A 144,179-nucleotide genomic window follows, 5' to 3' on the forward strand; every position below is an offset into this window, starting at 1 on the left:
ACTGGTCAGAATTGAAGGAATGAAGGATGGCGCTAAATACAGGGAAATTCTTGAGGGAAACCTGTTTCAGTCTTACAGAGATTTGAGACCAGGACGGAGGTTCACCTTCCAGTAGGACAATGACCCTAAGCATACTGCTAAAGCAACACTTGAGTGGTTTAAGGGGAAACATTTACATGTCTTGGAATGGCCTAGTCAAAGCCCAGACCTCAATCCAATTGAGAATCTGTGGTATTACTTAAAGATTGCTGTACACCAGCGGAACCCATCCAACTTGAAGGAGATGGAGCCGTTTTGCCTTGAAGAATGGGCAAAAATCCCAGTGGCTGGATGTACCAATCTTATAGAGACATACCCCAAGAGACTTTCAGCTGTAATTGCTGCAAAAGGTGCTGTACAAAGTATTGACTTTGGGGGGATGAAAAGTTATGCACTCTCAAGTTCTTTTTTTTTTGTGTCTTATTTCTTGTTTGTTTCACAATAAAAAAATATTTTGCATCTTCAAAGTGGTAGGCATGTTGTGTAAATCAAATGATACAGACCCCCAAAATCCATTTTAATTCCAGGTTGTAAGGCAACAAAAATGCCTTCGTATCTACAAAGGTGTTTTCGGGGGAAACTGTGATTTTTAGAGAGGAACTTGGATGGGTAGGAAGCTGTCACATTGAGTTTCCCTGCCGTCCCAAGTATCATACCACAGAATGTCTCCTACCCCTCATTTAGTCTGTAGGAGAGATGCTCTATTTGTGTCTGTATATATTTATGCACAAAACTCAGGGAGAAAAATATGCAATTATCACTGAATTAAAATATGTAAGTGTCATGATAATTGTCAGAGAAAAGGCAACACGAACTCTAAAATATCTCTATCAGAGAGTGAACATCTGGACCATGAACTTGGACTCTAAAGACTGAAGGAACTGTAGGTTGTAGAACGTTGCCCGATTCTGTTGTGAAACACCGCTGACCCCTTATGGTCAGTTAGGGCAGACTACTCCAAAGGGATATGGCCTGACTGATTAACATAAGCTCTACAATACTAGAGAGAACAGGCTACTGTTAAGTGCCATTCAGTTATGTCCTGAAGGTCATTGTATCCTAGAAAAGGTAAAACACTTAAACAGAATTTCCAGATCTCACCTGATCATTTTAGATAAGAATCAAGCTGTACAACGTGTTCTGATGATGATTCTGAATCACATGGAGTATGTGAATGAGAGGAAACATAAGACAATTATGAATCCCCAACCAATTAATAGGAGAATGATAAGAACAATGCAGCCTCTCTCTAAATTCACCACAAGACCAGTTCACTGCTTATTTATCAAAGGAAGGCACTTCTGGTACACCTTGCAATTCATCTCGTGACAAATGTTCTATACACATTATTAACTAAATATTTAGTAGGACAATTAATCTATTCACATATTATCTTCCAGTAAGTGCTAATTGAATGTGCGTAGAGGTCAGCCCAACCCCCAACCTGCTTCTTTATCACCACGCTTCCCAAGGATTTTAAAAAAGGGGGAGGGATAAAGAAAAGAAGAGAAAGTGCAACCTACAGTGCCTTCAGAAAGTCCAGCTGATTTTTACAATAGTTAGGAAGAGTGAATGAGTTATATACACTTTTGTAATACATACTGTACCACAGCGCAGTCAAGTTGGTTGAAGTACAATGCTATAAAGCCATTTTTAAGTCATGCCATAGATTTTCAAGCTGTTTTAACTCGGTAACGGTAACTAGGCCACTCAGGAACATTCAACGTCGCCTTGGTAAGCAACTTTAGTGTATATTTGGCCTTGTGTTTTGGGTTATTGTCCTGTTAAAAAGTGAATTTGTCTCCCAGTGTCTGTTGGAAAGCAGACTGAACCATGTTTTCCTCTAGGATTTTGCAGGTGCTTAGCTTTATTCAGTTACTTTTTTTTATGATAAAAGACTCCCTAGTCCTTGCCAATGACAGGCATACCCATAGTCATCATTGGCCTCATGGTGAAATCCCTGAGTGGTTTCCTTCCTCTCCAGCAACTGAGTTAGGAAGGATGCCTGCATATTTGTAGTGACTGGTGTATTGATACACCACCCAAAGTGTAATTAATAACTTCACCATTTAAAAAAAAAAATTCACCATGCTTAAAGGGATATTCAATGTCTGTTCTTTTTCAGATTTTACCCATCTACCAATAGCTGCCCTTCTTTCAGAGGCATTGCAAAACCTCACTGTTCTTTGTGGTTGAATCTGTGTTTGAAATTCACTGCTTGACTGAGGAAGCTTAAATATAATTGTATGTGTACGAGATGAGGTAGTTATTCAAAAATCATGTTAAACACGATTATTGAACACAGTGAGTCCATGCAACGTATGTGACTTGTTAATCACATATTTATTTTTTTACTCAAGAACTTATGTAAGCTTGCCATAACAAAGGAGTTGAATATCTATTGACTCAAAATTTCAGCTTTTCATTTTTATTAATTTGTAAACATTTCTAAAAACATAATACCACTTTGACATTATGGGGTAGGCCAGTGACACATTACAATTTAATCAATTGGAGCTGTAACACAAATTCTGTGAGAAAGGGGTGTGAATACTTTCTGAAGGCACTGTGTCATTTTACAATAGCCTCACGCCAACCAGAAACATTTTCTTTATTGAATCAAGAATTGCAGCCCTAATTTCCCTTAATATAGAGTAGCAAAATAAGCCTGTTCAGAGGTCTTTCTCAGAGGTAGGTCAATAGGACATAGGCAGATGGACATTCTACTGGCTATGAAGTCTATTGTTTTTAAGACATCTATAGACAGTCTGAACCTGTGCATCTTCTAGCTGTCTCAGCAGACGCTCCTCTTATACCAGGGCATGGTGGATGACACAGCGAGACGGCGGCCCGGCAGAGGACAGAAGGCGTATGTGTGTGTAGGACAGAGGGTGTATGTGTGTGTATGTCATTGTGTGTTTGTATGTAGGTCACCCAGCGACCTGTGTCGTATCTGGTGACAGCCACAGCGGTCATTGTGCCTGTGCCGTGGTGTCGCCCGCCCAGCGGGAGGTGGGATAGGGATTAGAGTGGACAGACCACGGTGGGGCACAGAGGCCTCCCCCACACGTCAGCGTCAACTTTCTCATCTCTTCCCTTAACGACTTTGACGTTATCAGGCCAGGCAGTGCAATGTCCAGCTGCATTACTCTCACCGGCCCTACATTATTCATAACGGCCACAATGTAGGTAGAGTGTAGGGAGGGATAGGAAGCGGTATGAGGGTTCAAAAGACTGGACAGACAACATGGTGAAGCAGTTCAAATATAAGGTCTGAAATATAATGCCTGTTCTCTGACTGACACTAAACTCCACACTTGTGTTATATTTTTTGAAAGACATCGCTCAACATGTCTGTGATAACACATTTTCTTTGTGTGATAAATTAACATTGTGGGTTATCTGGATAAAGGGAAATCGGAAAATAAAGAGCTAATATTCTCTTTATTCATTATTAATATCAAATCTTCTTTTAGATTCTCCTGTGACAATTACCAAGTTCTCAAAATGTCTTGTCCCTCGAATATAAATGGGAAGACCATGCCATCTAGTGTTCACAAATTCAAGCACATATATCCGTTTCACTACATTCACCGACACTGTATGATGCCTTCTTTTCAAATGGATTTATTTAATCAAAAGATAAAACACAGCATATATCAATATGAAAATTGTCATTGCTTTACGTCACTCTCTCATCATCCTGAATACTTTATCAGTATGGGATAGAGAGAATCTTATCGGTTGTAAGGATGCATTGAGGAGGCAGCCTTGATGTTTGTCTTGATGTTGCTTGGCATTTTCCCTGAAAATCAAAAAAATGTCGTATTAATAAAAAGGTCAGTTACAGAGCAGTCCTTTGATCAATGCCTTTAGGGCCGGGTCCCCAGATACACGTTAAGCCAAGATCTCTATTTAGTTATTTTTAGTCCAGGACTAGATATAATATGTGTCTGAGCAACCAACTGCCTTTATTATTAAAGTCTATATAACCTAGATTAAGGGCCTTAAAATGAATACAAGACTTTAAAGTATAGCAAAGCCAGATGATGATATTCAGGCGCATCATACCAGCCTGTCCCTGTTGCTGAGGAGCACCAGGCCCCATGCCTTGATGCTGGCCTGAACCCCCACCAATGGTAACTTGCTGTAAGGTGGGACCTCCACTCATCATGGGTCCTTGTCCTGGGTGACCAGGGGCAACGGGCCCAGGGGGCCTGCACTTCGAAAGCCCCTTGCCAAAGCCCACCGCTGCCACCAGTGCATTGGTGTCAGCGGTGTTGAATGATGGTTTGTTTTGCCGTATAGCTGAAACAGAGAGTAGAGTGCATAAGTATCAACTCCATAACATGGATCTTTGGTTAGACAGTGTGTACATAGAGTACATTAGCATCAATAGCAACTCCATAACACAGTTCTTAGGTTAGCTTGTTTAAATGTTCAGGTAAAAAAAAGTTATCTTGGTTCAATCAGTGTACCTGCACTTTCTGCATCCCTGTCATCGCGAGGATTGTTCAGTTTCTCCAGTAGATTTGAGCATAGCTTATTCAGTGTCTGGATTTGTTTCTGTTGTGGGAGAAACAAGGGATTATTTTGATACTCATTGCTTCCAAATATAGTTGTGGGATAAAAAGGTTACAACAACATGCATTACATGACAAGCACCATTTTACTTAGAATTGTGTCTTCCCACCACACACCATAGTCATGTTCATTATGTAATAAATGTATTGTACTGTAAGCTCACTCCACAGCTTGAAATGTATCCACTTGCTTTGCCAAATTGGTACATTTTCAGTGGTACAACTGACTAACAGCGTTGTCAAGCGGGCAGATGACTCTGGTATGAGCTGTTGTACGGCACTGTACCGAGACGAAGTGAAGCTGCTAAAGCAAGCATATTGAGACCCGTCACACTTGCTTGAAGTGGCCTCAATATTTTCTTGTCGTATTGTCCTTTCCAACAAATGGTGGAGGTACAACTTCACTCAGTAGTAAGAAAAGGATACAGGTTGCCTTATGTGAACCAGGGACCTACTCTCCTCACACAGCTACCATAAAGAACTTGTGTGTTTAGATAAAGACCATATCTGTTTACCTGTGCCACCTCAGGTCCTATCCGGGCAGCTTCTGCACTCAGCTGTTTCTCCTGCTCCTCCACCTCAGGATCAGGCTTGGTGCGCAGGTGATCTGGCACAATCTCATGGCTGAACACGGGCACACGCTGCTCTGTCAGTTTCTGGAGAGTGGGCGCAGTGTGTATGGATGTAAGCAAAGACTAGGGTAACGGTATCTGTAAAGTCATCCTCCTCTAGCCTGGTTAAACCAGAATCAATGCTATTATCACCATTGTTTCACTTGGTGAACACAGTATTCAGTTTGGTTTAATCAGGCTAATCCGTATCCACAGAAAATATACTCACAGCTAGTTCCTCATCCCTGTCTGGAGACAGCAGAAGGGGGATGATGACCTGCTGACGGAAAGATGGTGTCTTCTCATTCCGCAACAGTTTATTGATGGTATTCAACTGACCGGACAGGAGGGCAAAGTTGTCCAACACTGAGGGCCTGTTGTCCAAGTTGTTCAATTACAGAGACACAACTTCATGAATTAGCTAGATTATATTCACTTTCAATGATATGTATTTATACAAATAGCTCGTTAGCTAGCCAAGTCTTACATATTGGTTTAAGTGATGTAATTCCAAAAGCAACACTAGGACCTTAGTTCGCTTTCTCCAAACTCAGCATTTATACACGCTACGCGGTGGAAATTTGTTTGAACGAGAACCCAATGGGTGTATGGGCTTGGGTTCTCGAGAGTTGGCTAACTAACTCATCATTTGAAAGTGTTGCATGCGCAATGCTGTCTAAAGTTAGCTCGTCACTTAAGTTACCATGTCAGTCGTTCATACTCGTTTTCCAACTTGTAGATGAAACTGTGAAGAGCGTTTTTGAGATGTGCCACGCGGGAAATAAGGGATTCCACGGATGCTTCCAGTAATTTTTCTTCCCGTTGCTTGATATAAACAATTAAAGAGACATTTGATTAGCTAACTAACGTTAGCTTTTTAGCTAAAGTAGCAGACTGACTTTGGATAATGTGAGCTGAATCCAACGAAATATTTAACCTGCGATGGTGATTTTTATTCAATGGATTTCATTTCAAACAACTGACTGCTTAGGAATGTAACATTTGTAGAAAACGCATCTTACCTGCATTTTATCCGCCTCTCGTTTTGGTAACTGGCTAGCCAGCTAAAAAAAAGAAATAATCTTAACCGGAAGTAAACAATGAGCGCAACAGTGCGCTTGTTCCGTTGAGAATCATTTTGCTGTATGTTCCACACCTTTATACTGAAGTCGCCACATAATCCTGTCTTTGAGTCATCATGCCGTGAAATATTCAATAATATATGCTATAACGCTTATCTGCACGCATTATTTTCAGAAAGCTGGTTATATCGGAATCAAAATAAAATAGAACTACAAAACCTTCGAGGCCTAGCTGTGTTGTTCCGGCGGAAAGACTAGGGTGCGAGCATCCAGGTCACGTGCTTCTTAACCAAATAAACAAAATACAACGTTAGCCAGCAATCGTGCATGAAAACGAACTAAACAAGTCGTTTTATGTCAGCCAGGGCCTGAAAATATCCTCGGAGCTTTCACAGAACCTGCTAGTTATGCCATACAAGGCATGGCAGAGAGACAGGACAATGAGGTAATTTACAGAGGTTCATGGTTTTGTAGCCCTGACCTGTCACTAGCGCTAGCTATAGCTTGTTATGCTAGCTATAGCTAACGTCTCCAAGTAAAACAGCTAGCAGAGCAACGATAATTTTAGTTGGCGTGTAGCAAAGCGCTCGCGTCTGAACTGAGCATACCAAAGATACTGCAATGTTACATATGCTGTAAAATACAGGCCACATTTAGCTATAGCCAAGTTGTTTTGCCAGTGTCATGCCGTGCATCCCATGAGTCAAATTGGGATCAGAATGCTGCTCATTAAGCTTTGCAATGATGTCACACAGCGTAATGGCATATGATACTTTACACCCAGAATATGCTAAATGTTTAATGTTGTCAATGTATTGTGGTAAAGCCTTGCTTACGGACATAAATAAAGTGTATCTTCTTGCTAAGACAATATTGAACAAAAGGTACAGTGACAGGATAGTCCTTCCTTTGCAGATGCAGTCTGCGTACCCATTAGAAAAGTTAATCAAGATACTTGCAGAAACCTGCATGGGTGATCAGGCTCTGTCATTCCTATCAGGACAATACTATATGTTTGAATATTCTCTTTCTTCAGGTGGAGGAGGCAGACCAGGTGTACCTGCTGATGAAGGAGGAGTACCGTATCTCACGGAATGTACGTCTGGCCTGGTTCCTGGGCAAGCTTAACCAGGTCATCTGGCCAGCCCCAAAGTCTGAACTGGTGGGTTAATTAGCTCTACTGGAGGAGATGTAGCCTGCTCCTAGATCTGTTGTGCTGTCTCGTCAATGACCTCGACCATAGGGGTTGGAAAAACAGCATAAATAGATCTGGGACCAGCCCAGAGGAGATGGTTGAATCACTATTTTTATGGTTATGATGTACTGATGTTCCCGCATGGTCCATATATACTGAATCGATGTGTCACTTCAAGTTGCTTTTGATGAAACTTAGCATCTGCTCAATGACCATATGTCCGTTGGGTTGTTGTTGATGAGGATTGTTGTGGTTCCACCTACTGTGCAGCTGAACTCTGAGAATGAGCTGGACCTGCTCAGCATCTTGCCGAAGGGATGGCAGCCAGACTTTCCCCCCTCCACCATACCCTACCTGCTGGTACCTTCCACTCGGGTCACCTTCCTGGCCCGCAGGTACCGCTTCATCATCGAGCTGGACCTCAGCCCCTCCACTGGGATCGTGGTGAGTAAAGAGGCTTCTTCAACAAGTTACAAACTAGGCTACTAAACACAATCTAGGCTACTTGGGTTAAAACAGATACCTAATGGAGCAGGTTTTCCAATAGTCCACAATTGCCGGCTTTTGTACCACCCCCCCCCCCCCCCCAAAAAAAAATGAAAAGCAGATTTATAAAACGGTGGTTGGCCAAAATGACCAGGAGAAAAAACATCCCATTGTAAAATAATACTTTTTGTTCATAGTTGGAAATACCAGTTGATGCAAATGCATCAATACCGTCATTCTTATCTGTCTGGGTTAATTTGCATAATATAGTGGAATTAAATTGCTGTGTATATTTTTGTTAATCATCATGTAGCCCATCTTAATTATCCAACACAACTATCACAAACATACAACATACAGAGCCTATTTTGAGCGGGATTTCTCCTGCAGCTCCTCAGCTGGCTTTTGTAAGCCCATTCATTGCGCAACAATTCTAAATGCCATCGTGTGGTAAAATCGGTTTGTGCACGATTAAAAAGAGCTAGGCCTACTATCTTTAGCCTAATTGAAGCGCGACTCACATTCAAGTACAGGCAACAGACTATCAGTGCGTCACCACCACTTTACAATATGAGCTGGAGGCAGTATGCATTTAGAAAACATAGACCTACTTAATTGTTTCCAACCTTAATGTTTTACATCATATTATGAGGCGTGTCTTACCTTGCTTCAAAGTAGCCTACAGACAAATCCAACCATGGAAACGTGTAGGCAATTATTTTATAAAGACTTCATAGGTGCGTGAGTTTCAAGTTTGTGGTAGCGTACAATTTATCCAACCATTTGTACCCATCTGTGTGCCAGTAATGATTTTCATATGTGCATTTCCATGGATGACTTTTTCATTTTAATAAAAACATTTTTGTTTCTTAAAATCATTGTCACGTGGTTAATCATAAAAATGGTATAGATCTAAAAGTTAAAATTCAACTATTGCGAGAGCACCAGCCTCTGCCACATGGACACGTTGACACACCGTGATCCATTGGCGGCTAAAGAAATTAGCGCGTGGAACTCATAGCCTATGGGCTAATGCAGCAGTAGGCATGTAACTTAATTGTCAATTAAGTCCAAGTACATAAAGCTGACAAATAGAAATGGTAGAAAATAATATGATAAATTCAGGTTCTTTCAATTGCATTCTTCTCTACTCAGCCTGTCTGCCTCCCTTTCTGTAGGTGTTGAGCTACTCTATTTATCAATTCCCAATTACATATGTACTGCTGGTGACATACAGTACCAGTCAAAAGTTTGGACACAGCTACTCATTCCAGGGTTTGTCTTTATTTGTTTTTACTATTTTTTACATTTGTAGAATAATAGTTAATACAGTAAAACTATGAAATAACACATGGAATTATGTAGTAACCAAAAAAGTGTTAAACAAATCAAAATGTATTTTTTATTTGAGATTCTTCAAAGTAGCCACCCTTTGCCTTGACGACAGCTTTGCACACTCTTGGCATTCTCTCAACCAGCTTCATGAATGTATTTCAGTTAACAGGTGTGCCTTGTTAATATGTGGAATTTCTTTCCTTTATGAGTTTGAGCCAATCAGTTGTGTTGTGACAAGGTAGTGGTGGTATACAGAAGATAGCCCTATTTGGTAAAAGACCAAGTCCATATTATGGCAAGAACAGCTCAAATAACCAAAGAGAAACAACAGTCCATCATTACATTAAGACATGAAGGTCAGTCCATCTGGAAAATTTCAAGAACTTTGAAGGTTTCTTCAGGTGCAGTCTCAAAAACCATCAAGCGCTATGATGAAACTGGCTCTCATGAGGACCACCACAGGAAAGGAAGACCCAGCTCTGCTACAGAGGATAAGTTCATTAGAGTTAACTGCACCTCAGATTTCAGACCAAATAAATGCGTCATCGAGTTCAAGAGCAAACCCATCTCAACATCAACTTTTCAGAGGAGACTGTATGAATCAGGCCTACATGGTCGAATTGCTGCAAAGAAACTACCCACTACTAAAGGGCACCAATAACAAGAATAGACTTGCGTGGGCCAAGAAACCTGAGCGATGGACATTAGACTGGTGGAAATCTGTCCTTTGGTCTGATGATTCCAAATTTGAGATTTTTGGTTCCAACCGCTGTGTCTTTGTGAGACCCAGAGTAGGTGAACGGCTGATCGCTGCATGTGTGGTTCCCACCGTGAAGCATGGAGGAGGGGGTGTGATGGTGTGGGGGTGCTTTGCTGGTGACACTGTCTGTGATTTATTTATAATTCAAGGCACACTTAACCAGTATCGCTACCACAGCATTCTGCAGCGATACGCAATCCCATCTGACCCAAAACACACCTCCAGGCTGTGTAAGGGCTATTTGACCATGACGGAGAGTGATTGAGTGCTCCATCAGATGACCTGGCATCTACAATCACCCAACCTCAACCCAATTGAGATGGTCCAACTCGTCCCAAACCATCTCAATTGAGTTAAGGAAAATAAGCCAACAAGTGCTCAGCATATGTGGGAACTCCTTCAAGACTGTTGGAAAAGCATTCCAGGTGAAGCTGGTTGAAAGAGTTGTGTAAAGCTGTCATCAAGGCAAAGGGTGGCTATTTTGAAGAATCTCAAATATAAAATATATTTAAATTTGTTGAACACTTTTTTTTACTCACTACATGATTCCATATGTGTTATTTCATAGTTTTGACGTCTTCACTATTATTCTTCAATGTATTAAATAGTCAAAATAAAATAAAAACCCTTGAATGAATAGGTGTGTCAACTTTTGACTGGTACTGTATGTAATGGGGAATTGGTCAAAATGAACAGTCAAAGGGCAAATTGTTCACAAAGTTAAACAATGAATTGTAAGAATTGGCGGGAGACGGGTGAGCCATTCTGGAGAGAGACTAGCCAAAATCTTTTCCACACCCCTCCCCTTCTTCTTGTCTCAACATGTTATGTTATTATGTTCACACATATTTTAATTACTTTTCACTGACAGCCGCAACCCAGTAATCAGCTAGGCCCATGGCCACGCGCTCTGCCCACATTGCGAATTTGAATTACCATAATCTAAATGTGATTTCTGAGCGTCGTAGGTGGATGCCCTAATGGGTTACGCAGCTAATGCATATGGTTCTGGTCAATTTCTCAAATGGCCAGTAAATTAAAATATTCCTGGTCCTGTTGTCCGGCGCTACAATTTCCTCACGGAAAACCTATAATGGAGGTGGTTCTCTGAACCGCTGAGCTCCATTAGAAAACAAGCACGCCGTTATAAGCAATGGCATGCAGGAGACCTGGATTTGAACCCCGCTTGTTGGACAATGTGTGCAATATGACTATTTTACAAGCATCTATGGGAATCTATGAAGGGATGCTTTTCTTTTTGACGGCAGGAGGAAGTTTATAGTCCTTTATGAAAATCGTGTAACATATCATCATTATGCTATGGCTATTTTGGTTGACTACCAAGAGCAGATCCTCCTCAGGATGTGTTGTTTGGTGTGTTAGGTACATCATGTTAGTTTTGCCTTCTGTTCACAGGATGACAGCACGGGGGAGATGATATTTGATGAGGTATTCCATGCCTTGTCACGATGCTTAGCTGGACTGGTCCGACCCTTCAATGTTCCAGGCACAGATCTTGTTTTCCAACCGGAGATCTTTGTCACTATCCTGGCTTATTCCTCCATTATTGGGCTCAATACACACCAGGTGATCATATTATTCATATCAAAATTATATACTACTTGGTGATTGAACCAGAGACAGGTGCAGGTAGATGTGCTACGCATGATGGAGATGGATTTTAAAGGGGATGGGAACTATAGTAATACACTCTAGTCATGTGAGCCAATGTAGGTGATTGTTAAGTGTATCACTACTGAAAACTAGAAGCACTTTCCACTCCATCACACCTATAAAGAAACTGTGTTGTGTCTGCTTTGACTGTAGGTGTTGGTGCAGGGTTGTCAGCTGAATCGTACAGACCTAGTTCAGTTCCTACACCAGGTCTACCAGCAGCTGCGATCAGTGGAGAACAACATTGCAGAGGTCCTTCAACAGCAGCACAGCCATCTTCAACAGCAGCACGACCAGGCAAGAGGACACATGGTCATAACAATACTATACGGTTATTACAATACCTTTTAGGTCATCCGTCAATCTTTTTACTCTAGAACAGAACCAAATAATTACATATGTATAGTACAGTCAGGTCCAAAATTATTGGCACCCTTGATAAAGATGAGAAAAAAAGAGTGTATAAAATAAATTATTCAAATGCAGAGCTATATTGTATGCTCAAAAAGCGGGGGGAAATTATATTATTTTATATTAGCATATCTATATATATATATATATATATATATATATATATATATATATATATATATATATATATATATATATATATATATATATATATATATATATATATATATATATGCTAAGAGAAAGAGATTTGGTTTAAAAATTTGGTTTAAAAATTATCTCAAAAAGATAGGGGTCAAAATGATTGCCAACCCTAAAGATTCTTATAAATATAAACAAACAAAATGACATCTGCATTAAGATTCTACTTTTTTATTTTTAATAGTCGTATTTTAAGGAACTGTATTATGTCTTTCTGTTTCACTGGGGTATAAAAATGAGGTAATATACATGTAAAATCACTTTGATAGTCATCACCATGGGAAAAGGCAAAGAACTCACAATTGAAAAGAGACAAATGGTTGTTGACCTTCAGAAAATGACGTCATGCCTAATGTAAAACTTAGCCCATATCAAAATTCACAAAGAAATGGTTTAATTGACCACTAAATCAACATTTTGCAATGGCCATCTTATTCTCCGGACTAGAACCCCATTGAAAACCTGTGGTTTGAATTTGAAGAGGGAAGTCCTTAAGTGCAGACGAAGGATATCAAGCATCTGGGAAGGTTCTGTATGGAGTAATGGTGTAAGGTCCCTCCCAATGTGGTCTCCAACACATAAAACATTTTAGAAAAAGGCTCAGTGTCGTTATCATCACAAGGGTTGTTTTGCGGAGTATTGATAACAGGTCCAATAATTTTTACCTTATCTTTTATTTATTTTTATTATTATTACTTGTTAAACAAAATATATTTCTCTGAGGAATTGTATTAGTACAAAATAATATAATTTCACAATTTTGGGGAGCAAAAATATACAGTAGTACAGTATTTGCATTATTTATTTTATATAGTGTTTTTGCTAATCTTTATCATGGGTGCCAATAATTTTGTACCTAACTGTACAGTATATGTCTCTGGAGTCGAGTATGACTATGAAAATGTTGTTAGAAGATGTTTGATATAATTTCCAGGTTGATCTCTGTTGATTATTATTCAATTTGTCTCTGATAGTCTGATGGGCCAATCCCGTGCTCCGGGCTTGGCAGTGACATCACCATGGAGGAGGTGCCTGTGAGGAAACATGGTGTTTCCATGGTGACTGCAGACGTCGGGCTGGTCAGCATGGTGCGACAGGGCATCCTAGCTCTACAGCTGCTGCCCCCCAACTCCTCCGCAGGTTGGTTAAGTCTGTCAATACCTTCACTGTTAAAGTTGAGCTTCTCAAGGCTGGTTCCATAGGGAGAAATGACACTTGTTTGAGTCAGACTTATGTTAAGGTCCTCCTTTACTGCAACCTATTGAGGGATCTAGCCTGGTCTGAAAGGGCACTATCAAAGTAATTGTCTAAAGGCACCATCGAAGGGAGATCTGATTTATTTATACATGATTGATTATTTTAGGCCTATGACACAGTTCCTGTCACCTCTCCCAGGTATAATCATCATCACAGACGGGGTGACCAGTGTGCCTGATGTGGCTGTGTGTGAGACCCTTCTGAACCAGCTCAGGAGTGGAACCATCGCCTGCTCCTTCGTCCAGGTACTGAAACATGCCACAACATAGGCCAGTGGGTCAAACTGCTATTTGTTTTCAGTCTACATTACAACATGCTGACACACCATGAGAACTGCTGTCTGTCATCTACTGCATAGATTGTTGTATCTTCTCAGCAAAGGCAGGCAACTAGCCTGGAATCCAAACTGAATCCATGCTCTGTTTAACTAAGTGAAACAAAGTGAAACGCAGCATGGATTCAGTTTGGATTCCAGACTAGCAGGCAACTGCCCTTTACAAAAGTCCATTTACTAATTACGGTCTAATATCTATCATTTTGTAGTCAAAGTTCGTTCTGAATATATTTTTATGTGGGTATCGTAAGTATTCACCCCCATTTTGTGTTACAAAGTGGGAATAAAATTGATTTAATTGAATTTTTGGTGTTCACAAAATATTCTAATGTCAAAGGGGTTTTCCTTTTCTAAAAATTCTTAAAAAGTAATACAACTGTATGAAAACACGAATATACCTTGATTAGATAAGTATTTACCTCAGTCAATACATGTCAGAAAGAACTTTGGCAGTGATTATAGCTGTGAGTCTTCTTGGATTAGTCTCTAAGAGCTTTGCACACCTGGATTGTGCAATGTTTGCCCATTATTCTTTAAAAAAAAGTAAGCTCTGTCAAGGAGTTGGGGGTCATGGCTACACAGCAATTTTCATATCTTGCCATAGATATTCAAGCAGATTTAAGTCAGAACGGTAACTTCAAAATGCTCATCCAGAAGCGGCGCAGCTAGTGGCCGGGGAACCGCAGGCGAACCGAAATATGCTTTACCTCATTTTTACCAGCATGTCACATGTGCAACCAGAGGAAAAAAACATTCGACCACATTTACTCCACACACAGAGATGCATACAAAGCTCTCCCTCGCCTTCCATTTGGCAAATCTGACCATAATTCTATCCTCCTGATTCCTGCTTACAAGCAACAACTAAAGCAGGAAGTACCAGTGACTCGCTCAATACGGAAGTGGTCAGATCATGCAGATGCTATGCTACAGGACTGTTTTACTAGCACAGACTGGAATATGTTCTGGGATTCTTCCGATGGCATTGAGGAGTACACCACATCAGTCACCAGCTTCATCAATAAGTGCATTGACGACATCGTACCCACAATAACCGCATGTACGTGTCCAAACCAGAAGCTGTGGATTACAGGCAACCTCCGCACTGAGCTAAAGGTTAAAACTGCAGCTTTCAAGGAGCCGAACACTAAACCGTATGCTTATAAGAAATCCGGCTATGCCCTCAGACGAACCATCAAACAGCCAAAGCGTCAATACAGGACTACGATTGAATCCTGCTACTCTGGCTCTGATGCTCGTCAGATGTGACAGGGCTTGAAAACTATTATAGACTACAAAGGGAAACCCAGCCGCGAGCTGTCCAGTGATGCGAGCCTACCAGACGAGCTAAATGCCTTTTATGCTCACTTGGAGGCAAGCAACACTGAAGCATGCATGAGAGCACCAGCTGTTCCGGACAACTGTGATTTTTAAAACTTGTATTTTATTTAACTAGGCAAGTCAGTTAAGAAAAAAAATCTTATTTACAATGACGGCCAAACCCTGACGACGCTGGGCCAATTGTGCGCCGCCATATGGGACTCCCAATCACGGCAGGATGTGATACAGCCTGGAATCGAACCAGGGACTGTAGTGACGCCTCTTGCACTGAGATGCTGTGCCATCAACGAGAGCTTCCTGACTGGTACGGCAGTTGCTCGGCCTCTGACCGCAAGACACTACAGAGGGTAGTGCGTATGGCCCAGTACATCACTGGGGCTAAGCTGCTTGCCATCGAGGACCTCTACACCAGGCGGTGTCAGAGGAAGGCCCTAAAAATTGTCAAAGACCACAGCCACCCCAGTCATAGACTGTTCTCTCTACTACCGCATGGCAAGCGGTACCGGAGTGCCAAGTCTAGGACAAAAAGGCTTCACAACAGTTTTTATCCCCAATCCATAAGACTCCTGAACAGGTAATATGACTACCCGGACTATTTGAGTGCCCCCCCCAACCCCTCTTTTCACGCTGTTGCTACTCTCTGTTTATCATATATGCATAGTCACTGTTGTTTTCGGGGCACGTGACAAATAAACTTTGATTTGATTTAGACCACCCAATGTGAGCAAGAACTTTAAACAGGTCAACATTCACAACGCTGCGGGGCCAGACGGATAACCAGGACGTGTACTCAAAGCATGCGCGGAACAACTGGCAAGTGTCTTCACTGACATTTTCAACCTCTCCCTGACCGAGTCTGTAATACCCACATGTTTCAAGCAGACCACCATAGTCCCTGTGCCCAAGAAAGCGAAGGTAACCTGGCTAAATTATTACCTCCCCCGTAGCACTCACGTCGGTAGCCATGAAGTGCTTTGAAAGGCTGGTCATGGCTCTAATCAACACCATCATGCCGGAAACCCTAGACCCACTCCAATTTGCATACCGCCAACAACAGATACACAGATGATGCAATCTCAATTGCATTCCACACTGCCCTTTCCCACCTGGACAAAAGGAACACCTATGTGAGAATGCTGTTCATTGACTACAGCTTAGCGTTCAACACCATAGTACCCACAAAGCTCATCACTAAGCTAAGGACCCTGGGACTAAACACCTCCCTCTGTAACTGGATCCTGGACTTCCTGACAGGCTGGCCCCAGGTGGTAAGGGTAGGTAACAACACATCTGCCTTGCTGATCCTCAACACTGGGGATCCTCAGGAGTGCGTGCTTAGATCCCTCATGTACTCACTGGCCAAACACGACTCCAACACCATCATCATGTTGGCTGACGACACGGTGGTAGGTCTGATCACTGACAACGATGAGGCAGTCTATAGGGACGAGGTCAGAGACAAGACAACAACTTCTCCCTCAATGTGAGCAAGACAAAGGAGCTGATCATGGACTATAGGAAAAGGAGAGCCGAGCTGGCTCCCATTAACATCAAAGATGCTGAAGTGGAGCGGGTCGAGAGTTTCAAGTTCCTTGATGTCCACATCACCAACGAACTATCATGGTCCAATCACACCAAGACCGTTGTGAAGAGGGCACAACGGTCTTGGTGTGGTATGTTTGGTATGGCAACTGCTCGGCATCTGACCGTAAGGTGTTACAGAGGGTAGTGCATATGGCCCAGTACATCACTGGGGCCAAGCTTCCTGACATCCAGGACCTTTATACTAGGCGGTGTCGGAAGAAGGCCCAAAAAATTGTCTGAGACTCCAGTCCAGTCCTAGACTGTTTTCTCTGCTACCGAACGGCAAGTGGTACCGGAGCGCCAAGTCTAGGACCAAAAGGCTCCTTAACAACAGCTACCCCGAAGCCATAAGACTACTAAACAATTAATCAAATGGCCACCCGGACTATTTACATTGACACCCCACCACCCCTTTGTATTTACACTGCTGCTACTCGCTCTTTATTATCTATGCATAGTTAGTTTACAAATTACCTTGACTAACCTGTACCCCCGCACATTGATATTGGTACCCGTACCCCTTGTATATAGCCTCTTTATTGTTCTGTAATTTTCATGTTATTTTTTTTATTTAAAAAAATAAAATATTTAGTAAATATATTCTTAATCAACAACGCAGTTCAGGAAATGGAGTTAAGAGCTTGTAAGTAAGCATTGCACCGTAAGGTCCACACCTGTTCTGTTCGGTGCATGTGACAAATACAATTTGATTTGATTTGGCCACTCACTGTCTTCTTGGAAGCAACTCCAGTGTAGATTTGGCCTTGTGTTGTAAACTCAGCAAAAAAATAAACATCTCTTTTTCATGACCCTGTCTTTCAAAGATAATTTGTAAAAATCGAAATAACTTCACACATTTTCATTGTAAAGGGTTTAAACACTGTTTCCCATGCTTGTTCAATGAACCATAAACAATTAATGAACACGCACCTGTGGAACGGTTGTTAAGACCAACAGCTTACAGACAGTAGGCAATTAAGGTCACAGTTATGAAAACTTAGGACACTGAAGAGGCCTTTCTACTGACTCTGAAAATCACCAAAAGAAAGATGCCCAGGGTCCCTGCTCATCTGCGTGAACGTGCCTTAGGCATGCTGCAAGGATTCATGAGGACTACAAATGTGGCCAGGGCAATAAATTGCAATGTCTGTACTGTGAGACAGGATGGACAGCTGATCCTCCTCGCAGTGGCAGACCACGTGTAACAACACCTGCACAGGATCAGTACATCTGAATATCACACCTGCTGGACAGGTACAGGATGACAACAACAACTGCCGAGTTACACCAGGAATTCACAATCCCTCCATCAGTGCTCAGACTGTCCACAATAGGCTGAGAGTGGCTGGACTGAGGGCTTGTAGGCCTGTTGTAGATCCTCACCAGACATCACCGGAAACAACGTCGCCTATGGGCACAAACCCACCGTCGCTGGACCAGAGGGGACAGGCAAAATGTGCTCTTCTCTGATGAGTCTTGGTTTTGTCTCCCCGGATTCGCGTTTATTGTCGAAGGAATGAGCGTTACACCGAGGCCTGTAATCGGGAGCAGGATCGATTTGGAGGTGGAGGGTCCGTCATGGTCTGGGGCGGTGTGTCACAGCATCATCAAACTGAGCTTGTTATCCTTGCAGGCAATCTCAACGCTGTGCGTTACAGGGAAGACATCCTCCTCCCTCATGTGGTACCCTTCCTGCAGGCTCATCCTGACATGACCCTCCAGCATGATGATGCCACCAGCCATAATGCTCGTTCTGTGCGTGATTTCCTGCAAAACAGGAATGTCAGTGTTCTGCCATGGCCAGTGAAGAGCCCAGGTCTCAATCCCATTGAGCACGTCTGGGACCTGTTGGATCGGAGGGCTAGGGCCATTCCCCCCAAAAATGTCCGGGAACTTGCAGGTGCCTTGGTGGAAGAGTGGGTAACATCTCACAGCAAGAACTGGCAAATCTGGTGCAGTCCACGAGGAGGAGATGCACTGCAGTACTTATTAATGCAGCTGGTGGCCACACCAGACACTGACTGTTACTTTTGATTTTGATCCCCCCCTTTGTTCAGGGACACATTATTCCATTTCTGTTAGTCACATGTCTGTGGAACTTGTTCAGTTTGTCTCAGTTGTTGAATCTTGTTATGCTCATACAAATATTTACACATGTTAAGTTTGCTGAAAATAAATGCAGTTGACAGTGAGAGGACGTTTCTTTTTTTGCAGAGTTTAGTTTATTGTCCTGCTAAAAGGTGAATTCCTCTCCCAGTGCCTGGTTAAAAGCAGACTGAAGCAGGTTTTTCTATTGGATTTTGCCTGTGCTTAACTCCATCCCATTTCTTGATGCAGCTACCATCACGCTTGAAAATAAGCAAGCACTTACTCAGTGATGTCTTTTGTTGGACGTACATGATTTGGTAGCTCGTAACCTAGCGTGGCTGACACGCGACCCACATGACTACACAGCAGGGATGCAGAGAGGCTAGTGTTAGCAAGACTAACTCATTCCTGTCCTACCCCACATTTTTTAGGATTATTTTTATGTTACTGAATGTATCCAGAGTATTTTCAGATTTCGTTATCAACAAGTACGGTAAATGTAACGTAAAATCAAAAGTATAATGTTTGGATTCAGTTTCATCAGGTGAACTGTTGTGTCCTCAACTTTGGTCTAATATTTTTCCCATTCCCTTTCAATTGCTACCATGCTTATGCTTTTCATATTTATTCTGTCACAAATATTTCAATTTAGCCCTATCCATATTGGCTAATTCCCATGTGTAAACCTACATTTTAGTTTCAAGTTCCTTGATGTCTACATCACCCACAATCTTTCATGGTCCACACACACGCAAGCCTAAATTACTCCTGAACTAGGTCAGGCTTGCGTCAACAAAGGGGGGTGAATACTTATGCAAAAACTATATTTTAGTTATTTAATTTGTATTAATTTATAACTGTTTGTAGAATTTTCTTTTCACTTTGACATTATGGAATATCTTCTGTAGATCAAAGTAAATGCATTTCAATCCCACTTTGTAACGCAACAAAATGAGAAAAATAGTGGTGTGAATATTTATGTTACCTGCTGTAATTTACATATTGTGGAGAGTCTGTAGTTATGATTTGTGATTTGTTTCATATTTTGTTGCTATTCTCTGTGTCTGTCTGTTTAGGTGGGTGGGGCCTACTCCTACAATTGTAGTTTTGGGTACATCCCTAATGTTGAGTTGATGAAGTTTATCTCCCTGGCGACCTTTGGCTCCTACCTGTCCAGCTGCCCTGAGCCTGATCTGGCCAGTCAGGATATGAACACCTACCACAAGGCCTTCCTCACATACTCCTTCCTCAAGACCAGCGAATCCATGAACCCTGAGTACTACTGTGGTAAGAAAGAGCATGGCATTCGTTAGGGTTGGGCCGACATATGATTAAGTTGAATATTGTGATATTTGACATTGACAATATTTCAAGTTTTAATGTGTATTCGCCACAAGCCTAGGATACAACAGGTGTAAAACAGTACAGTGAAATTCTTAACTCGAGAGCTCTTTCCAACAGTTAATAATTGAAAATAGAACAGTTTCTATCCCCAAGCCATAAGATGGCTAAATAGCTAACAAAAAGGCTACACCCTTGTATTTTATTTATAGTTTCTAATCACACTCACAGGACTCTACACACTCACGCACACTGACACTCCAACACACACTCACAAACTCCAACACACACTCCAACACTCACTCAGTCACCAACTCACTTTATTTGCTTACGCACACACAACATGCACACACATTTACACTGACTTCACACACTCACATACCATCATCATATATACACTGCTGCTAAACGGTTTATAATATATCCTGATGCCTAGTCACCTTACCCCAAAATATACAGTACCAGTCAAAATGTTGAACACACCTACTCATTCCAGGGTTTTTCTTTATTTGTACTATTTTCTACATTGTAGAATAATGGTGAACACATCAAACTATGAAATAACACATGGAATCATGTAGAGAGCAAAAAAGTGTTAAACAAATCAACATGTATTTTATATTTGAGATTCTTCAAAGTAGCCACCCTTTGCCTTGATGACAGCTTTGCACACTCTTGGCATTCTCTCAACCAGCTTCATCTGGAATGCTTTTCCAACAGTCTTGAAGGAGTTTGCACATATGCTGGGCATTTGCTGTTTTTCCTTCACTATGTGGTCCAACTCATCCCAAACTCAACTCATTGGTTTGAGGTTGGGTGATTGTGGAGGCCAGGTCATCTGATGCAGCACTTCATCACTCTTCTTACACAGCCTGGAGTTGTTTTTGGGGTCATTGTCCTGTTGAAAAACAAATGATAGTCCCACTAAGCACAAACCAGAGGGGATTGCATATTGCTGCAGAATGCTGTGGTAGCTATGCTGGTTAAGTGTTCCTTAAATTCTAAATAAATCACATAGTGTCACCAGCAAAGCACCATCACACCTCCTCCACGCTCCACGGTGGGATCCATACATGCAGAGATTATCCGTTCACCTACTCTGCGTCTCACAAAGACAGCGGTTGTAACCAAAAATCTCAAATTTGGACACCGGTCTAATGTCCATTGCTTGTGTTTTTTGGCCCTAGCAAGTCTCTTCTTGTTATTGGTGTCCTTTAGTTGTGGGTGGTTTCTTTGCAGCAATTCGACCAGGAAGGCTTGATTCACACAGTCTCCTCTGAACCGTTGATGTTGAGATGTGTCTGTTACTTGAACTCTGTGAATCATTTATTTGGGCTGCAATCTGAGGTGCTGTTAACTCTAATGAACTTATTCTCTGCAGCAGAGGTAACTCTGGGTCTTCCTTTCCTGTGGCGGTCCTCATGAGAGACAGTTTCATCATAGCGCTTGATGGTTTTTGAGACTGCACCTGAAGAAACCTTCAAAGTTCTTGAAATTTTCCAGATTGACTGACCTTCATGTCTTAATGTAATGATGGACTGTCATTTCTCTTTGCTTATTTGAGCTGCTGTTGCCATAATATGGACTTGGTCATTTACCAAATAGGGCTATCTTCTGTATACCACCAGTTCCTTGTCACAACACAACTGATTGACTCAAACTCATTAAGAAGGAAATAAATTCCACAAATGAACTTTTAACAAGGTACACCTGTTAATTGAAATACATTCATGAAGCTAGTTGAGAGAATTCCAAGAGTGTGCAAAGTTGTCGTCAAGGCAAAGGGTGGCTACTTTGAAGAATCTCAAATCTCAAATATATTTTGATTTGTTTAATAAGTCCTCAACTGGCAGCTTAATTAAAAAGTACCCGCAAACACCAGTCTCAACCCCAACAGGGAAGAGGCGACTCCAGGATGCTGTTAATGAAGCTGCCATTTGAGGACTTGTGAAGTGTCTGTTTCTCAAACTAGACACTCTAATGTACTTGTCCTCTTGGTCAGTTGTGCATCGGGGCCTCCCACTCCTCTTTCTATTCTGGTTCGAGACAGTTTGCGCTGTTCTGTGAAGGGGGTAGTACACAGCGTTTTACGAGATCTTCAGTTTCTTGGCAATTTCTCACATGGAATAGCCTTAATTTCTTGAAACAAGAATGGACGGACGAGTTTCAGAAGAAAGGTCTTTGTTTCTAGCCATTTTGAGCCTGTAATCGAACCCACAAATGCTGATTCTCTAGATACTCAACTAGTCTAAAGAAGGCCAGTTTTATTGCTTCTTTAATCAGAACAACAGTTTTCAGCTGTGCTAACAGCGAGTAGCAGCAGTGTACAAAACAAATGGGAGGAGGGGTCAATGAAATATTCCGGTGGCCATTTGATTAATTGTTCAGCAGAACAAAAACTTGGCGCTCTGGTACCGCTTTCCATGCGGTAGCAGAGAAAACAGTCTATGACTTGGGTGACTGGAGTCTCTGACAGTTTTATGGGCTTTCCTCTGACACAGCCTATTATATGTGTGCCATGACCAGCCTTTCAGAGTACTTCATGATTACAGATGTTAGTGCTGCGGGGCGGCAGTCATTGTAGCCTAAATTATGAAAGGCACAGAGAATCTTAATTGCCGATAGTCTTCCTATCGGTGCTTATCACAGTAGGAGGCTGTTCCTTCTCTTGTTAGAACAAAGGGGTACCTGCTGCTTGCCGACCCGGTAGCGACAAACCTACCGTTTCTACTTGTAGAATTGCAATGATCGTCAGTGGCCAACAACTTGGAGCCAATCGGAGAGCACGTTCGTGGGGGAGCCAACAGGAGTGACAACAAAATGCAATGTAGGCAATGGGATGGTAGCTAGCTAAGTGCACAGATGCAATGCAGACAACACTAAATACTTCTTCCAAGCTAGCTAACCACTGTAGCTAGTATTGACATTCTAATTAAAGGTGCAATATGCAGACTTTGTCTACCTTTTTTTCTAATCCATAATGGACTGTGTCCCCTTCCACATGCGTAGACCATCGGTTCCTATATTGTCATTTTGCCTGTTTGATGGCTCTGGGGCGGTCGTAGCGGGACATCTTGTACGTATTAGTTGCCTCATCCATAGCCTTGGGGTTGGCTGCGATAGCCCTGTGTGCAGTATCTCTCTGCTTTAGTGTATACCTCAGTGTTAATCTAGGGCTTTTGATTGGGGAAGCAGCGAAACTTCACTGTGGGGACAACGTCAGCGATGCATTTCCTGATGAAGCTCCATACAGGTGCAAGATGCCCGAGATGTGACGTGCAAGACAAAATATCATGATGTGAAAGACTATACTCTATTTGAACTTTACAAATCAAAACTGTACAGTTGTATCAGTTAGGCTGTATCAATATGTTGAAAATAAAGTTGTCTTTTTGCTGCTGTGTCCCCGATCCCATCAGAGTGCAATTTTGGTCGAAACAAGTTGGTTTTAAACATAGTGTTCTTGATTGTACTCGTTAGTGCTCTCTGTGACAGCCCAAACATAGTGGCTTTTAAGCAAGGCTCTTGTCATTTCCAAACACCCTGTCATTATCTGTGAATCGTGTTGGAGACACCCACAGTGATGGCTGATCACTGAATAGAACTCCGCTTTCATCGTGAGAGGTTTAGCATAAAGAGATGCGAATGAAAGTACAATGTTTAATGGCTGGGTCCGACTTCACCGAGACATAATGAAATGGGTTGTCTTTTTTTTCTTCTCTGCTGCTTTTTAGAGTATTTCCTTCCCAATATATCTCTTTACGTTAGAGAGTATACCCACCGGTAAAGGATTTTACTGGACGAGAGTTTGTCACAGTGGAGATGTCAACAGAGGAAGTGAAAATGCATGATGTTGACAATCGTACTTTCATTTCATACAAGTTTTTCTTTTGACATCCCTTCACTGCTTCTAAAAGAAAGCGTTGAGGTAGAGCAATGACCCAGTGCTGCCAGGCAGTTCAGGAGACATGATTTTGGTTAAAAGGCAGACTAATTGCCTAATTTATACGCTGTTGTAAACGTTGAACATCTTTGTTGGCATGTTCCAAATTCTGTTTTCCAGTGTCTCAGCACAAGCTGTTCAACGAGCACCTGGTGTCAGCCAGTGGGAACCCTGCGCTGGTGATGAGGAGGAAGAAGCACACAGAGAAGGAAGTGCACGCCCACCTGGTCAGTGTGGTGTCAGTCAGACTGAGAGAGGGATACACCATCAGGGAGATCAACCTCACTAAAGGTACCGGCTCACACCAGCCTCGAGCCTAACCTCGTCCCTGGCTAAATTGCTAACACAGATAGAGCCTGGAAACACTTTGCAACAAAGTGGCAATGAAAGGGGTGTGGGTTCAAATTGAGATGGGAGAGAAAGAGAGCCTACTACAGCTCTGTTAGATGGGACTTGCAGAAAATCACAAAAAATAAAGAAATGTTCTATCACAGCGACCATATTTATTTTTGGGATGCTCACTTGATTCTGATTCGTTCCGATCCAGTTGCACTGCTCACACTTTGAAAGTCCACAATGTAGAGAGGAGGTTCTAAGGGTTGTGCTAGGTGGTGATTGGCTGAGAGATCAGCCAATTTGTCCGCTCCTGCCATAGACTTCTATTCAAGTCCTGTGTTTAGGCGCTCGGAAACCAGACGTCTCGACAGAGAGAGAGCGAGAGAGCAGGATGGTGGGATTAGCCTCAAGTCTAACATTTTAAAGTGACTTTCTACTATCCACAGAAGACCCACGATATCGAACATCTGTTTTACTGCAAGTGCATCCACAAGGCCAACTTTCTTCCTCTTTTCCAGACTGTCTACAGTATTAAATAAACCAAACTACACATGTTTCACATGTTTCAATTTGTGTTTTGGTCCCTCCCGTAGGTGGCACCCAGCTGGAGGTGAAGCTGGTGTTGCTGTGGAAACACAACATGCGTATAGAGTACCTGGCAGTTGCCCAGTGGCCCCTGGATCCTGCCAAGAGGACCACCTGGGTAGAGGTCACCATGGAGGGAAGCTACGACATCCTCCATGATATCAGCTGTACCATGAGGAAACCCATCACCTCAACCTACCGCACCTCCGTCATCAGGCGATTCTGGAACACACTGCAGAGGTGACCTTTGACTCACCTGTATCTACCTGGCTAGGGAAACTGCTAGGGAATCACTGATACAGCTCATTGTCAAGGATACTATTCTTTTTAAAAATATATATATAAAAATATATATAATGGGTAATCATAGGACCTACTTTAAAATTGTTTTAAAGCAATTTACACATTTTGCCATGTCTTATCAAAATCAATGGGTCCCCATACCATTTTTTATGTTAGATTCTCTCTGTCTAGTTTTTATTTTGGTGATTGTTAGTTCTCAAAGATGATCTTATTTAAACATATACTGTAGCTACATTATCAATTGTATATACTTTCTCTCTGGTTTTATTCATTTAAGTTTACACTGAAAACATTTTATTGTACTGGAAATTATTAAAACAAATAATTATAATAATACTAATAATAATTTGGAGTGGCGTCAGTAAATATAGGGGAAACACTGAATTGAAAGTGTATACTGTGCATTTCTCCTGATAAGACACATGTTATTATGCTCTTTGTCTTCACAGTATAAACCAGACAGATCAGATGCTGGTCCACCTGCAGTCCTTTAACTCTCTCCCAGAGAACTACACAATCCCTGAGAGCACCAAGAACGGAGTTCCTCTCTTCTACATCCCACCTGGATCCACCACGCCTGTATGCACTTTGTCTGCTCTGGTTACTCCTTTACACTTACCAACACTGATTTTTCAAATTCATTATTACATTGACCTATATTCATAAAGCTGATCTAGGATCAGGTCCCCACTTTCTGTAGTTGTATTCATGATGGTCTAGACAAAACTGATCTTATAATCACGAAGGCAAAACTGATCCTATATATTCTACTGTTCTGAGAGACACTATGAATATGGGCCATTGGTCCTATTGACCTAAGGACAGGTAGTCACAGTGTTCCTCTGCTGTTTCCTTCAGGTTCTCTCCCTCCAGCACAGTGGCTCTAAGGACTCCTCCCAGTCCCAGTTTGCCTTCTACTGGAAGCCCATCCTGTCCATGGATGCCAACTTCTGGCAGAGATGGCTTCACATGCACCGCATTGCTATCATCCTGGAGCACGACATGTGAGAGATGGTTTATAGATACCACACCAACTTCTGGTGTCAATTTCTTAAATTACAATGTTGTCAATTCATATTGATTTCATTTCTCCTTTTAGATGTAATGTAAAGTGATGCATCACTGAGAGCAGTGTTGATAGTCCTCTCCCAGTCATTTAGTATAATTAGTCAAATCTAAGTATAATCTACAAGTGTGCAGGTTTCATTTTAAAAGTATTTTCCCAGTCATTGTAATGGTGATCTCCTGTCTTCTCTTCTCTGCAGGCCTGTGCCCAAGCACCTCCACACTGCTGGTAGTAACGGGCGTTTCAGCACCATCCAGTGTCGTATCTCCCACTCAGCCCTCACCTCTTTACTGAGGGACTGGAGCAGCTTTGTACTGGTGGAGGGATACTCGTATGTCAAGCTCATATACAGGTAGAGGCAGAGAGACTCATGGGAAATGTTGTTCACATTGTGGAGTGAGATAGAACTGTGTTAAAATAATGTTTTTTTTTTTTTTCAAATACTTAAGCTGTTCTTCAATGAACCAATGGAATAGTCTCAAAATATACTAAAACTACAGTAAATGACTGGCTACAGTAAATGACTGGAGTAAGGTTTTAATGAATGTACTGTTCTGTTCCCCAGTGCCTCTGACCAGCCCCCCAACTCATTCTATCTGGTGCGTCTGATCTCCAAGGCTCCCTGCATGGTGCTGAGGCTGGGCTTTCCTATCGGCACCCTGGCCCACACCAGGAACAAGGTATGGGACATGGTCCACACCGAAAACACTTTTGAATAAAATATAGATTTTGGATCTCGAGCTGTGCCTATTTCTCCTCACTAAATGGATCTAGCAAGCAGAAAGAAGTCAGTCGCTAGGTGAAACATCACCTTTTTCCCCCTCAGAATGTTGCAACCCTCTGTTGGTGTGACCTTTTGTTGTCGTTTATGTAAATGTTGATTCTTAACTCGTTGCTGAAGATGCAAAAACAAAAAATCCTGAACAAGGCTGAAAAAGGCAAGTGAACTAAACTGAACTGTTTGTGAGGGAACCAACACATCCTATTCTTCAGCTTAACCTTTTCTCTGCCCCACTTCCAGATAGTGGATGAGCTGCGGGAGCAGATCCTGAGGCTTCGCTTCCCTCACCGCGTCCAGAACAAGGAGGCTACGCCCAAGACCAAGAGGAAGATTCTGGGGCACGCATCCCCCTCCAAGTCTCCTCCTCTCCCTGCTCCCAAACCTGCGCTGTCTGACCGGCCATGTGTGGTGGTCCTCAACAAACCTCTGGAGAAACTACTTATCAGGTCAGTGGAATGTTGTCAGATTTGTGCCTTGGGCATGACCGTTCTTTTCAGCTACGTGGCTTATTACTGTAGATTACAATTATTGAGGTCATAGCACAAAGTATCAGACCTAAGGTTGGATTCTGAAGACATTTTACTCAATTATAAACATGAATACTCTAATGGTGTCCAATCTCCTCCTGTAGGTACGAGAAGCTCCCGTCAGACTTCCGGACCCCGTTTATTCTGAACATGGAGAACTTCACCCAGCCCACTAACATGACCGTGCCCCTTAGCATGGCAGCCAATCGGACGGCCTCGTCCACGCTGGCGTCGCTGTCACGCTACTTCCTCCATCAGCGCTGGGTGTGGACGGTGCAGAGCGGCCTGGGTGCTACCGTACCGCTGCAAGCTGTGGTTCATATACTGTCCATGCTGTCTGAGTGAGTCCCACTGGCATGTCTAATGGTACCTGACTCGTGCACTATGTATGTAATATTTGTGAAGACTCTCCTTACGAATATAAATAAAGTCATTATCATATCAGAGAGTTGTTAGGGAGGTCTTAGGAGTACTAACATCTTCTGACTTGTTGCCTGAAAATGTATTTGGATGTTTCCCAAGGATTCGCCTCTCTGAGGGCTTTCATTTTGCTGCCAGTGGAGAGGGCATAGTCAACATGGTGACTGAACTGCCAATGAAGGTGAGAGGAGCATGCTGGGGCACCTAGGGACAGCAAATATTTACTAAACCCATATGAACTCAATAGAAAAACCCTCCCACTAATCCTTTGAGTACTAATGTAGCGTTGTCTACATTAACACTGAAAGGAAGATTAGGCTACACAATACACACATACACATGTTTTAATCTGGACATATTGAGGCCAGACAGTTTATTGCTGTATAGTGTTTGCATTGAATTCCTTTAAAAATCCCATTGTAATGATGACTTGTGATGGTGTGCTCGTAGGGGATGCCAGAGGCGGTGGACAGAGAAAGTCACACCTGTATCGTCCAGTATATCCTGTTTCCACCTCACTCCACCTCTACCAAGGACAGGTGAGAATGAATTCCATTGAATATTTGGCCATTGTTTCTATTGCTTTAGTCCACCAGTTCCACAAATTCTACACATTCTCCAACCGTATCTTCAAATATTATCAAATTATTTTATTTAGAAGAACAGTTACGTTTCTAAGAACTTAACATTTTTTTTTTTTTACCCTTTGAACTCTTTGGTATATTTTGCTGGTTATTTAGTCAGTAAATGGTGCTATTGCTGAATAAGCATCTGTTTGTCTCCTCCTGTCCTGACCCCTTGTCTTCCATCATGGGTCTCCAGTTTCTCCACAGACGATGACAACGACACAGAGGTGGAGGCCATTGATGTGGACACAGAGCTCAACCTGGTGACAGAGTGTTGGGTAGAACCTCAGAGTGGGACAGTATGGAGCCCTAGAGACCAACATAGGCACTTCCAGGAGCTCACCTACCAGGAGATTCCACAGGCGGTCAGTATCAATCACTTAATCGATTAATCAAATGGATCTTCTTACATTCTCAGCTGTTGTCAAAGGTACTGTAGCTATTCAGTAGTACAGTCACTGATAATTCCAATTCACCAATTTGTATAGTATTAAAATACTGATCGAGATGAGATGAGGTTGAAGCGTGTGTACATATGTAGCCAGAGGATGGACTAAGTCTGGATGGACTGTCTGGTTTCTTTAAGTCTGATTCCTCTCTTTTCATTGGATTGATTTGTAATAGTGAGTTTACTTTAATAATTGGCCTATGGAAGCACTTCTCTTAGTGAGAAGTGTATTACATGTTTACGTGAGCTACATACGCTACCTTTTATATTCTTGATCCTAATGATATAGGCCTAAGTGTAAAACGGACGAGGTGATAGAGCAACAGCCCTGGAGTAAAAACCAAATGTGTGTGGGTGGATAGCAGGTTGGTTTTACAGGTCTACTCGTTCTAGATTGTCAGTACTGCATGTCTTCTTTGCTGTCGTGCCATGGCTGTGTATGAGTCGATTGTAAGTTAAACTTATGTATCCCTTCATGGGTAGTGTGATGCGTAAGACACATTTTTACAGACAGTCATTAGCGGCTGTTAAAATGAAAGTTCATTTTTCTTTCTTCCTTCTTGTTGGAATATAACAGGATATAATAAGGAGTACATGAAATGTGTCTCTCTGCCGATAGGCTGCGTGCATGTAATGGGCATAAAGAACTGGTCTTGTGATATTTCTAGGTATTTTTCTTTTCGTTTTTCTAACAACTGGATCCAATGAACTGAGCGGGCTGGGCTGACATGCTTATAGCCCTTTCTATGACTTTCTTAATTTGAGCATGCATCTATATTATTGTGCTCTTATTCATTTGGAAAAAGGTCAATGGGTCTGAATACTTTCTGAAGGCACTGTATATGGACCAAATAATCACAATCCACACTTCTTTGAAAATATATATAATAATCTATTGAGCCCACAAGTAACAAATTAATCTGTTATTATGGTGAGAGATTACAATATGATTTTAAGTACCTCAATGGATCGTAAAGGAAATACAAACTATCACCCTCATCCACTTAAAGAGATCACAAATATCATGGATGCATTAGAACTAGTTGAGATATGGAGGCTGACCTAGTGAGATATACATGGAGGAGGCTTAATCAAGCTTGCTGACTTGACTACTTCCTGGTCTCATTCTTGCTGGCATCAAACGTTTAAAAAGTATTAATAGGTGACAGAATGCGATTGAACCTTCATCTAATTGGCCTCCACATAACTCTTACAGAATTTCCACGTGGATATTGGCAATTTTATCAAAGCCTACTGGATGACAATTTGTTCTTAACTAAGAGAAGATAATTCATTATTTACTTTTTTTTGCACAACATAGGTACAGCAGATCCCCTTATCCAGTCCATTTAAAAAAAACTGGAGGCCTCTTACACTTCAATGTTGTGATGCAAAAATCCTGGCGAAATGCATAGCACATAGAATAAAAAAAGGTTTTTACCAAATATTGTTCATCCTGATCAGACAGTTTTTTTTTTACAAGGATGATGTATTGGAGATAATATACAAAAATTACTTGAAACAGTGGAACATTATGAAACGTCAAATATACCAGGCCTGGTCTTCATAGCAGATTTTGAAAAGGCGTTTGATAAAGTACGACTAGAATTTATATATAAATGCCTTGACTACTTTAATTTTGGTGAATCTTTTATACAGTGGGTTATGGTTATGTAAGCAACCCCAGGTGTAAAATAGTAAATATTGGTTACTTCTCAGAAAGTATTGAGCTTTTAACAGGAGTATGACAAGGCTGTACATTGTCTCCTTATTTATTTATTATGGCCATTGAATGCTAGCTGTTAAAATGAGATCCAACAAGAACATCAAGTGGTTAGAAATCCAGGGGATGAAAACAAGTGTCAACTGTAAGCTGATTTCTCTAGTTTTTACCCCGTTGCGCTAGCGGAACCCCTCGCCACCAGCCAATGAAATTGATATGCGCCAAATACAAATCAACAGAAATCTCATAAATCAAATTTCTCAAAATGTCAAGTCTTAGGCACCATTTTAAAGATAAAAGTCTTGTGAATCCAGCCACAGTGTCTGATTTCAAAAATGCTTTACAGCGAAAGCTCAACATACGATTATGTTAGGTCACCACCAACCCAGCCATTTTTCCAGCTAAAGAGAGGAGTCACAAAAAGCACAAATAGAGATAAAATCTATCACTAACCTTTGATGATCTTCATCAGATGACATTCATAGGACTTCATGTTACACAATACATGTATGTTTTGTTTGGTAAAGTTCATATTTATATCCAGAAATCGTATTTTACATTGGCATGTTACGTTCAGTAGTTCCAAAACATGCAGTAATATTGCAGAGAGCCACATGAATTTACAGAAATACTCATAATAAATGTTGATGAAAATACAACTATTATACATGGAGCTTTAGATACACTTCTCCTTAACTTCTTGCGTCGAGCAATCCCGTATCCGGGAGCGTAATCATAGCCTCAAGCTCATTACCATAACGCAACGTTAACTATTCATGAAAATCGCAAATGAAATTAAAGAAATATATTCACTCACAAGCTTAGCCTTTTGTTAACAACACTGTCATCTCTGCTTTTCAACCATAGCTACACAAGCATTTGTGTAAGAGTATTGATAGCTAGCATAGCATTAAGCCTAGCATTCAGCAGGCAACATTTTCACAAAAACAAGAAAAGCATTCAAATAAAATCATTTACCTTTGAAGAACTTCGGATGTTTTCAATGAGGAGACTCAGTTAGATAGAAAATGTTCATTTTTTCCAAAAATATTATTTGTGTAGGAGAAATCGCTCCGTTTTGTTCATCACGTTTGGCTAAGAAAAAACCCAGAAAATTCAGTCATTACAACGGCAAACTTTTTTTCAAAGTAACTCCATAATATCGACAGAAACATGGCAAACGTTGTTTAGAATCAATCATCAAGGTGTTTTTCACATATCTATTCGATGATAAATCATTCGTGGCAGTTGGGTTTCTCCTCGGAAGCAAATGGAAAAATACACGCAGCTGGAGATTACGCAATAATTGCGACGGAGGACACCAAGCGAGCACCTGGTAGATGTAGTGTAAAATGATCAATCTTCCAATGATATGCATACAAATACGTCACAATGCTGCAGACACCTTGGGGAAACGACAGAAAGTGTAAGCTCATTCCTGGCCCATTCACAGCCATATAAGGAGACATTGGAACACAGCACCTTCCAAATCTGGGGCACTTCCTGTTTGAAATTTCATCTTGGTTTCGCCTGTAGCATCAGTTCTGTGGCACTCACAGACAATATCTTTGCAGTTTTGGAAACGTCAGAGTGTTTTCTTTCCAAAGCTGTCAATTATAGGCATAGTCGAGCATCTTTTCGTGACAAAATATCTTGTTTAAAACAGGAACGTTGTTTTATCCAAAAATTAAAAGAGCGCCCCCTATATCCAAGAAGTTAATGCAACCGCTGTGTCAGATTTTTTAAAAACTTTACGGAAAAAGCATAATCTGAGAACAGCGCTCAGAGCCCAATCCAGCCAGAGAAATATCCTCCATGTTGGGTAGTCAACATTATTCATAAATAGCATTCTAAATATTCACTTACCTTTTGATGATCTTCATCAGAATGCACTCCCAGGAATCGCAGTTCCACAATAAATGCTTGTTTTGTTCAATAATGTCCATCATTTATGTCCATTTATGTCCAATAGCTTCTTTTGTTAGGGCGTTTGGTAAACAAATCCAAAAGTGCGATCTGGTCCATTTGGACAAAACGTTCAAAAAGTTATATTACAGGTCGAAGAAACTTGTCAAACTAAGTATAGAATCAATCTTTAGTATGTTTTTATCATAAAAGTTCAATAATGTTCCAACCGGAGAATTCCATTGTCTGTAGAAAAGCATGAGAACGAGGCTATAGGCAGACCCCTTAGTCAAACAGCTCCCACCCGGCCCCCTTCACATGAGCAGCCTGAAACAATGTTCTAAAGACGGTTGACATCTAGTGGAAGCCTTAGGAATTGCAAAATATCCCATATCCCACTGTGTATTCGTTAGGGGTGAGTTCAAAAACTACAAACCTCAGATTTCCCACTTCCTGTTTGGATTTTTTCTCATGGTTTTGCCTGCCATATGAGTTCTGTTATACTCACATACATAATTCAAACAATTTTAGAAACTTCAGTGTGTTTTCTATCCAATACTAATAATAATATGCATATATTAGCATCTGGGACTCAGTAGTAGGCAGTTCACTCTGGGCACGCTATTCATCCAAAAGTGAAAATGCTGCCCCCTATCCCAAACAACTTAAGTCCGCAATCTGCATCCCTGCACAGTCATATTGAAGATCTTGATCCCTTTTCTAACTTCTCTGGACTAAAAGCTAATTATGACAAGTGTACCATATTATGTATTGGATTGTTAAATCACAATGTTAATACTACCTTGTAGTTTACTAATAAAATGGGTGGATGGTGAAGTAGACATACTTTGTATTTACATCTCAAAACTTACCACAAACTTTCCACAAACAATTCCAAAGAAGGTTTGTAAAAATAGATTAGATACTGCAACCATTGAGAGGGAAATACTTGTATATTATGGAAAAATCACATTGATTTAACTCTTTAGTCCTATCAAAGTTTACTTACTAATGGTGCTGCCTACTCTAGATGACTCGTTCTTTAAATCATATGGCAAAAAATGTAACTTTATTTGGAATGCGAAGACAGGCACATTTTAATTTTGTCTATCTACAGTGGGGAGAACAAGTATTTGATACACTGCCGATTTTGCAGGTTTTCCTACTTACAAAGCACTTAGAGGTCTGTCATTTTTATCATAGGTACACTTCAACTGTGAGAGAGTGAATCTAAAACAAAAATCTAGAAAATATACCAGTTTCATTTGAGGACAAACATGTTGACAGCTGCGCCATACAGGTTGCAAAATAAATGGGAAGATATTTTCAATGTACAGATTCCATGGCACGTGGTACAGTATATGAATGGATACAAAAAAGGCAACACTTGATTCAACACATTTCAATTGACATTTTTATCCAAAATTATTGCCACCAATGAAAATGTTATATACAGTAAATGGGGCACACAACAATCTCAACTCTGTAGATTTTGCCTGCAAAGATACAGAATCACTAGATCATTTATTCTGATATTGCCCCTATCTAGCTTGTTTCTGGTCACAAGATGAGGAATTGTTAAAAAAATCTCAACATTAACTTAAAATGAACCTTACAAAAAGCAGTGTTGGGCGATTTGGAAAGCCATAGTCAATGAATCAGCAATATAATACTACTTGTAGGAAAGATTTTCATATTTTGCTCACAATCTGTGGATGAAATGCGATTAGGAAGGTAAACCATTAATGTAAACATCACAGCACAATTGAAAAATATATTGCACATGGAAACCAAATGAGGGTGGTCTATGGTGATAAGTGGGATGGGCTGAGGGGCGGGATTAAAGAGCTTATGTTCAGTAATGTATTATTGTTATGTGATTGCTGTATATAATAGTTCAATCTGTGTAAAATATGTAGCAGAAAAGCTGTAAAAACAGTGTGTCCTCCGAAGAGAGGGGGTGGTGGATGGGCTAATATATATATTTTTTAAACAATAGTGAATTTACGTTATCCACAGATCTTCCCCCGGGATCTGACCTGTATGTCCACCATTATGACGTTTGAGTACCTTAGCCAGCTGTGCCAGAACAAGGAGCAGGTGTACCCTCCCATTGGGACCGCTGCAGGAGAACCCCCTGCCTCTGAGGACTGCATCCACACTGTTCCCTTCCAGTTTGACCTCATCGAGCTGCTGCCCAAGTGCCAACAGATAGAAATATTCTTCCTCACTCTCAGCAGAGGTGAATTTTATCATGTTATGTTATGTCCTCAAGTATCTTATTGTTATCAAACATTAATTTATACATTTTTGCTAAATCAAGGATTCCCTGCGACTGTTAGTCCAACACCTTAGCCATTACCCCAAAAAAGTCCAAACCCCTTGACATGGTCACTAGGTGTTGTTGCTGCAATATGAAGATGGTGGATGAATTAATGAATGCTTATTTGTGTGTATTGCAGTGGAGAACGAGGAGGTGTCCCAGAGCACCCCCTATATTCCCAACGAGCTCCTGCTGAGCCTGTTCCACAGCAGCTTGCAACAGGAACTCAGTGACCGGGAGATCCCATTGGCTGACCAGGACAACGTCACCTTCATGCATCACATCCTAGACAGGGAACGAGACGGACATGTTGCACCCTTCTCTCTACCGGTCATCAGAGGTAGGCTTTGTGAATGTGTGCCTCTGCTATGCATCTGCTTGCTATTTGGGGACTAGGCTAGGTGAATGTAAAGTGTTGATGTAGGCTTTATGAACACATGTTGACTGACTGAAAAGAACAGAATCCTGCTAATGATTGTATTCATTATGTAACAACATCCTATACTCCTGCACACATTTTTTTTTTTTTTTTTTGCCTTGCCATGTGGTTACTTTCCCTTGACAGAAGAGTGCCTGAAACCTCCAGAGAGACAGGACACAATGATGTCCTTCCACACTACAGGGAGCAGTAAGGAGGTGACAGGATCAACCAGTACCCTTCAGGTAAACCTTTTAACCAGTCTGCATTCTCTCTTCAGGGAAATAAATCCAGAAGGTTCCTCCTTGGCATTGATATCGGTTTTATGCAGTTTAAAAACAATGGAAAACCACCAGTGGGCCCGAAGTTCCGTTTTGGATGTCCAGACATAGTTTACACTACCCTCTTCTTCCTCTCATTGGAACTCTGTCCACCTTGGGCAAAACATTATGTTTAGTTTATTTTGTAGCACTTGTCCTGTCTGTTATGCCCGGTGAGTTTGTCCCCTCTTTCTCTCAGAGTTTCAGCAATGCAGACCTGGTGGATGAGGAGCCAGTCCCAGTGGAGAGGGATGGGTCTACCCCTCAGTGGAAGTGTTACGCCAAGTACATCAGCCCTCAGCAGATCCTACTGACCTTCCTCCCCGCCACCTTCACAGGTAGGCACCCCGCTACTGTTCCCTGTGCTCTGCTGTAGTTGTGTGATGTGCGTGTACGAATAGGACAGAGCTACAGATCTTTTCTACTCATTATTCAAGTGGGGGCTCCACTCTAGTTATAGGAATCCTATGTATTTGGGCTAGCCACCAGCCTGGCATCGTGCTAGTTTTAACTGATTGTAATCGACATGCTTATCATCATAAAGTGGTGCAGCAACAGTGCTGTGTGTTCGTAGATGTTGGTAACCCCCCCCCCCCCAATGTCTAATAATTAACCAGCACTTGACCTACCCACCCCCCCCAACCTTCCTGCTCGGATTCCACTGATAGCTATGTTTTTTTGAGGAAAAACATTGTTCTATGCCTGTCACATGTGGTTGTAGCACCGAGCTATCTTAAAACGAATGCAAGTCCCTCTGCGAAATGTTTGAGTTCAACATTGTTGTGTTTTCTCTGCAGATGTCCAGATGTTGATGTCGTCTGGGCTGGAGACCGAGCCCCAGGATAACGGAGATGATGACGACACCCTGACTACCGGCAACAAATCACAGGCTGATTCTTACTCTGGCTCCACCAATGGGCTGAATGGTGGGTTGAGTAGCGGGTTGAGGTCCCCCATGCTCTCCCCTGGTGGTGGTGGTCCTGTGGGACCCAGGTCACCCCTGCTCTCCCCTGAATCTGGGAGCTCCACGTTGGAGCAGGACAACTGGGATAGCCGTTTCTCTGAGCCTGAAAATGGCACCAAAGGTGCCAGTAAGTACTGTAGGATTATTGCATCATTAGTCCTTTGCTACCAACATACTGTGCCTTCTCACTCACCCAACCCTCTCTCTTTCTATCCCTATTTCTCCCTGCAATAACATCATGTTACTGTTGTGAAAAGGAAGAGATGGAGCTCCCTGAGCAAATTGGAAATTACTCTCTCTCTCTCTCTCTCTCTCTCTCTCTCAGGTGTGGAGGAGAGGGACGGGGTGCAGTTCGCTGAGCCCCAGAAGAGAGACTTCCACATCACATTCAGTCGCCAGGCGTCCCAGCAGAGCTCAGGGGATCTGTCCCGTCCGCGCTGCCCTGTATATGTCTATAACTGTTCCCTGGACTCTCTGAAGGATCAGCTACTCAATCCCCACTCTAACAGGCAGCCAAGGGACATCTTCTTCAGGTACCCAGTAACACACACACACACACACTGGGGCTACTGATGGGGAGCACATCTGGGTTCAAATAGGATTTGTTTTCTTTCAAATACTTTAGCTGCACTTGATTGAGGATGGATCGTTTCCGATGCAATGTTATCACTTGAATATTCTCAGAAGTGGAAAATCCAGCCGTCTGGGACTGAGGAGTATTGAGGAGGAAATAATTTCAATTTGAACCCAGGTCTTGGGAGGGGAATAAAGCAGATCCAAGGCTTCATGTATTCAGCACTTTACTTTTCATCAGTTTAATCACCTTACCACCCATCATATGTGACTGACACTTGAAACGCTCTCAGTCAGAAGTCCTACCATGCCATACCCGATTATACCCTTCATAAGTCTACCCTTCACTCAACATTGGCTGTGCCAGCAAGCTCATTGTTGTTGGTTGAGTCCCATGTTAACGTTGTGCACCTCTGATTGTTTCCCTGTACTACGTTGATAAATAGACCTCAAGACGCTGACTCCTGGGAGATGCATCAGCAGATGAAGTTCAGGTAGCACAGCACAGCTAGCTTACTGCTGCTTCCATCATCCTGCCGCGCACCCCCCCCCCCCCATTCTCCTCTTCCTCCTCCCCTCCGTCCCTTCCTGGTGTAGAGCTGTGGTGAGATCAGTCTCAGTGAATCTTTCCTCAATTCCTTGCGTCTTATCTCCTTGCATCCTTCTCAAAAGACAGCTGAGAAGAAGGTCTGAAGGAAGGGACCTTGGACCTTCTCCTCCAATACGGTTGAGGAGGTGAGGAGAAAGGATGCAAGGGATCATGGAAAGATGAATTGATGGGGTTAGGAGGGACTTAGGCCTGGCCATATGCTCCTCCTTTTTCATACCAGGGAGAGGTACTCTCTAAGTGGGTGAGGCTGAGGCCATCGCTCTCACACTCACTCCAGGCCTGTGTTGCTATTGGGAGGTTGGTATCTGCCTCCAGATAAGACTGTTGCCTCTAGATATTTTGACTTTATATTCATTTACATAACTGAAGGCTTGACTTCACAACGCAAGCCACTTATGTTTGCTGGAGCTCAAACTTCTTGTAGGAGGCTGTCTCTCTCTGTCTGCAGTCAGATACTAATAGGTGAAACTGTCAACATGTCTGATGTGTTAACTGACAATATCTAAGTTATTGCATGTTCACAGAAAATCTAATTTGGTTCATGCAGTTGCAGTACTTTTTTTTCAAGCTTCTCTGGGGGGGTGTGGTGACTTTTTACAGACCCTACTTGATGACATGGGTGTGGTGCTTTGGAAATCTCTCCTCTAAGCCTGTGATTAAACAATTCATTTTTTTTTAATGAGTAAAGTTCCTTTGTACTCTTTTTCCTTTTCACCTGCAAGTTCCAAGTCAAATATGGGAATTATACACTTGTGTATCATGGTACAGGACTGGCCATGTGTTGATCTCCAGATTAACATAAGACACATAGTATTGACATATCGGATACATTTTCGGAGTGATTATCCCCCCCCCCCCCACCCCTTGTTTAAAAGCACGCTTCGGAGCTCTGTTGTTCAGTGACCGCTCAAGCTAATAGACTTTTAACAGCATCCTCCTCAATGCATAATGCAACATTACATGGAGCTGGACAGTGTGTTTCTTTTCTAACGGAGATTAAATGTCATCAGAGATTTGTGTGTTATTGTGGCGTGAGATTAGAGACTGTGCGTTTGCAAAGGAGACAAGCAGCATGTTAATTGGGGGGTGAGATGAGATTGTGTGTTTTCAAAAGGGTGTGTAAAATAACCGTGTTATATATCTGATGATGAAGCTATGCTCCCTCCTTTTCTATGGCTTGTATGTTTCTCCCACAGATCTACTATTGGGCTTCCTGATTCTGCACTTGCTCCTCTTCTTCTCTAATGGTGTTTGGGGTGTTTGTGTGTGTTTGTCCTCTTCCTCCTGTAGGTCTCTATCTCAGGAACGCAGCAGCACCTCCTCCTGGACAGACCTGATGTCGCAGCCTCATAAACACAAGGAGCTGGCCAACTACTGCAGCCTGCTACAGGAGCACTACCACCAGTGTTACGTCACAGGTAATACTGTAATACACTGCTGACAGACGTGAACATTTCCGGTAACGGCCTGTCAAGGTGACCAGTCCAGTCTGACTGTTTAATCTGTCTGTGTAGCTTGCATTTGACCACTGCGACAGCCAGACGTCATAAAACACCCCTTAAATAAACTGACTCGCAAATGACTGACGCAGAGAGGAGCCCAATGGTAATGTACCCTGCTTTATGGCACTAAAGGGACAGGGGATGGGCTACTGGTGCTGGGGAAAGCAGATGGGAGAAGAAGTTTATTATTGACCAGAGTATCGGCTAGTAGCTGATTCTCTTCCTATTCCCTATATAGTACACTACTTTTAATCTGGGCATTGCACCCTATTCCCTATTTAGTGCACTACTGTTGAACATAGTAATTTAGGCCTGTGACTCGCCATACACACACACACGTACCCGAAGATAGCGCCTCCAATACTACAGAAGCAAGCACAGGGCAAAGCCGTCACCTGCATCATCCTAGTGACGGAGAAATCTATTAGAGTGTTTTAAGCTGTCATCTCAGGATTTGTTTTTATGCTCCTTTGCAGCATCTGTAAACCTCAATCAGGAGGAGAGCGACTAGACAACGCACGCACACTCACACACACTAGACACAACTCTGCTTAGGCGAAATATCCGCTTCTCTCTGACAAGCCTGATGGATTTAAATTGGTCTGGCATGCCAATTTAAATGTAAATATATTCACACCATGGCAGCATATTTTCTCTCCCTGCTCACTGAGTCAAGAGGTTAACACAAAATGTATACCCTGTGGTACTGAAAAAAAGCCAAATTTAAAAGCTGTTTTCTCAAGATGAATTTGATATAAACAACATCCAGATAAAAGTATTGACCTTTTTTTTTAGGGTATATTACAGTGCTTCAGAAATCCTTACTTTTGTTGTGTAACCGTGTGAAAATGGATTTAAAAAAACATAAACATTCTCGCCCATCTACACACAATACCCTTACTGACAAAGTGAAAAAAATGCTTTTAGAGTTGTTTGCCAATGTATTGAAAATTAAACTCAGACATATCCATTTGCATAAGTATTCACACCCCTGAGTCACTACATGTTATAATCAGCTTTGGCAGTGATTACAGCTGAGTCTTTCTGGGTAAGTCTCTAAGAACTTTGCACACCTGGATTGTACAATATTTGCACATTATTATTTTGAAAAATTTCAAGCTCTCTCAAGTTGGTTGTTGATCGTTGCAAGACATTTTCAAGTCCTGCCATATATTTTCAAGTACATTTAAGTCCAAACTGTAACTTGGCCACTCAGGAACAATCAAAACGTCCTTGTCCTTGCCGATGACAAGCATACCCATAACATATGAGGATTTTCCTCAAACATAATGCTTTGTATTCAGGACATAAAGTGAATTTCTTTGCCAAATCTTTTGCAGTTTTACTTTAGTGCTTTATTGCAAACAGGGTGTGTGTTTTGGAATATTTTTATTCTGTACAGGCTTCCTTCTTTTCACTTTGTCATTTAGGTTAGTATTGTGGAGTAACTACAATGTTGATCCATCCTGTCACAGCAATTAAACTCTGTAACTGTTTTAAGTCCCCATTGACCTCATGGTGAAATCCCTGAGCGGTTTCCTTTCCCTCCGGCAACTGAGTTAGGAAGGACGCCTGTATCTTTTTAGTGACTGGGTGTATTAATACACCACCCAAAGTGTAATTAATAACTTCACCATGCTCAAAGGGATATTCAATGTCTGCTTCTTTGAGGCATTGTGGTTGAAACTGTTTTTGAAATTCACTGCTCGACTGAGGGACCTTACAGATAATCGTTTGTGTGGTGTACAGAGATGTGGTAGTCATTAAACAATCATGTACATTTTTATGTGACTTGTTAAGCTAATTGTTACTCCTGAACTTATTTAGGCTTGCCATAACAGAGGTGTTATACTTATTGACTCAAGACATTTCAGCATTGTTTGTAAACATTTCTAAAAACATTATTCCACTTTGTCATTATCGGGTATTGTAGGCCAGTGACACAAAATCTCAATGTAATCCATTTTAAATTCAGGCTGTAACAACACAATTTGGAAAATGCTCATGGGGTGTGAGTGCTTTCTGAAGGCACTGTTTTTTATGTGGATTTATGTGCTGACCTTGACTGAACTTAACATGGAATAGTTGGACAGATTTCTATTTGAGAGTATAGTGGAAGGTTTTTGACGATGTAGCTAAGATATTCCTTGCATCCTCTCTCCTCCCCTCATTTTCAGATGACATTGGAGAAGGTCCACTTTTACGTTATCCTTTTAAATTAATGCAGTTGAGAAGGACGCGAGGAGAAATCGTATTGAGGAATTGTGGAAAGATGAATTAAGACAGAGCAGGCATGGTTCTGAAGTGTGTGCGTGTGCATGATCGTGCTCTCTCCCCCTAGGTGTGTACCGCAGCCTGCAGCAGTCCCACAGCATCAGTTCCCAGGACTTGCTGACAGCCATGGACTACTGTGAGGAGTCTCTCCAGGAGATAGACATCACTTCCTTCCTCCAGACGCTCTGTGGACACATCCGGGTGTTCCGAGAGCGCCATGGAGACGGAGGGGTCAGGGGTCACAGCATCACCCCCGCCACCTTCACCATCGGTGAGGCAGAGGAAGACGGGCTGGTCAAGAGAGGACCCATGGCCTCCTCATCCAGGTACTACTGAGACCTACAGAGCAGTTACCCATTTTTTTTGTTGATTTGAAGTACTCAGGGTGTCTTTGACTGGTGTGTTGGACTGGTGTGTTTGGACTGGTGTGTTTGGACTGGTGTGTTTGGACTGGTGTGTTTGGACTGGTGTGTTGGACTGGTGTGTTGTCTCTGGCTGGAGCAGCCTTCTACTTTAAATGATCAAATAAATAAAATCTAGCAATCTGGAGTTTGCACTTTAGCGACTGTCCCATGTCCCTGACAAACTAAATCAAGGGCACCTAAAGTATATTACATATTTTCTATACGTATTTGACCCAGGTCGGCTACAGAATGACCCTCAGAATGTTATCTGACCTTGGTTCAGAACTTAATTTGCAAAGAGTGGTACATACAGTACATTTGTTTGGTTTGTTTTGGTACTTGTTTGGTTCAGACTATTGATTGACGGTGCTGAATGGTGCTCTATGAGTAAACATGACGACCTTGTGTCTGCAAGTATTGAGATGGAGGACGTGAGTGAGGCAGAGAACAGGGGGAAGGCCTCGGCCCCTAACTCCCCCCTCGGCCTGGACGAACCCCCCGGGACCATCAGAATACCAGAGTTCCCTCTGTCCCTCCTCCGCCTTCAGCAGAAGTGCGAGGTCTACCCTGACCTGCACAAAATCATACAGGTAAACAACTGAAGGATAGATAATGGTAGAATGGAAAGAAATGAGATGGATTATGTTACAATTTGATGCTCTTGTTAAATAACTGTTTTAAAGCTAGCTAATGCCTGCATTCAACAGGACAAATTCATGGACATTGGTGCTCAGTTCTTCAAGACCGTGCCTTCCAATCCTCACTACTTCTACTACTGCCCACCATCATCTAAGAAAGAGATATGTGTATGTTATTTCCTATCCATTGTTCTCGGTTGGTATCCACCCCCAGGACACTGAAGAAGGCCCTGTTTCCAAAACATTGGTTCAGTATTAACTAACTGGGACTCTGAATAATATGGCGTTCTTTTGATGATTTTAATTTTTTGTTCTCCTCCTAAGGACTCTGATAGGGAAGAGGAGAGACGACTTAGTGAAGAGGTTGTCTCCGAGGCTGAGCCTGCTACAGAGGACGGTGGGGATCCTTGTATTTTAGTTGCTTGGATTGCTTGGTGTAACCCCTGCCTAAGATCTTCTAGATAATAGTACATCAGATACTCTATACTCATCCTGTGCACCACAGAGGACATGTAGTTAAGGATACGTCATAAATCCTGTGTACTATGTCATAATGATGTGTACTATGTCATCCTAATGTGCACCTCAGAGAACATGTCGGGCTGTTGCATCATGATGGAGAGCGACACAGACCTGGAGGTGGAGTACCAGGAGAGGGCCGGGGGCCGGAGATCCCTAGGGGCAGACGGAGAGGGGGAAGCAGGGGGAGAGGGGGAGGATGCGTCCCTGTCTGACTCCAACACGGTGAACCAGGATGAGGACTCCTTCAGCATTCTAGAGGGAGACAGCCTGTTGGAGCCAGAGGGGCCTCAGCCTGAGATGCCTCCACTGTTCGTCCACCTCACCTGCTCTGTTAACATGAAGAGCTGCCACGGATCCATGCCCATAACCACGCTACCCACCTGCCTGGGTGAGTACACGCGGTACCTGACAACCGTCACAGAAGAGACACAAGCCAATAGACAGTGTGTGACTCAGACCTGGTGTTCTATCTCAAGGCCATCAGATTGTTAAATAGCCATCACTAACCGGCTACCACCCGGTTACTCAACCTTGCACCATAGAGGCTGCTGCCCTATGTACATAGAAATGGAATCACTGGTCACTTTTATCATGTTTACATACTGCTTTACTCATTTCAAAAGTGTGTTTACTGTATTCTACAGTATTTTAGTCAATGCCATTCTGACATAGTTCATCCTAAAATGTATACGTTTCTTAATTTCATTCTTTTACTTTTAGATTTGTGTGTTGTTGTGAATTGTTAGACACTACTGCACTGTTGGCGCTAGGAACACAAGCATTTCGCTACTCCCGCTAAATATATGTATGTGACCAATAAAATGTTATTTGATAGCTTCACTTTATTGAGTTTGTCCGGCACAATGGAACCAGTGGACTAGTTCCAAAAGTGCTAAACTTTCCCATCTGGCACTCCAAGCAGGCTCACTCCTACAGTCAAAGTATTTGATCGACAACGAATACTATTTGACCCCAGTTCTGCTGTGAATTTTCACAATGCTATTAAATGCCCTGCTGTTTGTGTTGACGTGTACTGTTTTGTTACAGGTGAGGTGATCACATGTCTGGAGAATGCAGAGGCCCTGCAGGCTCTTGATCTGAATGATCTCTCTGTCACACTGGACATCTTTGTCCTCACCTTACCCCTAGAGATCGAGGGCATGCAGTCTGACTTGAGGCACAACAGGTGAGAATTTTAGATCCTACTTGAGAAATATGTGGAACAAAATCAAATAACAATTTTAAAAAAATGCATCTGTTTGTTCTTGGATTCATTAGTGTTCATATGGTAAGGTGCCCTTTGGTAAACCAGGTTTGTAAAAACATTGAATGAACTTGGAGCTTAAACTAGGATATCAGTCATTAGGATAGGCACTCTTACCAGATACATTGTCATTGGAATGATAATGTGCAAGAGCATAACCCTGTGCTGTATACTTTCGTTTTCCACATACAGTAGGATCTTTCACTAGACGATGATCATGTTAACTAACGGGCTGCACTCTCTCCAGGTACACGTCAGAGAGCAGTGTGTCTCTGAACCGTTCTCCAGGTCAGCCCTCCTCCTACCGCTCTGATGAGGAGCTGATGGGCAACTTGGACAGCCTGAGAGGAGTAGGGGTTGACGGGTGAGTCATTAGGAAGGGTGGGGAAAAGAGTAGCCTGGTTCTATGTCTGTTTGTGCTGTATAGCTGTTGTCTTTTGGCTATACAGCACACACATCTGGGACCAGGCTAGAGGAGTAGCGGTTGACAGGTGAGTGGTCTGAAGGGTAGGGATACATCGGGCTAAGAAAGCATGTTGAGCAGGCCTTCGCTGCCTGGGATGATCATTTCACGGAGGCTACAGTAGTTCACTACTTCTTTATTTCAACAGGGTTGGAGGAGACCCTTTGGCCAAACTCCCAATTCCCCACAAACTAGCTGTGTTAGCCACCATGGATGAGGTAAGTTCAGTCTTTTTTTATAAAAGTTAAATTTAACCTTTATTTAACTAGGCAAGTCAGTTAATTAAGAACAAATCCTTATTTACAATGACAGCCTACCAAAAGGCAAAATGCCTCCTGCAGGGAAGGGGGGCCTGGGATTAAAAATATATATATATATATATATATATTTGGCAGCTGGGGTGAAAGAGGAGCGATTTCGATAGAGGTAACTAAATAGAGGTTCTAGATTTAACTTCAGCCTGCAGCTTTGATATGTGCTGAGAGAAGGACAGTGTACCGTCTAGCCATACTTCCAAGTACTTGTATGAGTTGACTACCTCAAGCTCTAAACCCTCAGAGGTAGTAATAACACCTGTGGGAAGAGTGGCATTCTTCTTACCAGACCACATGACCTTTTCTTTGGAGGTATTCAGAACAAGGTTAAGGGTAGAGAAAGCTTGTTAGACACTAAGAAAGCTTTGTTGTAGAGCATTTAACACAAAATCCAGGGAGGGGCCAGCTGAGTATAAGACTATATCATCTGCATATACATGGATGAGAGAGCTTCCTACTGCCTGAGCTATGTGGTTGATGTAAATTGAGAAGAGCGTGGGGCCTAGGATCGAGCCTTGGGTACTCCCTTGGTGACAGGCAGTGGCTGAGACAGCAGATGTTCTGACTTTATACACTGCACTCTGAGAGAGGTAGTTAGCAAACCAGGCCAAAGACACCTCAAAGACACCAATACTCCTTAGCCGGCCCACAAGAATGGAATGGTATCAATGGAATGGTATCAACAGTTTTGGCCAAGTCAATAAAAATAGCAGTACAATATTACTTTGAATCAAGAGCAATGGTGACATCATTGAGGACCTTTAAGGTTTTAGTGACACACCCATAACCTGAGTGGAAACCAGATTGCGTGCCAGAGGGAATACTATAGACATCAAGAAAGCCAGTCAGGTTTCCAACACTTTTGATAAGCAGGGCAGAAATAGAAATAGGCCTATAACAGTTAGGATCAGCTTGATTTCTCCCCTTGGCTGCTTTCCGAGCAAGTTTAAGGAGCTCCTTTAGCACCTCGGACTCAGTGACTGCCTGCAGGGAGAAACTTTGTCGCGGGGCAAGGGAAAAAGAGGGAGAAGTATCGGAGATAGTCACAGATGAGGAAATGTTGGATGGGCAAGGAGGCATGGCTGAGTCGAATAGGAATAGGAATCCTGACTTAATGAAGTGGTGATTTAAAGAGCTCAGCCTTGTGCTTCTTGTCAGTAACAACCACATCATCAACATTAAGGGACATGGGCAGCTGTGAGGAGAATGTTTTATTCTCCAGGTCTAACTGTTTTCCAGAACTTCTTGGGGTTAGACCCACAGAGAGAGAACTGCTCCTTAAAGTAACTCACTTTGGCCTTCCGAATAGCCTGAGTGCACTTATTTCTAATTTGCCTGAGCGATAGCCGGCCAGCCTGAGTATGCGTGTGCCAAGCCTTTCACCAAATACAATTCTTGAGGTGGAGTAACTCTGCAAGATCACAGTCGAACTAGGGGCTGAACCTGTTTTTAATTCTAATTTTCTTTATGGGGGAGTGTTTGTTAACAATACCACTGAAAATATCAAAAAAGAAGGTCCAAGCATCTTTGACAGAGGGGATCAAGCTGATTCTATACCATTTTACAGAGGCCAGTTCATGAAGGAAGGCTTGCTCATTAAAGTTTTTTAGCAACGTCTATGACAAATCAGGACAGGTAATTTCACTGAGCGGCTGTACAACAGTGATAACTAAGGTCATTACAGAAAACACCAGACTGATGCCTATCAAGATTATTTGTGAGGATAATATGAAGGAGAGTAGCCTTTTCTGGGTGTTTGGAGTCATACCTTGTGGGATTAGTAATAATCTGTGAAAGATTTAGGGAGTCACATTGCGTTTGGACTTGGTCAAGTGGTTTAAGCATGTTCCTGTTTAGGTCACCTATTAGGACAAATTCAGACTTAGTATAAGAGGCCAGGAGAGAGCTTAGGGCAGGTAGGTTACAGGCCGGTGCCGATGGAGGACGATAGCACCCGTCAACAAAGAGCTATTTGAAAGTTTAATGCTTAAAACCAGCAAATCAAATTGTTTGGGGACAGACTTGGTGCAGACAAACGAGCACTGAAGGTGATCCTTGGTAAAGATTGCCATTCCCCCACCTTTGGAAGATCTGTCTTGCCCGAAAAAGGTTATAACCAGAAAGGGTAACATCAGTATTCAAAACACTCTTCCTTAACTACGTCTCAGTAATGACCAACACATCTGGATTGTAGCTGTGAACCCACACTTACAATTGATCCATTTTAGGTAATACGCTTCTAATCTTAACGTGCAGAAAAGCCAGGATTTTACGAGAGCACAAATTAGTGAAGCCGATATCAGAGCACAAGTCAGAATTGGGCCTAGCAACAGTAGGTGGGCCAGGGTGAGCAGGCACATTTTCAGATATCATCAACAATAATACAGTCAAGGCACAGCATAGGACAGGGAGAGCTCTGAGGTGCTGATTTATGTAATCTGAATGTGCATCAGATGGCAACAAGATCATATTGTACAGCAATTTCATCAGGTAACATGAAAATAAAGTCGGTGAGAGGTGGTTAGAATAGGATGGGAGGCCAAAAGTCTGTAACCAATAGAGAGTCAGAGTCTAGAGTGTGGGAACAAACAGTCTGTCCCCTGCTTGGTTAAAGAATGTTTAGTCAACAAAGTATGCAGGAGTCATGAGGCAAATATCAAAATGCACAATAAAAAAATGTAATATATAACGACTTGGAGCTAGTCATTGTAAGTTCAGAGTCACTCGCCCCAACAGTGCATGTGTGCTGGAGGCGAGCGAAAGCTTAGGAGAGAGGGGGGAGTGTGGTGGGGGTACCTGTACCAGACAGGGGGATACGGGCCAGGGAGAGAGGGGGGAGTGTGGTGGAGGTACCTTTACCAGCCTGGGGGATACGGGCCAGGGCAGATGGTGAACAGATCACACGGTGGAATCCAAGCAGCAGTGCAGCAGGCAACGGGAGTAGATGTCACACGCTTTTGTTTATTTCTGGAGGCAGATTTCTTGTAGAAAATGCCAGTGAATGGCCTTTGAACAGCAGGAGGGGGCTTCAGAGGACGCTTCAAAGACTCAAAGGCCTCGACACCTTTTACTTCACACCGTAGTGCTAATTGAATTTGTATCTGGTCTGTCCTTCCAAGCTTGGGAGCCTCAGCATTCAGTCCCCATAAAGTAAAATATATCCTTGTAATGTGCTTTATTTTTCATTTTTTTCCTCTTCTTGGCTTTCAAAATAGCATCATACCAAACACTACTCACTCAGTTCCAGGTTGGAATGGTGTCCTCTGGTTTCTGCTGTTTGTTTGCGAGAAGTAATCTCTCTGGTTAATTTGTCAAAATTAGCTTGTAGGTTGGAAGTTTGGATCTGGAGCGAAGGCCATGCGGTGGAGGGTAGCATCATGCATATTTACCTGCTGAAAAATCCAAATTTATCCATCCTTTTGTAAAAAACATGTTGAAAAATGTGAGCGCTCATGTGTGAATTACTTTTGAACTTGATCTCGATCTTTGAACTTCATATTGATATTGATTTGACTTTGAGCTAGTTGACCACTAAATAGCGTTACAGATTTCAGGCCCCTTCACTCACCTCTCCCTCTCCTCTCCCTGTTGCCTCTCGTTGTAGATCCGTTGGCTCTTGGAGGATGAGATCGTGTCAGCGCTGCGTCTCTCCCGGGTTATCCGCTCGTCCACGCTACAGAAGGTGGCGGATCACGTGTTTCGCTCAGGCGGGCGACCACGGTGCCACTGTGAGGTCGTTCCTCTGCAGTTTGTCTTCGGCCCTGAGCAGTCCCTGGAGAAGTTCAAAGAGGTATGGTGGGAGAACTGTTTTTCTTTCATAGCAAAGATGAGTTTTGGCCCTTTTTTCTAGTGGGGTCAAATCGTTTTTCACATTGTCAGGAACCTTACATGTTGCATACCCAAGTGCTACTCTGACGATTTGCTTTTCAATGAGGAAAATTGGTACTGACCCTCATCCTTGATTCTTCCCATCCACAGGAGTTCCGTAGGATGTCATTCTCAGGTTATCTTCTGAATGGAGAGCAAGACAACTTCTACTACATGTCTCTGAGTAGACTCCACCCCCAGAGGATCCAGGCTGCTAAGAGGCTGTCTGAGAGCACTGTCAACCCTGGGGAGGCGGGATGGAACTCTATGATTGGACGGAACTCACAGCCAACCAATCACTGTCCTGGTGTGGACGACAGCGCCAGGGCTCCGTCCAATCATGGCACACCAGGGAGAAGATCTGACCACGAAGCAGAGGTGGTGAGGGTGGAGCCAGACAGTGAGGTTTGTCAAACCTTTGGGGGGAGGGGGAGTTTCAACCTGACCAACTAGTTTATTTCCAAACATCCTCTTTCATGGTTATTCCAGCTGGATTAAGGTCTCTTATATTTTAATTTATTTTTATGAATAAATTAAATATTTATGAATGTATGAATAAATGAATAGATTAATAAATGGAGGAATGTGTATGAATTTAAACTGAATTCATTATTTTATGTACCTTAAGGTTCAGGGAGAAGAGAAGAAGTCTACTGTCGGGGCTGTTAGTGAATCTGCGAGTTACCCAGCCCAGGAGCCCAGCTACACCCCAATCAAACCATCCCGAGTTGACTCAGAGGAGGGCCCTAGACCCCGCTTGAGTTCAGTTGGAGCTACCGCCACTGCTGCGGGTGACAGCCCCCGGTTGAGTTTTGTTGGTGCCTCCACCAGTCGACCCCGACTGAGCTCTGTGGGCAGAGGAGGAGAGGAGATAAGACCTCGGCTGAGCTCCGTGGGCTCCGCCTCCACCTCTACCTCTACTGCTACAGGGGACAGCGGCCAGATCAGCACCCCACAGCTCCAGCCCAGCACTAGCACCGACCGTTCCTCAGAATACACCTCGCCCCCCAAGACTCCCTCCACAGTCAGCCTGGCCGAGTCGGTGCAGTCCACCACCCACAGTGAGTGTCCCTTTCTCCAGACCCAGACTATATCAAGTACCTTTTAGTTACAGCTGCATTGTTGGGTGGTGTTAAGTAGGGATACAGTTTTTTTTTTTTTTTTAACAAAGTGCAACAGCGTTGGTGTTCATAGACAAAACAAAGGCCTTAAAATGTCCAAAGTCTTCTCGGCCACATGTCAATAGTACCAGCCCACATCAATACAGTTCAAATGGCAATACACAATAAACTTGCAAGTAACCTCCCTTTAACTAAAATGTCAACCCAAATACGTCTAGCAGGGCAATAGTAGTCCAGCGACAATGAACATCAAAGGGAGGCGCATTGAAAAAAAGAAAGTCTGCTGCAGTGAAAAGCACTGGAGCGATAGCGGGAAGAAAGAGAGAGGGTCTTAGTGCAACTGCAAGCCTGAAGTCAACCGCTGTCTGTCCGTCTGGTGGTTTGTTTGTTTGTATGTCAAAGCTTTGCAACAATGTTGCTACTAATCAATGCGATCAATAACTGGTGCGTTCCCAAAAGATAACCACGTTCTAGAGTGGTAACACCGACGATCGAGTTAAACACTTTACAAACTAAGCACGCTGAAAATAAACAAGACTTCTGCAGCATTGCACACCCCAATCAAACTGTCGCGCCAACCAAGAGCTCCCTCCCAGAGATTCGGGAGGGCTATCTTTTATTTCTTCCTTTCTGACTGCTGATGTGCTCTTAAAGTGGCAGCGCATGGTGAAGGCTCCATGCAGGATTTTGCCACACTCCTCCTGCCATGAATTAACAAAGCCTGTAGAAACAGAGAGGACGCAGGCTTTGGCAGGTTCATGTTCCTGCTACACAAAACCGGGGAAGTCCTCATCATCAGTCCTCCAAGAAGAGGTCCTGCAGGTGTTGCTTTTGCCTGCGATCCAGCTCTTTGCCGTAGGTTAGCAGGCTTTAGGTCAACAACCTGCACCGTCCTGACATCTTCCCCAGTGTCTTCCAAACAGACCAAGTAGTTCACCGGCCCCTGCTGCTGCACTACACGGTATGGACCTTTCCATCTCGGAGCTAGCTTGGCAGTGAACTTCTTAGATGCCTTTGACAGATGATGTGAATGTACTCAGACACAAGACTTGGGTGGGAAACACGTCTTGTCTATGTTTGTCATAGTTGCTGAGCTGTCGTTGGCTTTGTTTCTGCTGGGCCCAACCACTCTAGCTAGTAAGGTGTGGTGGTGTTGGACTGCATCAAACGCTGGGCATTCAAGTGAAACATTGGAACTTTGCAAGACTCTGTCCATCTGACCTTTTAGTGGTCTTCCCAGGTGGAGTTCGGCAGGAGTGACACCAGAAGTCTCCTGGACCGCAGAATTCAGTGCAAAGCTAAACTCAGGAAGATGCTGATCCCACATTGTGTGCTGATCCCCCAAAAATTAAGAAATCATCCCCTTCAGGGTTCGGTTTACCCTCTCGGTGAGATTGGTCTGAGGATGGTAGGCCGCGGTCAGCTTGGCAACTACACCCCATTAGGTACAGAGCTCTTTGTAGATTCCTGATATGAACTGCAGACCTTGGTCAGAGAGAATTTGGTCTGGAATCCCGAATCTGGTAAAGACCTCCCTTTGCAGAATTAGAGCAATGGCTGATGCAGTGGCTTTGCGAAGTGGAAAAGACTCCACCCAGTGTGTGTAGTTGTCCACTATCACCAGTAAAAATTCATTCCGGGTCCCCCGGCTGGGAGGAAAATGTTCATTGAGGTCAATTCCCAGCATTTCATTGGCATGGTTCACCACGGTCTGCTGCAGTTTCTCAGCAGGTCTGCCAATGTCTGGTTTGTGTTTCTGTCAGACTTCACACAGTTGTACAAACTTCTTATGCCATTCTCTCTGGCACCAAAAGTTTAAAAAGTGTTTAGGGGACAGAATGCGTCGGATCATCACATATTTGGCATATATATTACTCTTACAGTATTTCCACGTGGGCAAGGATATTGGAAATTTAATCAAAGCCTACTAGATGATAAATTGTTTAGATCTAGGACAGAATAATTTATAAAGGACTTTTTCAGACATAACATAGGTACAGCAGATCCCCTTATTGTATGGGACACTTTTAAGTGTGCCTTTAGAGGCCATGTAATTCAGTACTCATCAATAAAACAAAAGCAGGCCATATTAACAAAGGAAATTGAAGGACTAACAGTACAGTTACATAGCAATAAAAACGGTACCATAGAGACACAGAATAAGTTAGAGGAAAAACAAAAATAAATGGAGGAACGTATTCAAGAAAGATCCAGTGTAATAGATTATAAACATAAAGAACTGGATGGAATATGGGGAAAAATGCACCAAATTATTTTTCAATCTTCAATATAGAAATGCTACCAAAAAATGTATTAAAACTTGTTACAAATGATGGAGTCACGCATTATTCACCAAATTATATTTTGAAAGAGGAAGTAAAGTACCTTAAGAATATGTTTTCATTTCAGGCTCCTCCATCTCCACTAACTGAAACTAATTGTATGGATTTTTTTCCTAATAATATAATAAAATTAACATGTGTACAGAAAGACTCGTGTGAAGGCCCAATTACAGAGGAGGAACTGCTTGATGCAATTGGGACCTTTAAAAATGGGAAAACTCCAGGGCTGGATGGCATACCAGTGGAAGTATACAAAACTTGTTTTGATATACTCAAAGGACCATTATTAGCATGTTTTAACCACTCCTATATAAATGGTAGATTATCAGACACGCAACAAGAAGGTCTGATATCATTATTACTGAAACAGGACTCAAGTGGTATATATAAAGATCCAGTCCATTTAAAAAATTGGAGACCTCTTACACTTCAGTGTTGTGATGCAAAATGCTTGGCACATAGAATTAAAAAAGTATTGTCAGATATTATTCATCCTAATCAGACAGGTTTTTTACATGGATGATACATTGGAGGTAATATAAGACAAGTACTGGAAACAATAGAATACTATGAAATATTGGGGACACCCGGCCTGGTTTTCATAGGTGATTTTGAAAAGGCTTTTGATAAAGTACGACTGGAGTTTATATATACATGCCTAGAATATTTCAATTTTGGGGAATCTCTTATAAAATGGGTTAAAGTTATGTATAGTAACCCTAGGTTTAAAATTGTAAATAAACGGCTACTTCTCATAAAGTTTTAAACTATCTAGAGGAGTAAAACAAGGTTGTCCACTATCGGCATATCTATTTATTATTGCCATCAAAATGTTAGCTGTTAAGATTAGATCAAACAATATTAAGGGATTAGAAATCTGTGGCTTAAAAACTAAGGTGTCATTGTACGCTGATGATTAATGTTTTCTTTTAAAACCACAATTAGTCTTTCCACGGCCTCATAGAGGATCTAGATACTTTTGATATTCTCTCTGGATTAAAACCAAATTATAATAAGTGTACAATATTACGTATTGGATCACTAAAAAAATTCACATTTTACATTACCATGTAGTTTACCAATAAAATGGTCTGACGGAGATGTGGAAATACTCGGTATACAAATCCCAAAAGAAAGAAATGATCTTACGCCAATACATTTTTTTATAGAAAGTTAGCAAAAATAGATAAGATCTTGCCACCATGGAAAGGAAAATACCTGTCTATTTGTGGAAAAATCACCCTGATTAACTCTTTAGTCATATCACAGTTTACCTATTTGCTTATGGTTTTGCCTACGCCTAGTGACCTGCTTTTTAAATTATATGAACATAAAATATTCAATTTTATTTGGAACGGCAAGCCAGATAAAATTAAAAGGGCCTATTTATATAAAGAATATGAATTCGGAGGGCAGAAATGATTAAATATTAAAGACTTAGACCTCTCACTAAAGGCATCAGTCATACAAAAGTTATACTTAAATCCAAACTGGTTCTCTAGTAAATTGGTACGAATGTCTCATCCTATGTTCAAGAAGTGCCTTTTTCCCTTTATTCAGATTACACCGGCCCACTTTCGATTGTTTTAAAAGGAAATAATCTCCAAAATATCTTTATTTCTTAAACAAGCCTTAGAAAGTTAGTTGCAATTTCAGTTTAATCCACCGGAAAAGACAGAACAAATAATACAACAACTATTGTGGTTAAATTCAAATATACTAAATAATTTAAAAACCCATATTTTTTGAATAAATGTATTAAAAATGTATAATTTCAGTGAATTATATCATAAATAGGACTGGAGTTATGTCACACATGCAGCTAACACAGACATATGGAAATGTCTGCTCTACCCAAAATTACAACCAAAATTACAACCAACAACCAAATGGAAGAGGCAAGTAGAAGGGGAAAAAAGTAAGGAACTTGTATGTCGGCCCTGTATTAAAGAACATAAATGGTTAAATAAAATTGTGATAAATAAAAACATATACCAATTTCATTTAAGGACCAAAAAAGGACCAAAAAACTGACAGCTGTGCCATTTTAAATTGCAAAATAGTTGGGAAGAGATTTTCGATGTACCCATTCCATGGCACATGGTTTATGAATTGATACACAAAACAACGCCGGAAGCAAAACTTTGAATTTTTCAATTTAAATTACTATACAAAATTCTTGCAACTAATAGAATGTTATATACAGTGAGGGAAAAAAGTATTTGATCCCCTGCTGATTTTGTATGTTTGCCCACTGACAAAGAAATGATCAGTCTATAATTTTAATGGTAGGTTTATTTGAACAGTGAGAGACAGAATAACAACAAAAAAATCCTGAAAACGCACATCAAAAATGTTATGAATTGATTTGCATTTTAATGAGGGAAATAAGCATTTGACCCCTCTGCAAAACATGACTTAGTACTTGTTGGCAATAACAGAGGTCAGATGTTTCTTGTAGTTGGCCACCAGGTTTCCACACATCTCAGGAGGGATTTTGTCCCACTCCTCTTTGCAGATCTTCTCCAAGTCATTAAGGTTTCAAGGTTGACGTTTGGCAACTCGAACCTTCAACTCCCTCTGCAGATTTTCTATGGGATTATGGTCTGGAGACTGGCTAGGCCACTCCAGGACCTTAATGTGCTTAAGGCTAGGCCACTCCTTTGTTGCCTTAGCCGTGTGTTTTGGGTCATTGTCATGCTGGAATACCCATCCACGACCCATTTTCAATGCCCTGGCTGAGGGAAGGAGGTTCTCACCCAAGATTTGACAGTACATGGCCCCGTCCATCGTCCCTTTGATGCGGTGAAGTTGTCCTGTCCCCTTAGCAGAAAAACACCCCCAAAGCATAATGTTTCCACCTCCCATGTTTGACGGTGGGGATGGTGTTCTTGGGGTCATAGGCAGCATTACTCCTCCTCCAAACATGGCGAGTTGAGTTGATGCCAAAGAGCTCCATTTTGGTCTCATCTGACCACAAAACTTTCACCCAGTTGTCCTCTGAATCATTCAGATGTTCATCGGCAAACTTCAGACGGGCATGTATATGTGCTTTCTTGAGCAGGGGGACCTTGCGGGCGCTGCAGGATTTCAGTCCTTCACGGCGTAGTGTGTTACCAATTGTTTTCTTGGTGACTATGGTCCCAGCTGCCTTGAGATCATTGACAAGATCCTCCCGTGTAGTTCTTGGCTGATTCCTCACCGTTCTCATGATTATTGCAACTCCACGAGGTGAGATCTTGCATGGAGCCCCAGGCCCGAGGGAGATTGACAGTTCTTTTGTGTTTCTTCCATTTGCGAATAATTGCACCAACTGTTGTCACCTTCTCACCAAGCTGCTTGGCGATGGTCTTGTAGCCCATTCCAGCCTTATGTAGGTCTAGAATCTTGTCCCTGACATCCTTGGAGAGCTCTTTGGTCTTGGCCATGGTGGAGAGTTTGGAATCTGATTGATTGATTGCTTCTGTGGACAGGTGTCTTTTGAGATTAGGTGCACTCCCATTAAGAGTGTGCTTCTAATCTCAGCTCGTTACCAGTTTAAAAGACACCTGGGAGCCAGAAATCTTTCTGATTGAGAGGGGATCAAATACCTATTTCCCTCATTAAAATGCATATCAATTGATAACATTTTAGACGTGCGTTTTCTGGATTTTTTTGTTGTTATTCTGTCTTATTCTAATAAACCTACCATTAAAATTATAGACGGATCATTTCTTTGTCAGTGGGCAAACGTACAAAATCAGCAGGGGATCAAATACTTTTTCCCCTCACTGTATATGGGGAGATACAATCTTCCCAGCTCTGCAGATTCTGTTGTGAGGAGGCAGAGTCATTAGATCATTTATTTTGATATTGTCCATATGTATCTCGTTTTTGGTCACAGGTCCAGGAATGGCTGAAGAATTGCAACATTTGCCTAGAACTAACGCTGTAGATAGCAATACTGTTTGATTTGAAAAGCCATAGTCAATCAATCAATAATATAATAATTATTTTTAGCAAAAATGTTTATTTTTAATTTACAATCTGTAGAAGCTATGAGAATAGAAAGGTTCAATTCGTTTGTGAAGCATCACAGCACAGTTGAAAAATATATGGCAAATAGAAATCCAAAATGGATGATGTTGAGAGATCGATGGGAGAGGTTGAATGGAGCTGAAGGGTGGGACTAATAGCAAGATGAAACATGTAAAACATACGTGGTCTGTAAAATGTATATAGGTTCAGAACTTTTGTGAAATAGCACAGTTACAAATATAAATCAAACTGGATAGACATCAGAAATAGAGGAAGGACTAAAAACAAACAAAACATAACTATTGTAAAATAGACTGTCTGTAGAATGTGTATAAGATGTATAAATTGAAGGGAAAAGCAGAAGTGTTTATTAATTTACTCCAATTGGGGGATCGGTGGTAGGGTTTGCGGGGAATAATTATAAAGGTATATTCTTTAAAAAAAGTATACATCTATATAGGTATGTGTATATGTATGCATGCGTGTATGGATTGGATGTCAGGTTGGATGTCAGGTTGGTCTCTCCAGAGATGTTAGATCGGGTTCAAGTCTGGGCTCTGGCTGGGCCACTTCTGCATTTTCTTGGCCGTGTGCTTAGGGTCCTTGTCCTGTTGGAAGGTGAACCTTCACCCCAGTCTGAGGTCCTGAGCGCTCTCGAGCAGGTTTTCATCAAGGATCTCTCTGTACTTTGCTCCGTTCATCTTTCCTTCGATCCTAACTCGTCTCCCAGTCCATGAAAAACATCCCCACAGCATGATGCTGTCACCACCATGCTTCACTGTGGGGATGGTGCCAGGTTTCCTCCAGACGTGACGCTTGGTATTAAGGCCAAAGAGTTCAGTCTTTGTTTCATTAGACCAAAGAATCTTGTTTCTCATGGTCTGAGAGTCCTTTAGGTGCCTTTTGGCAAACTCCAAGCAGGCTTTCATGTGCTTTTTACTGATTATTGGCTTCCGTCCGGCCACTCCACCATAAAGGCCTGATTGGTGGAGTGCTGCAGGGATGGTTTTCCTTCTGGAAAGTTTTCCCATCTCCACATAGCAACTCTAGAGCTCTGTCAAGAGTGACCATCGAGTTATTGCTCACCTCCCTGACCAAGGCCCTTCTCCCCCAATTGCTTAGTTTGGCCAGGCGGACAGCTCTAGGAAGTGAATGGGGTTTCCTGTAGTCCACGATCAGCTCCTTTGTCTTGCTGACGTTGAGGAGAGCTTGTTGTCCTCACACCACACTACCAGGTCTCTGGCCTCCTACCTATAGGCTGTCTCATCATCGCCGGTGATCAGGCCTACCACTGTTGTGTCGCCTGCAAAATGAATGATGGTGTTAGTCGTGCGCGGCCACAGAGTTGTGGGTGAACTGGAAGTACAGGAGGGGACTTAGGTGCCAGTGTGGCGGATGTGTCGTTGTCTACCCTCTGTGTGGAGTGTTTCTTGCAAGGCTAGCTGTGTGTAGCAGATACTGACAAACCGATGATAAACCATTGAGAAGTGAGCGAGTGTTGTGTGAGTGAGTGAATCATCTGCAGCACTAACAGCACAAGTCTCTTGGCTTAGCTTGCAGCTTTACGGAGTGTCTACCTCCAGGCTGTTTTCTCCCTCTCCTCACCAAATCAACAGGGAGCAGCACACAGCTCAGCTCAGAGCTGACAGACAGACAGAATAATACATGTGATGACCCCCCCCCTCCCCGTACTCTCTTCTCTGGGGTACTTGTTCCAACACTGATTTGGGGAGACTCATAGGCTCTGCCAGGATAAGGGAGGAGGAAAAAGCCCTGAGGGTCTCAGTCATGCCTCAGAGAGTCTAGGATAGTAGAGCTCTTGAGATTGGTCAGTGCTAGGGAGGGTTGTTTAGATTGGGCCTGGGTTGTGTTCAGTAGGCACAAACCTGAAGAATGCTCCGTGAAACAGCTGGGTACTGTCTGTACATTCAAAAATACATTTATTTCATTTTATATGTGCCCTAGCGAACATGCCCTTGGGCTGTGCTGACTCCGGTGAATGTGTTGTGGCGTGAGACTATAGAACCCATCTCCTTCTTTCCTCAGGCAGCGGGAAGCTGAGGCCCAGTCGAGTCCAGAGTGTGGTCTCCAGTCAAGGCAGCCTGGACTCTGACATGCTGGGTAAGAGATGGACATTATAGTGATGATGACAAAGATGATGATTAAAGTGTTGATTATCACAATGACGATGATGATGATGATAAGGATTATGATCTTCATCACAATGATGATGATAATGCTGCTGGTAATGCCCATGATGATAATAATGATTATGATACCAATTCTAATGATAACTGATCTCTGGGACATAAAAAAAAACATATCTACCTGTATATTTTCAGGTTATGACGGTGGCAGCAGTGACTCTGAGTGTGAGAGCCCCACTGTGGATGAGCAGGAGTCCCAGGCCCCTCTGATGCCTGACTTCTGGCTCATCGTTAAGATCCACCAGGACAGAGTGGAGGTGTACTCTCAGTCTAGGTGAGGGAGGGGCTTAGGCAGGACACTTATCCAGCTCATAACTGGTTCTCATCTTCATCTATTTGAACTTTTCAGAATGCCATCTGACATGACATAATTGTTCCGTAATGTTTCCATTATTTATCTCCTGAGAACCCCTTTTCATAAATACAATATTATTCTTACTAACCACGTTTCCGTCCACAGTTTTTATGTGAGTAAAGTCATACGGTATATTTAAAAACAAATCACAACAGCTCTGACTGAAACAGGAAGTGTCGTTTAACTTTCAGAAATGTCAACAGATAATGTGTTCGTTCGACATGGCGGGATCTTTTTATGTCGGTTTAATGAATTATGCGACAAATTGCGGCTCCAACGATTCCTTGCGCAATTGTTGACAGAATAACCATGTCTGTCAAAGTCAATTTGCAGTCACCCTCTGCTGCTATGTTTGTGTGGTCCTCCTACTATGACTTGAAAAAGCTGCCAATTAACAAATAAGAATGATCTTGCTCTTATCCATCTCATCATATAACCTAACCTGTCCACTTTATGAGCAAACTGTTGTCTAGAGAACATGCGCGAAAACCAGATTGGGCAAGTTTGCCATTTATCGCAACCGTTTATGTGACAAAATCATCGAGAGAGTGGAAAATGCCGTGGAGAAACAGTGAACTTATTTATTTATTTTTCCGGTACTTTAAGAACTTTAGCGCAATTTATTTGTATTTTTATGTGCGCTACCTCTTCACACATCTTGCACATTTTTATTTATGCTGATAATATTCGCATGGAAATCTGTCGCAAATTGGATGGAAACCTAGCTACGGAGATAAAAATCTATTTAGCAAGACAGACCTGTAAGATACAAATCCATCATGGCATATTGTGTACAGGAGCTTCAATGAAGCTAAGGAGGGCAGAGTAGAGGAGAAGGAGGAGGAAGAAGAAGAGGAGGTTCCAGAGTACTTACGGCTGCATCAGATGGTGGTGAGGAAGATTGGGGAGATCTGCCGTGTAGTCAATCAGGTAGGTTACACTCCTTTATGTGACTGTGATACTCTGACCTTAATAAAAACAAAAATCCATGAAGAAATTGTTTGTAAAAGGTAGGTTACGCTCTCGCTCTTCAAGACACATCTGCCACTTTATTGCTTGTATAGCAAGTAGCAACATTAAAGTGCAGTCCTAGCCTTTAACCCTCCCTCCCTCTGTCGGTCTGGTTGGTGCTGTTCAACCTCTTAAGGCTACATTCAAATGTCCACAGTAGCATACCTCTTATAACTAAGCGGCGTATTATGCTTGCAATCTAAGTAGTGTGCTAGTGTGGATATTGGAACAGGCACTAACTCTCCTCTCCTCTCTTCTGTCACTCTCCTCTCTTCTGTCTCGCTCCTCTCTTCTGTCTCGCTCCTCTCCTCTGTCTCGCTCCCCTCTTCTGTCTCGCTCCCCTCTTCTGTCTCGCTCCTCTCTTCTGTCTCTCCACAGCGTCTGCTACTCCAGGACCTCCACGACAGCCATGTGTGTAACTCGCTCCTGGTGGCAGAGAGCGAAGAGGACATCTGGAAGAATGAGTCCCTGTACAGACAGAGACTGGCCAACTCCGATGGTCAGTCAGTCAGCGACGCTCACAACCACACACTAATACAAACAGACATGATGCATGCTTTTATGTAGACTCAACGACTTTCTTAACCTGCTTACATAAATATCCAACAAAGGTTTTGGGGTATCGACTACAGCCAAGGTCAAAGGATGTACAGTCGTAGTTTGTGTGGAACATCCCTATTCTAATACCTAAGGCTATTTTAAGATATTTTTGCAAGTATCACGCCTTTGGTGGCACCAGGTTTGTTGTTGTACAGTCCACAAGGTAGTAATGCATAGCGCTTTCTTGGCCCCACAAGTTCCCAACTGTCATAGTGATCGCAGAGCTCAATCCAATACAGGTCCATGGAGAAGGAAAGGCACACAAACACACCCACTCTCTCTAATGTATTCAAGGTTACAGGTAGGAGCATTAGTGACAGGCCAGTGAAGTATGCTCGGAGACGGGAGCAGTGTGAAACGCTCATTAGATTCATTTTCTATTTTATGGCAGCCGTTAAGCCAGAATTACCAACTGTTATTTTCTAATATCGCAGGTTTTTCCCGTTCCGGCGTGTGTAAATGAATTGGATCCTGTAGAGGGGATCGGCATCAGAGAGAAGGCTTGTTGTTTGCGACTGCAGTGCAGTAACATAATGCTAGTGTGGAAGGGAAGGGGCTCCCAGAGCAAATTGTGTGTCTTTTCTCTGCTGGCGTCATGCTGAAATGCCCCCAACCCCCCCCTCCCCCTCTTTCCTCTCAGCAACTGTTGGTTAATGTATTCGTAAATTATTTTCTTTTCTTTTTTTAATCCTCTCGTGTCTCTCTTTCTTTCTTGTCTCGCTCACTCACACACACACACACACACACACACAACAGATTACAATGCAGAGGAGAGCTACCAGCCACGGGACTACCTAGCGGCCACAATGCAGTTCATCCCGGGTCACTTTGCCTGTGAGGTGGTGTGGAGCACCGTCATCCACATCCACCCTCGCCTCAAGATGGGGCCTAACATGGGGGTGTCCAGGGGTGAGTCCGGTGACACTCGCAAAATACAGAACAACAATGTGTTTGGGCATGCAGGAAAATAAAGACCACCCACAGAGCTGGACTTCATATCTTCATTAACAATAACCCCTAGATCCTGAAATGTACTTTTGAATATGCCAGTATGAATATACATATGAAAATGATCATGAATAGGTATTCCTTTACTTAAAATACATTTTAATATGATGGATTCAGTACAATCAGTGTCGGTATAATTGAGAGAATTTTCTCAGTATCTTTATTTGTGTTGAAAGACTCTCTTCTCCATATCCCAGCTATCCAGGCTCTGCGGTCAGTGCTCAACGCCATGTGTGTGGTCAACAGGAAGAGCATGTTTGTCTATCAGGAGCGCTCCACTAAATCAGTCTTCTACCTCAGGTTAGCCCTGATGCCCCCCTCGTTCTAACTCCGCTGCCTGCCCTCTCTTTGTAGAACAGTCCCTCCTCTTCATAGGCTCTCCTCTCCTCCTGCATCCAACCCTGCACCCAAATACTTTTATTGAAGGAATGGAATGGAGCAGGCCAATTCTGGCTCATGAATATTCCCATGATCTGTGTTCTTCCCAGACTTTCTGAGACGTCTCAAACAGGGAAATACTCTGACCTGGATGGCAACCTGCACCCCATGTCTCGCTGCGTCGGCCTCGCCCGGAGCCAGGAGCCGCTCTACTCTGAGGACCTCACGGTACATTAGCACACTTTCTCATATGAACAGCAAGCAACTTTGGTCCTGAAGAGCCATTAGCGCTCTACTCTTGTCGTCTCATAGTAAACCCATACCACACTCATAGTGGATTTCTCTCTGAAGAGCAGTCAGCTTTGGCCCTGAGAAACCATTAGGACTCTGAGATGGTGTCACCGCTAGATGATTGATCTGCTGTTCCCAGAACTGTGGTATCCTGCTCTTGGGTTAGAGAGGATTGTGCGATGTCACATATCTACAGTGGTCTGACGTGGGTTTGTGTGTCTGCATGTTGTGCGTGTGTCTGTGTGTTACTCCTATCCCCAGGGCTCCCGGTCGTCTCTGGAAGGTGCTCGGCCGTCTCTGGAAGGTGCTCGGCCGTCTCTGGAAGGTGCTCGGCCGTCTCTGGAAGGTGCTCGGCCAGTGGGACAGGTGGACAAACACATCCTGTTGCTGGTGCATGGAGTGGGAAGTGCTGGTAAGACAGGGTTTTGAAGAGCAAGGGGAAGAAAGGGGCTCACATGGCTAGGGGACGATTCTAGCAAAGACTGTAATTGACAGTGATTATGACGGCATACTTTTGGTACTGATAGCAGAGAATCCTACATTGTATGGGTTGTGAGAAGAGTTCTCCTAATGAGAGATTAACTGCATATGTAAAGGGCTGATGCAGGACTTAGTAATAAAACACGACCGGTTTGTCTCCTCTCGGTGCATTTCCTCTGAGTTAAATGTGTCCCTGTATACTGTCCTCCTGGCAAACAGACATGAAACTGCTGATTCATTCTGTAGTCTGTGTTGCAGTACCTTCTAATGGCCTGCTAGATGGCACTGTTGCTCTGGCTCCATCTAGCTCTTTCCAAGCTTCATCCATGACGTCAGCTCTTTCCTCTCAAAGTTTTTCTGAGCTTTAACAAGAGGGACATATTAAATTCGTACATGTTTTTTTCTCTCCCCCACAACTGTTCAACTTCTTTATTGATGAATTCCTTTGTTTACAGAGAGGTTACATTTTCTTGAAGTGTGTGCATTTGTTTCAATGCAGCGTTTGTTTCCAGACCAGGCTCCAGACCAGGGGCCTCATTTATAAACCTTGTGTCTGCACAAAATATGTATGCTCCAGTTTTCACGCAAATCTTGGCATTCATAAAAACTGCCCCTTGACCTGTGAATGTGCTTATCCTCCTGCAAACTTTAGACCATGCGTACGCATAGTTTCCAGTGGTTGAAGTATTGCATTGCCACAAGGCAAAAGTAGCCTAGTAACCTTGTGCAAATAGGGAATGTAAGGGTGGGTGGTAGGCCTCTTACTTGCCCTGGTTGGTTGGCGCTATCTGGCTGGTGTTGGTGAGCAAGGAAAGGGAGGATGCAGAAGATCTAGTGCGTGGTTTTTATTTTAAGGCTCTTGGAGCAGGTATTTCTGAAATATACAAATCATCCAACAAGATGCTGGACTAGGCTCAGTGTATAATAAACCGATTTCTTTTCAAAACTAGTCAAATGAATAGAAAAACTGAAGAGCAGTCTGACTAGCCCCTAGGGCTCAGAACAGATGGCCCTGCCAAGCCAGACGGCCATCTTCAACTACCATAAAGCTCTACACCTGAGCATATATACCCTGGCAGAGACCAGGTGACAGGAAGCAGGAAGCACTTCTATTTGAATACACTTTGTCAAACTAAGCCTATAAACACTTCGCAAAATAAACAACTCTACAATACTGTAACCTGTACGATACAGAAAGATACAGAATACTTTTAAAGAGCTGGACTAGAGCAGAAACTCTTTCCCCCTAATTAGTAACATAGAGTCCCTTAATTAATTGTCGCCTGCATGCATGGTCGCAATGCCCCTCCACATATGCCACAAGACCAATCTCACACAAACATTTAGTTCGTACTGCTTTAGACTGGCAAATAGTACAGATTTAGACTAGCAACACAACTAACAAACTTTCTGATTTACTTCTCATGTCTTCTGTAATTTATATTTAATGTTTAGAAATGAACATTTTAGAACAGATCAAACACAGGTAATGTGACCTAGCAGTTCTATCTCTATGTATACTGTGAAATGGGTCTAGTGAGGAGGCACAGAGTTTGCTTTCTCACAGGGAATGTATGATGATTTATTCATGAAAACAACAGGTGCAATCGTTGGCTGTTAGTGAGAAGAAAATCTATTAATTTGATAGTTACATTGTAAAATAATTAGAAATCTGATTATTTATTTCATTTCCATGATCATTGCAAAATAAATTCCTGACTGATGGTTTCATTCTTGCAAATTAGCCTACAACAAGGTAGGATACAGTGGGTTGCGAAAGTATTCACCCCCTTGGCATTTTTCCTATTTTGTTGCCTTACAACCTGGAATAAAAATGTATCTTGGGGGGAGGTTGTATCATTTGATTTACACAACATGCCTACCAATAAAAATAAAAGAAAAAGAAATAAGACAAAAAAAACTGAACTTGAGCGTGTATAACTATTCACCCCCCAAAGTCAATAATACTTTGTAGAGCCCCCTTTTGCAGCAATTACAGCTGCAAGTCTCTTGGCAAATCTAGCCACTGGGATTTGACTAAAAACTGCTCCAGCTCCTTCAAGTTGGATGGGTTCCGCTGGTGTACTGCAATCTTGAAATCATACCACAGATTCTCAATTGGATTGAGGTCTGGGCTTTGACTAGGCCAAGACATTTAAATGTTTCCTCTTAAACCACTCAAGTGTTGCTTTAGCAGTATGCTTAGGGTTATTGTTCTGCTGGAAGGGGAACCTCCGTTGCAGTCTCAAATCTCTGTAAGACTGAAACAGGTTTCCCTCAAGAATTTCCCTGTATTTAGCACCATCCATTTTTCTTTCAATTTACGCCAGACATAGCGTTTTCCTTGATCCATTTTAGTCTCATCTGACCAGAGTACCTTCTTCCATATGTTTGGGGAGTCTCCCACATGCCTTTTGGCAAACACCAAACGTGTTTACTTATTTTTTTCTTAAAGCAATTACTTTTTTCTGACCACTCTTCCATAAAGCCAAGCTCTGTGGAGTGTATGGCTTAAAGTATTCTTATGGACAGATACTCCAATCTCTGCTGTGGAGCTTTGCAGCTCCCTCGGGATTATCTTTGGTCTCTTTGTTGCCTCTGATTATGGTCTGTGAGTTTTGGTGGACGGCCCTCTCTTGGCAGGTTTGTTGTGGTGCCATATTCTTTCCATTTTTTAATAATGGATATAATGGTGCTGCGTGGGATGTTCAAAGTTTCAGATATTTTTTTACGCCCCAACCCTGATCTGTACTTCTACACAAGTGAATGGTGTCACGTGATTGATGGCTTTGTCCGTTCATAAATACAGTCATTGCTCCAGACTCCTTACTGAGCATTGATTTGCATAAATATGTCAGAGAGAAACACCTCTAAGGTATCCTCTCAACAGTAAAGGAAGTCAGCAATACACCATTTGAAGTAGAGAAGCAGCCGTTATACACGGAAACAAAAATATAAACGCATCATTTAAAGTGTTGGTCCCATGTTTCACGAGCTGAAATGAAAGATCCCAGAAATGTTCCATAAGCACAAAAACTTATCTCTAATGTTGTGCACACTTCTTTTTTTTTTTTACATCCCTGTTAGTGAGCCTTTCTCTTTTGCCAAGATAATCCATCGACCTGACAGGTGGGGCATATGAAGAAGCTGACAGCATGATCATTACTCAGCTGCACCTTGTGCTGGGGACAATAAAAGGCTACTCTAAAATGTGCAATTTTGTCACACAACACAATGCCACATATGTGAAGTTTTGAGGGTGCGTGCAATTGGCATGCAGACTGCAGGAATATCCACCAGAGCTGTTGCCAGAGAATGTAATGTCAATTTGTTTTTTACCATAGGCCGCCTCCAATGTCGTTTTAGAGATGTTGGCAGTATGTCCAACTGGCCTCACATCCACAGACCAGGTGTAATCACGCCAGTCACCCGGACAGTTGATGAAACTGTGGGTTTACACAACTGAAGAATTTCTGCACAAACTCTCAAACAGTCTCAGCTCATCTGCGTGCTCGTTGTCCTCATCAGGGTCTTGACCTGACTGCAGTTCGGCGTCGTAACTGACTTGAGTTGGCAAATACTCACTTTTGATGCCCACTGACATGCTGGAGAAGTGTGCTTTTCACTTATGAATCCCAGTTTCAGCTTTACCAAGGCAGATGGCAGACAGCGTGTAAGGTGTTCAGTGAGTGAGCGGTTTGCTGATGTCAACGTTGTGAACAGAGTGCCTGACGGTGGCTGTGCGGTTATGGTATGGCAGGCATAAGCTACGGACAACGAACAGAATTGTATTTTATCAATGACAATTTGAATGCACAGAGATACCATGACGAGATCCTGAGGCCCATTGTCATGCCATTCATCTGCCGCCATCATCTCATGTTTCAGCATGATAATGCCCATGTCGCAAGGATCTGTACACAATTCCTGGATACTGAAAATGTCCCAGTTCTTTCATGGTCTGCGTACTCACCAGACATGTCATCCATCGAGCATGTTTGGGATGCTCTGGATTAGGGCTGACCCCAATTAGTCGACTGGCCGATTCTTTGGTCGATAGGATGTTGGTCAACCAAGATTTTTTTTTAGTTGAGCAGTAGCGAAGATATATATATATATATATATATTTTTTTTTATGGCACAAGAGACTTCTTATTCCTGCCCATTTCAGTGAACTAATCCAGTGCAGAGGCAGCAGGGATGACACTGTCCAAGAAGAAGGGGAGTGTGGCTAAAATGCACAATGCATGTCTCTCTCCAGGATACAATCTCTCCTGCCAATTTATGTACATTCATTTTTTCATAACTTAATTGTGTGAATTGTTTGCATTTGATAGTTAGTGTATATGAATTCCCCATTACATATGTCACCAGTAGTACATTCCTAGAATTTCTAATCTATAATGTTTGTTTGGTTACGGTCATTTCTGTTAATAGATTCAATGTATTATTATTCCAGTCTTTTACCATTCTCATTATCGAAGTGGACATGTTATTTGCAGAGAGCACAACCTATGTTTATTTCATTCCGTTTATGAGTTTGGTCAATTTAGTAATTGTATTTTGTTCAGAGCGCTCCTGTCAATGTTGAGTAAGGACGGGCACCTGATTACGCATAGAAGTAGGCCTATAGGCCACCTGTCCTGCGCACAGATATACACTACCGTGTACAACTGGCAGCTTCATTAAATAGTACCTGCAAAACACCAGTCTCAACGTCAACAGTGAAGCGCCAACTCCAGGATGCTGGCCTTCCTAAGCAGAGTTGCAAAGAAAAAGCCATATCTGACTTGCCAACAAAAATAAAAGATTAAGATGGGCAAAAGAACACAGTCACAAAGAAGGCCAGCATCCCGGAGTCGCCTCTTCACTGTTGACGTTGAGACTGGTGTTTGGCAGGTACTATTTAATGAAGCTGCCAGTTGAGGACTTATGAGGTGTCTGTTTCTCAAACTAGACACACTAATGTACTTGTCCTCTTGCTCAGGTGTGCACTGGGGCCTCCCACTCCTCTTTCTATTCTGGTTAGAGCCAGTTTGCGATGTTCTGTGAAGGGAGTAGTACGAGAACTTCAGTTTCTTGGCAATTTCTCGCAAGGAATAGCCTTCATTTCTCAGAACAAGAATAGACTGACGAGTTTCAGAAGAAAGTTCTTTGTTTCTGGCCATTTTAAGCCTGTAATCGAACCCACAAATGCTGATGCTCCAGATACTCAACTAGTCTAAAGAAGGCCAGTTTTATTGCTTCTTTAATCAGAATAACAGTTTTCAGCTGTGCTAACATAATTGCAAGAATGTTTTCTAATGATCAATTAGCCTTTTAAAATTATCAACTTGGATTAGCTAACACAACGTGCCATTGGAATACAGGAGTGATGGTTGCTGATAATGGGCCTCTGTACGCCTATGTAGATATTCCATAAAAAATCTGCCGTTTTCAGCTACAATCGTCATTTACAACATTAACAATGTCTACACTGTATTTCTGATCAGTTTGATGTTATTTTAATGGACAAAAAATTTGCTTTTCTTTCAAAAACAAAGACATTTCTAAGTGACCCCAAACTTTTGAAAGGTAGTGTAGGTATATAAATGTGCACATTTGGAGATCTGATAAGATTCCTGATTTGGATTAACGCACCACCACTGATGAGCTGTGGACCTTCTCAAAGTAATGTTTTCTTATGTCTTTGTTCATTGAAGAACTGAAAGGCAAAGCCAAGTCAGGTCTGAGGCAAGGGTCATTTTGACATGGTCTCGATTTTAATTGCTTAATCTGTCATCTCCCCTTCATATGCACTGATGGGAAAAATACATAATTTAAAACAATATGGTGGACACTCATCATTAGCCTGGCTTTCACCTGGTCAGTTCTTTCTGGTCAAAGCGATGGAGAGGTGAGGAGATGACAGAATTTTTAATTTATTTTTATTAATTTTTTTTACAATAAAAAGCTATGGTTTGAGGTCTTCTCCTGACCCTTGTCTCTGCCTGGTCTCCAACAAAGGTCCAGAGATCACAGATGAGCTGGTGAAGGTTCTGAGGAAGCGTCTGGATGAGACCACCCTGGACATCATCACCATCATGCTGGGCAGGAACTGCAAACTCACCCCTGCTGACGTGGAGGTAAATTATTTGGTGCACTAGTGTCACATATTCTTTTGATGAATCGTGATTTAATGGAGGCAGAGATTTTAGCCAAACCGTTCGGTTTGTTCTGTGGCGGAAAGGGGCTAAATATGCTATTTTCGCCAGTTCAAATGTAGCTTCTTTCACCCCCAGAAGTAGTGTTGAGATTTGCTTCTGAATCTCTTGTGGAAAAGACTAAATATTCAGTTATGGGTTTCAGAGATTACTTAGAATTTAGTAGAGACATTGATGTGTTGCTTGATTACGTGTTGATGTTCTCCCCTCAGTTTATCCAGCCGTCAGGCTCTCCAGCCACTGAGGTGATGGAGTTTACTCTGCCGCAGTGCTTCATGCCTTGGACCCCTGCTGTGGCCCACTACCTCAGGCAGAACCTGCTCATCTTCCTCCACATCCCCAAGTACACAGACAGCTATGTAGAACACCACTTCAAGGTATGCAACACTACTTGTACACTACACTGGTACCACTACACTGAGTCCACAGACGGCTACAGTACAGCGAGCACCACTTCGAGGTAGACTACAGCCCAGCCTCATCCTGTATACCAACATCAGGGGCAAAATCTGCTTCTGCAAGTGAAAGCGTGTATATCATGTCCCACCTCTCTCCCTCTCAACTTTGGGAGAATTTAAACCAATATATTAACCGACCTCTGTCCCACCAACATTTTCTGGTGTGATGCCGCTTTAATAAGTGATTTTTGTCCCAAGTGTCAAAAATGCCGGGTAACATTACTCCCAGCACTAGGACTGCCCAATTCAGATCTCTTTTCCACTCTCTTTTGACCCATCTCATCAGATCTTTTTCAGAGCTGATCTAATTGGTCAAAGCGTTTTTTTCAGCGACGTATTTGTCAGTTTGAGAGGATGATAGAAGGGGACCATTCAATTGATGCACGTGTGGTGTATACAGTTCCCTATGAAGGGGTGTAGGCTAGATGAATTCAAAAAGAGGACCAATCCACTGATGGATAAAGTAGTGACTACATTTATTTTGACAAGTTTGAATTGTGTGTGTTAAATCACACATCTCTTCTCTCTCTCTATCTCTCGCTCTCTCTCTCTCTCAGCACTACTTCCATCAGAGCAGTGAACTACCTGACTCTGATGTCTACCTCTACAATAAGCCTGGGGGCCAGGGGACTGGAGGGAAAGGTACGGAAGTTATTTTCTCTCTTCTCTCAGCTGTCCCTGTACACACACTGTCCTCTCACTCTGTCCCTGCACAATGTCTATCTCTCTGTCTGTCTCTCTCTCTGTCTTGCTTTCTTGCGGTCTTGCACTGTCCCTCTTTCTCTCTCTCTCTCTCTCTCTCTCTCTCTCTCTCTCTCTCTCGCGTGCACACACACGTATCCCATTGCAGTTGGCATAGCGCACCCTACACCTGATTCACCAGCTGATATTGTGTTTCTTTATAATTAGGTAGCCTTCACTTGTTGTCTCAAATTATTTAGCGGAGGCTGTATTTTCTCTCCTCTACTTGACGTTTTTTGCTCAGCGGAGTCGTGTGTGTGTGTGTTTATAAGCTGCTGACTTCGAGGGAGTGATATCACAGGTTGTGCTGACAACCTCTTTCCCTATTTATACTTTTCACCACATTAAATAATCGCACGGAAAATTATCACAGCACTGCCTTGCATAGCTAATACGCACTAAGCTGACTTTTGTTCTGCTTAGGCACTTCTGGTATAGAATGTTCGTTTCTCTGGTTAGTGTTACACTCGTTCTCCCAAGGTGACTGGCCCATCAGACTCGCCAACTTCCATATGTGAAGTGTGCTTTGGTGGATAACTTGCCAAAAAATGAAACGAGACTGAATAATGGCCTGTTTTGTTGTGTATTCCCCTGCTTGAGGATCAGATCATCTTTCTTTGGGGACAGCACATGCTATTGCCGTGCGCCCGGGTGCGAGCGTGCACGTGTGTGATATGGCCTCCTGTCGGTTGGGATTAGCCTATAGTAAGACATTTCTCCACCTATCCTGTTGATTATATAGTGTGTTGACAGCTATAATGATTAAACACACGGCTCCTATATTATCCCCACTGCCTGTCGTCATAAATATTGTTTCAAAACAGGCTGATATCTCACTTAAACTGACTTCTCTGCAGTGTCCTACTCAAAGTACCAAGGGTGATGTTTATTCGGGACGGGGTTCCCTCCAGGTTGCTTCCCAAATGGCACCCTATTCCTCATATAGTACACTAGTTTTAACCTGAGCCCTATAGGCCCGAGTGCACTATAAAGGGAATAGGGTGCCATTTTAGATGCACACACAACCCAGGCTTTTGCATTCATTCCCCATGCAGTCTCACTGCTTTTTATTTGCTGTGAAGGGAAGCTCTGACAGCATCTTATTCATTTGAAGTATTGCACAACAAGGTGCTTGAGTGATTTGATTTGACTTGATCCCTGCCTGCCGTGAGAATATGTCAGGTGCAGACTGCCACTCTGCCAGAGATGGAAGGTTTAGCCTTGCACTGTTGTGTTCCACGGCCAGCTTATTAAGAAACTGTTTTCCGATGGTTACCACATTTAATCTTGTAGAAAAGTCACAACCTAAACTACACGCCTACTGTGCTTGAATACCACGGAAGGCATTTTAACATGGGCTGCTGCTTCAGCGATTCCATCTCAGTGAGCTTATAGACCTCGTTTTATTGCAGAATTCAGACAGAGATATTTTCCTCTTACTGATAACTGTGTACGAAGGCCCTGCAACAAATAACTCCTATAATAACTCATGTCTGTTTATTGTATGTGTGATAAAATAGTAGCAATGTCTGTGCATAAAGGAAGTGAAAGAGTGTAGTGCCAGGCTAGTGGAGGCCTAGCTCTGGTCCAGGGCATTAGTGTGGCTTGTTAACACTGAGACTTGAGCTGCACTGATGCCCTGGACCAGAGCTAGTAGAGGCCCAGGCCCAGGTCTCCTGGACATTTGCATTCAATTGGTAGATCAATCAGAGATGGGGTTGCTAAATTCCGGAAGCTATCCACAAATGTACACATTTTCTAGAAATCCCGGGTTGGAAGTTCGCAGAACCAGGAGGGAATAAGCAGGAAATCCGTAATTCTCCGACCAGGATTTCTGGAAAAATCTGTGGATTTTGGGAAAGTTAGCGGGAACCCTTGGCGACCCTAATTAGAGATGATCTGAAGATGCTTGTTCCACTGACTCCGCCGATTCCTCATCAGTTTGCACTACTTAGTACACAGTTTGCAACATGCCATACGTTACATTAGCAACTGATGCACCATCTGGCCTTCAGACAGGAGCTGAAAAGAGACACCTGTCATATCTGATGATACTAGAAGGTAATGTATTGAGGGTATGTCTGCCTGTCTGTCTGTCTGTCTGTTGACTCAGGTACCATGTCGGACCTCGTTCAACACCTCTTCCCACCCTCTCAGTTCCAAGGTATCATGTTGATGTTGAACCCCTAGCTACCTTGGCTCTACTGGCCTGGCTGGCTGGGGGTGCTCCTGCTCTTGCCTCATTTTCCATATGGCTTTATTTGGCTGTGTTTTACTCTTTAAGGGAGATTGGCTCTTTGGAAGTAAATTGGCTGCACTTCAACAACAGTAGTGTTTAATGTGGACCGGATTGCTTATTTGAGTTGCCCATTGCTCTCTGCATTACTTTTTAAGTGGCATGCAGAGTGACCTGACTGTTCTTTCGTTCTTTTAATGTAGTCGGGTGGCACTTTTGCCGCCTTTTTAAAGCTTCAATGTGTTCTTGATTGGCTTTGGTCTTGGTTATAATGGCTTCTGCAGTCTATCAAGAGATGCTGCTCAATGAGAAATTGAATGGAAAATAATCAGGCATAGGAATATGTGTGCGTTTTTATGTTTAATAGTATCCAGCTTTTAAACGAAATTGAATGTTTTTTTTTTTCTTCCAATTAGGCAATGATATTTACAGCTATTGAGATATATAGCCTGGTTAAACACAGGGCCACTGCAATGCTACTCATTCATACTGGAATAATTATTTTGAGCAGAATGAAACAATGTTGTAGTATTTTATTCACCGTCTTTCCTATAGAAATGTTATCTTTGGATCTGTAGAGCTCTTTTCATTCCAAGAAAGGCTATGCTATGTAGCCTAAAATGTGCATTTTTCGGTGTTCTTTTAAAAAAAGAAATTGAATTAAGGCTGAGACAGTTTGAAAATGTCATCCCGGTCCTGTCTTGTCTGTCTAGTGGATGTCAGTGTGACTTCTTCAAAGGCTGTGGAAAGGATCCGCAGTCCAGACTAACTGTAGTGTAATTGACTGAATGACTGTCTGGCTCAGGGCCTTACAGGATAACGGCGTGGCCTTGTCTTGTAGATAGATAGAGGCCCATCAGCTCTAAATCCTGTTTTCTGGCTGCCACCATTACTGATGTGCTGTAGCAATCCATTGGCTCATTGCCCTGGCTGACACGGGCAGCCGTCACAGAACCCGGACAGCCTGTCAGAGGCTGCATCCCAAATTCTGTAGCACCTTATTCCCTGTATAGTGCACTCCTTTTGACCAGAGCCATAAGGGCCCTGGTCAAAAGTAGTGCACTAAATAGGGAATAGGGTACCATTTGTTTGGGATAAACCCTCTCACGTTAAAGCCACTATGGAGGGACTGCTGAACACAAAAGGACACCTGTTGCATTGTGTTTCTGTGCGCGTTTGCGACTCACAGGTGACGGCCCGGTCAGTCCGTCAGACCTCATAAACCACCCTGTTAAAGTAGCCAAAGAAAAATGGACCGGAGTCCCCGCAAAACTCAAAGTACAAAAGAAATCAAGTCACTTGCTCCGGTTGACCTGTTCAGTCATCAGAATGCGCAGGCATGTAGTAGTAGTAGTAGCAGTAGCAGTAGTAGTAGTAGCAGCAGTAGTAGTTGTAGTAGTAGTAGCAGTAGTAGTAGTAAAATCTTCTGGAGAGAAACCATAACACTTGATAAGTGGGTTTAGTGGTTTGAGAATGACAAGTGGCTGCTTTGCTGACTAGCTGGCTGCAATAGGCAGATACGCACGTACAACATGCACGCGGTGTAGCATGACCGTCTGCAGTCGTGTGTAAAGCCCATGTGTGTGTTGCTGTTTTATTCCAGGTGATGAATGTAATGCATCTATGTCTCCCGCCAGCCTGCCAGGTACATCAGCCCATCAATCACTACTCCACGCCTGCCTCTACCCACTAACGGTGCAAGCTAATAGCCATAGTCGTATCAAACCAAACATGGGCCCGGGCAGATCGGCAGTAATGTTATTTAGCGCAGGTGTCCTGTATGGGTGAGGAATCCCTGTATGATGCAGGGTTTTATGAGGTGGATAGAAGATGCAGGGCGATGGGGGTGAGAATCCGAAGTCGACGCTGTCTTGGTTTGTGTTGGGATGGAACATCAACTGTGTTGTAGTAGAAAGGTCATGGTTTATCCATTGATGCTGTTGTTCCTCTGATGTTACAGCAGGAGAATGTCAGACCGAATCAATGGTGAATCTCTGTAGCTTATAATGGCCCACAAAGTCGTTGTTTATTGCATTCAAACTGCACTTCATTTCACTTGAAAAATACGGTTAGCGTTTCGATGTGAACAACATGCACAATAGTCAAGGTTATTGTTAATAATGTACAAAAAAACACTATCCGGCTCAAAGGACCATTTAAAAAGAGCACCACCTTTATTCATCCTTTAATTAGTCTATCAGTGTAACTCTAGGTCACCCTGTCCTCCACATTTCACCTGTTCCCTTCAGGTATCGCCTGTATCGCCCTGTCGTTCGTTGATGCTCAAGGCTGCCCCTTGCAGCTTCCAGCCCAGTACTGCACCACACCACCCAGAGGGGATGCATCCACCATCCTCCTACAGCCAGATCAGTTTGACACCCTGACAACTGTCATCAAGGTGGACTCCAACAACCTCAGCTCAGGTAAAGCCTGGTAGGGTTTATTTTAGAGATCAGTGTCCTGTTTATTAGGGCACATAGTAGCCCTTTTTGGCTTTGGAAAACAAAAAAACGAATCATTCTTATTGGAGCGGTTCAGATGGTACCCATCCATTTAGTGCGTGATGAACATGACAAAGCCTGAGTAGCCAGGACAACCGTTGGCGGAGGTGTTGCTGTGTCTTTTTCTTCTCAACGAGTGTCATGAAATATGTTTTCTATTATGTGCTGCGTTGTCTATTTGTATTAAGTGATTGAATTATATATATCATTTTTTGCACTGGGGAAGTGTTTGAGAATCGTAAAATTCTATCTCCTTACAGTACCATTTCACAAGATAGATTCATTTATAAACAGAGCAATAAGTCGTCCATAGTGGTCTCACTCTGGAATTAAATGCCAAGTCACCTTGAGTAGGACTGCTAAAGCTGCTTACATAATGATGGTCATTGCATAATTTTACAACGAGTTTTTATTCTCTCTTTCTTAGATACGGGGATTGTATTTGTCAATGTGACATTGAGTTCAATTGAATAAAATTATTATGAACTTTTATGTTTTTGTAAAAAAAAATGTAAAAAAAATGAACTCCAAAACCTCATCCAAATAATGACATGCATAAAACATATATATATATTATTTGCATATAGCTAACATCTTTAATTGGCAAATATGATTTATGCTTCCTAGTTTGTTTGAGAAAATGCAATTCGTTTCGAAGAGTAAAAATAACCTCCTCTCATGTGGTAATCTACTGCGTTGCCATGTGTTTGTGTAAGATTATTAATTAGAAGCCTACTACCTGAGCTGCTTAAACTCTGCTGGGCTCTGCTCTACTGGGCTGTCTATAACACCATCATTAATCAGGTGTGCTCTGCAGTAGCAGGGACCAGGCTACAGTAGTTCTGCTCATGCTCAGTGCAATTCTCATTAGTCATTAGTCATTAGTCATTACTCATTATCATTTCTCATGAATCTGCACTTCCTTCTTCCTGACAGGGTCAGAGATGAGGGTGCGTTTTGACATCTGGGAGCAAGGTAACGTCTCCCCCCTCCAGCTGACTGACAAGCTGCGAGGGGCCCTGCGCCACGCCCTCTGTGACGTCATCATGGAACTCCGGGTCCTGCCGAATCCCCTGTGTCTGGAGACGTTCTGCACTACACCGGGGAGAGGGCAGAGAGAGGACTCCACTAACGGTGAGGAACTAGAACTACCTTTACAGTACCTGCTTGGTAAAGCTGGGACAATCAACAGAAAAAGGATCGACACCGACCATACCTATCACTTATCACAGGCATTTTGCTGATATCATTCATTTGCAATAACTAGCCTCCAGAGAAATGTGAAGTTAGAAATGAAAGTTTTGCTAACATGGGTGGTTGTTAATGGGACAATTGATGGCTACAACCATCAAACTATCAGTAGTAGTTTAAAGGGTAAGAAGAGAGAAATTATGCAGATTGTTATAAACGTGTCATTCTATTTATCGTTATCGCATCAATTCAGGCAATTTATCGCGATACGGATTTTTGTCCATATCGCCCAGCTCTACTGCTTAGTACATATTGTTTCCTTTGGCCCGCACAACGAATGCAAATGCTTTATTGGTCTTCTTGGAAAGTAAATTGTCTAATGTTATCAGGTTCATCCCTTGTCTATCTCCACATCTTTTCCATAGGTCTTATAAGTCCTCCTCCATTGGAAGCAAAGGAGGGGAATGACCTGGAGGTTAGGGAAGTGAAGGAATTTAAGGACAGCTTCCGGCCTCGTAGTGGCTCTAGGAGGGTTAAGAACAGCCCCTCCCCTATCACCCTGATTCCTGCCCCCCTTGGGACCACCCCCAACACCGGACCAAGCACCCCTGAGTCCACTACACCCACCGGCAAGACCACTCGCCGAAGCTTCTGGGAAATACTGGTGAGTGAAGTTCTCTTTCATTGGATTTGTGATGTGTTGTAAGAGAGGATTTTGTCCAAAATGGCACCCTATTCCCTAATGCAATACTCTATTTCAGTTAGAGTGGCCAAAACTAGTTTACTTGATTAGGGAGTAGAGTGCCATTTCAGAATTTTTCATAAAACATTTCTGTGAGTATCCTCTGAGTTTAGTTCTGTCAGTGCTACATCCACCCGAGATCAACATTTATATCTACATTTGGATTATGAACCACCATGTTGCCATTTCATTCAGTGAGGAAATGATTATCCTCCCTACAGAGCAAGCCAGACTCCTCTGAGCTGGGGAGCCCGAAGACGACAGACGACATCGTGCAGGAGAAGGGGGAGGAGGGTCGGACACGCAGGAGACACAAGACGGAGAATGTGAAGCAGCAGTGGAGCCAGGAGAAGGCCTTGGCTGTAGAACTGGAGCAGGCCCAGAGGTTAGAAGATACACAGGCTGGATTTAGATCTGGGTTCAAACCCTATCGGTTTTTTCTTCCAAATGCTTTTTTATTTTCTTTTTTTTTCCTGTCTGCATTTACAGATGGGCGGAGTTAGAACTATTTCATTGATTTCATCGTGACAGGCAAACTCAAGCAGGTACTTTTCAGTGAAGTACACAGAGAAAATACCACTTGAACCTAGGTCTGGTCTCCGCTGTTTAATGTGGCCGGATTCAATATCTCATTAAGCCAAGGAGAAGGCATTGAGCTACACTCACTGGACAGTTTATTAAGCACACCCATCTAGTCCTGGGTCGGACACCCCTGTGCCTCCAGAACAGCCTGAGTTATTCGGGGCATTCTACAAAGTGTTGGAAATGTTCCACAGGGATGTTGGTCCATGCTGACGCGATGGCATCATGCAGTTGCTGCAGATTGGACACCGGTACTTTCATGCTGCAAACAGCCTTTTCCATCTCATACCAAATATGCTCTATTGGGTTGAGGTCTGGGGACTGTGCATGCCACTCAAGTAAACTGAACTCACTGTACCTAATAAACTGGTCGGTGAGTGTATGGAGAAAGGCAGGATCCATGATTGGCTGAGATAATGGAGAGGGATAAAAAATAGACTACTTTCTGGAGGACAATGCCATGCTGACTCGTGCGTTTGGGTGTTCATTCTTAAAGAGATGGGTGGGGCTAAGGCTTAAGAGGGGTGTGACTGATGCTGAATGGGTGTAAAAAATTAAGAGGGGTGTGACTGATGCTGAATGGGTGTAAACGAAGAAGAGCTCTTTAGAAAGTGTGGAAATCATTCAAGGGCATTTCTTTTTATCCTACTTGTCTAGGATAAAGGATATGTTTACACAATTAAAAAAATATAACTTTCCACGTTTCCCCCCAACTGCAGTGTATGATATAGACGTTTTTTGAGGACATAAGCTCCTTCCTGAATTCAGTCACAAATGTGGAGTTTCCGTCAGTAGTATTGCACTGTTTAATGGGTGTGTGTATTTTCCAACAGGAGACATGTGTCCCAGCTAGAGGAGGGTGACATTGGGACCCTGCACCCTCTATACCAGGTCACCTGTCAGCCCTGGATCACCTTCATGGCTAAACTTGGTGAGTGGCTCCTCTGCCCTCTCCTCTGCCCTCTCCTCTGCCCTCCTCTTTGCACTTCCCTTACCCCTGTCCTTATTTCTGCTGGGGTGTAGAGGAGGGAGAAGATTGGGATGGAGGGGTTATAGAAAATATTGTTTTTTATCCCAAATTGCACTCTATTCCCTCTGTATAACCTCTCTGATCAAAGTAGTGCACTATACAGAGACGATGGTGCTATTTGGGACGATACCATTGTCTCCTATCTATTTTCTGCGAGAGGCGTTCAATTTGAAGGTTAACTCTCATTTTCTCTTATTTCTTCTCCTTTTCTCTCGTTCTTTCTTCTGGTGTAAACAGGATGCCCGTCGATTCAGCAGTGCACAGCTGAGATTGCCTCCCAGTTTCTACTCCCGCCCATCCTTACAGAGATTGTCAATCTGGTCAGCTCCCTGGCCAGTGACACCGCAGTCAAGGTGTTTGAGAGGACAAGGTGGGTCATTTTGAAATGATCACGCATACAAATATGTATACATTATTATCAGGAAAGCATCTATATACACTTTTCTAGGACCATTAACACATTTTTCAAGCGAGTGTTGTACGGATATTGTTTTGATATGAACTTACTTTATCATGGTTTTGTGTTCTTTGTTTGGTCCCCTAGTTGTCCCCAAGGAGACATGTTTGCTCCCCTGCCTTTGATCCACCACCTCAGCCAACCGCCTACCACCTCTAGAACCTTCATCCTCATTGGACGGAACTTCCACCAATGGCATTGCAGCACAGAGCAAGGTACCTGCATAAGCCAGAGTTCTATTATCCCTCTGCTTTTGAAAGTAGTCACTGTTCACTGTTTGCTTAAGCTAATGTAGCAGGTGTAAAAAGACGCCTGAGCAGAGGTGCCGCATCCGGTTTTCAGGGGAAAAGGAAGTCCGGTTGAATTAATTGCATCCCTGAAAACCGGATGCATCCGGCTCTTAGCAATTCTGCTAAGGGTGCCGTTTGTTCGACCCTTGATTTTATTGACATTTTAGATTCATGGAGTTAAACATAGTCATTGCCCTTTGCTAGTATTTGATGATTATTTTATACCTCAAATTATGCCTCATTTCCTTATTTAGTTTTGGGAAATAAAAAAAAATGATGTGGTACCTTTTTCTCCTCTGTAACTTTGGGATTCTGTGGTCAACCATGCTTTACTAACTGACTTTATGGCAGCAGCAAATTGAGAAATGAAAAAGTGGGAAATACTACATCAGCATATACTGAGAGATATTATTACGATGCTCAGCCACCCAGCTAGCAGGCACACCATAGCAGAACTGGGCCCGAACCCAAATACTTCATCCTAACCCAACCTGGAACATTTTGTAGCTAATTTACTTCTAAATTACTCATTGCATCACATCAGTTAGATAGATTCTCTCACTTCAAAAACAACACTCCAATGGCATGTTACTATTAGCTTATACCTAATTATCAACTGGAGATGGGTGTAGGAGACCAAAGTGCATGATGTACACGAAGGCGTTATTTCTAAGCTTACCCTGTCACGACATGCTCTGTCTGCTACTGCGCTTTGGATTCTCGTCTCTCTCCTCTGTCCCTCTCTGACAATCACCGCTGTTGCTGTTATTTCTTCTTTCTTTCTTTTGCAAGCATGTCTGTCTGTAGTGTTAGCGGAGTATCTCTGTGTAGCTACTGTAGAACTGTCTTGTTGTCTGTGCCTGCACCCTGCCAATATCATGCTGTTTGTTTGTGCTCATCTCCGTTTGCCCACAGAAGACAGTTCAGATGATGAAAACATCCCTGAGATTAGTAGGTTTACACGTAAGTCTCGCTCTGCCCCCTCCTCATAGTAGGTTCACACTTAAGTCTCACTCTGACCCCTCCTCATAGTATGTTCACACGTAAGTCTCACTCTGCCCCCTCCTCATAGTAGGTTCACACGTAAGTCTCACTCTTCCCCCTCCTCATAGTAGGTTCACACGTAAGTCTCACTCTGCCCCCTCCTCATAGTAGGTTCACACGTAAGTCTCACTCTGCCCCCTCCTCATAGTAGGTTCACACGTAAGTTCACCCCCAGCCAGCCCCAACCAAGCAACGCTGGCTCTGGGCTATTCTGGTTTTATGTGTATGTTTTAAATTCATGTAGAATTTTCTAAGACATTATTGATGGTTCTATTTACCCATTTAAGCCTCAAAGAATGTGTCCCAAAAAAAGAACAGTAAAAAAAACATGATTTGTACTGAATGCTTCACTGAATGCTTCACTGAATGCATGTTGTGAGCTGTGCATCATATAATCATGTTGCTTACGTGGCTTGATACGGATGACCTTATACCTGTGGAATATGAAGAGTTCGCACAGTTTCTTCTGTCTCGTCTCCCTCCAAACTTTTATATTTCAATTCCAAATGTCAACTCAAATCTCACAATTTCTACTCTCATAAAGGGCTACAATTTATCTTCAAGCTTAACTCTCTGGCTGTCTGGCAAAATAATAGTCAATTTCTTAGAAAGGAAATGTTTTTTTTCCCCTTCTTCTCTGCCTGCTCTAAAGGCAGCAGTGGAGTAGCCCCCTGCATGCCTCTCAAAGAATGGATCTGTGAATAATTGTATGCAACTGGTCTTGGGGGGCCTTACAATACCCTGCTGAGATGTTCTCTGTCTGATAGGACGTAATGAGAAGCGTCTATTATTTCATCTTAATAGCACCGTGTTCAGAAATCACTCTCCCACCATAGGGTGACTTACTGTCCGTTTAGTCATATACTTGATGGTCAGATGGTAATATACTTGATGGTAATCATATACTTGATGATCATAAGAGATGCAAGATTCTCAGTCTGTGACATTATTAAGGTCCCCTTGTTAAACTGATTGTCGGCCTGAGTCCATCCTACCGTACCATCCTTATCTTGGAGACTGCGCTAGAGTCTGGTTCAGCTCCGGTTCTCTCCTGTCTGTCCTCTGTCTGCTGTGTCAGGTTGGGGTCGATTCCATCACATTTCAGTCAATCCAGGAACTAAAATTCCAATTCCAATGCGCCTCATTGCTTGTCGATAAAGACAAAATGGAATTAGAATTTCAGTTTACTTTCGGTATTGACTGGAATAAATGGCATTGACCCCAAACCTGGTCTGCATCCTTCCCCTGCGTCCCACTCTCACTGTCTTCTCTCTCCCTATTGGTCCAGCTCATAAGGGCTTCCAGCGCTTCGAGGCCTTGGAGCAGTCTGATTGTTTCAGCCCAGGGCAGGCCTCGAGGGGCGTGGCCCCAAGACAGAGGTTCCTCCTCATACACATCCTGGATAAGAAGGTGAGGAGAGGAGGTGGGGGAGTGAGTTGTGGGTGGGTGGGGGTATGTATGACACAATTTGGCCCATTTATTTCCACCCGTAGGCTATGTGAGGTGGGTTGATCTCAATTTCAGTGTTGATCTGTCTCTCTCCCTCTCCAGGTGACCCTGTACACCTATAACTGGTCGGTGGACCTTGGTGTGTCTCTGAACCGGGGACTGGTCAGGCTGGTCCAGTGGCAGAATGCCAGATCCCACGTTGTCCACTGTCTCCTCAACCAGAAGATGGGCCTCTTCCACCACTACTGCTTCTCAGACACACCGGCCCACGCAGACCTCAAACAGGTAAACCGTTTCTCAGAATCACCTTCACTCGCCGAGTACATTTACGTGTACCACGAATTTGACCTGGTGAAGTGGCGCTGACCGTCGCCTTACGACACTGCCAATCTCACACAGAGCCGGCATACTTCCAGTAACCACAGTCGAACGCTCACGCGCACACCAATGCCATCAGCGAAGTACCGTATCTAAGTCAGACACACCTGCCCACCAAGACCTGATCAGGTAAACGCTCAATCTCACGCACGGCACAGCCATCTGCTTGAATTCGTCACGGTCTACCACTCTTTCGTGCAGCATAACTGTGGCCTATAAGTATGAAACATATGCCCACACACAATATACAGATGGTGCAATGTTAGGATTGGGAACAATGTCCTGGTGGTTTAAATGGGGGTTCAGTCAGGTGGAATCAGTCTGTTGGTTAGTGTAACGGCAGTGTCTGGTGGTACAGCAGGGTACACACAGCTGTCAACTCCTGAGAGTGGGGACTGAGATTCCTTTCACACTAGCAGGTACTGTGTATATATACACACACACAGACACACTGCCCTTTTTCCCTCTAGTGGGTAGGCTACCTGCTATTGCCTTTCTTTGATTTCCCACTCTCTCCTCTGCTTTCTTGCTTCTCTTCTTAGCGAAAGCTGGGAGGGGGGTCTTGTCACTAAATCCCCTCCCACGTCTCTTTTAACATCGGAGTTTTAAATGGCAGCAGTTTTAATATTCCTATTGCGCTTGTTTTGATCGGAGCCCTATTGGGCCCTGGTCAAGAGTAGAGCACGACATTTGGCACACGCCCCATTTGGTGTACTCTGTAGATTCTCCTTGGTCTTTTAATACGGAACATCAACATGACCTAGTTTTCTTCCCCCTCTCTGATCATCCCTCCCTCTTCCTCCCTACCTTGGTATGACATGTCGGCACCGAGGCCTCCCTTCCTCATTCCTCCTGTTCCTCTTCTTTTGCTTCTCCTTTTCAGTCAACGTTCTCGTCAGCGTCCTTGTATCTCTCACTCCTTTTGATATGCGCGAGGAGAGGAGCAGAGAGAATGGCTGTGTGCTAATTCTCACCCTATTCCCCTTGTTAGTGCACTGCTTTTGACCAGGTGCTCTGTAGGGAATGGGATGCCATTTGGGACCGCAGTGAAGAGAATCACTCAGCTCTCTGACTTCACAGCCCCGTGTTTTTAGTTCCGTAGCTCTGGGGTCAAAAACAAAGAATGCCTATCATTTCTGAGCAGTCTGCACGAGTGCCGATACACAGGAGACGGAAGAAAGGCGAGACGTATTTTTTAGGGCTTTGAGATGATTTTGCAAAAATAACATTCTGTATTTAATCTGTCATAGAAACAGTTTTGCTCTGCCGCTTTTCTTTTTACTGGGAACATAAGAGGATACACACACTGCATTTTGTTTTACAACACTTTTCTTTTTACTGGGAACATAAGAGGATACACACACTGCATTTTGTTTTACAACACTTTTCTTTTTACTGGGAACCAAAGAGGATACACACACTGCATTTTGTTTTACAACACTTTTCTTTTTACTGGGAACATAAGAGGATACACACACTGCATTTTGTTTTACAACACTTCTTTGTACTGGGAACATAAGAGGATACACACACTGCATTTTGTTTTACAACACTTTTCTTTTTACTGGGAACATAAGAGGATACACACACTGCATTTTGTTTTACAACACTTTTCTTTTTACTGGGAACATAAGAGGATACACACACTGCATTTTGTTTTACAACACTTTTCTTTTTACTGGGAACATAAGAGGATACACACACTGCATTTTGTTTTACAACACTTTTCTTTTTACTGGGAACATAAGAGGATACACACACTGCATTTTGTTTTACAACACTTTTCTTTTTACTGGGAACATAAGAGGATACACACACTGCATTTTGTTTTACAACACTTCTTTGTACTGGGAACATAAGAGGATACACACACTGCATTTTGTTTTACAACACTTTTCTTTTTACTGGGAACATAAGAGGATACACACACTGCATTTTGTTTTACAACACTTTTCTTTTTACTGGGAACATAAGAGGATACACACACTGCATTTTGTTTTACAACACTTTTCTTTTTACTGGGAACATAAGAGGATACACACACTGCATTTTGTTTTACAACACTTTTCTTTTTACTGGGAACATAAGAGGATACACACACTGCATTTTGTTTTACAACACTTATCTTTTTACTGGGAACATAAGAGGATACACACACTGCATTTTGTTTTACAATACTTTTCTTTTTACTGGGAACATAAGAGGATACACACACTGCATTTTGTTTTACAACACTTTTTTGGGGGGGGTGGGAGGCTCATGTGATTTAAACATCCTTCTAACATTTTGCCACCGCGCAACAACCGATTGGAGTGCAAAAATGTCAAATTAAAAGGAAAAGAAAATCTCCCAAACTTTCTCCTGTTTCTCCCTCGATGCCCTCACTCTTAATCGCCTCTCCACTAACGAATGCTGACAGAAGGCAGAATCAGAGCGACGGAAAATTTGCCCCCGCAGACTGTCATCTGTCACTGTCCTGATGAGGAGCACAGTGGGCACCAGTGCCCAGTTCAACCCTCCCCCCCTTGCCCTGCGGGCACAAGACAGACACTGGACAGAGGGTTCTGCCACCCTGGGGCATCTGGGCCCTCCTCTTCCTCGTCCGTTGCCTTGGTCCTGCCCAGCAGCCGTTAAGCTGCTCCGTTGCGCTAACTTGTGCAAAAGTTACCCTGAGCAGAGGGGAGAGGGGGGGTACGGACATATTGGCTGTGCAGTGTCAGTCAGGACATGCTGTCCATGAGTCTCTGTGCCATCTCTAGAGCTTCACCAATCCCTGACACAGTTTGAGTCAAGGGCTCTGTCCTAGTTCTGTTAGGCATATCAACTAGATCATGGTTTCAGCCCTACCAGAGTTGCTCTGTACATTTTGATGTTTACGGGATAGGTTTCTACCTTTTTAGGTTAATCTAAAAATGTGTGTGTATAACTTGTGTCCTGTTAGTTTGTTTTTTACACAGTGGAATTTGGAGTTGGAATTCAGATTTGTCAGATATGAGTTGCATTTTTTTGTTGTTGATAACAACCCATGGTTTAGGCTTGTTTCAGGCACCGCGTTCATGTGTATTTAATAGCATAATCATTGTCGTGGCATGTTCATATACCAGAAAGTTCAATAACTTGGAGAGCGCCTCACAGCTTCTACGCCCCCCCTCGCACTCACTCCATCGCTCTCATTCTGCCTCTCATCTTCTTCTTTGTCTCTCTCCATCTCTCTCTCGCTCCCCCTCTATTCTCCTCCTTATTTGACTCTTTCTCTGTTCCCTCTCTCGATTCATCTCTCTCGCTCCCTCCTATCATCTACTTTCTCTCTCCCCTTTATCTCTCTTGCTCCCCCTCTCATCATCCCCTGCTTCCTCTCTCTCCCTCTCTTCCTCTCTCAATCTCTCTCGCTCTGACTCATCTTCTTCTTCTCTTCAGGAGCCCAACCCGTTCCTGAACCCAACCTTGGAGGCTGATGCCCTGCTGAGGAGCCCAGTGCCCCCCGTACCCAGCAAGGACCAGAGCAAGCTGGCTAGCTCCGTCCGCTCCCTGGCCCCCCTCCACTTCCCCTCAGAGCTGGTGCCCTTTGACGAAGCCCTCCGGGACATCGGGATGGGCCGCCCCCTGGCCAGCGCTCAGGACGGGGCCGACGTGGTGGCTCGGCACGGGGCCCAGCTACTAGAGGTCAAGGCTGCAGAGAGGAGAGGTCAGATATGGGCCCAATGATGTGTATAAACACTGTATATGTTCTAAGATAATGTAAGGTTTATATTTAAGATTTAATTGTCAGATATGGTCACTCCGCTCCTCACCCACCTTCGCCATATAACTAATACACACTGTGCCATCTACTTTCCTACAGTTTAACTAATGCAATATTACTTAGGTTGAGAATGAAGTGGATATTTAAAGCATTTTTTTTATAACACAACCGATGTTAATGTGTTGTAAAAGGTTTAATGGGGGGGGGGGTTAGAGTACAGGATTCTGTAGTTATGTTTGTTTGATACAATGTGAGCCACACCAGTCCATCCAGCAGCCAGGCAGACAGGAGCAAAGATGAAGTAGACAGCTAGGCTGATTGAGGAGAGGGCGATGGTTAGTTCTTGGCCCTAACAGAGACAGGCAGATGGCTTTTAGCTCTGAGGGATGGCTACATGACCCTGGGAACTGTAAGGCTGCCCTATTGCCTATAGTAATGGCACCCTATTCCCCTTTATAGTGCACTACATTTGACCAGAGCCCTATGGGTAGTGCACTAAAGGGATTTAGGGTGCCATTCTGGACCCGCCGCGGGGCTGTGTGACCAACGAGTGTTTTGTGTGGATTTATCTCCAATTTGACAGAGATGGAGAAGCAGATGAAGATTGAGAACCTGTTTGTGACTTGGCAGCAGAGGTCAGCTCAGTCCAACATGCCCATCTCTGTAAGTACCGATCTACCGCAACCATTTTCCGTCACATTTGACACTTGAGTCGTTTAGCAGACGCTCTTATCCAGAGTAACTTAGAGCGGTGAGGGTGTACATTTTCATTCATTTTTCTTACTCATGTCTCGTGGGAGTCGGCACACACAGCCCTGGCGTCTCAAGCGCCATGCTTTTACCAACTGAGCCACGCAGGACCCTCCATTTTAGCCATTTCCCTCCCCATGAAACGCCAATGGACACAAACACGCACACGCAGCACCGTAAATGACTCTGCTGAGGAGAAATATCAGCTCCCCTCTGTCTGACAATCGGCGCTATCTACACTATATATTCCAAAGTATGTGGACACCCCTTCAAATTAGTGGATTCTGCTACTTCAGCAACACCCGTTGCTGACTGGTGTATACAATCGAGCACACAGCCATGCAATCTCCATAGACAAACATTGGCAGTAGAATGGTCTTACTGAAGGGCTCAGTGACTTTCAGTGTGGCACCGTCATACGATACCACCTTTCCAACAGGTCAGCATGTTAAATTTCTGCCCTGCTAGAGCTGCCCAGGGTCAACTGTAAGTGCTGTTATTGCGAAGTGGAAATGTCCTCATACTCTCGGTCATGTAGTGTGTCTTGCAAATGCGTTGAGTTCACGGGTGCTGGCAGGTTACGCACACAGCGGCTCTCCATCTCAAATACATTTACACACATTTGCATGTGGGCGCAAATGGTTGTCTGAACTTTTTTTTTAATGCACTGTAGCTAATTGATGTATATTTAACTACCGGTATTGCCATGTTTTAGTATTCTGGGACTTTGGCACGGAGAAATAAATACTAGATTATTTTGAAGTAGTCCCCATTTTCGATAGTGCAACTCATTTCCAAAGTTTGCAAGCTGGAGCATTTGAGCAGCTCTTAACGAGAGACGAGTAACTCTTAAGTTGATATTCTAGCAAGCATTGTTGTAGGATTATTGTTGCATTATTTTAGGTGTCCTGGGACTCCCGAGCACAAGCCCACCAGTGCTTTCATCAGAGGCACTGCAAGATCTTGACAGGCGGCTAAGGGCTGGCGCAATAATCATATAATCACGACAATTATGGACAATTACCTGTAACAAAAAAAATATGTGATAATCGTCTTAATACATTTTAGGTGAAGGGGGGATTTAGCTTTATATTCAATTAGATAGACTTACGTTTTTGACATGAATAGGGTAAAGTTTTAAGAGCAGAACAGCACGGCTAGGAAGAGAGGCTTAGTTGTCTTCATTAGGTAAATCGCAGCGAATTTTCGAAGACGCATTACAATTATGACAATGCCGTGGTCATTTTGCGTGACAATTAATTGTTACCCAACATTACGTCATCGTCACGGACTCTCTGGAACACACCGGCGCAGCGTACCGTATCAATGGAAAAAAAATCAAGTGTGTGTTGACATTCATTCATGTTTCTGAAACACTCATTTCACAAAAAAAGCAATGTGGTGCAGGTGTTTTCCCCCAGCTACCTTCATCATGAAAGGTGGATGGATGAAAACAACAGTGTGAATAACTGTTGGCTACAGTATAAACAGCAACACCACAAACACCACCAGTAGTCAGTCCCAATTAGACTCTTGTCTATAGAGCTAGTTCCTGGTGATGACATTGTCTGTGTTCCCTGTGTGTGCTCCTACTCCTTCTCTCAGTAAGTTACCTCTCACCAGAGCAGGCTCATCCATTACTGCCCAGTCAGATGGCTGGCTGGCTGCCTGACTTGGTCCATCCACAGTGGGGGACCCATCTCCCTTCACTGGCCCTTTAGGTCTCCTCAGATCTGCCTGCCGGCCTGCCCGTGGATTCCCAGCTCTATCACTGACATGATGGATTAGATATGAGAGGAGATCACATCAGCTCAACAGACGGTGTTGTCTTCTGTCTGTCTCCCCTTCCCTCCTATATGTGTGTGACTGTCTTCCTGTCTCCTTCCTGATACGCGCAGACACACACACACACACACACACACACACACAGTCCTATCTTCATCTCCATCTTCAGGCTGCACTGGGAAGATAGATGATAGACGTGTCAATGGGAGTGATTTATAAGAAGGCAACAAATATATGACTGAATAAGATGAGCCGTAACGTTTAACCAGTCAGATTCCTCTGTACTACGCCCACTAGCCGCATTGTTGGCGTAACGTTTATTAGACTGTATTTATTGTGTCATTAGAAAAACCGGACGTTGATCTCAGTGGTTGTGACGGTGGGTAGTGGGCTGTGTGTGTATTGTAAAAAAAATAAAAAATCATTCAAATAAATAAGAACCCATTCTTATTTACATTGACTGTCTACCCCCCGGACCTTACCCTCCCCTGACCCGGACCACGCTGCGCCGCCCCATGGGACTCCCGATGACATCCAGTTGTGATCGAACCCGGATCTGTAGTGGCGCCCCTAGACCGCTGCGCCACTCAGGATCTGTCGTGTGTGTGCGCGTGCGTGTATTAACATTCTGGGGCTTTTGGTATATATACTAGGAAGAATTCACATCCGACTCGAAGGACCACAAAGAGATGTTTCCTTACTTTCCACAGGTGGTGGACTTGGACACTCTGAAGCAGTCGTCCAGGCTAGTGCACTACTGCGCCACCCCTCTGCTCTTTGACCCCGTGTTCAGGAAGCAGATCCAAGAGGAGCAGATTGTCCAACCTCAACAGGTCAAGGTACAGCAACCATGGCTGCTTTCCCTTGGGGCCTAACTCCAACACACTCCTCATGTGTTTTTTCACTTCTTTCTTACTTTTGAAAGATGCCCTTTTAGTTATAACATCTTGGAAACCATCCCAAACTTGGGGAATTTCTGAGAACAGGAGGGAACAAGCAGCAATCATCCAACAATCTTTCAACCAGAAACCACTGAAATCTTTCAACCAGAAACCTCTATTTTCGCCCCTCCGCTCCCCCTATTCCCTCCTCCTCCCCCTCTCTTCTCCTCCCCCTCTCCCCTCTCTTCTCCTCCCCCTCTCCCCTCTCTTCTCCTCCCCCTCTTCAGAAGCGCCACTGCTCCAGTGACTCCACGGCGTCTGGCAGGGACCGTAGCTACAGTACGGACTCAGCTGATATGCTGCCTAGCCGGCTGAGAGAGGAGCCCTGGCTGCAGGACATCTCTAACACCTTCCTCCAGCAGTATGTCCAGTACCTTCAGAGTATGGGCTTCATCCTGGTCCAGGTCCGGCCACAGTCCCCCGCACGCAGGTACGTCTTGTCTCAGTGGGAGCCCAGTGGTACTCAAATCGCTATACACATATATATATATAATCAAACAATCTTTCTGCACCATACTAGCTCAAGTTTATTTACCATGTGTAATGAATACATTGGATATCTAACTCACCCGATCTCTCACAATAAAAACGCAATAAAACTCAGGGCAAATGTCCTCTTCCTCTGAGTTTCCCTCCCACAATCCTCTCTGTGACAGTGAGCCGAACTGTGAGCAGTGTTCATTCATCCATTAGTCATCAGATGTGTTGTGATCACATCCTAGCCCCAATAGCCACATCCCTCTGGCCACAGATGTGATATAACTGTAGCAGCCACTGGGCAGATGCTGTTTCTGCTTCTCTCGGTCTCTGTCATCCTCTGGCCCAGGACTGGGTGATTCACTCTTTTGTGTTGCCAGTCTCTGGGACCCCTGCTTAAAGGAGAATGCACACACACACACACACACACACACACACTCTCTCCCTCTTTGGTCTCTCCAGCTCTGCCTCACCCCTAACCCTGCTTGTCTCTCCCTCCGCTTCTCCCTGCAGCATCGCCAGGGCCCGGGCAGCCATGCTCAGCTCACTCTCGTCAGAGAGGCAGTCCTTCTCCTATAACAAGGCCAGGAGTGAGGACAGCCCAAAGGTAAGTAGTGGTGATGCAAGAGATGAGGCTATTCACACACTCACACACACTTTTCGTGACTGAAAGGCATACCGGGATATACTCACTCACTCACTCACTCACTCACACACACACATATACAAAATTCCCTCCATCATCACCCCCATCAACTCTTGAGATACTGTTGTATTTCTCTGCAGAGCACAGGGTCAGGCACCACTGCGTACCACCTCCAGAGGGCGCTCCCAGGGGGCATCGTACTGATGGAGCTGGCCTTCCAGGTGAGACTGCTGCCTACAGACCTCCTCCCCCCCTCTCTATATATTAAACCTCCACCTCTCTCTCTCTCCACCTCTCTCTCCGTCTCTCTCTCCCTCTAGCCCTTTCTCTGTCACTCCATATTACACCCCCCTCCCTTCTCACAGTGTCATGAGATGAGTTTAGAACTGTTGTCGTCATTGTAACCACACCACACAATATGCACTTTAAAATCTCTCTCTCCTTCTCCCCTTGTCTTTCGCTCTCTCCCTCTATAATTGTCTTGTCTTTCTCTCTTTCTCTCAGGGTTGCTACTTCTGTGTGAAGCAGTATGCTCTGGAGTGTTCCCGCATCCCCATGGGACAGACCGTCAACTCTCAGGTAACATCGCGACGGCGTCTCTTATCGCTGGTGCTGTGAGTTAGACCACAGAGCCAGGGCCAAATTAGCCAGACTCTAGGTCCGCCTGAGGCTGGGTAAAGGGGGATGAATAGAGAGGGAGGGAGTGTGAGATGAGATCTTGTAAACGGCTTGATTTCACATCTCTGGAATCATCGTCATGACTTTATACCCCCCCCTGCCTATTAGGGGTCGAATGGTACACTTATTAGGAGGCCTATAGTCTATGCCTGCACTGTGTTGTACGGCTGCCTCTTTAAAAAATATATATATCTTAATTGGCGCATTTCATACTGTCTTTTTGTGAGGGGCAACCGGGGACTAGTTCTGTACGATGGTGAGTGGTGGGGGGGGGCTCCTCCATCACTGTTTCAATCTTCAGTTTGGCAACATTTTGGCTTCCCGGGTAGATCACGGCGGCGATGGACAGAGTTGTGGCTAAAACGTTAACCGTATGTCGCCGCGCTCAACGAGAACAGGCTATGCATCTGCAAACGCCTCAAATATGTTGACACGTTTATGCCGACATCACACCGGTATACCAGAGCAAGAAATAACATCTTCTCCCCTCTGCATTCAAGCAGCCCTCGGCAGCTGATTCTGACTGGGCCAAATCAATTATAAGAGCGATATTTTTGACGTTTTTTTGTTTATAGCCGCGGATATGCGCCCATTCTCGGTGGTTGAGAATAGGGGGTTTCAGCGCCTTGTGAGAATGCCCGAGACACGTTACTAAGCATTCTTTTTGCACCCATTTCAGCAAACAAGTATTACACACGCTATATAAGCCAGCCAAAGTTTTTTATGAATTTCACAGTGAGAGCCCATCAGATTACCCCGGAGTGGGAGATGTACCTTGCTACAGACACACACCCCTTAGTACGCATCTGGCACTGAACGAAGCAGTGTTGGGGTGCGTTCGCATCCAAGTGGGAAGTGGGGATTTACAGCATACGACTGGGAAAAACCCAATTGAACGGCCCTCAAACTGGTAATTACTAGTGGGAAACTCATTTATCTTCCTTTAGCACCCACTTCTCTATAACAGCATTTTCATCAGTTAAATGCAACTACAAAACATTATTTATAAAAAGCAATGTATTAATGTGTTTGTTTTTTTGTTTTGTTTTTTACAAGCATGATAGCTGTACTTTTAATTTATAGTTTGCAGCTTGTTGGCCATTAGCCAATCGCCATTTCTCAATGAGTTCAAATCACATGAATGAATCCAACTGGTATTTACGACTTCAGAACTGGTAAATTCCACCTCCCACATGGTTTCAAACGCAGCATCAGAGTGGAAACTTGAGAGGCCCAGCATAACAATCCGGTCACAATAGACAATGCAAGGAACATTGTGAATGCTGAATGAACATTGTGAATGGCATTACATTTTTCCAGTGTACCAAAACTCAACCGAACCATGACGCAAAACCGCAATACTTACCGAACCGTAGGTTTGGTGGACAGTTATACCCCTACAGGCTATGGTGTGATTCATGTGAGTCCTTCTCTCTCTCCCTCCCTCCCTCTTTCTCCCTCCCTCCCTCTTTCTCTCTCCCTCCCTCTTTCTCTCTCCCTCTCTCTCTCCCTCCCTCCCTCCCTCTTTTTCTCTCCCTCCCTCCCTCTTTCTCTCTCCCTCCCTCCCTCTTTCTCCCTCCCTCCCTCCCTCCCTCCCTCCCTCCCTCCCTCCCTCCCTCCCTCCCTCCCTCCCTCCCTCCCTCACTCCCTCACTCCCTCCCTCACTCCCTCCCTCCCTCTTTCTCCCTCCCTCCCTCCCTCCCTCTTTCTCTCTCCCTCCCTCCCTCCCTCTTTCTCCCTCCCTCCCTCCCTCTTTCTCTCTTCCCTCCCTCCCTCTTTCTCTCTTCCCTCCCTCCCTCTTTCTCTCTCCCTCCCTCCCTCTTTCTCTCTCCCTCCCTCCCTCTTTCTCTCTCCCTCCCTCTTTCTCTCTCCCTCCCTCTTTCTCCCTCCCTCCCTCCCTCCCTCCCTCCCTCCCTCCCTCCCTCCCTCCCTCTTTCTCTCTCCCTCCCTCCCTCCCTCCCTCTTTCTCGCCCTCCCTCCTTCCCTCGCTCAACCCTCCCCCCTCTGTTCCTCCCTCCTTTTATCTATCTCCTAGGACTCACAGTTGACTCTGGTTCACTCTCTTCCTTCCTCTCTCTCCCACTCTCTCTCTTTCCCGCTCTCCCTCCCTCTGTTTATAAAGCTGGAGTGTATCCAGATTTTGCTCTCGGTGTAATTCAATGTAAAGGTGTTTAAATGACTGCTGTGTGTTTGCTGAGCCTCTCCAGATGTCTCTCTGTTGGTAGTGAGGGAAAGCCCCAACAGGTGCCTCTCTCCAGCAGCTGGCCATCTACGACTATTAAGACATCTGAAGTTTTTTTTTTTTTTTTTTTTACGTTTGTTTGTTTGTTTCTAAATGTGTGTGCTCAAAGCCCGGAAGCTATGAAATGATGGACTGGTGTATTACTAAAACCACAGTGGGAAACTCTGTGAAGCATTTATGTTGTTGAAATGACCTACAACTATATTAACAAGAGAGGGGATTTAAAACAGTCCTGTCCTCCATTTCCTTTTTTTAAGTCAAACTGAAATAAATTAGTGAACTCACTTCGCAAAATATAATTTTCTGCTCTTTTATTAAACTCTTCATCGTGATTGCCTGCCGTGTATGGTATTCTGATCTCAGAAATATTCCGGTGCTCAAATATAACCAGTATATTTCAGACTGGTAATTGCTTTGCCGTGTAAACTAATGGGCAGGGTGGAGTGTGTGTCTCGCGACTGCAGCAGCCCGCCTACTCTAAACAGAGCTAATGGACTGTCGTGTCTGTGGACTAGGGAGATATGGAGATGGACTTAGCAGGGGTAGGTCTGTTCTGGACTTTATGTACGAGACTACTGGCTGTGCTCAGCTCGGCACGGCATGCCGAGTACAGACTGACTGGATCTCCTGTGTAAAGGCTTTTGTGAAAAGCTCTTTTTCTCTCTTCCCTCTCTCTATCTATCCTTCTCGTGACTGATCAGTTTTCAGGTCGTGAGTTGACTGTTATTTAATGTGACTCAGACAGAGGACCGTGTGTCAATGTCCTCCACGCCGTTCTCTCTCCAGACTAGTGTTACTGTATGGCTCAAAGTGATGCACGTTAGTCTGAGTAAACAAAGAGAGAGGGGGGTAAATAGTGTGCGAAGAGCCGTCGTGGTTCCAGAGTCTCGGTGCATAGCAGGGTGGCCGACGTGTGAGTTCAGCACTGGAGTGGATGTGTGAGAGATTCATTGGGCAGCTGTGTTTGCCTTTTGTATGTGTCTGTGTGGTTTATAATTGGACGCTGTCACCAGTCACCCTCAGTTCCCATCAGTGTTGACCGTTGTATTTGTGGCCTGTCTGGCCTGCTCGTGCTTGGCGCTCACACACACCCACTAATGTGTCATCTCTTGTCGCCTCTCTCTTCCATGTCACTGTAATCATATTAATGTGAGTGTGTAGCAGCACATTTGTTTGTATTTGTCTTTGCATGTGTAATACATCTCAGTATTGTGACGGTTGTCTTTTGTATGTGTATTTTGCTCTGTTTGTGTTTCTGTCTGTCTTGTTCTCTGTCCATTTCTTTTCCTTTTGTGTGTGTATGTTTCTGTGTCTGTCTCGTCCCATCTCATATCCTCTCTCCATCAGGGCTCCCTCCTCACCAAACCTCTTCGTCTCAAGCCGTTCCCTGACGCCACACCGGTCTCTGACTCTGCGGTATGTCCCAGAACCCTTAGGGGCGGGGTGTCTTCCACCAATCAGGCTCCACCCCCTCCTCTTCCCTCTGCTTGCTGCCAAGGCCCCTGATCTCTCGGTCTCTCTGTCTCTCTCTCTCTCTGAATCTACAGTATCCCTCTTTCTTTAACCCTTTCTTCCTCTCTCTTTCCCTTTCCCTGTTGTGCTATTTTTCTCTCCGTGTCTCTCTCTCTCTCTCTCTCTCGCTGTGTGTCTCTTTCTCTCACTCTCTCTCGCTCTCTCGCTCTCTCTCGCTCTCGCTCTCTGTCTCTGTGTCTCTCTGTCTCTCTCTCTGTCTCTCTCTCTCTCTCTCTCTCTGTCTCTCTGTCTCTCTCTCTGTCTCTCTCTCCCATTCTGTCTCTCTCTCTCTCTCTCCCATTCTGTCTCTCTCTCTCTCTCTCTCTCTCTCTCTCTCTCTCTCTCTGTGTCTGTCTCTCTCTCGCTCTCTCTCTCTCTCTCGCTCTCTCTCTCTCTTTCTCTCTCTCTGTGTCTCTCTCTCTCTCTGTGTGTGTCTCTGTCTCTCTCTCTCTCTCTCTCTCTCTCTGTGTCTCTCTCTCTCTGTGTCTCTCTCTCTCTCTTGTGATGGCTTCATCTGTCTGATAGAATAGATTCAATCATCAGTGCAGCCTGGTGGAGCTTTCGACTTCCCTACGTGTCTGTTCAGTTGTGACTCTTGGGTTTATCTCAGTCCTCTAGACCCTGTTGTCTTTGGGGTTGCCTGACTCCTGTCTCAATCTACATCTCACTGCTGGGGCAAACAGGCCTGGGCGATGCTGTGCTGTGATTCACTGTCTCTGTGGGTCATTTTGCCCCTCCCTCCGAGTTACTTCTGTATCAGTCTGTGTTTGTCATGCAGCTGGTGAATAAACTAGCCTAAATGCTGCTTGTTCTGCAGAATGCCTACTGTTACTGTCTGTCCTTGTGTCTTTTTTTTGTGCAGCTGAAATCTGGACTGAGCAATCTTCTGACTTCCATGAAGTCTTCAAGCATCTGTTTGTGATTTCTTTTAGCACATTTGGTAGTTGAAACTTCATGTCACCTGGTGTGGGGTCTTGCGGGTTGGTGACCCATCGGTCCAAGGTCCAAGGATCTTCTTCTTCCAGCCTTCTGATGGGCTCGAATCATGTCCCTGTCTGGCCCTGCCTTCCATTTCGCTCTTTCTCTGCTCCAATCAACTCTTATGTGATTTCTCTGCTTCCTGGATGGCCCCGATAATTAAGAATCCTCTCGGTATCTGTTTTTTTTGCATCACTAATCCACTGTCATCCTCTGTCGTTGTAATGTAAAGTGTCTCTTTCTATTAAAAAAGAGCTTTGATATACACTGCTCAAAAAAATAAAGGGAACACTTAAACAACACAATGTAACTCCAAGTCAATCACACTTCTGTGAAATCAAACTGTCCACTTAGGAAGCAACACTGATTGACAATACATTTCACATGCTGTTGTGCAAATGGAATAGACAACAGGTGGTAATTATAGGCAATTAGCAAGACACCCCCAATAAAGGAGTGGTTCTGCAGGTGGTAACCACAGACCACTTCTCTGTTCCTATGCTTCCTGGCTGATGTTTTGGTCACTTTGAATGCTGGCAGTGCTTTCACTCTAGTGGTAGCATGAGACAGAGTCTACAACCCACACAAGTGGCTCAGGTAGTGCAGCTCATCCAGGATGGTGCATCAATGCGAGCTGTGGCAAGAAGGTTTGTTGTGTCTGTCAGCGTAGTGTCCAGAGCATGGAGGCACTACCAGGAGACAGGCCAGTACATCAGGAGACGTGGAGGAGGCCTTAGGAGGGCAACAACCCAGCAGCAGGACCGCTACATCCGCCTTTGTGCAAGGAGGAGCACTGCCAGAGCCCTGCAAAATGACCTCCAGCAGGCCACAAATGTGCATGTGTCTGCTCAAACGGTCAGAGACTCCATGAGGGTGGTATGAGGGCCCGACGTCCACATGTGGGGGTTGTGCTTACAGCCCAACACCATGCAGGACGTTTTGCATTTTCCAGAGAACACCAAGATTGGAAAATTCGCCACTGGCGCCCTGTGCTCTTCACAGATGAAAGCAGGTTCACACTGAGCACGTGACAGAGTCTGGAGACGCCGTGGAGAACGTTCTGCTGCCTGCAACATCCTCCAGCATGACCGGTTTGGCGGTGGGTCAGTCATGGTGTGGGGTGGCATTTCTTTGGGGGGCCGCACAGCCCTCCATGTGCTTGCCAGAGGTAGCCTGACTGCCATTAGGTACCGAGATGAGATCCTCAGACCCCTTGTGAGACCATATGCTGGTGCGGTCGGCCCTGGGTTCCTCCTAATGCAAGACAATGCTAGACCTCATGTGTCTGGAGTGTGTCAGCAGTTCCTGCAAGAGGAAGGCATTGATGCTATGGACTGGCCCGCCGGTTCCCCAAACCTGAATCCAATTGAGCACATTTGGACATCATGTCTCGCTCCATCCACCAACGCCACGTTGCACCACAGACTGTCCAGGAGTTGGCGGATGCTTTAGTCTGGGAGGAGATCCCTCAGGACACCATCCGCCACCTCATCAGGAGCATGCCCAGGTGTTGTAGGGAGGTCATACAGGCACGTGGAGGCCACACACACTACTGAGCCTCATTTTGACTTGTTTTAAGGACATTACATCAAAGTTGGATCAGCCTGTAGTGTGGTTTTCCACTTTAATTTTGAGTGTGACTCCAAATCCAGACCTCCATGGGTTGATAAATTTGATTTTCATTGATCATTTTTGTGTGATTTTGTTGTCAGCACATTCAACTATGTAAAGAAAAAAGTATTTAATAAGAATATTTCATTCATTCAGATCTAGGATGTGTTATTTTAGTGTTCCCTTTATTTTTTTGAGCAGTGTATATACCGAAAATGGACTTTTCAACTAAGTTATATTACTTTCACCTCTTTGCTAGCACATATGAACAGTTTGAAAGGTGTGTCGCAAGTTAAAGATACAAGCAAGTTTCAAAAATCTACCCAAAATTACTTTTTAGATATGATTGGCTGAGCAATTAATGCATGAAATGCCTGAGAAATGAATCCACGCTGTTGATGATAAAAGGTCCCTAATAAACGTGTTGCTCCACTCACAGAATTAAACAGTGTTATATTGTGTCCCTGTGGTTGCACTGCTAAAGGGACGTTTGCACTCCTAATAGCTTCCGCTGCCCTGTGGACTCGGGGGTCAGAGGTTCCAGTTAATTAGGCTCCAGATCTCTCCAGCTACAATTGGGGAACACTGACCAACAGAACCATTGAACTACTAAACTGCTCTGTACCGTCCCGTTTCGAACTTCTGACATTACTCTACTACTTCTACCCTTCAATCTCTTCCACCGTCTGTACACCGTCTTTTTTTTTTTTTGAAGGTGTCTGCCCGAACACAAAATAACATGGCAAAGTCAGGTTCAACGTGTTCACTTTATCAGAGAGCTGGTGAAAGGTTCAACTGTTAAAGTGATTTTTCTCTCCTTTTTAAGTCAACGTTATCTTGATGTGTAATGTACTATATGCATCTAGACGACTAGTGCTGGCATTAAATGAAAACGGAGTGTTGTTATTTTTCCCCCTGACTTTGGATTTGACAAGACCTGTTCCGGGCAAAGGGTCAAGATGAAAGCAGCAGTAATAGCATTTACCCCTTCCCCTTCCGAACACCCCTCCCGGAACCCTAGCTCCTGTTATTGTGTCGTAATTACAGCATGCTCCAGCCTCTCACCGCAATCATTTGCATTTTGCCATTTAATGCTTTTGTAAGCCTCCGACTTTGATGTTGGATTTAATGAAATAAGATATACAATTGTGAAGTTGATTGATATCACAGTTGCTTACGAAAGGCTCTCACAAAGGAGGGTTGGGAGTAGTGTTGCAGTATGAGCACTTTAAGTGCTGCCACAGATTGGATGGATACAACACAGACAGACAATGGCTGTAGACAACAGTTTAATGGGGCTGCTATAACTATTAGACACTAGACAGATAGCAATGCAGAGAGCGAGAGAGGCGCTGGGCCTAACTTTAGAAACGCTATTATAAAACATTGAATTGTGCATATGATACTGCCAATGCTGGCTCGATTTTAATCCAGGAGAATTCAGATGATTTTGTGAATGTATCGACTTGAAAAAAGGGGTTTTACGGTCATGATCTGAGGATGCGGAGGATGCTGGGTAGGGTAGGTCATGGGGATCTTCTTCCTCTGGACTAGGTGATTGCTAGGTTCCATTGTGTGCGTGCGTGCGTGTGTGTGCGTTTGACTGTCTGTGTGTTTGTGTGGTGTATCCCATTCAATCCCATCCCCGCAACCCTTAATGAACTCGGTAGTGAGTGTCTACACTGTGTCGCCCCCCCTCTCTCTCATCTCCAGCTCTCCATGCTGTTCACAGAGGAGTGTGATAAGGTGCGTGACCTGATGCACGTGCACTCGTTCAGCTATGACTTCCACCTGCGGGTGGTGCACCAGTACCTGGTGGGCTGTCACATGACCCTGCGGCAGGGATACCAGCTGACCGGCTTCCTGGAGGACTTCATTGCTCATCACCCTGACATCCCCAAATTCGGACGCAATCACGTCTTCCAGGGTGAGTCTGAGCCAGCCCACCTAAACAAGTAGACCCGGATGCTGCTGCGAAGATGAGTCCCAGCAGTAGGAACATGGTTAAGACATGGTTAACATAAACCACCTGTGCTTTGCGATTTCACTCTCACATGTGATCTCTGCTTGAGCCTAAACAGTGAGCATGGTCTCCGTGAACATCTGGGAAATTGCCTTTGAAAGTATGTCGCTGTGCGCAGGTTACTAATCCGTGTTGGGTTGAATCTAGGCCTATGTCCTGTCAGTGAGCTCATGCTCTCTACCGGTCTGTCTGTCAGGGAGTTTCTCTATCTCTACGGGGATGATCACAGCCCACCAGCTGTATAACTACATCACTGACCACGCTGGCACCTATGGCATGAAGCCCCTTCGCATGTCCAAGGTTGCAATGACCAGCGAAGGCAAGAAGGGAGCGCCACCCAGCTCCGACCTGCATGAGTACGCTCTGGTGGCGCTTTGGAACAGGTAGGTTTATGGACACACACACACACACACACCTCTGCGACTTTAAAAGATACATTATTCATGACCTATTCTTCTCCTCCAGCTCGGGCTCTTACAAGGACCTGGAAGGCCTGCGTCACCATGACGATTTTGACGTGTCCCTGCTGGTGTGTCACAATGCCGCTCCATTTGAGGAGCAGTCGGAGGGAGAGAGACATCTGCTGAGGTCCAGTGTAGATCTAGTTTATAAATTGCCTGGCTGAGCTGATGAGACAGTGGATTGCGCAGTCAGATGGAACAGAGTGAACGGGCATTTTAACGTCGTAGATTTAGCCAGTGCTAACTTGTGGAATAGACACCGGCTGGAATGCGGTTTTAACCAATCAGCATCCGTGATTAGACCCACCCGTTGTATAAATATCACACAATGGATGGGGGAAGTAATTACTCCTTGTCAGACGGGTTAGACCAGGGTATACATGTGGTGAAAACCATGTTGCTCTCTTTTGTCCTTGAGCAAGGCAGTTAACCCCCAACATGGGAGCCGATGACGTGGTTGTCGATTTAAGGCAGCCACGCGCACCTCTCTGGTTCAGAGGGTATGGGTTAAATGAGGAAGACGTGTTGGTTGAATAACATTCAGTTGCGCAACTGACTAGGTATCCCATTTCCCCTTCTTCAATCCTCTGAAATGCTGTGGGGAAATGGTTTCTTTTGAAAATTGGGGAAAGGCTACAATTTTGTAGGTTACAATTTCGTACAGTAGGTTGCTATTGAAAACAGTAGGTTAGTATTCTGTACAGTAGGTTATACAACATGAAGCAGTGTATTGTACCAATATCTCTGTGTATGTAAGAGGTTCATTGCACTGCATTGACAGTGACTTGTCTGTCTTTTCAATCTGTGTGTGTTTAATGGTTCAGGCTGCGTTACTACGTGATCATGACCAGTCAGCGAGAGCTGTTCCCCCGGCTGACTGCTGACATGCGGCGCTTCAAAAAGCTTCCCCAGATACACCGAGAGGCCCGCGACCTGGGAGGAAAGGTTCCCCCTGAGAGAGGGACAGAACTGGGCGGGGCACGGGACCCTGAACCGGACCTCTGGGAGGAGACCCCACCTGCAACCTCAGCCCCAGACACCGCCATCTCTACCCCCAGCGATGGGAACGAGTTTTACCCCCTGACTGGCCGCCGGAGGTCTGGGTCTGGGGCCCAGGGACTCCTCTACCCCTCTCCTCTGTTCCCTCTACTCAATCAGGAGGTAGGGTTCTCCAGGACTGCTAGAACTTAATTGTGTTTTTAATCTTGAACTATTTAATATGCGTAACATTGTACTCGCATGGATGAAGAAACTGTAGGTTACTATTTCATACTAGGTTCATTTCTGTTTTTAAAAAAAGGAATAGGTTACTATGTTAGTATAACTGAAGAAATCAGTGTACCGATATATTTACGTCGTAGTTATTGCCAATGTGGCATGTACATGAGATTATAGGGAATGTATTTTAAATGAGTCAAATAAATCCATCCAGGTGGGCTGTGCACGGAGGCAGATCCAGGCGAGCGTGGAGCAGGCCATGGGCCACTGTCGCAGGGATAATCTGTGGAGGAGGCTGTTCCATGGTGAACACCATCACCTGGCCATGGACAAGCTCAAGCTGAGCAAACTGTCCTTCAGCGAATTGGAGGAGCTCCTCAACGCCGTGCAGAGTCGATCTGTCGAGGAGATCGACCCACAGCTGGTAAAGAACGCACTGTACCTCACTCCACTACAGACCACACCAGCTCACCTCACCGCCATACTTCATATTGATGTCTTTCCTGCCGGGTCGGGGCCCATTCCATTTCTAGTCAGTCAATTTAGGAAATAAGCTGAAATTCCAATACTCAATTTTCTTCATTTACTTTTCAATGATTGACCCTGACCTTGCTCTCCCGTTTACACACAGACCCTCCTTCCTCACTGACTCACTCAGATGTGCACTGATGTATGATGAAACGTATCTTTCTCAGGTCCTGTTTGTATCGCCTCTATTCGCTTATTGCTTTAGCAGTAGCTGCTGTGTTGATTTGACAGCATCTGTTTGCTGCTCTTCCTGTTTAGGAAACATCTCAAACGCCCATCAGCACCCTACTGTACACATACAGCAAGAGGCATAATTATTATAGAGCCATCTACACCCATCATTAAAACACATCCGGTCACTGATTGGATTGTGCAGCCGTTCAGAGCGATTGGATGGTTCCAGTCAGCTGTACATATGTATTGTTTTCAATAGCCTAATTTCCAGTATCACGTCATGTCCATATTAGGCTATTGCGTTCCAGTGGTGATTTTGATTTGGCTATGTACCTCCTTGAGTTAGATAAGCGTGCATTGTGTCAGTGTTGTAGAGTTTCCTGTTCGCCTCTTGTGCTTGTTAGATGGATACATTTAGTTACTGAGAACAGATTATCTTCTGCAAAAACTTTTTTTAATTGTGATTAGTGGAATTGTACCATTAAACCCATGCAACCCAATACCATTACAATAGCAAAACGCTATAATCTTTTTTTGATCTCCTTCTTATTGTTATTACAATTATCATTATAATAATAAGTAATGTCGATATCATTAGTGCTCTTTGTATATGACTGGAAAAGTCACGTTTTGTGTGTGTATTTACCTCGAGTGTGTCGTCGAAAATGGAATGAGACGGAATTCACAACACAAGCTGTTCACAAAATGTATTTTATCAAACAATAGACCATTCATTGTGTAACAATGAGCATTGGGATTGCAAACAGAGGAAGATCGTCAAAGGTAAACAATTTATTTTATTGCAGTTTGTGATTTTGTTACGCCTGTGCTGGTTGAAATAGTTGTTTTTTATGGGGCTCTATCCTCAGATAATCGCATCGTATTCTTTCGCAGTAAATCCTTTTTTAAATCTGACAACGCAGTTGGATTAGCAAGATTCTAGGCTTTCGAAACATGTGAGACACTTGTATTTTCATGAATGTTTGTTTCATATTACTTTTTATGTAGCGATCACCGTATGTTGTCGAATTTCATCCCGCTACCAGGTTCCGTGCGCAGAGAGGTTAATACCATAACTTACTTAGGCCTAAATTTCCATATATAGGCTACTGTATCAATCTATCATTCATTCATTCATGCCATCACACAGAACACGAGACATTCATGCTTTGAAATTCAATCAAGCATTTTAGTTTTAAAATGAAATAACAAAGGGAGCTTTGAAAAATTTGCCTAAACAATAAATAAACCGCAATTCACAAATGCATGCAACTGTTTTTAGTCTGCTGTAATAAAGGCTTTACAGCCTCCCTGGTACACTTATTTATTTAGTGTTTACACTGTTCCAAAGGGTTTGAAAAAATAAATATTGTAATCAACTGTTTGGCACACAATACTCACGCATCGCTTGCTCCTATACCCTCCTTTTTTCTTGATCTCCAGTAGTTTCCACAACTAACTCAATGTCTTCCACAGATCTGACTTCCCCTTTCCCTTCTGAGCAACCAGTAAACATTCACCCGTTTCGAGTTTATTTTTCCACATCCATTGTGCTGTCATGTGTTACTGTGTTTGGAGTTTGTTATAACCCATTTATTGATGTGATTATGATAGGCTATAGGTCAGGCCCTATTGGTTACATGCGTGCCATGCTTATATGTTTTATGTAAAGAGAGCAAGGGTTGAGGGAATAGGGAACGTTTTTCCTAAACAAATTTGGGTTTTCGGTAACATAATTCTTCAGTCAGAAACAAGTAAGAAACCAAATGGCTGAAATAATGTTGACGCTTCAGCACGGACAGCGCAATAAACACATGCTGTGCTGTGGTGCCTTTCCGCTGCTGTAGGGAGGAGAGCGAGACGGCGTGCGCCAGTCACACAGGAACTCGCTGTCATTTTTTTTTTTTAACATAGCGTGACCATCGGACTCTTTCTTGAGTCATTTTTGTGTCTTAATTATGTCATCAAACAGTATGGTTAAAGCATCAGACAAGCTCACTGCATATGTAGTTTATTGTATTCAAACACATAGGGGTGTGTCTGCCTATAAATGGGCCAATCGATTGGTCGAAAGAACAGGATGACTCTCTGTCGACCAAGATTTTTTTTTTAGTCTGGGACAGCCCTAATTGGTTTTCTACCCAAAGTTGTAAAGGAAATGTTGTCACCTATTTAATAAAGACAAGAGACCAGCACAATGGATGAGTGTGGCGGTATAATAGGAACAGAAGCGTCCTAGTACTTTCGCACGACTTTAAGGTAAATAATGCAGGCGACTTCAATTACTATTTTCTCTGAAAAGAGGAAAAACACATCACCAGATTCACAGGGAATACATTACATAGTATGGAGAAGCAATGCTCCTTGCCGCAGCTTCATACTACATTGTCAAACATAAAGAATTTATACTGGTTGTTGGGGTGGGATTGGCACGGGGTGTGGGGGGCTTTTTGACATTTTTGGGGGGGATTCCTCATGTCTTACTCATTGGTAGGAAAAATGTTGGTTCAAATTGGATGTTGGGTACTATATTTATTGGATATTATCTGGATCCTAGAAATAAAAGTGGCCAATTTGAGTGCAATCAATTCGTTTAATGTCGCTGAGGTGAAATAAAATGGGTTTTTTTAAATTGCAGAAATGCCAATCTTAGCTGTTTCTAACTACAGAAAGAATTTCAGAACAATCTGAGATGGTGGGTGTCATGGCTTGCTGAAATGACAAGGAACGACTCCACAGCATCCTTGGATGAATAGTGATAATCACAGAAAGAGGTGTGTGTGTGTGTGTGTGTGTACACATGTTTCTTGTGCGTGTCGAAACAGGAGAGAAACACATTCATGGAGAAAGGAGTCCTGATAATCACAGGCTCCCTCTAAAAGCCCCCATACTTTTCCTGATCCAGTGGTTGTGGGCTACTGGGCTTCCTCACTTTGTGACTGACAGTTCCTTCGAGTCTTTGAGCCTTCCCACAGTGCACCGCAGCAGCTCATCCCATCAGAGATGAGACGGGGAGGCAGGTGGAGAATGGAGCCAAGACCAGGCCGTATCCTCCATATATTAACCACACAAGCTTTACAGTGACTGCAACATGAGGATAGTTCTGTCGTCGTATCGTCATGCGCAGTTGGAGAACGTATAAATGCGCTGAACGCAGATATTGGCATTGTGATTACATGTAGCTACTCCACTGTGCCAATGTCATATTTGATCTATTCTGTAGTTACATCCCTGTTCCCTTATATAGTTACCTACTTTTGACAATGGACTATGGGCTCTGGTCAACAGTAGTGCACCGTTTTAGGGAATAGGGTACCATTTGGGATGCAACCTGTGTGTTTGTTTTATACCCCCTGTCAGAATTCTACATGCTGCTCACAACTAGGGGATAGCGCTCAGCTACCAGAGGTCTACTCTGGCTACATGTGAGCCCCAGCTTCAAAATAGATTTTAAACCAAATTGAACTACACATAGAATGTGTCTGATGATACTCTTTTTTAGTAACAAATAAAATTTCATTTAAATGATGTCTCGTTAAAGATGAACTAAAACTATTATCAAATCCATCATGAGGTTGAAGCTTCTCGATGCTCAGAAGCCCAACGTGCAGAAGGTATTCATTCTGACTAGGATGTTAGCATGGGATTCTTCCCAAACCCTATTTCCTAGTATATAGGCAATGGGGTGCCATTTGGGACAGTGGAGAGCAGCCTTTAAATAAAAAAATAAAAAACATTATTATATCATTATGTAGTAAAAGATCTACACTTCAATTTAGTGTGGAGGTATAGCTACAGTAAAGAGCTGCCCTCTTCCAAGATAATACCCGCTCTGTCTTTCCCACGGGGATCTCAGCAATTATCAACAGGGAAGTCCTAATTTAAAAACCCAAACGTACTATTTATATGGCTGTGTGATAAAGAAAAAATAAGTGGAATGGAAACTTCACTGCCAGCGAGCTGAGAGAACAGATTAAGAGTGTGTAGTAAAGTATGCACGTTGAGAACTGAGTAGGCTCTACAGCATTGCAGGGGTCGCCGTTGAAAAGCTGCCTACAGCTCCCCCCCCCCCCCCCCCCCCGCTTCGCCTTCCCTCCCGATCCTCTTCTCTGCCTGCATCAATTGCTGCTATTCATAATGTATGCCAGGGAATCACAGATTCTCAGCCAAGAAATGTTTTATACATTTTAGATTCAAAGCCAGCTTAGTAATTGGATGTGTACTATTTCTGCATTTTTAATTTGGAAGGTAATATCTAGAAGACTTTGAAAGATCTTAACTTTTTATCTTAATTCCTAATGCACCTTTTGTCCGTGTGTGTAGGCTATTTGTTCCTCCAGTTTTAGCAATAGTTCTTATGTTGCTGAAGCGGTTTTGTATGTGGGTGGTAACATGCCAAGCCATTTCTTTGTCTGTAGTTCAGAAGCCTGATGAATACTTTCGGGTCGAAATGTTGAACAATAACACTTCTTTTTTTTTTTTACTTTGTGTCCTCTCTCTCGGTTCCAGGACTGTTTCCTAACCATGAGTCCCAGCTGGTACCAGAGTCTGATCAAAGTGCTGCTGACTCGATTCCCTCAGAGCTGCCGACACTTTGATGACAGTGGCATTCAGTATCTGGTAAGAACAGAACAACTAATATAACGTATAAAATATAAACACTACAAGAACATGTCAAAACTGCCACTCCACAATCGCAGTAGAATTCAAATGGTTTGTCAAAGTAGGTTCCAGAGTGTGGCCTTCAGAGCTCAACCCCCACTAAATCAGGGTCATGTTCAGTAGAGCACACGTAGCATAATCTGCAATGGAAAAAGTATCAGAACTTTTCTCCCCACTGAACACATCCCATCCCAGTATATTATGAGGTGCCTCCCCTTATTTCTGACAATATATAAATAGCTCTCTAAGTTCCGCAATGACTGACATGACAAGAGGAAACCTACTGAAGCAATACCCAATTTCAAAATTGCACCTTGTGCATTCAACTATTACAACTTTCAAGAGTAAGTTGAAAGCCTGACTTTCAAAAAGAACAAAAACAATTGCATTTGTTCATCTCCCCCTACCTCTCCGCACCCAAAAGTTTGGGAACCACTGGACTACAGCACCATCAGCTACTGCACCTCCAGCTGATTCAATGTGACCCAGAATATAATGCAGATTAACAGGGGAAAGCACCCCACTAAGCAAATGAATCATCCCCTGTTCTCTACTCCACATTCGAATGATTCCATCCGCCTCAAGCCAAACTGTATCGTGACACTGCATGCAACAACATCAAAACCACCGGGTGCCTCTATCAAAGTTCCCATAGCTCAGTCATTGGACTCCACTGTTTATTAAATGCATTCAAGACAAATACTATATCAATCTATATGTGTAATATTCAATCATTAATTCCCTCCCTCTGTCCCCTATTTGATTTCAATGGATTTTGAAGGTCAACTTTTTAAACTGAACAAAAATATAATCACAGCATGTAAAGTGTTGGTCCCATGTTTCATAAGCTGAAATAAAAGATCCCAGAAATGTTCCATACGCACAAAAAGCTTACTTCTCTTAAAATTTGTGGGCACATTTGCTTACATCCCTGTTTCTCCTTTGCCAAGATAATCCATCCACCTGACAGGTGTGGCATATCAAAAAGCTGATTAAACAGCATGATCATTACACAGGTGCAACTTGTGCTGGGGACAATAAAAGGCCACTCTAAAATGGGCAGTTTTGTCACACAACACAATGCCACAGATGTCTCAAGTTTTAAAGGGAGAGTGCATTTGGCATGCTGACTGCAGGAATGTCCACCAGAGCTGTTTCCCAGATAATTTAATGTTAATTTCTCTACCATAAGCTGCCTCCAATGTCGTTTTATAGAATTTGGCAGTACGTCCAACCACGTGTAACCACGCCAGCCCACATTTGGATTCTTCACCTGCGGTATCGTCTGAGACCAGCCACCCGGACAGCTGATAAAACTGTGGGTTTGCACAATGAAGAATTTCTGCACATCCTGCCAGAACCCGTCTTAGGGAAGCTCATCTGCGTGCTTGTCATCCTCACTGGGGTCTTGACCTGACTGCAGTTCGGCGTTGTAACCGACTTCAGTGGGCAAATGCTCACCTTCGATGGCCACTGTCATGCTGGAGAAGTGTGCTCTTCACTGATGAATCCCGGTTTCAACTGTACCGATGGCAGACAGCATGTATGGCGTCGTGTGGGCGAGTGGTTTGCTGATGTCAATGTTGTGAACAGAATGCCTCATGATGGGGTTATGGTATGGGCAGGCATAAGCTACGAACAACCAACTCAATTGCATTTTATTGATGGCAAGATCCTGAGGCCCATGGCTGTGCCTTTCATCTGCTTCCATCACCTCATGTTTCAGCATAATACTGCACGGCTCCATGTCGCAAGGATCTGTACACAATTCCTGGAATCTGAAAATGTCCCAGTTCTTCCATGGCCTGCATACTCACCAGACATTGAGCATGTTTGTGATGCTCTGGATTGAGGTGTACAACAGCGTGTTCCAGTTCCCGCCAATTTCCAGCAACTTCGCACATCCATCGAAGAGGAGTGGGACAACATTCCACTGGCCAAAATCAACAGCCTGATCAACTCTATGTGAAGGAGATGTGTCGCGCTACATGAGGGAAATGGTGGTCACACCAGAAACTGACCGGTTTTCTGATCCAGGCCCCTACCTTTTTATTTTGGGGGGTATTTGTGACCAACAGATGCATATCTGTATTCACAGTCATGTGAAATCCAAAGATTAGGGCCTAATGAATTTATTTCAATGGACTGATATCCTTATATGAACTGTAACTCAGTAAAATTGTTGACATTTTAGCGTTTTATATTTTTGTTCAGTTCTACTGGACTAATCCGTTATAAGGAACTGCCTCAAGTCACCTTGAACTTTTCTAAATGAAACTCAGCTGTTTCTCTCAGGCTCATAGGTAACAGGGGAGAAAAATAACTATTGAGTGTGAAGAAGGGAGAAAGAAGAAAAAAATGGTCTGTTCAAACATGTAAAATTGTGAGACCTCTGCAGTTTGGAAGAAGGGTTTTGACATTGTGTAAAAATGTGAAGCGTGGCTCTCAAGGGGGATTATGGGAGTCTTGTGGGGAAATTTCATCTCCTCTTCTGTGTCAAGAGGTTCCTCTCTACTTAATATGGTAATTGAGAGAGTTGAGATCAAAAGAACATCCCCCTGACTTTTTTTCTTCTTCTGGAGATGTTCTGCCCTAGTACTGTAGTTGGTGACATAAACTCCACCTCTCCCTCCCTCCCTAGCAAACGACACACACAATAACTTTTTTGTTCCAGAGGGAAAAAGACTTAAACAGCGCAAACACAAGATCCCATCCATCTATTAACTGTAGGCAGTCACCTATTTTTGTTCCAAGTTATATTGTGGGGAGGGGGTGGAATTTTAAGTAAGTCATTATAGCTTGAAATAAACAGTTGCCCTGCAATTCTCTTATTTTCTCTTTCAGGCTGTCCTAAACCAGAAATTCACTGACTGCTTTGTTCTGGTTTTCCTTGACACTAAGGCAGGAAAAACGGTGAGTAATTGGGATGCCTGCCCCTTGATATGCTCTCACTCTTAAAATCCCATTTATATTATTATATAGCTTCTCCAATACTGTGTATGAATTCCTTATAAGCTATAACATGAGATGACATATTCAATTTATCTTTGTTGCCTCCCACCAGAGCCTCAAGGTTGTGTTTAGGGAGCCGTTGCCATCCCAACCGCAGCCTAGCAGCAGCCCCCCACCCCAGCTGGTGTCCATGTACCATCATCTGGAGTCTGTGATCAACACAGCCTGCTACAACCTTTGGACCGGTTTGCTCTAGGGCTGGAGGGCCAATCAGGACCAGGCGTGCCTCAGAGAAACGGAGCTGCTGGGAGGTGTAGTTCCAGACAGGCGGCTTCCTTTATAGGCCGCCTTGGCTTGTGGGACACCAATAAAGGATGTTATCATTGAAATGTGCTGAACCAGCGAATCAGAGAGATAGTTTGCAGGTCAAAGCTTCCTGTACAAATAATCAGTCGTTTACTAATTCTACCACTGGGGGGAAATATATTCGGAGGAACTATACACACAATTGCACACAAAGGTTCTTCTTTATCAGACAGTGTATGTGCCCTATAGTGACTGAAAATACATTTTTACTTTCCTCTCAACACAAAATGTAAGTTGAACCAGAGACCGGCTTTGGCTGAACTCTTTTCTGCCAGTTGTGGGTGTTGAAATGCCCTCTGCAGTGGACATTGGGCCTCACAGACAGAAGTCATTTTATAAACGCTTTGCTTTGAGGCTCAGGTGAACACTACCTCACAATGACAGAATCCGATTGAAGAAGGTTTAGCTTTTTGCACTGAACAGTGCACCAGATCAAAGCAGGGAAGTTATGCAATTTGCCCCCATTTCAATGCCAACTTTCTGGGCCCATTCCTCATTGACTTGGAGGTCAGTGGTGGTAGGGTAGAATGAAAGGGGGGTGAGACTTTGTCTAGTTTGATCTAAAGCCGAACTTCTGTATGTAATCTCAGTCATGTTCCCATTCAGCTTCTACTTCTAATGAGAGATCATCTACAATACATGTGCAGTTAACCTGAAGTGGATCTCACTCCCCAACCAACTGAATTGGACTGTAAACAAGTCACTATTGTGCAACCAAGTGTTGGGAAATTAGATTCTATTCTCCAACTCGTAACCCATTTATCATTGTAGGTGTTCAAATCCTATGAACACGAATATATGAAGTTATTTCTCTCGGATACTGTGCCTTGCGAAGGTACAGGACGAGATGCTCAAGATCGCCACTGCACACAATCCAGTGAATGCACAGTCTTGAGTCTTCTGCAGAGGTGAAAGATTGCTGCCATTTCAGTCTGAAATATTGGGTAATAGATTTTTTTTTCCCTCTTCCCATTGTATCCTACCTGTCAAACCTGCTACCCAATTTGCCCTACTGCCATATTTTCATCCTAGAAGTGCCTTAGTTTTTGTTTTATTTCTTAACAATGCTAGCAGAGCAGTTTTATTGTTATTGCATCAATCGTGCAAGTGGAATTTCTGGGAAATGCAATTGGACTGCTAACTAGCTACATTCGGACAGGCTTGAGGGTATAGCTGGTCTCTGTTTACAAAGATATGGAGTGTTGGGTGGACATACTGTAGGAGCCAGCTTGTGTACAACATTGTAATATCACACACACACCACACACCCACACATCAGTTCAGAGATGTCATTGCAATACCTTATGACTTCAAGATGGCCTTAACGTTTGTACACGTTTCAATGGAAGGAAACCAAATGTTTCAATATTGTTTAAAGTTCCTTATTAAAAAGGAATGAATGAAATTGGAATGTTAATAATAATGGATTTCCGAGTAAGGTGAATTGTGTCTTTACAGATGTTTCGAAGGTAAGAACACTGGATTTTGAATAATTCAAGATGATGTTAACAGTGAGGCCAGCTATAGCAACAGTATATGCATTCTGAAACTGTACTATAATCTGAACCTTGTACATGTACATTATGTATATACAGATGGATTTGTATGATATGCTACAATAAACCTTATGGTATATTCAAGTGTGTTTTAACAGTAACTTGACAGAAGTAAGTATGGTCCTACTGTATACATGTGTGCGTTGTGCACTGTTAGGGACTGAGAGTGGAGTGAAGAGCGAGTGTTGGGTGGACATACTGTAGGAGCCGCACTGCTTCTTGCGACAATGACCGCTCAACCCGGAAGCCAGCCACACCAATGTGTCGGAGGAAACACTGTACACCTGGCAACCATGTCAGCATGCATACGTCAAACCCACATTTCACATTGTTAGTTCATGATTTTGCCTATTCTACCAAGTATAATATTCCGGTCTCTTGGTCCATCACTTGTAGCTGCTCTTCCAGTAATCTTTCACCCAACCCAGAACTTCATTTGTAGAACCTTGATTCAAAGTTGACAGTTTTACTTTATACAGTATACACACTAACATTATCATAGCCTTACTACTACACTCAACATTGTAAATATGATGATTGAAGTGAGGAAACCGTTTAAATCCACAATGTCATAAGTGAGTTGAACTGTAGTCCAGTGCAATTAAAGGTACTTTAGTTAAGACATCTATTAGTTCACCATTAAACCCATTAAATGTGAGGCCTCTGGCTAAAAGTAATGCACTATATGAGGAATAGTTTGTCATTTGGAATGCAGCTCAGTTCTCACCTAGTAGTTTGTATTCATAGCCAATTTATCCCTGGTAACCCAGCTACTCCAGTAGACTGAAGAGGTACATGTATGGGAATTTCAGCTCTTCTGCACTGTCTGGGGCCACGTCTACACTTGACACTTACATGCGACTTCTGCTATCTGAATACAAATATCGCATTGAAAAGAGGTGGTCAGGGACACAATGTTTACATATTTTTCCTCAGTCTGGACGCAATCAGGCTACCGAAAGAGCATACAGTGGGCGACGTCATCAGCACTCCGCCCACAAGTCTCCAAAGCAAAATATTAGAATAGTGAAACATTAAAAAAGTTACCCTTTTTAGATAAAACTATACTAAATATATTCACGTCACCAAATATCTGATTAAAACACACTGTTTAGTAATGCTCTACAGTACCCTCTAGAGTAGCACCATGGTGTAGCCGGAGGACAGAGAAAAAGAGAGCTAGCTATTTTGTTGTATATTTTTTTACTTTTCACGTACTTTGCAACAATGTGACTCAAACCGAGAGGAATTATATTCATGTTTGCGACCTGTCTAAAGGCATCCGAAAACATGGGTTCGGTTTGCTCCTAGCAGAACTCGGCTAGGGGAAATGAATATTTGTGTTTGCATACTCCCTTAAAATACCTTCCCTTAAAAAAGGCAAGGCAAGGCAGGGTGGGAGGCATGGTTTCCGGGTTTGGGAGAAAGAGGATGGATGGGGACAAAGAAACCCTTAATAACATTCAAAGAATGTTTTATGTTCTCAGCCTCCACAAAACTCTATCCTCTATCCTGTTAAGTGTGTTCAGGTGTGTTGGCCGCTCCTACTAATTGGCCACACCTGATGTTGAGTGCTTGTTTCCTTTGAAATGGCGTATGTTTGAATAGACTAAAATAAACAGCTTTGTATGTTAAAAAAAAACATGGCTTGCTAGCTCCATCCTGCTGGTGGACTAATTCCATGGATAACAAACAGAACATCATAGGCTCGACTCTAACTGATCACCTTTTGCAGGATTAATGCATCAGCAAATGCATTTCCATGTGTCCTATCTGTGCTTGGAGATCAAAACAGTTAACTCAAACTAAGGTAGCGGTGTTATTAAAAAAGGTTCAGGGAACCACAGTAAAACCTTCTCAGAATCTCCCTGCAACCTAAACATTTACTTTACAAGAACCGGCGAAACTTTCACTTCCGTTCTCAGAATGTAAATAAAAAAATGATATATATATAATGTTTTACAGATCAGGAAATGTATGGCTTCTTTCCCAGAACCAATGGAAAACCAACATTTTACGTTCGTACGACTTCTAAGGAACCAAATGTGCTTACTAGGCATGCTCTGTAGTTTTTTCCTCCCTAATCTTGAACGGGCCAGGCCGCCACTCAGAGCCAGCGGCAGAACAAATCAGTTGGATGGGCAATTGATTTCTACAGGCAGGCCAGTTTTTTTTATGGGAACACCTGTGTGCATGTGCTTGCGTGTGCAGAAATGTTGGTAATGCGTGTTATAATAAAGACCATAGGCAGCTCGTTGGGTGAAGCTTACAATTTATCCTACCACATATGATTATTTTATATGCACATTTCCATGGAACAGTTTAATTTCAATAATAACGTTTTCATTTCTCAAAATTATTGTCACAAGGTTCATCCTAAAAATCTAAATTAAAATTACGTACTTAGCAGCAATGTGACTCAAACCGAGAGGAATTATAGGGTTAGGGTCACGGCCGGTTGTAACACAGCCTGGGATCGAACCCGGGTCTGTAGGGATGCCTCAAGCACTGTGATGGAGTACCTTAGACCGCTGCGCCACTCGGGAGGCCCGTAATGCCTCACTTTCTATCTGTCTTGGCTTGAGCTATTGCTAGTGAAGTGCAACATTGTATTCAACTCAGCAGGTTGGCGTGCTCAGGTGACGGTTCTATGAGCTAGCGACTATGCTAGTCACTCAGTGTGGTATCTTTCTGCCTGGCGGCAGGATGAGTCGAGGTATTAATATCAGAGTAATTCCGTGCCAGAGGTGTGATGCACGTGCACCCACCCCCAATAAATACATGGGCGCGTAGCTTCACTTTCCCAATACTCTTGCTACAAGGGATCCAACATCTGGAATAGCATAGTCCCTAGCTCATAGAACCGTGTTTACGTGAGTAACCTTCATTCTATTTTGCTTAAGTCAAGTTTCCATAGGCCACAGCCTAGAGCAACACATCACCATAGGCGTTCGAGGCAGTACTAGTCCCAACCACAGGTTACTGTTGGGAGTCGAGGGTCAGCCACATTTACCGGGTAAAACCTTGCAAAGGTACTGTGGGATGCCTAGTTGGCAGCCACGCATGTCAGAGAGGGGGACTCCCTTAAGCAGTGCCCAGGAGGTGGTAACTCCCCTGGTGGAGTGCGCTACCACAGAGGATGGCGCTGGGTGGCCAGCTAGGCTATACGCTTGCATAGTGTCTACAATCCAATATGACAACTTATTTTTAGAGGGACTTACCCTGTCGTCTTCAAAGCACGCAAACTGCTGATCAAAGCAACAGATCGCCCGAGTCTGCTCCAAGTATGCGTTTAGGGATCTCACAGGACACAGAACGCGTACATCAACATAATGAGCACCATTTCCCTGTTCACGTGACCTGGGGGCAGGACCTAGTTCCCATGCTGTCCCCGCTAGAAGTGACAGTATTGTGCTGAACCAGTGGCATCTCTGCCATCTTGGGGCAATCCGAAGGACCTGCTGGCCCGCTTCCCTGATTCTGTCCAGAGTCGCTGGACAGCTTGTCCACTGCAGTGTTCAGGATCCCTGGGAGGTGTACAGGTCTTAGTGAGGCCAGATTATTCTGTGAGGCGAGCCCTCATTAGAGACGAGTTGATCCGCATGCCGACGAATATCACAGTTTGTGTGGAGACCAGGGCGATTTTTGCATGTTCAACCTGAGGCATAGCTCCTGACTGAGCACAGATTAGCCAATTGTCTAGGTAATTTAGTACTATTATCCCTTGTGATGTTAGTGGTGCTAGAGCGGCTCCAATTCATCTTGTGAATGCGCTTGGTTCCAACAAGAGGTTGAAAGGTAACACTTGGTACTAGTATGCTATGCCGTTGAATGCAAAGTGTGGGAACTTCCTGTGATCCAGGTGGATCGGTAAATGAAAGTAGAATAATTTAGATCGACAGTGGTTAATCACTGGCTTGGGCTGATAGCCTATAGGATGCTTGACTGAGAACATCTTGAAGGGGAGGGTTTTCAAGAACCAGTTGAGAGGCCTCAAGTGCAGGATGGGGCAGAAGCTACCATCTCTCTTGGGGACTAGTAAATATACTGCATAGAACCCACTGTTCTGTTCTGATGGTTCGAGTTGTTTGATTGCCTCTCTGCTGGAGAATGCAATCTCCAGTTGGAGAGCTTCTCTTTTCAGGGGGTCGGCTGTTGTAGTTGACCAAACCCTTCTGAAAGGTGGTGGCCGGCGTTGGAACTGAAGTTTGTACCCCTGTAGTATTGTATCCAGCATCCAGAGGGACTCGACAAGCTCCTCCCACTTTACCCGATGGGCGTAAGAGAAGAGGGCCGATCCCCGGGGCAACACCCATCAGGATGACTGAGGGGCCCGTCCTCCTCAGCAGGGGGACGGCGCTTGTTATGCCGCTGGCTGTTCTGGTGGTGGCACTGCTGACCTGGAGCCTGTTGATGTGGCTGGTTCAGGGGGGGAGGGCCCAAGTGGCCTTTCAAGACAGGGGAGAGCTGAAGTCTAGACTGCAATGGTCTTTGGGTAGGGTAATACAGGGCAGGGGGACCCATGAAATACTGCAGGGTCTATCTGTCCTTCCGCAGCTTTGCTGTTTGGACCAAAATGGCATCCACACCAGGACCAAGAATTGGGCCTGGGGAAATGGGGAGCTCCATAAAGGGTCTCTTCACGGAGTGCGACATCTTTTGTCTGTGAGACCCAAGGCTGTCTGCGTGACTAGATGACCGTAGACAAGAGCTTTTCTATTAGCACATGACATATTAGAGGGAGAGGGAGACCATGGCCGCAACAATGGGGTCGATGATGGGGTACTGGTCCAGTCCCAACTCCTCGTGGTAAGCCATGAAGGTCCAAGGCTTGCACTGGCTTGAGACATGGAACCTTGAGTTCACCTTAGCCCAAGTTTGACACAGTTCATTGGAGAACTTGGGACACTGAGGAATGTACACTCTGCTCGGGCTGCTGTTAAGATCTGGCTCAATATCTAGAGTTTTCAGAACCATAGAGAGGAGCTCCTGCATATCAACTGATGAACAGGGCACTTCCCTCTCAGCCCTCTCTGATCCATCTTTCGCTGACCCAGAAATGGCTCAGAGGTCTCTTCATCTAGGTCATTGCCAGCAAAGATGGAAGATGCCATTACGATCTTGTCTTCAATGGAGCCTGTCAGGCTGAGAGAGCAGAGCTGTGAAGAGTAGGTCCCCTGTTCTTCCTGGACTGCTTGGTGGGCAGGCCCACTGCTGAGAAGGGCTGTTTATGCTTGAGGCCACCCCCGTAGCCTCTAGCATTTGTCTCCATCATAGCTAATCATGCTTCACATAGGCGTGGGCCGAGAGTAGCACAATAAATGCAGCTAAAGGGGGAATTCACAGCCTGAATGGCATGCTCTAAGCCTAGGCACATCATACAGGTGGAATGGGCAACAGCCAAAGCCAGCATTGCATTTATCACAGTTGTATGGCATGGATAATCTTCTGTCTAGACTGAAGCAGAAATACATAATGTCTTATTTAAGCAATAAAACATGAGGCCATGTGTTATGATATTTCTATCATGTATGTGATGTGGTCATAGCTACGAGGCGAAGCTGAGTGGCATAGACCACCAAAGTCATGATAAAAATGTCATAACACATGGACTGGAGTGTATTATTGCTTTTATACAACAGGTTACCCTCATTAAAAATCAAGATTATTTCCCAAAACATACATTTTTCAACTAAATGTGATGCTACATGCTGTAACACTGGTTGTTAAGTGACATTTTTGGCATTCTCTGGTCGCTCTATTTGTATTGGCTGCCATGTAAACTACCCAAGTGCTTGTTGATAGTTCCAGAAAACTTGGTTTCTAGGGTCGCTGTCCATGGTGCTGAAAATAGAGCACGTCTATGCTTAGGAAAATTGAATGCCAGATTGAAACATTGTATAAGTGTGCTGTCCATGGATCTAAAAACAGCGCTTCAACATTGAAGCAAAGACATTGCTACAGCAGATATGAATAGAAACCACAATGACATTTTTTTTCAGATGGTCACAGCATTGACAGCTATTTATTTATGATACTGCAGAGCTCGTTCCCTAGGTTGTCATACATGCAGCCGCGACGATTCTCTCTCTCTCTTTCCATTGGATATCTGTGGTTCTTGGTTCTTTTTTATTACAAATGAGTTGCCCAAATTATGTTATCCCATTTTCTGGCAGCCATTCCAGAAAGCACTTCACTGCCCAGTTGGGTTGTCTTGATGTAGCTAGCTTCTTAATTTCTCTCATTTTCTATGTCGTCAATAGCAGCCCTAACGTTACTGATTTCGTCATGTCTAACGTTAACGTTAGGCTCAGGTTGCTGGTTCACATGTTCTTCTTCTTGTTTACTTTCTTTCATCTCCTCCTCCTTTTTGTTGGCACCATTTTCAAAAGTTAGTGAATAAAACAAATCAAAAGTAACTTTAAAATTGTGACGAGTTACAGATGCTGAGACTATTAGTTGTAAAAGCAGTTGTGGTAGTGCGTTCTTAGGTAATGACGTAAACAACACCACTTTACATGAACTTTACCATGTGTATGTTGTCTCGTACTGATTAGTGTATTTCACAGCCTTTTACCAAACTATGCAGCCTTTTACCAAACTATGCAGCCTTTTACCAAACTATGCAGCCTTTTACCAAACTATGCAGCCTTTTACCAAACTATGCAGCCTATTACCAAACTATGCAGCCTATTACAAACCTTTTAGGCCTTTAAATAATTTTGAAGCCTTTTACTAAACTTTGCAGCCTACTATTTTGAAAGCTGGTTTGCCCCTTAGGGCCACAGTACTACCCAGGGCTCCTAGTACCCCTGGTTGGGAACCTCTGTCGTAAATGACTTGGTTTTCATGAATTTGATGATATATGCCTGAAACCCATTCAAAACAGTATGTGTCTTGCAACAAGAAGTAGGTAGGACTTACATAGTGTATAATGATAAATACTGTGACAAAAATGTACTTGAGTCTTGATCGATTTTGCATCAGCATCGCTTTTCCTCATCCAATAGTGGGATCCACTGTGGTTCATGAAGTGGCTAGGGATGCTGTAGTAGGCTATGCTTATAGATTTATGCTTGATCAGGCAATGCTGTCCGGAGGCTCCGTATGGAGGTTGTGATGCAATTGCGGAGCCTCCAGAAGCTTGCGGAGGCCAAATCGAGCTCTGCACCGCAACGCGATGCGCCTTCCTTGACAAGTGCCTTCACAACAGCTCTACTCCAACATCTCTACTCTGCTCCGTAAAGCGAAGCACAAAGTATGAATGCCTTGATTTCTGCAGAGGCCGTATCACCGTAAATGCTGTACGGCCAATGCAGACGTCGGATTGAAAATGCAGCGCCTTTTAGGATGCTGTGAAGTAGAGCGTTCCTTGAGTAAATCTCTATTTTCAATTTATGTTGTGTGATGTGCTTTGTGTTAATTACCATGTCTAAGGAACTGCATCTCAGTGCTAGAGGTGTCACTACAGACCCTGGTTCGATCCTGGGCTGTATCACAACTGGCCATGATTGGGAGTCCCATCGGGCGGCGCACAATTGTCCCTGCATCGTCCGGTTTAGGGTTTGGCCGTCATTGTAGATGAGAATTTGTTCTTAACTGACTTGCCTGATTAAATAAAGGTTAAATAAATAAAAAATAAAGATACAAATGGCCTCAAACACACATTGCATTGACCTATTATTTTTCTTATACTGTACACAGTGACGGAAAAATATTTGATCAGCTTTTCTCAGTCATGTAACAAATTGTCCTCTTAGTCAGTGGCATGTCCAGGGGATGGGTTAGGGTTAATCTGATTGGTCTCCAAAGAAATTCTGAGATCTGAATATATTGGTAATCTTGACCAAGACGCACACTGACAGCAAGACTCAATCTCACTGGAGAAAATACCAGAGCTAGTGAAACAGCGCCCCTCTGTCTTAGTATATGTAGCCCATGTATCTGATGCTGTTTGGCCAAAAAATAGTATGACATTTCATATTATTTTTGGTCAGACAGCCTCATATACATAGGCTACAGATACTAAGAAAAAGGGTCAATGTTTCCTCGGATGCTTTCTCTGATGGTGAAATAGATTCAGCCTCTTGCGAATTGAAGGAAAATTATGAAACGGATAGACACGAATGATAAATTTTTTTTTTTTTTTTTTAATGATTGGGGAAGCCTGGTTTCCCTTGGCATCCCTGAATACACAACACCTCGTAGGCTGAATGTCATTATAGGTACGGTGTTCGTAATAGATTTCAAATGGCGGGTGCACAGTGCACTGATTGGGTGCTGGACTTATTTTGGAGTAGGCAAAAGTGTGTAACACGTCGTCCTTATGCTAGGCCCATATGGCTGTGGGCTACTCTAGTTAATTTAGCAGGCAAGATTTGCATATAATTCCTGTGGCGTTATTTTATAGTAAGAACAATACAATTAAACATAGCTGAATGAAATAGACAGGATATTTTCCCCAAACGATTTGAGGGAGTGTGCACATGCGGCTATTCTGTGTTGAGGGGTTAACAAAGAAACAGGTCCTCCTATATGCTTAACTTAATTATTTATGCAACTTTAGTTGTGATACAAACGTTAGGCTATATGTTTTGATTTCTAATACGTTATAAGGTTGCGTGAGGCTACTCTAATGATGATTTGTGCAGGCTGCGCACACACACACTTCATCAGTCTCTCATTCACAGTTTGACAAGCCCTTGATAATATTCTCACCCATCAGACAGACTATGCTCAATTTCATCTGGCCTTTACATATAGCCTACTAATAATATACTGTATATGTGGAATCATTTTTTATTTAGAATGGCCCAGGAAAACCATAATCTGTAGCCTGTGCTCGAATAGCGAATGGAAGATACTTTTTAATATACCATGTAGGCTACACTGTTTGTGAAGCAGATTAATGTGTCATCAAAACTATGTTTTCTCACACAATTGCATAGCCTATGGAAATGTTCCGCAACATGGGCTTATAGGAACATTTATTTAATTCCATGCATCAACCAGCTATGAGGAGCTGGCTCTTGCTGGGCAACAGCGGATCCTATTCCGCTCACACTCTGAACGCCAGGGCTCTCATGAAGTGTTTGATTTGATTTTCTATTACACTTGCACTGATGTCAGAGTGATTTAGTGGGACAATAAAGGGCTGAGTACTGGCCATTAGAGATGGCCATTAGCAAGTTTGGTAGGCTGCTAATGACCATCAGAGGCGTCAGAGTGCATTTTTGGAGTAGCCTGGTTACCGTAACTCAACTGTCACATATAATTTGACTGCGGTCATGACTTGTGACTGCCAGTGAGGCGGTAATACGGTCACCGTAACAGCCCTATTCATGACACATTAGAAGGTAATACATTTTTGCAGTTCAATTAAGTCTTTACTATAAAGGCCATTAAAAAAAAAATCCACACAGGAGGTTCCATTACAAACGTAGCGACCTTCGAATGTCATGGTATAATTTGCACTATGGATGACACTTTCAAGTGAATTTACTGCTGTATGCTAATACCCTTACATAATATCCTGATCTTGAATGCAAACACGGTAACAAGAATGTTTGAATTGATTTATGATTTATTTGAACAGGAAAATGTACCAGCTTAAGCATTTAATGCATTGAACCATCATAATTACAGTACCAGTCAAACGTTTGCACACACACCTACTCATTCAAGTTTTTTTTCTTACTATTTTCTACATTGTAGAATAATAGTGAAGACCTGAAAGCTATGAAATAACACATTCGGAATTGTGTAGTAAGTAAAAAAGTGTTAACTTCACTAGGGTAGGGGTGCACTATTTTCACTTCCGGATGAAAAGCGTGCCCAAAGTAAACTGCCTGCTACTCAGGCCCAGAAGCTAGGATATGCATATAATAGAAAACACTCTAAAATTTCTGATTTGGCAGGCAAAAACCTGAGAAAAATCCATCCAGGAAGTGGGATTTTTTTATGTTTGTAGTTTTCTATTGAATGCCATTACAGTATCCATTGACTTAGGGCTCAAATTGCAGTTCCTATGGCTTCCACCAGATGTCAACAGTCTTTAGAAATTGTTTCAGGCTTGTATATTGAAAAATGAGGGAGTAAGACCACTCTGAATGAGTGGACCCTACAGTGTCCCAAAGCTTTTTTTATGCTCGAGACTGAGAGCATGCCTTTCTTGTTTACCTTTTATATTGACAACGTTATTGTCCGGTTGAAATATTATCGATTAGTTAGGCTAAAAACAACCTGAGGATTGATTATAAACATCGTTTGACATGTTTCTACGAACTTTATGGACATAATTTGGATTTTTCGTCTGCCTGTTGTGACTGCGTTTGAGCCTGTGGATTACTGAACAAAACGCGCAAACAAAACAGAGGTTTTTGGATATGAACATGGACTTTTTCGAACACAACTAATATTTAAGTAAATTAGTAAATGGGAGTCTTGTTAGTTCAACCATATGAATATCATCAAAGGTAAGTGATACATTTTGTCACAATTATTTAAAATTGTATCACTATTTCCTCTACTAGGCTGGTTACTGTTTGTAATGATTTGTCTGCTGGGCGCTGTTCTCAGATAATTGCATGGTATGCTTTCGCCGTAAAGCCTCTTTGAAATCTGACACCGTGGTTGGATTAACAAGAAGTTAATCTTTAAACCGATGTATAACACTTGTATGTTTTATGAATTATTATAATGAGCATTTCTGTTTTTGAATTTGGCGCTCTGCAATTTCTCTGGATGTTGGCCAGGTGGGACGCTAGCTTCTAGCATCCCACGTACCCTAGTGAGGTTAAACAAATCTAAATATATTTGAGATTCTTCAAAGTAGCCAACCTTTGCCTTGATGACAGCTTTGCGCACTCTTGACATTCTCTCAACTATCTTCACCTGAAATGCTTTTCCAAGTCTTGAAGGAGCTCCCATATATGCGGAGCAATTGTTGGCTGCTTTTCCTTCACTCTGTGGTCCAATTAATCACAAACCATTTCAATTGGGTTGAGGTCAGGTGATTGTGGAGGCCAGGTTATCTGATGCAGCACTCCATCACTCTCCTTCTTGGTCAAATAGCCCTTACACAGCCTGGAAGTGTGTTTTGAGTCATTCTGTTGAAAAACAAATGATAGTCCCACTAAGCACAAACCAGATTGGATGGCGTATCGCTGCAGAATTCTGTGGTAGACAGGCTGGTTAAGTGTGCCTTGAATTATAAATAAATCACAGACAGTGTCACCAGCAAAGTACACCCCCACACCATCACACATCCTCCTCCATGCTTCATGGTGGGAACCACACATGCTGCAATTTCTGAGGCTGGTAACTCTAATGAACATATCCTCTGCAGCAGAGGTAATGCTAGGTCTTCCTTTCCCGTGGCGGTCCTCATGAGAGCCAGTTTCATCATAACGCTTGATGGTTTTTTCGACTGCACTTGAAGAAAGTTGACATTTTTCGGATTGACTGACCTTCCTGTTTTAAAGTAATAATGGACTGTCATGTATCTTATGTGAGCTGTTCTTACCATAATATGGACTTGGTCTTTTACCAAGTAGGGCTATCTTCTACATACCACCCCTACCTTGTCACAACACCACTGATTGGCTCAAATGCTTTAAGAAGAAAATAATTTCCACAAATAAATGTTTAACAAGACACATATTAATTTAAATGCATTCCAGGTGACTGCCTCATGAAGCTGTTTGAGAGAATGCCAAGAGTGTGCAAAGCTGTCATAAAGGCAAAGGGTGGCTACTTTGAAGAATCTCAAATATAAAATATATTTTGAATTGTTTAACACTTTTGTGGTTACTACATGATTCCATATCTGTTTATTAGTTTTGATGTCTTCACTATTATTCTACAATGTAGAAAATAGTAAAACATAAAGAGAAATCCTGGGATGAGTACGTGTGTCTAAATCTTTGACTGGTACTGTGTGTGTGTGTGTGTATATATATATATATATATATATATATATATATATATATATACATACATATATATAAAAACTTGCATCGATTAAGTTTCAAATTGTTATGGCCCCACTAAACTTGGTTTGTGCCCCACCTTTGCAACCCCATTTAAAATGTTCTGGACACGCCACTGCTCTCAGGGTACCTGTGGTTCCATCAGTCAGTCCCTATCTGACTGTTCTTGATTCTCTCTCTGTCATCCTATTTAGCTCTCTAGTTGCAGCAGGTGTGTTGCTAGGCAAAATAATATTTTACCTAAATGCAGATGTTGTTGTGCTCCATAAACTGAGCCTTTGTTTGTTTCTCCTCTCGAAAGGGTACACTACTGGAATTGACAGAGGTGTTGACTTCTTCTGACATGGAAAATAATCATTTAAATTAAACATTGAATATCCCTTTGAGCATGGTGAAGTTATTAATTACACTTAGGACGGCGTGTCAATATATCCAGTCATTACAAAGATACAGGCATCCTTCCTAACTCAGTTCCCCGAGAGGAAGGAAACTGCGCAGAGATTTCACCAGGAGGCCAATGGTAACTTAAACAGTTACAGTTTAATCCTTAAGAGTTCATTGATGCACCCGTGCGTCAATCTGAGTAACATCATTTTAAAAATCCCCATCAAAATCTGTAAGTTTAAAACTTCTTCTGGATCAGTGTCAATTCCACGGGACGGTTCAGCTAATGTAGGCTAATGCGATTAGCATGAGGTTGTAAGTAACAAGAACATTTCCCAGGAATTAGACATATCTGATATTGGCAGAAAGCTTAAATTCTTGATAATCTAACTGCACTGTCCAATTTACAGTAGCCATGCTATTGTAGCCATGCTATTGCTAAGAATACCATGCTATTGTTTAAGGAGAGTGCACAATTTTGAACATGAAAAGTTATTAATAAAGAAATTAGGCACATTTGGGCAGTCTTGATACAACATTTTGAACAGAAATACAATGGTTCATTGGATCAGTCTAAAACACTGCACATGCACTGCTGCCATCTAGTGGCCAATATCTAAATTGCACCTGGGCTGGAATAATACATTAGAGTGTTTCTCTTGCAATTCAAAGATGATGGTACAAAGAAAAATAATGGTTGTTTTTTTCTTTGTATTATCTTTTACCAGATCTATTGTGTTATATTCTCCTACATTCCTTTCACATTTCCACAAACCATTGTATTTCTGTTCAAATGGTACCAAGAATATGCATATCCTTGCTTCAGGGCCTGAGCTACAGGCAGTTAGATTTGGGTATGTCATTTTAGGTGAAAAATGAAAAAAGGGGTTGATCTTTAAGAGGGTTTTAAGCTAGAGATGTCTGCATGGAGATGTCTGCACGGAACGATAGGTGCGATAGGAGCATGCCCATGTAATGCTTTGTAGGTTAGCAGTAAAACCTTGAAATCAGCCCTTGCCTTAACAGGAAGCCAGTGTAGGGAGGCTAGCACTGGAGTAATATGATCAAATTTGTTTAGTTTATTTAGTGCTTTATTCGGGTAGCCGAAAGTAGAGCATTGCAGTAGTCTAACCTAGAAGTAACAAAAGCATGGATGAATTTTTCTGCAGCATTTTTGGACAGAAAGTTTAAGATTTTTGCAATGTTACGTAGATGGAAAAAAGCTGTCCTTGAAACAGTCTTGATATGTTCGTCAAAAGAGAGATCAGGGTCCAGAATAACACCGAGGTCCTTCACAGTTTTATTTGAGACGACTGTACAACCATCAAGATGAATTGTCAGATTCAACAGCATATGTCTTTGTTTCTTGGGACCTAGAACAAGCATCTCTGTTTTGTCCGAGTTTAAAAGTAGAACGTTTGCAGCCATCCACTTCACTTATAGTGAAAACAATAGTGGTCCTAAAACGGAACCTTGAGGAACACCGACATTTACAGTTGATTTGTCAGAGGACAAACCATTCACAGAGACAAACGGATATATTTCCGACAGATAAGATCTAAACCAGGCCAGAACTTGTCCGCTTCGACCAATTTGGGTTTCCAATCTCTCCAAAAGAATGTGGGGATCGATGGTATCAAAAGCAGCACTAAGGTCTAGGAGCACGAGGACAGATGCAGAGCCTCGGTCTGACGCCATTAAAAGGTAATTTACCACCTTCACAAGTGCAGTCTCAGTGCTATGATGGGGTCTAAAACCAGACTGAAGCTTTTCGTATACATTGTTTGTCTTCAGAGAGGCAGTGAGTTGCTGCGCAACAGCTTTTTCTAAAATGTTTGAGAGGAATGGAAGATTCGATATAGGCCTATAGTTTTTTATATTTTCTGGGTCAAGGTTTGGCTTTTTCAAGAGAGGCTTTATTACTGACACTTTTAGTGTGTTTGGTACACATCCGGTGGATAGAGAGCCGTTTATTATGTTCAACATAGGAGGGCCAAGCACAGGAAGCAGCTCTTTCAGTAGTTTAGTTGGAATATGGTCCAGTATGCAGCTTGAAGGTTTAGAGGCCATGATTATTTTCATCATTGTGTCAAGAGATATAGTATTAAACCACTTGAGTGTCTCTCTTGATCCTAGGTCCTGGCAGAGTTGTGCAGACTCAGGACAACTGAGCTTTGGAGGAATACACAGATTTAAAGAGGAGTCCGTAATTTGCTTTCTAATGATCATGATTTTTCCTCAAAGAAGCTCATGAATTTATTACTGCTGAAGTGAAAGCCATCCTCTCTTGGGGAATGCTGCTTTTTAGTTAGCTATGCGACAGTTTCAAAAATACATTTCAGATTGTTCTTATTTTCCTCAATTAAAGAAGACACTATACAGTGTCTTCATAAAGTATTCACACTCCTTCACTTTTTCCCAAATAAATTGTGTTACAGCCTGAATTTAAAATGGATTGAGATTTTTTGGTTACTTGCCTACTTCCGCCGAAGTTGGCTCCCCTGCCTGTTCGGGCGGTGCTCGGCGTTCGTCGTCACCGTCCTACTAGCCGCTACCGATCCCGTTTTCGTTTGTCTGTTAGTTTTATCTTATTAGTTTCACCTGTGTGTAGTTTAGCTTAATTAGCTTCCCTATATGTAGTAGGTTGTCCCGCCCTTGTTTTGTGCGGGATTGTTTTTTTGTTACTCTGTTGGATTGTGGTTTTCATGTGTGTATTCTCCGGACTGTTTGGTCCTGGTTTTGGGCTGGTCTGTTCTATGTTGGCGTGACCATTTTTTGGCTAGAGAATAAAATCATGATATACTGAACCCTGCTCTCTGCGCCTGAATCCAACCCACCACTCCTAGTATCCCGTGACACCTACATACACTACCCCATAACGTCAAAGTGGAATTATGTTTTTCAAAATGTTTACAAATTCATTTAAAAAAATGAAGAGCTGAAATGTCTTTAGTTAATTTTTGCTTAAATAGGTTCAGGAGTAAATATGTGCTTAACAAGTCACAAAATAAATTGCATGGACTGTACCCCACACATACAGTTCAATTTTCCTGTAAGGTCCCTCAGTCGAGCAGTGAATTTAAAACACAGATTCGACTACGAAGACTAGGGAGGTTTTCCAATGCCTAGCAAAAAAACAGCACCTATTGGTAGATGGATATAACAAAAAAGCAGACATTGAAAATCCCTTCGAGCATGGTGAAGTTGTTAATTACACTTTGGATAGTGTGATACACCCTATCACTACAAAGATACAGCCGTCCTTCTTCACTCAGTTGCCAGAGAGGAAGGAAACTGCTCAGGGATTTCACCATGAGGCCAATGGTGACTTTAAAGCAGTTGCTGGAAATGCTTGTCTAGCAATGATAAACAATCAATTTGACAGATCTTAGAAAAGTATAATGGGTAAATGTTGCACAATCCAGGTGTGGGAAGCTCTTAGAGACTTACCCAGAAAGACTCACAGCTGTAATCGTTGCCAAAAGTGCATCTACAAAGCATTGACTCAGGGGTGTGAATACTTATGGAAATGAGATATTTCTGTATTTAATTTAATAAATTTGCATACATTTCTAAAAACATGTTTTCACTTTGTCATTATGGGCTATTGTGTGTACGTGGGTGAGAAAAACATATATTTAATACATTTTGAATTAAGGCTGTAACACAACAAAATGTGGAATAAATCAAGGGGTATGAATACTTTTATATTTATGTATGAATACTCCCCCCGCCCCCACCCCCATCTTTTTGACAGATCTTGAATGATTTAGAAAAGTACAATGGGTAAATGTTGCGCAATCCAGGTTTGTAAGGCTCTTAGAGACTCACACAAAAAGACTCACAGCTGTAATCGCTGCCAAAGGTGCATCTACAAACTATTGACTCAGGGGTGTGAATACTTATGGAAATGAGATATTTCTGAATTTAATTGAATAAATTAGCATACATTTCTAAAAACATGTTTTCACTTTGTCATTATGGGCTATTGTGTGTACGTGGGTGAGAAAAACATATATTTAATACATTTTGAATTAAGGCTGTAACACAACAAAATGTGGAATAAATCAAGGGGTATGAATACTTTTATATTTATGTATGAATACTCCCCCACCAGATTGTCTGTCAGGCCTAACCGACAGACAATCTGGGCAGTATTCTACCGCCTGATTGCTCTGAAAGTCTAACTTGTAGGGTAGACTCATTTCCTATTGTCCTGGCTGGCACATATTACTACCCATTGGGCACAGATGTCTATTCCACGTTGATTCAACTTAATTTATTTGAAATTACTTGGAAACAATGTTGATTCAACCAGTGTGTGCTCATTTGGATGACAAGTCAAATGTGGTAGATAGAACATTGCAAATGTTCTCCTTTTGCATGTACAATGAAGACTTCATAAATTTGAGGCCATCTAACCATTTGATGTTGTTGACTTGCAGATACCATGTCCTTAAAGAATATGATTCATTTCTCACATACCAGCTGAAGCAGTATTTTTTTTTTTACCAATATGCCGCAGTGACAGTGTCATTCTATGGCCACTGCCACCATAAGTTGTAGGTAGTCTAACTGACAGGCCTCCTCCAAAGACGGTGTAAACGAAACCACCTCCATCTACGTACAAATGGCACCCTATTTCCTATGTAGTGCACTACGGGTCAAAAGTAATGCAGTATATATTTGGAATGCAGGCCCAGAGAAGAGGGCTAGCGCTGCCCCTGGGCCCAGGGGAGGGCACTGGTGCAGGAAATTGAAAAGCGGACAACACAGACCTCATACGTCCTAGCACTTAACAAGCCTACTTTGGGGTGACAAAAAAGAAACCTAGGGTTTTTATTGATTTCATTGTTCAGGCTGATGTGTTAACTGACGGGCCATCTAACGGTGACAGATGTAACATTACTGCTGCAGGGCAGGGAAGAGAGGAAAGTGTGGGAGGTTTTAGGGTTCAGATAAAGAGGAGTGTACAGTTGTGGCATGTTGATTTAGTTCCAATATGTAGCTCACAATATCTTCTCTTGTCCCTTGCGTTTATACGTTGGCCCTATGTTCAGCATGGGCTATTGTTCACATGTAAGACTAAATGCACCTGCGTTATTATTTGGAGTGTTCAAAACAACCTCGGCTTGGATGACAATCCCACAGAGCTTCTTTTGCACATTTGTGGCTCTTTTGTGTCTACATCAATGTCAAGTCAAGGTCATATACCTGCCCACCACATGCTTAAGGAGTTTACAGTTGTACTTCTACTAGCCATAAGATCCTACGATACGACCCAGACATCGTCAATTCATGGATGTGTGGTTTTATAGATATAAAACCTTTGTAACATGTTGAGGGAATTGTATGACTTTTTCATTCAAAATAGTACTGCTATTACACCTGTGGTTCTGCTGTTCGCAATAGCACACCTGTTATGGGTTCGTGTTTCACATTCATTGTTGTTCCATGGACGCCTTCTGTGGTTTGTAGTACAACAGTGCATTGTGGTTTGTAGTACAACAGTGCATTGTGGTTTGTAGTACAACAGTGCATTGTGGTTTGTAGTACAACAGTGCATTGTGGTTTGTAGTGCAACAGTGCATTGTGCTCCCAGTGAGAAGCTGATATTTCATAATGAGGCAACCCACATGCAGCAGTTACTCTTCCTGGGGTCCACATAAAACACACAGCAAAGGACAGAACCGTTGTAGACTGTGCCGCAGCGGTCTAAGGCACTGCATCTCAGTGCTAGAGGCGTCACTACAGACCCTGGTTTGAGTCCAGGCTGTATCACAACCGGTCGTGATTGCGAGTCCCATTGGACGGTGCACAATTGGCCCAGCGCCATCCCGCCCTCATTGTAAATTTGTCCTCAACTGACTTGCCCAGTTAAATAAATAAATAAAAATAAGATATTACATTAAGTAAAAAATTATAATACACATACTATTTACACACCATTGATATACAGTACCAGTCAAAAGTTTGGACATACCTACTCATTCAAGGGCTTTTCTTTATTTGTACTATTTTCTACATTATCTACTTATTATACATACAGTTAAATTAAACTATGAAATAACACATATGGAATCATGTAATAACCAAAAAAAGAGTATTAAACAAATCAAAATATATTTTAGATTTGAAATTCTTAAAAGTAGCCACCCTTTGCCTTGATGACAGCTTTGCACCCTCTCGACCAGCTTCAATTGGAATACTTTTCCAACAGCCCTGAAGGAGTTCTTTAAAAAATGCTTTTTCTTCACTCTGCGTTCCAACTCATCCCAAACCATCTCAATTGGGTTGGTGATTGTGGAGGCCAGGTCATCTGATGCAGCACTCCATCACTCTCCTTGGTCAAATAGCCGTTACACAGCCTGTAGGTGTGTTGTGGGTCATTGTCCTGTTGAAAAATAAATGATGTCACAACACAAATGATTCGCTCAAATGCATTAAGAAGGAAAGAAATTCCACAAAGTAACTTTTAACAAGGCACACCTGTTAATTGAAATGCATTCCAGGTGATTGCCTCATGAAGCTGATTGAGTGAATGCGAAGAGTGTGCAAAGCTGTCATCAAGGCAAAGGGTGGCTACTTTTAAGAATTTCAAATATAAAATATATTTAGATTTGTTTTACACTTTTCTGGTTACTACATGATTCAATATGTGCTATTTATTGGTTTTGATGTCTTCACTATTATTCTACAATGTAGAAAATAGTACAAATAAAGAAAGTAGGTAGGTAGGTGTTCAAACTTATTATACATACAGTTAAATTAGATCTTTAGAAAGAGGAGAAGTGCTGTGATACAAGATGTTTTTAAAATCTTTTTCATGCTAAACTTGCTTTTTGCCTGAGTAACCTCTGGTGGCAGTACATTCCATGATGACATGGCTACATATAGTACATAACTGAGCAATTCATTAAATCTGTTTTTGGTTTGGGTACAGTGAAGAAACCCATAGTGGCGTGTCTGGTGGGGTATGTACATTGCCGTCAGAAAATATTCATACCCCTTGACTTATTCCACATTTTTGGTGTTACAGCCTGAATAAAATGTAAATAAATGCTCACACATCTACACACAATACACCATAATGATACATTGAAAACATGTTTTTAGACATTTTTCAAATGTATTAAAAATGAAATACAGAAATAGCTAATTTACATTCACACCCCTTACACCCCACACCCCAGATATTTTGTAGAAGCACCTTTGACGGCGATCACAGCTTTTGAGTCGTCTTGGGTATGTCTGTATCAGCTTTGCACATCTAGATTTGGGGATTTGCTCCCATTCTTCCCTGCACATTTTCTCAAGCTCTGTGAAGTTAGATGGGGAGAGACGGTGAACAGCAATCTTCAAGTCTTTCCACATATTTTCAATGGGATTGAAACCTGGGCTTTGGCTGGGCCACTCAAGTGCTTTCACATTCTTGTTCCGAAGCCATTCTAGCATTGCTTTGGCTGTATGCTTGGGGTCATTGTCCTGTTGGAATTTGAATCTTCACAGCAGTCAGTAGTTAACTTGTTCTTTGAAAAATAGCATTGTATTTGTTCAAACACAATTTTCTCCATCAGTATACTAAGAACAGGCAGCAAACGTATAGGTCAGCTGTTAGAGCCAGCATATGGTGCTTTACTATTTTTAGGTAGTGGTATAGGTCTCTATCAATAAAACGTCACGATAAGGTGCAGAGCGTTCGATTTGGCTGCTGGGGGGCAAGGAGACCCCAGCTCTGCTAAAACCATTGACAACTTTTTTATTTAACCAGGTAAGTTGACTGAGAACACATTCTCATTTATAGCAATGACATGTGGAATAGTTACAGGGGAGAGGAAGGGGGATGAATGAGCCAATTGGAAGCTGGGGAGGAGTAGGTGGCCATGAAGGCCAGATTTGGAATTTAGCCAGGACACCCGAGTTAACACCCCTACTCTTGCAATAAGTGCCATGGGGTATTTAGTGACCACAGAGAGCCAGGTCACCCATTTAACATCCCATGCTACGCAGGGAAATTCTCCCCAATCCTACTAGCCCTCTGTTAGGAAAATTATGATTAAATGACTGAACAAATCATTTTAAATGGAACTGTAACTAAGTAAACTTATACTCTGTTTTATTATATCTGATTAACAATATGAGTTCATAAGAAGGGATTGTGTGACATGGACAAGAAGTAATTAAAGTTAATGAACACCATTCCAACTAGGAAGAAATAAATGGTTTGTGGATTAAGTAAACAGATAAGGTAGTTAACCTATGGTTGAACCGACGAAACTGAGCTCTGGGGTGTTTTAGATAAGGAAGTGAGTGCATTCCTAGGTTTTCTGTTAATTAGAACTGTCAGCTAAGTGGTGATCGATAATGTTGAGGGGTCAAAAGTTAATTCAATTATGTTGTGTGACCTGGGAGTGTGTTAGTAAGTTAGAATAAACTTTTAACCTCACTTTGTCCCGGTCGAGAGGAGGGGATTCTGTTAAGCAATGAAATGACATCATGTTATTGTATATAAGAATAAATAGAGAGAATAAATTATGTTACCTATTATTGAAAAGACTGGTCTCCGTCTATTTTATGCAAACAAGAATCTTACAAATTCTCAGAAAATAGATAAGGGAATTCAATTAATGAATACAGTGCCTTGCGAAAGTATTCGGCCCCCTTGAACTTTGCGACCTTTTGCCACATTTCAGGCTTCAAACATAAAGATATAAAACTGTATTTTTTTGTGAAGAATCAACAACAAGTGGGACACAATCATGAAGTGGAACGACATTTATTGGATATTTCAAACTTTTTTAACAAATCAAAAACTGAAAAATTGGGCGGGCAAAATTATTCAGCCCCTTTACTTTCAGTGCAGCAAACTCTCTCCAGAAGTTCAGTGAGGATCTCTGAATGATCCAATGTTGACCTAAATGACTAATGATGATAAATACAATCCACCTGTGTGTAATCAAGTCTCCGTATAAATGCACCTGCACTGTGATAGTCTCAGAGGTCCGTTAAAAGCGCAGAGAGCATCACGAAGAACAAGGAAGACACCAGGCAGGTCCGAGATACTGTTGTGAAGAAGTTTAAAGCCGGATTTGGATATAAAAAGATTTCCCAAGCTTTAAACATCCCAAGGAGCACTGTGCAAGCGATAATATTGAAATGGAAGGAGTATCAGACCACTGCAAATCTACCAAGACCTGGCCGTCCCTCTAAACTTTCAGCTCATACAAGGAGAAGACTGATCAGAGATGCAGCCAAGAGGCCCATGATCACTCTGGATGAACTGCAGAGATCTACAGCTGAGGTGGGAGACTCTGTCCATAGGACAACAATCAGTCGTATATTGCACAAATCTGGCCTTTATGGAAGAGTGGCAAGAAGAAAGCCATTTCTTAAAGATATCCATAAAAAGTGTTGTTTAAAGTTTTCCACAAGCCACCTGGGAGACACACCAAACATGTGGAAGAAGGTGCTCTGGTCAGATGAAACCAAAATTGAACTTTTTGGCAACAATGCAAAAAGTTATGTTTGGCGTAAAAGCAACACAGCTGAACACACCATCCCCACTGTCAAACATGGTGGTGGCAGCATCATGGTTTGGGCCTGCTTTTCTTCAGCAGGGACAGGGAAGATGGTTAAAATTGATGGGAAGATGGATGGAGCCAAATACAGCACCATTCTGGAAGAAAACCTGATGGAGTCTGCAAAAGACCTGAGACTGGGACGGAGATTTGTCTTCCAACAAGACAATGATCCAAAACATAAAGCAAAATCTACAATGGAATGGTTCAAAAATAAACATATCCAGGTGTTAGAATGGCCAAGTCAAAGTCCAGACCTGAATCCAATCGAGAATCTGTGGAAAGAACTGAAAACTGCTGTTCACAAATGCTCTCCATTCAACCTCACTGAGCTCGAGCTGTTTTGCAAGGAGGAATGGGAAAAAATGTCAGTCTCTCGATGTGCAAAACTGATAGAGACATACCCCAAGCGACTTACAGCTGTAATCGCAGCAAAAGGTGGCGCTACAAAGTATTAACTTAAGGGGGCTGAATAATTTTGCCCGCCCAATTTTTCAGTTTTTGATTTGTTAAAAAAGTTTGAAATATCCAATAAATGTCGTTCCACTTCATGATTGTGTCCCACTTGTTGTTGATTCTTCACAAAAAAATACAGTTTATATCTTTATGTTTGAAGCCTGAAATGTGGCAAAAGGTCGCAAAGTTCAAGGGGGCCGAATACTTTCGCAAGGCACTGTACATATTGGTAAAATTAAATTACAGTAACACCCTCCAACACCACTTCCAGCAGCATCTGGTCTCCCATCCAGGAACAACCCTGCTTAGCTTCAGAGGCAAGCCAGCAGGGTGTTATGCTGCGTGCCCTTGTTAAATAAATGTTAACTATTTGGATGTAATATCATCACCTCTTGAAGAGCATAGATCAGAGAACTACACATTTCCAATTATTCCATGCAAAACAATTGCACAGATTTAGCTCTATCATCAGAGTTATACAGCATGTAACGGCATGTTTTTCATGATCAGTAAGCATCATGTCATTTTAGATATGTGAGGGTAGACTTACGCTATCTCAATATTGGTCACCATTAATTAGATATTTGAGTGAGCTAAAAATAAAATAGAACTATACATGACAAGAATGAGTGGTTTAGGTTAATTTCCCATCCTTTATGAGCTTTGCCTGTTAAGGACCAGAAGGGGTATTTGCCGATATTGTCACGGTCGTCCTCCTCTTCGTCTGAAGAGGAGAGGCGAGAAGGATCAGAGGACCAATATGCGGCGTGGTAAGTGTCCATGGTAAAATCTTTAATAAAGAAAAGACTGAACACTATACAAACGAGTAACAAAAACAATAAACCAAATTCGACCGTGAAGCTACAAAATGAGACCTGTGCTGACACAAGCCACTAACATAGACAATCACCCACAAACAAACAGTGCAACCCAGGCTACCTAAGTATGATTCTCAATCAGAGACAACTAATGACACCTGCCTCTGATTGAGAACCATACTAGGCCGAAAACATAGAAATGCCCCAAAACATAGAAAAACAAACAGACTGCCCACCCAACTCACGCCCTGACCATACTAAATAAATACAATACAAAGGAAATAAAGGTCAGAACGTGACAGTACCCCCCCCCAAAGGTGCGGACTCCGACCGCAAAACCTTGACCTATAGGGGAGGGTCTGGGTGGGCGTCTGTCCGCGGTGGCGGCTCTGGCGCGGGACGCGGACTCCACTTCATCATTGTCTTAGTCCGCTTTATTGTCCGCCTCCGTGGCTTTCTCAGCATGACCACCCCTCTCAATGACCCCACTGGACAGAGGGGCAGCTCGGGACAGAGGGACAGCTGCTCGGGACAGAGGGACAGCTGCTCGGGACAGAGGGGCGGCAGCAGCTCTGGGCAGAGGGGCTCCGGCAGCGGTGCCGGACAGGCGGGGGGCTCCGGCAGAGGCGCCGGACAGGCGGGGGGCTCCGGCAGAGGCGCCGGACAGGCGGGGGGCTCCGGCAGAGGCGCCGGACAGGCGGGGGGCTCCGGCAGAGGCGCCGGACAGGCGGGAGGCTCCGGCAGAGGCGCCGGACAGGCGGGAGGCTCCGGCAGAGGCGCCGGACAGGCGGGAGGCTCCGGCAGAGGCGCCGGACAGGCGGGAGGCTCCGGCAGAGGCGCCGGACAGGCGGGAGGCTCCGGCAGAGGCGCCGGACAGGCGGGATGCTCCGGCAGAGGCGCCGGACAGGCGGGAGGCTCCGGCAGAGGCGCCGGACAGGCGGGAGGCTCCGGCAGAGGCGCCGGACAGGCGGGAGGCTCCGGCAGAGGCGCCGGACAGGCGGGAGGCTCCGGCAGAGGCGCCGGACAGGCGGGAGGCTCCGGCAGAGGCGCCGGACAGGCGGGAGACTCCGGCAGAGGCGCCGGACAGGCGGGAGACTCCGGCAGCGTCGCCGGACAGGCGGGAGACTCCGGCAGCGGCGCCGGACAGACAGGACCACCTGCAGGGAGGAGACAGAGAGACAGCCTGGTGCGTGGGGCTGCCACAGGAACCACCAGGCTGGGAAGACCTTCAGGAGGCTTGGGGTTAAGAGGAGGCACCTGAAAGACCGGGCTGTGGGGGAGCACTGGAGCTCTGGTGCGCAACCTTGGCACCACTTCCCCAGGCTGGATAACCACTCTAGCCCGGACCGTCCAGAGTGCAGGCACAGGTTGAACCGGGCTGTGGGTAAGCACGGGAGATCTAGTGCTTACTACACGCACCTCTCCCTTCGGCTCCATTCCCACATTCGCCCGGCACGAGCGGAGCGCGGGCAGAGGACGCACTGCACCCTCCCAGCGCCCCGGAGACACAGCACGCAGAGCCGGCGCAGGATACCCTGGACCAAAACTGCGTACCGGCGACCAGACCCGCTGAGCAGGCACCATACGCCCTGGCTCGATGCCCGCACTCGCATGACACTCTCGGGGGGCTGTCCTATAGCTCACCGGGCTATGGACACGTACTGGCGACACCGTGCGCTTAACCGCATAACACGGTGCCTGCCCAGTATCTCGCTGCTTATAATAAGCACGAGGAGTGAGCGCAGGTCTGCTACCTGGCTTAGCTCCACCCCTCGTGTGCCCCCCCCCAAAAAAAATTTGGGGCTGTCTCTCGTACCTGTCGCACTGCCGTGCTACCTCCTCATATCGCCGCCGCTCAGCTTTCGCTGCCTCCAGCTCTGCTTTGGGGCGGCGATATTCCCCAGCCTGTGCCCAGGGTCCCTCTCCGTTCAGTATCTCCTCCCAAGTCCAGGAGTCCTGTGATACCGGCCGCTGTTGTTGTTGCTGCTGCTGCTGCTGTCGTCGCTGTTTTCTACCACGCCGCTTGGTCCTTGGTTGGTGGGTGATTCTGTCACGGTCGTCCTCCTCTTCGTCTGAAGAGGAGAGGCGAGAAGGATCAGAGGACCAATATGCGGCGTGGTAAGTGTCCATGGTAAAATCTTTAATAAAGAAAAGACTGAACACTATACAAACGAGTAACAAAAACAATAAACCAAATTCGACCGTGAAGCTACAAAATGAGACCTGTGCTGACACAAGCCACTAACATAGACAATCACCCACAAACAAACAGTGCAACCCAGGCTACCTAAGTATGATTCTCAATCAGAGACAACTAATGACACCTGCCTCTGATTGAGAACCATACTAGGCCGAAAACATAGAAATGCCCCAAAACATAGAAAAACAAACAGACTGCCCACCCAACTCACGCCCTGACCATACTAAATAAATACAATACAAAGGAAATAAAGGTCAGAACGTGACAGATATACTATACTGTTAGCTGGTAATGTTTACATTGCATCCTACCGGTAGAAATATTGTTCAGTTGGCAAGTAGACCGAATTTACATTTTTCTCTATCCATTGTAGGCCTACCTAGCGAAGTTAACTAACATCCTGTTACGGTGCGTGAATGAGGACCCAAAAGCGAATCAACTTAAACAGAGCTTCTTTAATTACCAAACATAGGTAGGCTCAGATGGACCGGCAGATTCCGACAGGACAGGACAAGGTTACAGCAAACATGACGACAGTCTGGTTCAGGCATGAATGACACAAACAAACAAGAATCCGACAAGGACAGGAGCAGAAACAGAGAGAGATATTGGGACCTAATCAGAGGGAAAAAAGGGAACAGGTGGGGAACGGGGTGAATGGGTAGTTAGAGGAGACAAGGGACAGCTGGGGGAAAGCGGGGGAGAAAAGGTAACCTAACACGACCAGCAGAGGGAGACAGGGTGAAGGGAAAGGACAGAGACAAGACAACATGACAGTACATGACAGTACCCCCCCACTCACCGAGCGCCTCCTGGCGCACTCGAGGAGGAAACCTGGCGGCAACGGAGGAAATCATCAATCAGCGCACGGTCCAGCACGTCCCGAGAGGGAACCCAACTCCTCTCCTCAGGACCGTACCCCTCCCAGTCAACTAGGTACTGATGACCACGGCCCCGAGGACGCATGTCCAAGATTTTACGGACCCTGTAGATAGGTGCGCCCTCGACAAGGATGGGGGGGGGGGGGGGAAGACGAGCGGGGGCGCGAAGAACGGGCTTAACACAGGAGACATGGAAGACCGGGTGGACGCGACGAAGATATCGCGGAAGAAGAAGTCGCACTGCGACAGGATTAATGACCTGAGAGATACGGAATGGACCAATGAACCGCGGGGTCAACTTGCGAGAAGCCGTCTTAAGGGGAAGGTTCTGAGTGGAGAGCCAAACTCTCTGACCGCGACAATATCTAGGGCTCTTAGTTCTACGCTTATTAGCAGCTCTCACAGTCTGCGCCCTATAACGGCAAAGTGCAGACCTGACCCTCTTCCAGGTGCGCTCGCAACGTTGGACAAAAGCTTGAGCGGAGGGGACGCTGGACTCGGCGAACTGAGATGAGAACAACGGAGGCTGGTACCCGAGGCTACTCTGAAAAGGAGATAGCCCGGTCGCAGACGAAGGAAGCGAGTTGTGGGCGTATTCTGCCCAGGGGAGCTGTTCTGACCAAGACGCAGGGTTGCGAAAAGAAAGACTGCGTAAGATGCGACCAATAGTCTGATTGGCCCGTTCTGCTTGACCGTTAGACTGGGGGTGAAAGCCGGAAGAGAGACTGACGGAAGCCCCAATCAAACGGCAAAACTCCCTCCAAAATTGAGACGTGAATTGCGGACCTCTGTCCGAAACGACGTCTGACGGAAGGCCATGAATTCTGAAAACATTCTCGATGATGATTTGTGCCGTCTCTTTAGCAGAAGGAAGCTTAGCAAGGGGAATGAAATGAGCCGCCTTAGAGAACCTATCGACAACCGTAAGAATAACAGTCTTCCCCGCTGACGAAGGCAGTCCGGTGACAAAATCTAAGGCGATGTGAGACCACGGTCGAGAGGGAATAGGAAGCGGCCTGAGACGGCCGGCAGGAGGAGAGTTACCGGACTTAGTCTGCGCGCAGACCGAACAAGCAGCCACGAAACGACGCGTGTCATGCTCCCGGGTGGGCCACCAGAAACGCTGGCGAATGGAAGCAAGCGTACCCCGAACGCCAGGGTGGCCGGCTAACTTGGCAGAGTGAGCCCACTGAAGAACGGCCAGACGAGTAGGAACGGGAACGAAAAGAAGGTTCCTAGGACAAGCGCGCGGCGACGGAGTTTGAGTGAGTGCTTGCTTTACCTGCCTCTCAATTCCCCAGACAGTCAACCCGACAACACGCCCCTCAGGGAGAATCCCCTCGGGGTCAGTGGAGGCTACTGAAGAACTGAAGAGACGAGACAAAGCATCAGGCTTGGTGTTCTTAGAGCCCGGACGATAAGAAATCACGAACTCGAAACGAGCGAAAAACAGCGCCCAACGCGCCTGACGCGCATTAAGTCGTTTGGCAGAACGGATGTACTCAAGGTTCCTATGGTCAGTCCAAACGACAAAAGGAACGGTCGCCCCCTCCAACCACTGTCGCCATTCGCCTAGGGCTAACCGGATGGCGAGCAGTTCGCGGTTACCCACATCATAGTTACGTTCCGACGGCGACAGGCGATGAGAAAAATACGCGCATGGGTGGACCTTGTCGTCAGAGAGGGAGCGCTGAGAAAGGATGGCTCCCACTCCCACCTCTGACGCGTCAACCTCGACAACGAACTGTCTAGAGACGTCAGGTGTAACAAGGATAGGAGCGGATGTAAAACGATTCTTGAGGAGATCAAAAGCTCCCTGGGCGGAAACGGACCACTTAAAGCACGTCTTGACAGAAGTAAGGGCTGTGAGAGGAGCTGCCACCTGACCGAAATCACGGATGAAACGACGATAGAAGTTCGCAAAGCCGAGAAAGCGCTGCAGCTCGACGCGTGACTTAGGGACGGGCCAATCAATGACAGCTTGGACCTTAGCGGGATCCATCTTAATGCCTTCAGCGGAAATAACAGAACCGAGAAATGTGACAGAGGAGGCATGAAAAGTGCACTTCTCAGCCTTCACAAAAAGACAATTCTCTAAAAGGCGCTGGAGGACACGTCGAACGTGCTGAACATGAATCTGGAGTGACGGTGAAAAAATCAGGATATCGTCAAGGTAAACGAAAACAAAGATGTTCAGCATGTCTCTCAGGACATCATTGACTAATGCCTGAAAGACAGCTGGAGCGTTAGCGAGGCCGAAAGGAAGAACCCGGTATTCAAAGTGCCCTAACGGAGTGTTAAACGCCGTCTTCCACTCGTCCCCCTCCCTGATGCGCACGAGATGGTAAGCGTTACGAAGGTCCAACTTAGTGAAAAACCTGGCTCCCTGCAGGATCTCGAAGGCTGAAGACATAAGAGGAAGCGGATAACGATTCTTCACTGTTATGTCATTCAGCCCTCGATAATCTATGCAGGGGCGCAGAGACCCGTCCTTCTTCTTGACAAAAAAAAACCCCGCTCCGGCGGGAGAGGAGGAGGGGACTATGGTACCGGCGTCAAGAGCTACAGACAAATAATCTTCGAGAGCCTTACGTTCGGGAGCCGACAGAGAGTATAGTCTACCCCGGGGGGGGGGTGGTTCCCGGAAGGAGATCAATACTACAATCATACGACCGGTGTGGAGGAAGAGAGGTGGCCCTGGACCGACTGAACACCGTGCGCAGATCGTGATATTCCTCCGGCACCCCTGTCAAATCACCAGGCTCCTCCTGTGAAGAAGAGACAGAGGAAACAGGAGGGATAGCAGACATTAAACATTTCACATGACAAGAGACGTTCCAGGAGAGGATAGAATTACTAGACCAATTAATGGAAGGATTATGACAAACTAGCCAGGGATGGCCCAAAACAACAGGTGTAAAAGGTGAACGAAAAATTAAAAAAGAAATGGTTTCACTATGATTACCAGAAACAGTGAGGGTTAAAGGTAGCGTCTCACGCTGAATCCTGGGGAGAGGACTACCATCCAGGGCGAACAAGGCCGTGGGCTCCTTTAACTGTCTGAGAGGAATGTCATGTTCCCGAGCCCAGGTCTCGTCCATAAAACAGCCCTCCGCCCCAGAGTCTATTAAGGCACTGCAGGAAGCTGACGAACCGGTCCAGCGTAGATGGACCGACAAGGTAGTGCAGGATCTTGAAGGAGAGACAGGAGTAGTAGCACTCACCAGTAGCCCTCCGCTTACTGACGAGCTCTGGCCTTTTACTGGACATGAAGTGACAAAATGACCAGCGGAACCGCAATAGAGACAGAGGCGGTTGGTGATTCTCCGTTCCCTCTCCTCAGTCGAGATGCGGATACCTCCCAGCTGCATGGGCTCAGCACCCGAGCCGGCAGAGGAAGATGGTAGTGATGCGGAGAGGGAGGCGACGGAGAGCGCGAGCTCCTTTCCACGAGCTCGGTGACGAAGATCAACCCGTCGCTCAATGCGAATAGCGAGTTCAATCAAGGAATCCACGCTGGAAGGAACCTCCCGGGAGAGAATCTCATCCTTTACCTCTGCGCGGAAACCTTCCAGAAGACGAGCGAGCAAGGCCGGCTCGTTCCAGCCACTGGAGACAGCAAGAGTGCGAAACTCAATAGAGTAGTCTGTTATGGATCGATTGCCTTGACATAGGGAAGACAGGGCCCTGGAAGCCTCCTCCCCAAAAACAGATCGATCAAAAACCCGTATCATCTCCTCCTTAAAGTCTTGATACTGGTTAGTACACTCAGCCCTTGCCTCCCAGATTGCCGTGCCCCACTCACGAGCCCGTCCAATAAGGAGAGATATGACGTAGGCGACACGAGCAGTGCTCCTGGAGTAAGTGTTGGGCTGGAGAGAAAACACAATATCACACTGGGTGAGGAACGAGCGGCATTCAGTGGGCTCCCCAGAGTAACACGGCGGGTTATTGATTCTGGGCTCCGGAGATTCGAAAGCCCTGGAAGTGGCCGGTGGATCGAGGCGGAGATGGTGAACCTGTTCTGTGAGGTTGGAGACTTGGGTGGCCAGGGTCTCAACGGCATGTCGAGCAGCAGACAATTCCTGCTTGTGTCTGCCTAGCATCGCTCCCTGGATCTCGACGGCTGAGTGGAGAGGATCCGAAGTCGCTGGGTCCATTCTTGGTCGGATTCTTCTGTTACGGTGCGTGAATGAGGACCCAAAAGCGAATCAACTTAAACAGAGCTTCTTTAATTACCAAACATAGGTAGGCTCAGATGGACCGGCAGATTCCGACAGGACAGGACAAGGTTACAGCAAACATGACGACAGTCTGGTTCAGGCATGAATGACACAAACAAACAAGAATCAGACAAGGACAGGAGCAGAAACAGAGAGAGATATTGGGACCTAATCAGAGGGAAAAAAGGGAACAGGTGGGGAACGGGGTGAATGGGTAGTTAGAGGAGACAAGGGACAGCTGGGGGAAAGCGGGGGAGAAAAGGTAACCTAACACGACCAGCAGAGGGAGACAGGGTGAAGGGAAAGGACAGAGACAAGACAACATGACAGTACATGACACATCCCGTTTTAAACATTGTTATTAAGAGTGTTTAATCACAACTGCTGCCGACAGACATGTCGTGGAAATTCTAACCAGAAAGGAAGAGACTAGATTCTTCAAACAACAACTTTTCATTGTAAGATTTGCAAACCTGGAGCTGGTTAACAATCACTCAAAAGGTGCAAAGTTAAGAGACCAATGAACAAGAGTTGGGTCTCAGCTTTTATAACCTTTGTCTACGTGGCAGTTTAGCAGGTGTGTGAGATCATGATGGGAACATAGCGTTCAAACAAGTGATAACTGCAGTTTTGTTACTCCTTTATGTCGCTGAATTGTTTCTGCTGCTCAAGTTAGCCTCTTCTCTTCATATCTCCACACAGCTGTATACTCTAACGGTACGAAAAGAACAGGATGGACCAAAAACCTGGTCACTCTCAGATGGCCCTTTGTTTTTGGCCACATAACTAAGTTACTCAGAAAGAAGAGAGGAAAAACACTGGCTACTTCTTACTTACATCAGAGAAACAGACAGTGGAAATGTACAGGTTTAAGGCTCAAACAGCGCATGTGCATAACAAAGTTTGTAATTTTCCCCCATAGACATGATAGGCTACATTGATTGAGGGACCAAATTGGCTAGCTAGCTAATAACAGATCACATCCATATGGCTAGTTAACACGCTAACTTACAGGGGATCAACTGGATGACTAAATCCAAATATAAGAAAATATTGATTTTCTTTCCGTCTATAGTGGTGATGACAATAGTCTGACTGTGACAACTTTACCTGGACGAGGACTTGCCGATGTCAGGCTATTTCCAAAAGCCTAATCTCTAGTGAAGCTAAAAGACACATGTGGTTTGCTTAGCTAGCTAGCTAGCTATATGCCAAATGGATAGGCTACCCATGACGTATCTGAAATTACACGATCAATTTATGTTTACTGATCACGATAAGGATGCAATTATTTGCTATAAAATTCTGATTATAAATTTGGAATAATCGGAAATATGTAGTTGCGACTATGCTCTTCAAGAGGAGGTGATATGAAAAGCAAAGAGTTATAACATTTACTTAACAATCCCTTGAAATTGGCAAGTAGTTGGTCAATGGTTTTAGTGAAGTTGGGGGTCTTCTTGCACCCTACACCCTATTGTGACATTTTATTGATAACGACCTATTACTTTAGCTTCCTTTCACGCCTGTGGACACACACAGTCCTTTAGACATTGGTTAAAGACATGGCAAATAGGGGTGGCAATACAGTCTGCTACCATTCTAAATTGTTTTCCATCTAGGCTGTCTATACCTATATTATTACTGAACAATAGTTTTTTCACCTCTTCCACACAAACTTGACCAAATTCAAAACAGGAATCCTTTTCTTTTATTATTAGATCTTCAATACACAAATGTGGTTGTTCACTGTTCAATGTTGTCATTTCACTTCTCAGTTTGTCCACTTCACCA

General features: G+C 43.6%; 2 protein-coding genes across 15 annotated transcripts; one reads left to right on the plus strand and one right to left on the minus strand.

Moving 5' to 3' along the window:
• Positions 1–3,650: 3,650 nt before the first annotated feature.
• LOC110521732 (mediator of RNA polymerase II transcription subunit 8) lies at positions 3,651–6,520 on the minus strand. The gene is made up of 7 exons (XM_021599534.3): positions 6,256–6,520; positions 5,937–6,058; positions 5,463–5,607; positions 5,138–5,278; positions 4,518–4,605; positions 4,111–4,347; positions 3,651–3,844 (listed from the first exon to the last, which is right to left on the minus strand). Exons 1-7 carry the CDS (start codon positions 6,259–6,261, stop codon positions 3,777–3,779), a joined length of 807 nt encoding a protein of 268 aa, XP_021455209.1. The 5' UTR covers positions 6,262–6,520; the 3' UTR covers positions 3,651–3,776.
• szt2 (SZT2 subunit of KICSTOR complex) lies at positions 6,429–111,939 on the plus strand. Of its 14 annotated transcripts, XM_036969010.2 has the most exons (76): positions 6,429–6,760; positions 7,352–7,477; positions 7,781–7,954; positions 11,508–11,678; positions 11,919–12,062; positions 13,352–13,517; positions 13,773–13,879; positions 20,058–20,268; positions 24,386–24,556; positions 25,195–25,426; positions 25,939–26,068; positions 26,348–26,493; positions 26,755–26,907; positions 27,121–27,235; positions 27,577–27,782; positions 27,968–28,204; positions 28,386–28,464; positions 28,734–28,822; positions 29,106–29,274; positions 35,005–35,227; positions 35,448–35,648; positions 35,874–35,971; positions 36,246–36,384; positions 36,844–37,137; positions 37,336–37,543; positions 38,030–38,077; positions 39,484–39,611; positions 42,037–42,295; positions 42,789–42,963; positions 43,081–43,179; positions 43,336–43,408; positions 43,601–43,921; positions 44,581–44,719; positions 45,045–45,161; positions 45,409–45,478; positions 49,179–49,364; positions 49,553–49,846; positions 50,070–50,502; positions 58,968–59,042; positions 59,264–59,402; positions 60,281–60,413; positions 60,873–60,993; positions 61,851–62,003; positions 62,300–62,402; positions 62,591–62,708; positions 63,033–63,183; positions 69,258–69,376; positions 69,667–69,831; positions 70,470–70,554; positions 72,767–72,817; positions 75,139–75,312; positions 76,327–76,524; positions 77,007–77,245; positions 77,545–77,708; positions 78,739–78,836; positions 79,173–79,305; positions 79,480–79,607; positions 80,598–80,645; positions 82,015–82,136; positions 82,278–82,460; positions 85,971–86,238; positions 86,879–86,958; positions 89,541–89,669; positions 89,999–90,201; positions 90,762–90,855; positions 91,035–91,115; positions 91,399–91,473; positions 95,162–95,230; positions 99,629–99,842; positions 100,135–100,321; positions 100,404–100,526; positions 101,224–101,560; positions 101,832–102,041; positions 106,829–106,939; positions 109,826–109,894; positions 110,046–111,939. In XM_036969010.2, the coding sequence occupies exons 1-76, from the start codon at positions 6,737–6,739 to the stop codon at positions 110,187–110,189; spliced, it is 11,649 nt and encodes a 3,882-aa protein (XP_036824905.2). In that variant the 5' UTR covers positions 6,429–6,736; the 3' UTR covers positions 110,190–111,939. The 14 variants fall into 14 exon arrangements, with proteins under 14 accessions (XP_036824905.2, XP_036824911.2, XP_036824908.2 ...); XM_036969016.2 differs by lacking the exon at positions 95,162–95,230; XM_036969013.2 differs by lacking the exon at positions 80,598–80,645.
• Positions 111,940–144,179: the final 32,240 nt, after the last annotated feature.

Source organism: Oncorhynchus mykiss, chromosome 4 (assembly GCF_057628025.1).
Source record: "Oncorhynchus mykiss isolate SJ-2025 chromosome 4, ASM5762802v1, whole genome shotgun sequence".
NCBI classification, from domain to species: domain Eukaryota; kingdom Metazoa; phylum Chordata; class Actinopteri; order Salmoniformes; family Salmonidae; genus Oncorhynchus; species Oncorhynchus mykiss.

What these genes read in the sequence shown, in the direction of transcription:
- LOC110521732 (XM_021599534.3), bottom strand. An exon ending in GAGTATGAACGACTGACATG is followed by an intron (nt 5,608 to 5,936) that starts GTAACTTAAGTG and finishes CTTGGACAACAG; the next exon opens with GCCCTCAGTGTTGGACAACT. An exon ending in CAGGGATGCAGAAAGTGCAG is followed by an intron (nt 4,348 to 4,517) that starts GTACACTGATTG and finishes TCTCTGTTTCAG; the next exon opens with CTATACGGCAAAACAAACCA.
- szt2 (XM_036969010.2), top strand. Translation starts at nt 6,737, where the DNA reads ATGGCAGAGAGACAGGACAATGAG. An exon ending in CAGAGAGACAGGACAATGAG is followed by an intron (nt 6,761 to 7,351) that starts GTAATTTACAGA and finishes CTCTTTCTTCAG; the next exon opens with GTGGAGGAGGCAGACCAGGT. An exon ending in TGAGATTAGTAGGTTTACAC is followed by an intron (nt 80,646 to 82,014) that starts GTAAGTCTCGCT and finishes CTATTGGTCCAG; the next exon opens with CTCATAAGGGCTTCCAGCGC.